General features: G+C 42.9%; 1 protein-coding gene across 4 annotated transcripts; it reads left to right on the top strand.

Annotated features, from left to right (window-relative positions):
- The first annotated feature begins 59603 nt into the window (after positions 1 to 59603).
- On the top strand, positions 59604 to 130433 carry ADRB2 (adrenoceptor beta 2). Of its 4 annotated transcripts, none has more exons than XM_082213061.1 (2): positions 59604 to 61223; positions 65781 to 66475. In XM_082213061.1, the coding sequence occupies exons 1-2, from the start codon at positions 60020 to 60022 to the stop codon at positions 65978 to 65980; spliced, it is 1404 nt and encodes a 467-aa protein (XP_082069187.1). In that variant the 5' UTR covers positions 59604 to 60019; the 3' UTR covers positions 65981 to 66475. The 4 variants fall into 4 exon arrangements, with proteins under 4 accessions (XP_082069187.1, XP_082069188.1, XP_082069190.1 ...); XM_082213062.1 differs by lacking the exon at positions 65781 to 66475 and adding an exon at positions 105819 to 105895 and having other exon boundaries at positions 59609 to 61223; XM_082213064.1 differs by lacking the exon at positions 65781 to 66475 and adding an exon at positions 63544 to 65746 and having other exon boundaries at positions 59612 to 61223.
- The last annotated feature ends 342 nt before the right edge of the window (positions 130434 to 130775 follow it).

Raw genomic sequence — 130775 nt, 5'->3', positions numbered from 1 at the left:
TGGAGGGCACCAAGTTTGCAAAGGCTGGTGAAGATATGCTTTTGTAATATACTGAGCCTGGGATCTTAACGGAATTTCCAATGAAAACCTGGCTATTTGCATATCTAGTTTTACTCAGTGATAAATGAGCACCAATCACAATTTTATCCATTTGCAAACTTGTTCTTCTAAATTGGATATCTCCCAAAGTTTGTATCTTTTATTTGGGAAACAAAGACATTGGGGCATCAATCTCCCACGGAAGCACTTAAGATGGTTTAACAGCTGCTATCTGTTTCAATGGGAGATATTTCAGCATGTGCTTCTCTCTCTCTCTCTCTCTCTCTCTCTCTCTCTCTCTCTGTGTGTGTGTGTGTGTGTGTGTACTTTGCCTCTGCAGCTCTGTTCTTCTTTGTTATACTTCTGGGTAGATAAATTGTCAAATTCATTTATGAAACAATTTGACTTGGACCCACCTTCACAAAATACCGGATGAGTAGCAGTTGGCTCTTGGTCGTGTTTTAGACTTGTGTGGACATTCTCCTCTGTGACACAACATTCCATGTCAAGTTAACAAGAAACAATGCTGTGAACCATATGAGGCTTGCTATATAAGGTTTGCTCAGCTGTTCCACAGCAGTTATTTTGTTTGAGTTGAGTGAGCAGCAAAGTCTAACGTCTAGCCTGCCCTTGATTTGTGTTTCCTTTCCACCCAGAATTTCTTTCATGTTCAGTTACGCTTTCTGTGCTATGTGGTGTGAAGCCCAGCACTTTACAAGCATTCTCTAATTGAAAACGAGAATCTCAGCAATGCAGTCTATATATGTTTACTCGGAAGTAAGTTACATTGTGTTCAGTGGGGTGAGTTGATCCCAGGTGAGTGTGTTTAAGATTCCCAGAGGCTCCACCAGGCTTTTTTGGGGGGTGGGGGTCGCGGTGGACCGGGTGCCTTTCAGCATGCACACACCCAACCATTCTGCATTTTTCTTTTCTTTTTTTAAAAAACAGCTTTAAAATAGAAAGGAGCTCACATCCCTCACAGTGGTGTGAGCCTCTCTGGGCTCTACCCACTCCCTCTACTGGTGCCTACACATCCTAGGTCTTCAGAGTGATGCAACACAATACATGGTTATGTTGCTCCAGAGCTGCTCCAAAAAACGTGGCAAGATAGTCTCAGCCACCTCATACACAGGACCAGATTTAGATGAAGAGAGGCACTAGGCTATTCCACTTGTGAGGCCCCTCCCCATCCCCCACCCTCACGAATAGAAGAAAATGGAAGAGTGTTATAAACAAAATTGAGGGAAGCCAAGGATGATGGGAATTTAAAAATCTGCTGTTCACAATTTCTCTTCTAAAGGACATAAGATGTTACATACCATTGTGAATTTAAAAAATGCATAAAATTAACACTCAAAAACTTTTGCAATAACTGAAATTGGAAACATTTTGTAGAATAAGCATTATTTCTTAGGAAAATGAAGTTGTAATGCTGGGCAGGCTGGTCTTCCTGTTATATACCTGCTGGGATTGACAAGGCATATGACCCTCACCTGAATCTCATAGCTCTCCTGACAGGTGATTTGGTCTGCAGCCACAGTGTGGAAATAAAGGAGATTGCCCACCAGATACCAGGCACTCTATTATTCATATTAGGCCCCAGTGTTTTTCTTACAATCCCCTTCTAGAAGGGTTACTGTTAATAATGCCTAACATATTTTACTGTCCCCTCAGAAAAAGAGGCTACATGAGTCCCCCCCCTCCCCCGTGCTACATTGTATTTGTGGTGGTCAATGCAATAACCTCAACTGCTGGCTGAAGTGAAGCAGTGTGTAAGAGGAACAACTGGTGTTTCCTTGCAGTGCCTGGAATGCACCTTAGTTGACAGAAGCCCCACAGCTCATTAAACATCTTTGAAAGCTGTGGCCATTTCCTCTTCATCATTGTGATCCAACAGCTGATAAGACTGGTTCAAGAATCATTACAGTGTTAGTCACTTGTCAGCTCACAGTCCAGTGAGGGCTGCCTGGAATGAATACATTCTCTGTTTTATGTTTGGCTTACTGCATAGATAGTGTGATTTCCATTGTATTTCATCTCTGGAACTTGGAAACACTTTGACATTGTGGCTGACATCAATAGAAGCTTGTAGACAGGGAATGAGCTGGGAAAATGTACATGGCTACCTCAGCCAATTAGCACAAGGAACAGGATGGTTATGTTGGTAAGAATTTCAATGATCCTCATGGTCCCTTCCAACTCTGCAATTCTATGACCAGAATTATATAGATAGATAGAGAACTTGGAAAAGTGGAGGGGAAACTAACAATGCTAGTTCTCAGATGTGAGCAGGATACTTTTTAAAAAACAACCACAACAACCACAACAACATTGGGTGGATATGCAGAGAAACTTCAATGTGGGCAAGACTGTACTTGGGTAGCTCCTTATAAGTCGGTTAAAAGAAAGATATGCATGGGGGGTGGGGTGGGGAGAGACAAAAGAAGACACAGATCAGCATAAAAATTGCTTATGCATACTTTAAATACTGCTCACCATAGCAGGGATGGTGTGACTGTTGATGGGCTGCTTCATGGCTCCTGCTTTCTCCTGTGTAAGATAGGGTTGTGTTCACACTCCTATTTGCTGTGCACTCCCTGAATTTCCAGTACTGGGTTTTTAATGAGTTTTCGTACGTTATCCAAAATGCATATGTATCCTGTACTTGCTTATAAAACACTTGTTTGATGTGCTGTTTCTCAAAGCTGCTTCACATCAATCAGGGTCCTTAAGCCGTTCCTAATTCATCTCTAGCCAAGGAGTGCATCTCCTGACATGTACACAAACAAACAAATCTGACACTGATGAAGCTTTCCTGATGTTGACATGGGGGGGGGAGAGCTGTGAAATGTGCCAAAAACATGCACAACTTCACTGCACTCTAAATGCACAACTCACTGTGAACATGGCCTAGGACACATGGCCACTCTAGACCATGCATCTAGGATACAGCCTAAAGTATCGGACTGCTCTTTCTATGATGAGGGGCAAAATCTTTTCCCAGGTACCATGACCACAGTCAATGCCTGCTGCCTGGTAAATGCTGTATCTGCATGTACAGCCCAGTTAACAATATGGAGATTTATCCATGTAATTCAGGATTGAAATGGTTGGCTTGCCTGTGTGAACACAACAAGGGAGCTAGAGCATTCATGACTCCTCGAGGTTCTGTAACCCCTGTGGTTCATGATGTTGACAAAATTTGAAATTCCTTCAATCCAGGGAATCTTGAGTGAGGAGCTAGGGAGCAGGGATACTCTGAGACCATAAAGCTGCCTTGTCCAACCCACTCAGAGTCTCATTCTGAGGCCAGCTGAAGCCAAATCTTACTAGGTTGCCGGAAAGCTTTCCCTATTTCCCACCCCCTAGAAGCAAAGAAAAAGCATGAGTGGCAAAATCATAGCCTTCACTGGAACAGCATCCAGGATAGTACTGATCCTGAATGTGAAACGCATGTTGTCTTTGTTTGTCTCCACCTTGTATCCAGCACTTACTGAGGCTCCCTTATGTCCATAGTAAGATATTGGCTACCCAGGGCAATGGAGGGAGTACACTGGTAGATGGATGGGCTCCTAGCTGTCGAGTTGCAGCTCGGCATCCAAAGAAAAATCAGTCTCACACCATGATAGGTTCCGAAATATGGCTGCTCGAAGGGCTAATGCAGCACAGCTTTTATTGTGTGAAATCAGAAAGATACAAAATACAAGCAAGCAATTTGTTCTAGCCAGCAGATAAGGACCTTCGCACTAGACTATGCGAGCATCAGGCCATGCTACGTTAGCCAATCATATGGGACAGCACGAGCTGTTCACGCGCTGTTCATGCTCCAAGGATGCTTCTAGCTATGAAATCACCCTGCAACAATAAGAACTTTGCTCATGCTCTCATGTACAAGCAATCATTTTCCCACATGTCCCCTTTTCTTGTTTATATTATTAGAGGAAAAGAGGGACCATTAGTCCAAATCGTACACTTCATTGCCTAAGCGTCTACACTTTGCAACATAAATTCCTCTTGTAACCCCTGTGGTGGGCCGTGGTCGGTACCACCATGCAGTGCATTGGGAAATCAAAGAGGGTATGCATTGAATGCAACAACACACCATAATGAAGCCAGCAATACATGCAATTACAATCAATAATATTTTTCTTAACCATAATCCATTAGGCAACTGTCAGGGCTGCTACCCAGTCCCAGCTCACATAGGACCACGCTACCAGCGTTCACGTTATACAGGTTCCATTTTCAAACTGCAATGTGCAGCCCTACGTCTTCTATGTCAGGCCGGCGAAGATCCGTCTGAGTTTCCGCCTCTAGCACACCAGCTTAATACCCTAGCCTTGCTCCATCTCCTGCGCCTCTCCTTAACGTCTCTGGGTCCTTCTGCCTGGGGTTTCCCCCTGCTCTCCCCCCTTGCTCTGACCGCTGGCGCTCCCTTCTGGGAATCCCCGGACTCACTGGACAGGCTCGGGGATCTCGGGTCGTCATCCCCACTCATCCCTCCTTCGTATTCCTCCCCCTCGCTCTCTGTTTCCTCCCTTCTCTGCGTCTCTGCTCCTGAACCCCTGACAGCAACCAAGAAAATAAGCAATCCCATGGATCAAAACCTTCAGGTGGATTCAAAGGATTATGGGCTATCATTTGTTCCATATAATCAATAGTAGCAGAGATATTGGTCGATTGATCAGTTATATACATACAGCAATGAGAATGAATTAAGGCACAAATTTCACCTTTAGATGCAAAGATTACATTTAAAGCATAAAAAGTTTATAAAACAACTTCTCTTATTTCTGACATTTCTTTGTTAATCATTTTTAAAGCCAAGATGGTGGAATTGAACAAATTTTCTGTCCAGTTTGCCAATTTATGCAGATCACGGTAGTTCATGGCTGCACCTAAAGAAGGCAGAAGGGACCTAGAGATAGCTGTCCCTGTATATTGAGAAATAGGTGATTGTACTTCCCTTCTGTTACGCAAACGGACCGCTGGGAGCTTATCTATTTTATACACCAAGGGTACTACTATACCTAACGTGCAGGTACCAGAAAAGGCAGAGGGGATTTCTTTGTAGGCACGTGTGCCACAAAGTAACCATAAATCAGATTGAAGCAAACATGTAGTTCTGCTGCTCTTTCTCATCCAGTCGAACCAAACATAAAAGTCTCTACACGCAGCTTGTTGTTCATAGGTCATGTAAGTTGTGACATTATTAACTAAAACCTTTGGTCTGCCACTCATGGTTGTAACATTAAGAAAACAAGAAGATCCATTAATGTATTCATATGTCCAATTACAATATGGATAATGACCTAAAATTTTTTTGCTATTGTGATTAAAATGAAAACAATAAGGAGCTAATTCTACAAGCAATAGAAATACAGGAGGTAAACTTATGCGATTGTCCTTCATATTATTGCTAATCTTATATGAAGCATTTATAGGAATGCTAGAATACCACCACCAAAAAAAAGGTTCAAAGCTTTGAGAAGCTTTTTAAAATCATTTTTCTCAGCAGCTAAAAGGCACTAGCCAAGCATATTCCGCTTGCTGTAGCCAAAAAGATTGCAACAAGGTCGAGAACAGAGCCCATTGTCGCAGGCCTTGCTAAAGAACCATATTGATTGCAACTTTCTTTCTGTCTGGGAACCATGCCAAAGCACAAGAATGAAACAACTGGAACACACTAAAAACCCCTCACCCCCTCCCTTGCCAAGAGTCCACAATAGTGCCAAGACAGCCCTCTGTACATGCTCAGGGGAACACATCATAGGGCAGGACTCCTGAGGGAGGAGAAAAAAAAATATCTGGGGGGTAAAATCCAAGTGATGCCAATAAGGATGAGAATTAGTCCAATGGCTGTTTCCGAGCAACCTGCGTGATATTTCGTGGCTCGATTATTGGCATGTAAAAACCACAATCCAGAAGAAACCACACAGCCATTTCTGCAGATACAGGAGCCCATTTGCTGTAAATAGGCCTCATGTACTGCTCTGTGCACTGCTGAGCCAAAAATCCAAGCCCAACGAAACGTGGTGACACAGATGGGATGGTCGCTATTGGGAGGCAAAACTGTAATGATGTTTGGTGGTTGAAGTGGCTTCCCAAGAAAAAGGGGGGCCAATGCAGTAGGGGTGAAGATGGCCTTTCAGCGTGCCAGGAAACACTGGAACAGCTGTGGAAGATGACTTTATCCAGGACACATCAATATGGCGATGTCTCCAACTGCAATGCGGGTTGAGGTAAGTCCGCTGGATTTTTCATTTGATGAGGCTGCATTACAGTGCGGGCCAACAGCTTAACATCCTCTGGTATCAAATTTTGTTGAAAAATAGTGCCAAACAAGCCCAGGGTGTAAGGAGATTGCAAGCCATTGTCCTTGACAGAGGAATACAGTTCCTTTATGAATCTCAAATCAAACTGTTCGTGCCGGGCTGGGCCTCCCCCTGGCGCGGCAGGAGCAATCACAGGGAAGAGATTAGGAGTTGTACAATCAAAACCCAACAATGGGGCAGCGGCGTGGAGAGATTCTTGGAGAGGAGTAGTAGTAGCGGTGCCAGATGCCTTGGGCGGAGGAGGTGGGAGAGCGGGGGGTGCTGCAGAATTTGAAGAATGCAGGGGAGTGACAGAAGGAGCCGAAGGGAAAATGTCCGGCGGTTTAGGAGGTAGGTTTGAGGCAGGCAAAGCGGGAGCCGGGAGGGCGGGCGAAGAAGCTGTTGCAGCAGCCAGAAGAATGTTTGAAGGAGTTAAGCACGACATAGCTTTGTAGACGTTACACCAGGCATGCAAAACCTTGACATCAATCTGAGGATGATTTTGAAAGAAGTGTCCAATTTTTTTCCAATCGTCTAACTCCCAATTTCCGTCCTGGGGGAACCAGGGACAGTGAGTGTCCAGGGCTTTTATAAGGGACTTAAGGTCAGCTTTCCGAACAGCAAGGTTGTTACTGGCCAGAAGGAATTTAAGGTCTTTAAAAATTTTTTTCTGTGGTGCAGAGAGAGACTTTCCCATGATTGCAAGAGTTGCAAAAAGAGCAGGGAGCACTTACCGGAGGGATCCTTAGGAGGATGAGGGAGGCGCCTTTTGCCCTGTCCGGGCGGAGATAAGTGCTGATAAGTCCGTAACGTAGTCCAGAATCACATTCACACGGGAGCTCTCACCAGGGATCCACTACGTGGATGAACGACGCGTCTGCAGCCCTTGCCAGGCGAGGTGAGGCTGAACGTTGTAAAACAGCATGAAATCCGAAAGAAATCACACGGGAGCACTCACCAGGGATCCACTACGTGGATGAACGACGTGTTGGTGAGTGCTGAATAATGAAAAACAACGTGAAGTCCGAAGGCAGTCACACGGGGCACCAATTGTCGAGTTGCAGCTCGGCATCCAAAGAAAAATCAGTCTCACACCATGATAGGTTCCGAAATATGGCTGCTCGAAGGGCTAATGCAGCACAGCTTTTATTGTGTGAAATCAGAAAGATACAAAATACAAGAAAGCAATTTGTTCTAGCCAGCAGATAAGGACCTTCGCACTAGACTATGCGAGCATCAGGCCATGCTACGTTAGCCAATCATATGGGACAGCACGAGCTGTTCACGCGCTGTTCATGCTCCAAGGATGCTTCTAGCTATGAAATCACCCTGCAACAATAAGAACTTTGCTCATGCTCTCATGTACAAGCAATCATTTTCCCACCCCTAGCCACTCTGAACTAGAGTGGAGAGGCATGATCTTTGCAGCCCCTTGACCTGCATACTTAGTGGAGGCCAATCTGACCAACCCCTAGGTATGTCCCTGGTCTCCAGTTCCTTTCAACAAAGCAGTCAGTTGATTAAGCTTTCAGTCCTCAGCCTAATTTTTCTCATCAAAATCCAGAGTGAAGTGCTTAAATTTGGCAGGGTCATTTATTTATTTGAAGGTAGGGGTGTGTGTGTGTGTGTGTGTGTGTGTGTGTGTGTGTATGTATGAGAGAGAGAGAGGGAGAGAGAGAGAAATATATACTGTCTTTCATAAGCATTTATTTCAGGGAAGTTTACAGTGCAGTATGAAATCCAAAGTGAACACTAAATTAGGTAATAAAACTATTAAAAATCAATAAAAGGTTGAAACAACAGGGCAGAAAACAGAAGCTTAGTAGAATTCCTGAGAGAATAAAAATGTGTTAATCCGGCACCCAATATACCTACACCTATCGTTTGATCAAACTGCGGGAGGCAGTGGAGGACAGAAGTGCCTGGCGTGCTCTGGTCCATGGGGTCACGAAGAGTCGGACACGACTAAACGACTAAACAACAACAACATCTATCTATCTATCTATCTATCTATCTATCTATCTATCTATCTATCTATCATCTATTTTTCACATCACTTATTTATCATGTGTTGGGAGGACAGAGATTTCTGAAAGTGGTTTCCAGCAATATTGGACAATATATAAAACATAATGAATTTTAAAGGCATTAAAAGTGGGCACCAGAGATGCTGTTTGTGACTAGGAATGGACAAACCTTTCAATTTCAGTTTCTTTCAGCTTTTCGTTTTTCCAGTCTTCAGTTTTCCCCATTTCCACATCTGTTTGAAATTTGGTTTACTTTTTAAAAGATGACCACATGCAAATTCAAGCACATTTTTGTGCAATTTCACCTAATGCACATTTTTTTTGCATATTATTTTGTGTGATATATGCATTTTTGCAAATAGTTTTTTGTAAGGTAATGCATTTTTGGTGTTAATTTCACTGGTACAAGTGTTTTTGAGTACACCTTCCCCTTACATCCTTTAAAAAATGTATTTTGGTTGGAGGACTGTATCATAACACTGAAGACAGCTGTGTTTCAATCACAATTTGTGTAAATTAAGTGGGTTCACATGTGAATGAAACAAAATTCTCTCCCTCCCTTATAACAGAACCCTCCTGACCTCTGATGGCTGGGATACTCTTGGAGATCAATGCAGCTGCATAAAATTTCCCCAAAAGAAATTTCAGTGAAGCAGAGCCACAATAAAAAACCATGATATGGCTGAGAAGTCAGCTGGAGAGTATATAGTTATCTATGTAGAATAACTCTGTTTATTCTGCATAGTGTTTTAGGTTGAGCCAGAAAGTCTTTTTGCCTTTTATCTTTATTGCTGAGGGGATTCTGTTTACATCATTATACAAGCAAATTTAACAGGGCTTGGTCTCTACATATCAGGCTGAAAGACAGTCAGGGACATTCTAATGTTTGCTGTATGCGGTGTGGTCAGGGTTCAGCCCTGTCCAGACTTTGAACCTGAGACCTCTTGAGAAGAGGATTGAGGAGAACTGAACCCTCCAGCGGATCTCCACGTCACCACTGCCTTTAATGAGCTAATGGATCCAGATATCTTTGCTTCAAGACTCGAAGTCCCCAGATCAGCTGCCTGGGTTCCTGGCTGGCTCTCAGACACCCTCTTCTTCTCCCAAAGGACCACAACAACAGAGGAGACAGCAAGCCAGACAGAAGTTTGAGAGCTGCTGCCAAAGTGCCCAGCTGCCTACTCAGGAGGAGGGAGAATGCACAGAAGAATCTGCCTAGATTAATGTCTAGCTGAGAACCAAGAGGGATTGGAGCTTCCAGCTCCCATATAAGTTCTCAGACTCAGCTGCTTCCTTGCTGAAGTAACAATGAGCTCCAGCCTTCCTGATCTGGGAAAATTGACAAATCCACCTCCCACCCAACATTAAACTGCAGGCTTTTCCTTATGAATGCCACTAGTCTCAGGAGTGAACTTTGGTAATATGGCACCCTGAGCGAGGCAAAATTTGGTTCTCATTTTCACAATAATTCATTTTAGTAGAGTTGCTTTTTTATGGATCTTCTCAGTAGGTGCCTGTATAAATATAGATGTTGTTGTTTTGTGACTCTTGGATTTAAGATCTCCATCTCTGCCAGATTCATGAGTCATCTATGCAGTTCCTTGTCTTGCAACTCAAGCATGTCTCCAGTCAGCCAAGAACATGGGGAGTCTAATGTAGAAGGTCATTTTGTGGGCTACGGTGCTTTCACTGTACCTCTCCTCCTCATCGTATCCCTTCCTGAGTCACCTCTTCACAAATGTAAAACTTTATTAAAAAGTTATTTGTGTTATTTTAAAACAGCTCCGAAATGGTCTAGGAGCAGAATATCTTGACAAGCCCCTACTCCATAGAGGCCTTCCCAGCAATTTCAGCCTATTTTATGACTCACCCTAGGAGAGTGATGTGGCCACCTTAGAAGAGCTGTTTGTGCCATGCAACCTGTCCTTCAGCTGTGCTATCCTATTGCCAGTGTTGAATATTCAACTGCCAATCCATTTGGCTTCTGTATATGGAAAGGTTGGGCACTATCTTGTCTTTTGCCTCAGGCAGCAAACATACGAGGCAGGACATATGGTAGAAGAAGAAGAAGAGTTTGGATTTGATATCCCGCCTTTCACTCCCTTTAAGGAGTCTCAAAGCGGCTAACATTCTCCTTTCCCTTCCTCCCCCACAACAAACACTCTGTGAGGTGAGTGGGGCTGAGAGACTTCAGAGAAGTGTGACTGGCCCAAGGTCACCCAGCAGCTGCAGGTGGAGGAGCGGAGACGCGAACCCGGTTCCCCAGATTAGGAGTCTACCGCTCTTAACCACTACACCACACTGGCATATGCCTTACATGCAGAAGGTATATGCCAGGTTCAGTCCCCAGCATCTCCAGGTAAAGTTGGGAATGAATCGGGTTTAAAACCCTGGAGAGCCACTGATAGTCAATATAGACAATATGGAGCTAGTTGGGCCAATGGTCTGGCACAGTGTACAGCATCCTCCATATTCCTTCCCATGTCGCAGGCACATCCTTATTCTGGGGGGAAGGGGGTTCCTGCTTTGGGTCTGTCCATTCTCCTGTCAGAAATATGGTGGGTGCATATAGAAGATGGGGCTTTTTCAGCTGTGGTCCCCAATTCTCTCAAGGTCTACCTGGATTTATCACAATTTACTTTTAGGCAGGCATCAAATATATGTTTCTTTGCCTTGGATTCTTGTTTTTTTTTAAGAAAGGAGGGATAAAAATATGGATACTGATTTTTAAAAATAAATAAATTAAAATCCCCCTTTTGTAAAAGTCACTCAGATATTTTACTCCACTGGCGCAAGATAAATGAGCAGCTATCATCTCAATTTCAGCCAATGAAGAAATGAAGACTTTGTATTATAATATGCTTAATCCCTAGAAATAAACTTTGCCTAGATATTGGTTTTTAATTATGCATCAGCATGCAACTATCTACATTTTGCCTTTACATGGAAAAATAATTTCTTCTTGGCTACACACAAGCTTCCTTATCTTAACACTCATATTGAGAATCTTTCCCTGGTTTATGTCCAACGTGGAGAGTATCATTCTTGCATAAACACACTCTCCAAAGAATTAGAAATGGTGTTTTGGGGATTTAGAACAAAATATTTCTTTTTCCTTTGAATGTATGCTCACTACAGCGTGACTTACCATTTTAGTGTACATTTGATCTTCCCCAGTACTGGTTTGAAAATATATGTCATGTTTAAAGAAGTTGGCAGTGTACTTGTGTGACAGAACTTCCAGGACTGTGAATTCTCATAGGATATCCTACTTATCAATATTGTTCTTCCCTAATAGCTGGTGTCAGAGTTCTCTCGCTGATAAAATGTTCTACATTTGGGAACAAGCTTAAAAGTGGTTGCATAAATGCAGTCACTTGGAAATTTTACTTTTCTCTGCTGTAGGAAGAGGGGAATTTTGGAAGGAACAGGCATATTTTAAAGGTCTAACAGCCTGTATTTCCATGCTTTACTTTGATGCCTAATTTGTGATTCTAAACCTCTGCTGGGGCTTTCTCACCAAAGAGTACTTGTCTCAAACCTGGATCATGACATCCAGGAAATTCTTCATTTTTATTTATATATATTTTCCTTTCTACAAACAAGATGAACATGCAAACTGCGGGAATTTCACTTCCTTATAACATTTTGCTGGATGAAGAATACTTTTCTCACTAGAAGGGCATTTGGCTGACAGTAGGGATAGGGAACCTGTAGTCCTCTAAAGATTTATGGACTCCAACTCCCATCATGCCCGACTACTGACCATGCTGGTTGGGACTGATGGGAGTAGAAGTCCAGCAACATCTGGAGGGGCCCAGGTTAACCCTGCTTAACAGGCTTCTGATATTGCTTTATTCTTTTGGGATGAGGTGTTAATTGATGCTATTATGAGTGTTTTTCTACAGCTATTTTTATAGGTTATGTTTTATCTCACTTTTTAATGCTATTTAGCATTGTAATAAAATGTTTAATGTTTTTATTGTTTTAATAATGGGTTGGAAGGTGACACTCCTTAGTTTGCTCAGGCAACATTAGACAAGTGTATTTGAGGGGATCCTGACTGACAATTTGCCATAAGAAATACTTGATTTACAGTTGACAAACAGGAGCAAACTAGCTCACACAGATATGGCTATACAGTGGTACCTCGGGTTACATACGCTTCAGGTTACATATGCTTCAGGTTACAGACTCCACTAACCCAGAAATAATACCTCGGGTTAAGAACTTTGCTTCAGGATGAGAACAGAAATCGTGTTCCGGTGGCGCGGCAGCAGCAGGAGGCTCCATTAGCTAAAGTGGTGCTTCAGGTTAAGATTAGTTTCAGGTTAAGATGGACCTCCGGAACGAATTAAGTTCTTAATCGGAGGTACCACTGTATTTTATTCACATGCACATATATGCATATATGGAGGACTTCTGAGCACATATCCCCTCTAGTCATTGGTTTCCTTAATGGAAAGTGAATACATGCTAGACAACCATAGACATAATGGCAGGTGTGGACTAGGGATAGGTTATCTTCAAGCCCTGCATGTTCTAGTTTGGGCTGAGAGAAAACAATCCACAGGTTTACTATTTTTTTCCAGATGGTTATTTTCCTTCTCCCCACTCTGCATCACTGTCTGCCAGAATTTCTCAATGTGTTGTAGACCTATCACAGGGTAAGTGATCCTAAATATTATAGGGAAGAGCTGATAGACCTGTCACATAGATGCCATTTTGAATGGCGTGCAAACTTTGTCACTTTGGTCTTTCCTCAGCAGGCTCACAGTTCTTTAAAGCCATGCCTGCCTCACTGATATTTACCAAAGGAAAGTCACTTCTCAACCAATCTGGTTTCCACAAAAAATTCTTTGTCAGATAATTGAGCAATATGTGTTTTTAGCAAGGTAGAGGTCAAGGAGTTTTGAAAACAGAATTGTTGGACTAGAGGGGACACTCATTCAGCTCAATTTTTCCAGGCTCACTTTGGACCAGCTGCAGAAAACCAAAACAGAGAGAAGGGGGATGAGAGCAAAGGCAGGGGGAGGGGGAAGCAGGCTTGTTTTTGTCTTATTCTAGAATGTAGCACTTAGCATTCTGAGCCACGTCCTTCTAATTTCAGCCTAAATGTATTAATAGCTAATTCAGAGCCATTGGTGTTACTCACAGTCCCCCCTGCAAATAATTATTGCCTTCTTTGTATTGTTACTCATCTTGATACATTTGTAGAGCCCAACTAGAAAAGGGTGTGATTGTGTGATAGATTGTGGCCTCTTCCTTCCTCTGTGGGATATCAGTAGTCTAATCTTGTACAAGGAGCACAGGGTGATGTTGAGGAACCAACTTTATTGTGAAAGTCACAAAGAATATTTTTAGTATTGAGTTCTCTTATAAGAGAGACCTATGAAAAAAGCTGTTAAAGGATACTATAAATAAAGATCCAGCGGAAGTGCAGCAAGACAATCAACATGGCAGACTGGCTTGACTGTTCAGCTCGGACTTCAGATAACCAGATTCAAACCCTTCCTAGGCTGTGAAGGTTAGGTGTAAACTTCAAAAAGTTAGTGAAACTCACAAGATTGGCTCCACTATTATCAAATAATGGAGGTTTTTAAACAAGACAGGAAAATTGGCTTCCAGGTGGAAAAATCAAAACTTGAGACAGAATTGTTAGAACCCAATACTAAAAACTTGTCAAGAATGTATAACCTGCTGTTGAAATGGAATACACAAGATGAAACAGTTAAATCAGCTATGATTAAGTGGGCACAGGACATTGGTCATAATATTATGTTTGCTGACTGGGAAAGGTTGTGGAACACCGGTATTAAATTTACGGCATGTAATGCCTTAAAGGAAAACGTGATGAAAATGATCTATAGGTGGTACATGACCCCAGTTAAGCTAGCAAAAATTTACCATTTGCCTGATAACAAATGTTGGAAATGTAAGGAAACTGAAGGTACTTTTTATCATCTTTGGTGGACATGCCCGAAGATTAAGGCTTTCTGGGAAATGATATATAATGAAATGAAAAAGGTATTTAAATATACCTTCCTTAAGAAACCAGAGGCCTTTCTCTTGGGCATTGTCGGCCAATTGGTGCCAAAGAAGGATAGAACTTTTTTCATGTATGCAACAACAGCAGCAAGAATACTGATCGCAAAGTATTGGAAGACACAAGACTTACCCACCTTGGAAGAATGGCAGATGAAAGTGATTGACTATATGACATTGGCGGAAATGACGAGCAGAATTCGTGACCAGGGAAAGGAGACTGCGGAAGAAGACTGGAAGAAATTTAAGATTTACCTTAAGGACTATTATAAACTTGATGAATCTTAGAATGTCGAGATTCTACAGAGAGAAAGGGTTGCAGTAATATAAGATTAGATTAAGAAAGGACTATGATGAATTAGGACGGGAAAAAACATTTACAAGTTGCTATAAAAATTTGGACATGAGGATGCAGAAAGGGGAGGTATGGGGAAGTCCGAGGAAAGAAGTTTATGAAAGGATATTATGAAATTATACTTGTTTGTTTGTCTTTTTTTTAAATGTTTGTTTGTTATAAAAACTTTTGTAAAACCAATAAAAATTTTATTAAAAAAAAAAAAAAAGTTAGTGAAACTCTCCCAGCATAACTACTTCCTAACATTCTTGTGAGGCTAAATCTCTGCTCCAAATGCCTTCAGAGAAATGATAGGATTCCGTTCTAGGTCAAAAAAGCTACCCCCCCAGGTCCCAACACACTGCAGCAGTTATGCTGAGAGATAGTGATGTGCTGAAATTCGAGCTTCATAGCTGAGCAAGGATTTGAATCTGGATACTTTAAGTCCAAGCTCAACAGTCTTGCCCAGGGACAGGGAACAATTCGCAGACCAAGGACTACATTGTTTTATGGGCAACCTTCCTAAGGTCATGTGCCAGTGGTAGGCGGGGCCAGATGCAAACGTGGGTAGAGCAATGGATGCAAATGTTTGTCACTGTACACTAGGCTAGTTTCTACACTCACACACTCACTCTGTTCTAACTTCCACCTAAGCAAACAAGAGACATTATCAGAGTTCAAAGATACATTCCAGGTAGGCAAAAGCTCTGAGAGGTTAGCAGCCAAGCCTAACAAATGCATATTCTTGCTAGTTAGCATGACAAGGGGCTAATTCCACGGAGCAAGGTTTCCTGAACTTGGGTGTCCAGCTGTTTTTGAGCTACAACTCCCATCATCCTTGGCCATGGGTCCTGCTAGCTAGGAATGATGGGAGTTGTAGTCCGAAAAAAGCATTTGGACACCCAAATTTGGGTAACCCTGCCATAAAGCTGTTTTGCAGATAGGCAGATACTCAGACCATAGAAATAGAATTGACAGAGAGAGCTCTGTGTGATGTCATTTCCCCTCCTCTTCTGGAGAGGAAGGAGCAAATAGTATTTCCCTTCGCACCCCTCTCTCTCACCCTTTGGCAAGGGTTGGATGCAGACATATCTCTGCAGGCTCCACTTTTAGGCACATGCCTGAAGCTGGTTATACTGCATAGTTTTTACTGCTGCCAGCAATGCATGATTATATAAGTAAATCTTATTTTTACTTACTTTACAAGTTCTTGCCTGATTCTTTGTTAAACAGGGTAAGAAGGAGCAAGGTAGCTTACTTCAAAGCTGGACTTACTCAAAACTACGTTTCACAGCCTAATTACTATGCTTTAAAGTTTGCTGCCAAGGATGGGATTTTGAAATACTGTTCAACCCATAGATGTGGGCACCCAAAGGAATAAATGGTAATTTATATATCCTCTCCTACCCATTAAAACCCATCCCACAAAAACAACTGGGATACAAAGCAGGAGCGTTGGGATGTGTGCCTTGGGGGAGTGGGGTGTGGGGCCTGGAGAGATTTCTAAGGGTCAAAGAGAAAGACCTGGAAGGATGCATTTGGCAACTGGGCCTGAAGTTCCCCACCCCAACTTTAGCTAGTACACAACATTCGTTATCTTGCTGCCTTTCCAACAGATAGTTATTTGCATTTATAGTATAGTATTGTGACCAAGATGTAGAAGACTAGGCAGACAGGAGCCACCATATTGTTCTCAGTAAATACCAAAATATATACATAGGCCTTCTCTTCCCAGCATTCGTGGGTGCACACACCACAGTAAATGTGGGTAATTTGCTGACACCAATGCTTCAGGAAATACACAGTTGACGACAAGGAAGGTGCCTGAGGTACCACAAGATCAGGGCCATGCATTTTTATGCGACACAAAATAGAAACACAGTTAATGATAAGTCATCCATGAAATGATTGCTAGAGTCATTTAAATTAAAGAGGAGGATAGGATGAGTATACGCCAGGTGAATTAATTTGTTGGTTCAGCTCTCTCACTAAGGCTGGTCAAAGCAAAGTTTGCAAATTGCTCAGCATTTTTGCAAAGTACAGCAGAGTTCAGCTGCCAGCAGGGCTTAAGGATCTGAGAAGGAAGAAGGCCCAAACTTTATGCGAGTTTTATCTTCACAGCAGCGTCATGTGAGAGTGATCTTCAAAGCAGTCCATTCCCAGAGAAGCATCAGTGACTGTTTCTTATTAAAAGTCTGCATCAGAGTCAATCTGTAACTGAGCAGATAAGGAGAGAAGGAAGACCAAGAGCAAGCTGCATATATATTATTACCTATACTATTAGGAGCAGGATATATTAATTCTAACGGTACTGCGCTGTTAAAAAATGTACTAGGTTTTCAGCTTTCAGTTTGTTTGTTCCTCTGTCTCAGTGAATAAATCTGTGAAAGACAGGTGTAGAGGCATCTTTGATCATAAACCTCATCTCAGACTTAAAACACTAGTGGAGGCAAGCATCAGCAGGTGTGATTTTATTCTAAATTCAACATGTAAATTTAATTTTACTTTCACAGATTTGATGCAAATGGATACCTGGCTTGTTTTCTTTTGATTGGGCCTGAGTTTGTGCAATGTTAACAGTAGAGTATTTGGCTTATCTTGATATAAATGGTGCAAATACATTTTGTATTGATTCAGCCCTCTAATTTCTTTCCCATAGTTTGTGGTTAATAGATAATTAGCTGGAGGCAGCAAGAATCCAAAAGGCTTGGGTTATTTCCCTGCTTCTTGTTGACACGGCTCCCATTGAGCTTCACCTGATATTTGTAACTTTCTTGATATATTAAAGACAACAAAACTGTAAGCAGAGCCATCTCATCATGATTTACAAAACTTTAGGCTCTGTGCCACTGATGTCAAACAAGGACTGAGGGCTCTATTATATATACACACACCAAGATAAAGCAGGAGAACTCTTAATGGGATTACGGCGATGTAAATACAATAAGACTCCGGTTATGTAATGCATGTAGCCACCCACCCATTCCTTCCACCATTAGTTTGTAAACACAGTCAACATTCCTAAGATCTAGAAATAAGTCCTCATCTGAATCTCAACAAATACACCTTATATTGTATTGCCTGAGAGAAGCCAGGTTCTGACCCTGGCAAGCTTCCAAGGGAAGTGAGAGGGAGCCAAGGGTGGAGGCCCTTTGCTCAGCTAGCCTTGTTGCCAGCCCTGCACAGTTCACAGAAGCAGTGCAAGGGAAATGCTATGAGACATGACAGCATAAACAGCATTCTCCAAAGAGAAGTACACAGCAGCGTATGCATTATGGGTGGCTGGGAGTTGCTCTTAGCATGCCCCATTGCATACGACAGTGGCAGACTCATGGGCTTAAAATCCAAAACATGTGCAAAGTAGGGCACGTGTGTGCGCAAAGGAGTGTGTGAGCAGGGGGTGCTGGTTCCTGACACCGCCCCTCTGCCCCACAACTGCTTCTCTTTTTGCTATAGATTCATTTCTGGTATTGGAGCCAATATGTTATCGAAGCTGACTATTCCATTTGGTCCGGACAACTGGCGATGACTAGAATAAGAGATTTATCTTGTCCCTCCTTGCTGCTTTCTGCACGCAACCACATGTGCACACTCATGATCCTAGCCTCAGAAGCCCCAATCTTTATCATTCTCTACTAGGCTATTTGTCAGATCTGTCCAGTCACTATCTCAGCCGCTTTTCAAGTTTTGAAAGATCAGCCTCGTTCAGACAACAAAAGGAATAATGTAAAGGCATGGAAGGAGAACAATGACATGGTGGTGGCAGGCCCCACTTCTGACCTTAGCACATTCTGCTAGAGATAATAATAGAGCCTACACATGAACATTATCTACGTGAAGCATCACCCATCAATTGCTTCAGATGTCTTGTAAAAACATTTTTTGCCCAGGCTTTCACTGACCTGTAAGACTTGTCCCTGTTATTGCTAAAGTTCTGTTTTTCTAATACTGTTTGTGAAGGGTAGCTTCTGATCTCAGAAGAGGAAGGGTCTCATCAGGAGTCTTTGAAAGCTGGGACACTGAAGGCACTTGGCATCCAAAAGATAGAGGGGGGAAAATCACTGTTTTATCGCTGTATCTCTATTTTTATGATACTGTTTCATTATTTTTATTTTATATACCAGAAATGTTTTACAATAAATGCACAGACTGTATTCCAACCTCCTGCTGAATGCATGACGACTGGGAGTAGGGCTGTATGCACATTGCACAATCACATCCCCACCCCGCAGGCACTGAATGTGTGAAGAGGACTAGAAGAAGTGTAGCCAAGCTCATTTGGAAAGGTCAAAATCCCTATTCAAATTCTGGGTTGTCTTCAAATAACTTTTGCCCAGAACAGAGCCATTGAAATGAATAGACCTAAATTAGTAATGGCCATTAATTTCAATGGGTTTATTCTGAGTAAAAATCTGCTGACTACCACTCCTTCTAAACAACAACATCAAGAACATGAATGCATCTCCCTGGTATGCACTAGGTATGCCAGAGACCCTGTGAAAAGAAAGGAGAATAAGGGTAAACAGCCCAAAGCGGAGTCAGCTCCAACTTATTGCCAGCAGTAGAAAGATGGCTTTTAAAGAGAGAGCTGAGGGTGAAATGTGGTGAAAATGACTAATCCTTCTGCAAATTCTAATTTAAAGACATCTATATGCAGAGCGTCTCTTAGGGCACACTTGGATCTGTACAAGTTGAGTGTCTAACCTCTGAGACAGGGTGACCCTTGCTCTGCGATGGACAGAACATTGCAGCACAATTCCATGCATGCTTACTTGGGGGGCCAGCGGAACTAAGTCCCCCTGTGTTCAGTGGGGCTCATTCACTCTTTAGTAAGGGAGTTTAGGACTGCAGTATTGGACTCAGGTTCTGATCTCTGCTCCCTGGGTGATCTTGGGCCAGTTACTATCTCTCAGCTGAACTGACCTCACAAAGTTGTTGTGAGAATAAATAAGGGAGGGATGTGCACGCCATTCCAAGATCTTTTCCTTAGAGAATTAATATATAAATTACAGACCTCAACATGTAGCTCAGCAGTAGAGCTGGTAGATTTTGGAGTTCAATCCTCAGCATCTTTAGGTAGGATTGGGAAAGGATTATCTGAAATCCTGAAGAACTGCTACCAGTTGGTGTACCAAGCAGGTGATATTCACCTAGATGGAGCATTGGTCTGCTTTGCTATTGGGCAGCTTTCTAGACTCCTAATAAAGAAACAACTTCACAATCAAGCTCATCTTGAAAATATAGACTGGTCTGTCCCTTGACACCTTATTTCATTCCAGATCTGATTTCATAAGAGGCTGTTGCTGTTTTATCATGTTCTCTCCCACCACTGCTGAGATGGTTTTTTCCCTTTTCTCCCTGTCGCTGGGAACTCTTGTAAATCTCTAGGGTGGGTCCCATGCGGACATCTGGTGCAATCAGAAACACAAGGGAGTGGCCCAGATGATTTGCTGCAACAGATCAAAGTGGCATGGATCTTGATCTAGCATCATGCTTCTAGAGGTGTTTTGTAGCTGCTGCCTCAGGGCAAGGTTGAGCCCTTCTCAGTGTCAGGAACACGCCCTATATAATTAAGGGAAAGCCTCTGGCGATCGACACTGGCATACTCAAGGTAGGATATCTCGTGGTGCCCATGCTGTCGAAATGGATCAGAGCTTGGGTTAGCCAGCATATGAAGAAGAAAATGTATTGTGGGAGTCTTTACGGTTGGACTCCTGATGTGTACCTTAATTCTGATTCTGAGTTGCTGGTCAGAAAATGCTGAACGAACCTACTTGTATGATTCTACCACCTTCTAGTTATACAATGTATTTTGTTCTCAGGTGAATGAATGTTCTGGTTGTTCTGGTTGCACACGAAAGCTCATACCAATAATAAACTTAGTTGGTCTCTAAGGTGCTACTGGAAGGAATTTTTTTATTTTGTTTCGACTGGTTGTCATCTGTCTGTCTCAGGAGACAATGGAAGAGTGCACCTTCAGGGGTGAAGTCAAAGCATTGAAGAGTTGGGGTGCCTGCTGTGGCTGTAGAGAATGATATGGGAGAGATATGTTTTGTTGCAGCCAGATATATTTATTTTACTAGAAACCTGTGGTAAATATTTGGTTGGTTATTTCCAGTTAATATCTGAAATTCAATCTTCTTCTGGTCTGTTTCCCTAACCAATTGGCAGGATACAACCTTGCCTATTCCTTGGTCCTATGTGGCATTTCCACTCATCTCCTTGTTTATAGTTCTCCAGGACTTGGTCCATACCCTCCAACATTTCTCTGATGAAAATAGAGACGTCTGATTCCATAATGATAATTTCACTATTTATACCCTATTCATCTTACTGGGTTACCCCAGCCACTCTGGGAAGCTTCCAACATATATAAAAACATAAGAAAACATTAAACATTTTTTTAAAATTCCTATCAGGATTGCCTTCAGACTGCTTGGGGGGTCAGATAACGCCATACCCTCCAACATTTTTCCAATGAAAATAGGGACATCCTAAGAAAAAGTGGGACATTCTGGGATCAAATCAGAAACCAGGACAGCTTCTCTAAATCAGGGACATCCCTGGAAAATAGGGACATGGAGGGTCTGTTGGCCCATCTGCCTCCCAAGCTTCCAGTCTCATTGGCCCTCTTAAAGCATACAAATTTTCTTGTGGGAAGAGTGCTGCTGTGTTCATAACTTGCTTGTAGGTTCCCATACGTATCTGGTTGGCCACTGCAAGAAGAGGAAGCTGGACTAACTATATGTGCCTTTGGTTTATCTACCAAGACTCTGCTAATGTTTTAATCTACCCCCTCCTTCTCTGCTCTCTTGGCTGCTCAGTCCTCCACTGTCATCCATGCCTTCACAATTCCTCTGCCACATGTAGCTCCATCTAGGCCATGTGAGTTGTTTCTCTGTAACACCTCTACCTAGAGGCTGTATTAATTATGGAATATAGAGGGATTTGTAGCAGGACTTGAAGGAAAGAGGCATGGAATGTTAGGAAGAAACAGCTAATAGAGGCTGGAGAAATTGAAAAGCAATGATGATGATGATGATGATGATGATGATGTTGCATGCCACTCCCATCTCCAAGTGGCACAAGGTTCCAGATGCTTATCCAGGGTTCAATTTCCTTGGAATGAGGGACAGCGGAGACTGTGGTGTCTTTATGACATATGGTTTATTTACACATACATACAACCTGAGCCTACGGGAGGAGCCCACAGGATTAACACTCCTGAAGGTTTGGCTTCTATCATAGTCACAGCCTTGGATTCAAGCAAAAACCAAGTGTGGCTCTCACTCTCTGGCTTCTAGCCCAGCTGATACACACTCCACTGCCCCAGTCTTTGTTTTTCTCACAACCAGCCAGGTGAGGGAGCAGGCACACCCATTTGCCCTCCGGCACAGAGCAACCACCTTTGTTATATTAATAACCATACTTGGGAGGTAAACTACAACCCTTGCCAACCCTTACTGGATACAGGACCCCAGGAACTGGAAGGGTCTCAAGCATCATGCATACTAACCCGGCCCCCTGCAGCTCACAGCACTAGTAATATTACTACTGCTACTACTAATAATAATAATAATAATGCAGAAGTTGGCAAATGAGGTGATGGAATGCTGAAGTGGAAGTAGACTCACTGTACCACTTCAGTTTGTGGGGTAAACCAAATTTTTAATGCTCTGACATGGAAAATTCTTTGCACATGGAAGTGCAACACAACCAGCAAAAGGCTTGGTTACAACATTTCCCCTAAAGATCAGCTTTCTGTTTGCAGGGATTTACTTATTTTTACATGGAGGAAGATTCAAGTGTGGGTTTTTCACCTGCAACCTACAATCCATTCTATCACTTCGTTCTGTTGCAGGTGTAAATCACTTTGTATAAGAAAATGGGGTACAGAATGAACTGAAATACTTTTAGCTGTACATCACAAATAGTTGATGGGTCATTTAGAATACCCCCCCCCCTTTTGGTAGAGATTTGCTGTTTGATCCTGGCATCAACTTCGTAGTTCTCAGGCAACAGTAGAGGAAGCACCACACTTCCATTGAAAGATGTGATAGACCAGATTAATTGAATTGGCAGTAGATACATATAAACTATTTAAACTGGGATTAGCTGATAGCAAATTGTTTGTTTAATTACATATTTAACCTGAATGATTTTTCATGGCTTTTGTTTGAGATTGGATATAGTTAGTGTTTAAACCTTCCCCACAGCTAGGGGTGTGATTCATCTCCTCCCCCTCCACCTTACATTTAATTTAACCTAGAAATTTGAAGCTACTACAGCTTCTTCAACCAACCAGGACAACCTCCATCCATGACAGCAGCTCTACAGTTTGTCAGCATTCTATCACTTGTCCCTAGACCGTTCATGAATATTCTGTGATAATTGGTGTGAGGGTTCTGTTAGTGACCTTTTGAACTATTTCATATGCAAGGTTTTCAATAGATGTGTCTGTTTTGCTGCTGGTAAAATCCCAAGGCACCCGCACATCACACCTGTCACTTTTGTGTTCAGTCCGTGACTATGCAGATGCCTCTGTCCTACTTATCTTCTTGACTATCCTATATCCCTTAAAAAAATGTAGCAATTCCAGACTCACTCCTGGGCATGGTGAATTTTTTCTGGATAAATGTGACTTTGAAAAGAAGAACAATACATAGTGAGAGTCTTTTGGTGGGACTTCTAAAATGTACAGTGCAGCTACCGAGGCCATAATTTGAAGAGAAAAAACTGAGTACAGGGGAAAGAGGAGCTCCTTATCTCTTATTCCTCATGCTGCTTTTTGCTGCTGAAAATTGCCCACACGTACTGCTTTTCTCCCCGTTTGGATAAAGGCAGGAGTAATCATTTCATTCTCTCGGTGGAGGTAACCATAAAAGCAGCTGTTTGGGTGCACTTTTCAATGGAAAAATAGCCCATGAGGAAAGGGATAAGTAGCCCCTTTCTCCCCAGACTGGTTACCACCTCAAGGTCTCCGCTCGAAAAGAACCGCAGAGCTACATATGTGTTCTTCCTCCTTTGTAAGAAATGCATGTTATCAATAAACGGTGACAACATTCAAACCTTCAGGACAATAAAATTGCACCTTATCACAAAAGAACACATGTATTTGCTTCCATTCTGTCAGACTTCTTTTCCTCTTAGTTTTCATTTGGAAACAGATGTTTAAATGGAATTCCTAGGAAACCCTGGACACTCAGGAAACCTCATTCCTGGAAATCAGATTTGGAGAATTATTGGCATGTTCCTTGCTACCTTGCTGATTACCACCATGGCTTTCTATTTCTGCCTTAATTGCTGCCCCTGTTCCCTTTCCATTTCCCTGCTTTGGGTGTGAAAACAAGAGTTAATTTCAAATTTGATGTCATCTCTGAATGCTGCAGCAGCAGGAAATGTGAGATACAACAGATGATCAGCGGTCAATCAAACCGGATATCACATGCAGTCAAAAGTATAACGTTGATAGCTAGGCTTTTTCTGGAGAAGAGTTGAGTTTTATGATTTGACTGCACAGTAGGTTGGTATAGAAAGTGGAGACAGTGCTTCTAAAAAAACATGGGTGCTGGGCTCAGGCCTTTGTAACAGTCATCATGCCATATGCCATATAAAGGTTCGACTTCCATACTTAATTATAAGAGTTAATGTGTGTGTGTGTGTGTGTGTGTATATATCTAAGCAGTCATGAGGAAAATAAGTTCTCTAAATTTGCAGAGGCACTTCTCTTCTTGTATTCCAGAACTCAGTGCTGGTTTTTGAAAAACGTATTCTATGGTATTATCCCTTGTGACATTTTTTTAAAAAATAATATTTATTAAAGGTTTAAAAGTTACAGAAAAAAGAAAAAAGGAAAACAACAAAAACAAATTACAATACATTAAAGAAAAAGCATAGAAAGCAATACAGCAATACAACATAAAAACACACAATAACATTAAAACACACATCCAATGTTCCATAACTTTATCTTTCTTTTACTTGTTTCATCGACCTCCTCACATCTCCCTTCTCTGTGTTCCCATTTCAAAATCTTATTCAGCAATGCTTCACCTTCTCTCAAAACTTATTTTAAATTATACGTTTCAGCTATTATGTCTCCGATTCTTCCCTTTATTATCAAATATTTAAGCTTGACATAATATTGTTCAAGTTTCACCTTTGTTCTTATAGACAAATTATTTTCACAATCCTTTCAGCTATGTCACTAATGCCACATTATCTTTATATCCTGCATCATTCTAACATTCATACAATTTACAATATTTTTGCAAATAGTCCTTAAATTTCTTCCAGTCCTCTTCCACTATCTCTTCTCCCAGGTCTCGGATTCTGCCAGTCATTTCTGCCAGTTCCATGTAGTCTATCAGTTGCATCTGCCATTCTTCCAGAGAGGGCAAATCTTGTGTCTTCCAATATTTTGCGATGAGTATCCTTGCTGCTGTTACTGCATACATAAAAATAGTTCTGTCCTTCTTTAGCACCATTTGGCCAACAATGCCCAAAAGAAAGGCCTCTGGTTTCTTAGGAAAGGTATATTTAAATACCTTTTTGAGTTCATTATAGATCATTTCCCAGAAAACCTTAATCCTTGGGCATGTCCACCAAAGGTGAAAGAATGTTCCCTCAGTTTCTTTACATTTCCAACACTTATTGTCAGGCAAATGATATATTTTTGCAAGCTTGACTGGGGTCATGTACCACCTGTATATCATTTTCATAATATTTTCTTTCAGGGCATTACATGCCGTAAATTTCACACCGGTGGTCCATAACCGTTCCCAGTCAGCAAACATGATGTTGTAACCAATGTCTTGCGCCCATTTTATCATAGCTGATTTAACCGTTTCATCCTGAGTGTTCCATTTTAACAGCAAGTTATACATTCTTGAAAGTACCTTAGTTTTTGGTTCTAACAGTTCTGTTTCTAGTTTTGATTTTTCCACCTGGAAGCCTGTTTTTTTGTCCTTATTAAAAACCTCCCTAATCTGACCATAGTGTAACCAATCCCGCACTTTATCCTTCAATTTCTCAAAACTCTGCAATCTCCATGTGTCTCCATCCTTTTCTACTATCTCCCAATATTTTGGCCAATTGGCCACCATATTGAGTCTTTTCTGAGCCTTAGCTTCCATTGGTGACAGCCACCTTGGGGTCTTACTTTCTAATAAATCTTTGTATCTTGTCCAGACATTAAACACTGCCTTCCTGACAATATGGTTCTTGAAAGCTTTGTGAGCTTTAACCTTGTCGTACCACAAATATGCATGCCACCCAAATACATTGTTTATCCCTTGTGACATTGAAGTTCTGGACAGGAGACCCTTTTCTCTGTGGTTTGGGCTGGAATGCTTACATTTTTAAAAAACAAACAAACAAGTCTTGCTTCCTGAGAAACAGAGGCCTTAGGGGAGCATGTGGCTTGAAGGACAGAGGGCTACAGTAGGCAATAAGTCAATGGCCTACTGAGTCTTCAAGCCTTTCTCCTCAGCTAAGATATAGCAAGAGCGTGGAAGGAGCAGAAGCCTGGATTGGAGTCTGGTACTCCAACTTTGCTGGATGGCCTCAAGATGGGTGAATGAAAGGGCCTTGGGCTCTTGGAAATGTAATGAATGTGTAAATTTGGGTTTTTTGAGGACTCTAACCACCTGACTCAGGGTACAGTCAGATATTCCTCTGGGTGGCTTGCAAAGTGAATAGCCCTCTAGCTGGCTTGGGGTCTGTGGGAACCTGTGACAGTCCTGCTTAGCCACAGCAGAGCTCTACTTTGCTTCAGGAACACTGCCCAAGTTATCTGGTTTCTGGGGCAACACAGATCCAGAAACTGTTGACATTTCTATAATCCATCCTTCCTTGAGGAGAGCCATACCTTACTGAATACTTAGCAGAAAGTGAACAGTTCCTTTTACTGCTGTCTCGCCAGAGTCTGCCTGCCTGTCCACCTGCCTGATGCATTACTCTAGAGCCTTCTTCCATGTTCTTCCCACATGAAATTGTGTTGGGTGTGTCAAAATTACATAATGGAAGGAAAAGCTGTAGGAGGTGGATCATCTTGCAAAGCTCTTACATCCCCTCCCTTTCCCACCACATCTCTAATCATGATCTGTCATCAGCATTATACTTTTGTCCAGACTAGACAGAGTGAGGAATGCAGCCAAGCTCCCTTAATTCAAGGGAAGCCCTGGGGTTGACCAATCTCCTGCTCAGTGCCAATAGTAATCAGAAGATTAGTTGGCAAGGGAGATGCCTTCTTGCAGCAGGTACAGCCAACCCTCCCTTTATCAAGTTGTGTTGATGTAGGTGAGCCCAACTATTCTTTCTACCATATAATTTATTTTTTATTTAAGTATTTACATAATGCATAGCTAAGCAGTCAGCCTCTGAAACCTTCATTTGTTAAGACTGAAGCCAGATCTAAACACTAGCTGCATTGTTGTTGTATAAATATTTCAATAAAAGTAGGTCAAGAAAAGGGGAAGTGAATGTTTTATAAAATGTGCAGAGCGCGCCTGCTCTGCTCTGGGAGATAATTCTCTCAAGTCACCCTGCAACAAATTATGCTACTTAACCAGGCAGCCTACCTAAGGATATTGAAGGAGAAAGCACAATTTAAAACCATGTAGATAAGTAAACTTTGATCAGAGGGAGGATGACCGTTTAAGGAGCACATGCAAAAGTGTTAAAGAGTTACAAACTTTCTGGTGAAGACTGTGACGAGGCACAAACTATCTATGAAGTCTCGTATATTTGTCCCTTCCTCTACAGTCGTACCTTGGATCCCGAACGCCTTGAGAGTCGAACGTTTTGGCTCCCAAACATCACAAACCCAGAAGTGAGTGTTCTGGTTTGCAAATGTTCTTTGGAACCCGAACATCCAATCCAGCCTCCGATTAGCTGCAGCCAATCGGAAGCCGCCCCTTGGTTTCTGAACGTTGTGGAAGTCAAACAGACTTCCGGAACAGATTCTGTTTGACTTCCAAGGTACGACTGTACTCCTACCACTGTATTTTCAGTGTTTTTCACTTAAAATTGGTGGCAACTAATAGACCGCATCTCACCTGGAGCGGATTAATGACCCATTTGGCCCTGTCTTCTTTTTAGGACAAAAGTTTGCATTGTGTATTAAATATTGTTGAGGAAATGCAAGAAGAAGAAGAAGAGTTTGGATTTGATATCCTGCCTTTCTCTCCCTTTAAGGAGTCTCAAAGCGGCTAACATTCTCCTTTCCCTTCCTTCCCCACAACAAACACTCTGTGAGGTGAGTGGGGCTGGGAGACTTCAAAGAAGTGTGACTAGCCCAAGGTCACCCAGCAGCTGCATGTGGAGGAGCAGAGACTCGAACCCGGTTCCCCAGATTACGAGACTACCGCTCTTAACCACTGCACCACACTGGCTCTCTGGCAAGGGGTTTGAGCTAGGAGAGAAAATATTATTTGGGGCAGTAATGTGCAGGAAGCAGCAGCTCTGGACCTGAACAGTGGGGAGAAACACATAGCCAATGAGACAATGTTAGGCTTGTCTTGCAAGATTGATATCGGACAAATCAAAATGATTGTGGGAGAAGGACGGGAAAAGAAGTTTTAACTTCTTTTCATCTCCCCACTTCACTCATCCTATCTGGCCTTTATTAGTTGCTTTGGAAAGTAGATTTCAGAACTGCCGTATTCCAATGTTTCACATCCACCACAATGCATTGTAAAAAATTGGATGAAGGAAGAGTTTCATATGATTTTGCCTAATGGAAGAGGAGCCCTGGCCATTTTGAGATTGAACAGCTCAGCCAGAAATGCATCCAAACAGCCATGGTAACTGTCATAGGAACTGACATGTAAACAAAGAGAGATTCTGGCATTTAACCTATATTTATAGAATAATAGAACTGTAGGTATATCAAGAGCCATCAAGCCCAAAGTGCTGGAATCCACTTGGTGGTGATTTATTCACAGAAGAGGTGTGCATATAGAGTCTGTGAAAAATCATAACTCATGTTGATGTTACTGTAGATCAGTGGATGTCAGAGTTATAAGCAGAATTGGGTTTGACATTTAATTACCAGAGGTAAGTGTTTTTGAGCTCTTTAATCATTCATTTGCGCAACCCACTGACTCTTTAAAAGAAGTTTTATCAGCTCATATCCTTAAGACTCCTGAATATAATTTGGTACAAATTTAGTATTCACAAATTTAAGAAACCAGGCAGACAGTTTTGTATACTAGGTGGGCAGGAGCTATAAAATATTTTCATCCTACATACTTCTATACTTTAATCCAGACCCACAATCTTCCTTGTTTTTCCAGTTTAGGGCCTTGGCACAGAACTGACAACATACTTCATGCTTATAAGCACCAACCTCTGGCATTCCTCTCTTGGGAACCCCACCCACATGTGCACTCACACAGACACTCAGGCAAAGACCTGCCATGCTCAACTCTGTTTTAAATCATCAGCATTTCTTGCAAATGCCAAACTCTTGTCTCGCTTGGGTTGAGCTTGTCAGTTACAACAAATATATGCAAAGCAGGTGAATATTATCCCATGTGCCCATATTATAATCAGGTTGCTATTTGGTATATTGCAAAACAGATGAAGTAATATGGGATGAGTAATTCCTAAGTAAGTATCAGTCCTGGGTAACTCCTAAGTAAGTATCAGTACATTAGTGTATTGGCAGAACTCATGCTCAGACTGAGAAACTGCATAACCTTCTTCCAAAATGCCTCTTCTTCAAAGTCCTTGTACAGCACCACTGTCATGTTTCTAAGGATGCAATTTTATACCCATTTTCCTTGTTATTGAGTAGATGCTTCTAAAACTGCACTGTAACCTTGTTCTGCTGCCATTAAATCCCATTAAAATAAATCACAATACACCCGCCTGCAGTTTCCAGTCCAGAACTTATATCCGGGATGGGGAACTTGCGACTTCTATCAGTTTCAGCCAGAAAGGCCAATGGTCAGGGATAGGAGGAGTTGTAGTCCAACAACAGCAACAAAAATGTGCGCTGCAATCAGTGGATTTCCCAAAGATTCCTTTGCATCAACGTCATCATCAGCCTATCAATGTACATTGCACTAGAGTTTTGTAGATAATAGAGAAGCTCCTGCCCCTAAGGAGTGTATAATCTAAATAAGACAGCAAGGAAGGTGACAGAAGGAGAGGAAGACCAGGGTAGCAAGGGATGAAGGTGTGCAACTGCAGTCTCACTTATTTAAACTAGGCTACAGATGGGGATTAAGAGATGAAACACAAAATCTTGTCAAAAAGATGGGTTTTGACAAGGGATTTGAAGGAAGAGAGATGGCGCCAGGTCCAGGGAGGAAGTTCTTGGCATAGGAGACAGTTGGCAGAAAGGAGGAATGGTTAAGGAACATGAACCTTTCAGACAGCTGAGAGTTGTAGAAGTGGAGAAGTTAAAAGTTGGCATGGATACTAGTCATATATTGGGAAATAGTAGTGGACTGAGTTAAATTGTGCTTGTCATGGAAGGGGACAGAAAACCAGGGTCCAGATTCGATGAGGGGTGTTACAAAATATCCCATGAAGAGCCCTGATGGATTAGGCCAAAGATGTATCTAAGTCAGCATCCCATTTCCCAGAGCGGTCAACCAGAGAGAAGCCCCCAAGCAGGATATTAATGCAATAGCCATCTCTCATCATGGTTGTTTCCCAGTAACTGGAATGGTGCCTCTGATCTTGCAGGTAGCATATACATATAATGACAAGTCAACACCGATGACTCCACATTTCATTTGTATCTAGGTAATAGCCAAACATACACATGAAGAGAGCTTGGATCTACAGTAGCATTGCTATTGGTGTGTGATTAGTTCCACAATCAGAAATTAAGCCACCCATCCTCAATATTTCACTTCACCTCTGGGCTCCAGAGACAACTTGTTGCAATTTTGAAAATACGGAATCAAATGGATCTACAGTTTCTAACAAGGTGTTGCTTTTCACCAAAGGGTTTCATGAAATATTGTGTGAAAACAGTTTGTTTCCCCCCTGAAAGCCAGAACCTGGGGAAGAACCAATTCACAGAATACATATTTATGAGCACATGATGTCTATCACACGTTCTTATTTTAATACCAGGCATGAGCCAGGAAGCCAGAACACACTGAACATTATTATTGCTATTGTTTTTATAGGGAATACTTTGCCTTTTGTTCTCTACATATCAGCTTCTACCTGGCTTGGAGGTTTCAGTGAAGCAATAAGGGAAGTGGCTCATCTATAAGGTAGTCTTCCCCACCCTGTTGCCCTCAAGAAGTCCATAGAATCAGAGAATTGTAGAGTTTAGAAGGGACCCTGAGGGTAATCTAGTCTTGCCCCCTGCAATGCAGAAATCTCAACTACATCATATTTGACCTATGACCATGCAACCTTTGCTTTAAAACCTCTAAGGAAGAAGAGTCTACCACCTCTAGAGGGAAATTGTACCACCGCCGAACAGCTCTTACTGTCACAAAGATCTTCCTGATGTTTATTCAGAATTTCCTCCTGCCTCCAGAGCAGGAGAAAACAAGCTTGCTCCATCTTCTATGTGACAGCCCTTTAGATATTTGAAGATGGCTCTCATATCTCCTCTCAGTCTCCTCTTTTCCAGGCTAAACATACCTAACTCCCTCAACCATTCCTCATAAAGGGTCTGGAAACCAAGCCCTATCAGCTTGGTCGTCCTCCTCTGCACATGTTCCAGCTTGTTAATATCCTTCTTAAATTCATCCACAGCCAGTATGGTCAATGATCAGAGTAATGGTGGGAGTTATAGTATGGCAATTGGAGGACGATTGTCATACTATAACCAATATGACAATTGGTTGGGGAAGTCTACCATAAGTACTTAAAATTGAAGAATGGAAACCATGTGGAGAGTGGGGACCAATGATGAGGTGAAATTATAAACTGAAGCATTCCAACAGGCACTCCAGACTGAATAAGAGCACCCAAGTGGCCTAAAGGACCACAGTATAGTGCAGCAGAGAGAGAGTTAGACTTGTGCCAGGAACACCTGGTTTCAAATTTCCATTGGATGCTCTGCCATGGATGTGCTGGTGATCCTGGCCAAGCCACTGTCACTCAACCTAACCTCCCTTAGTGGGCTTTTGTAAAGGGTAAAAAAGAGAGAGCAAATCATGTACATTTTCTGGAACTCCTTGGAAAAATAGGAGAATATTAAAGGGTCTGAAAGTGAAATGTGTGGCTCTCATTATAGGGCACTCACCTGGATTCCAAGTAGTGAAGAAACACAACAGGGACTCGGTGCAGTGATTGCTGAAGACTGCAAAGCAGGATCCAAAGAAAAGAAGGAACAGAACTTCCAAAAATAGCAAGCAGGATTACTGGGTTTTGAAAGGTTTTGAACTAGTTCATTGGGAGGGAACATTTTAGCAAGAATAACATCAACTCATAAACATATCAGATGGCTTTTAAAAAACACACACCAGTTCCTGATATAATCTGGCGCGGGCTATTGCCACCACAATTATAGGACGACACAGTACTTAAGACATATTCTAATGTTGATGGTTGCCACATTGAACAGGAAATCCCAGGCCGGTTATCATTGTTTAAGGAGTTGTGCACAACCAGTTGTTTTGATGTGATACAATAGGCCTGAGCAGATAAGGGCACTGGGTCCAGTGGCATGGGGCCTTTCGCTCTCAACAGTCAGCTGTTATATAAAGCAGGTTGCTAAAGGAAATGTCTGGCTAGATTCTTCTTGGGCTCTTTATCCCTTAACAAAACAGTGTTTTGCTAGAGCAAGGGTGGCTAACCACCATTTTGAGGTAGGGGTGGGGGGCTGACCTAAGCAATTTTTCTGCCTTTGCAAGATCCCAGCAATTTTGTTGGCGGGGCAAAAATAACAGAAAAATTGAAGTAGACACAGCACTGAAGTAGGCAGAGCAGAGCTCAGCAGCCTGGCAATCAGACTGATCATAGGGTAAGTGGTGAGGGAGTGATAATCCCCCATCTCAGCTGATTTACATGGATCAGCTGACGGGGGTGGGCACTGTGTGCTTGTCTTTGTCCATGCAAGAAAGTGCATGCAAGATTGTGGAGTGGACACACCCACTGCTGTCAGTTAGCCCCAGAGAGTTATCCAAAGATGAATATAACCCTCAGGCTAAGCATGGTTAGCTATTCCTGTGCTAGAAAGTGCTATAGGCTACAATGGAGTCATTCTGACCAGGGTGAAAGTGGAGCATTCGTTTTCCACTGGTAGACTGTGATGATAACTTCCGCTAGTGAAACCATTATCGGTTTTCGTTACAGTATTTTTAAGAGACTCAGAAGGGATAGAAGGAAAAAACAGGAGGCAAATGGACATACATGGTTAAAAAAAAAGGTCCTCAAATCTGGGCTGAAGAGGATTATCAGTTGGTACAAGGTCTGAAACAGTTGAAGAGCACATAGTTAGGGTGGTCCTTGGCATCATATTTTCACAGTGGCAGCGGCAACACCCACAGGGTGAACAATGGCCCACTACAGTATTGTTCCATATGGTTGTAGCAGCTACACTGAAACATGCTTGCAAGTTTGGGCCATGTTCTCAACCACCCCTCTGCTATGACATGAATGTGAGTTGGATTGTTAATCCATGCCCCTTTCTTTCCCCATTTTCTAGGCAATCCTGAAGAAGTGGGCAGGCAGGCAAAAATAAATAAATGTGTGCTTGGTTCTATTTTCTTCTATGTGTAATATTTTATGCATTTGGGAGATGTTGTCTGCACAGGCATGAAGGTTGGCAGCCATCCACCATTATTATGTAAGCTACCCTGAGCTCCTGCATAACCTGAACTCGCTCAAAGTGCTGCAGTGCCCTGCCTCAGTAGCCAGGTGGGCACTCCTCCTTTCCCTAGTCCTATTTTTTTTTAAGGGTGGAGGTCGTTATTGGGACCACTGGGTACCAGGAAAGATAATTGCTGCCCCCACTGCAATTTAGGTGGTGGTGGTAGTGAGAAATGGATATAAAGGAAAGGGAAGAGTTACAGCTGATTTTTAGAGAGGAGATACAGCCCAAAGAGAAGGAAATGGTTAGAGATATTTATCTAGGGCACAACTGGTCAGGGTAATTATTGAATGGCTCTCTGACAGGCCATCTAAACCTAGTGAAAGGTTATCACTCTTCTATGGTTTTTTTAAAAAAATGATGGATATTCTGTATTCCTAGGGTAGGGCGGGGCACAGGGACAGATGCTGAACATGGGGAAAGATGTTTTGACCACAATATTGTACCTCATAGAAAGCTAGTGAACAAAGGGTGGCTATATCACAATATATAACCAGTGTGGGAATTGCACTTTCAGGGAAAAATATATCCATAAAAAAAAATAACAGCTGATTGGGATAATGGAGGTTGAGTTAGAAAATGTTACCATGAGGTGATTTTTCCCTTTAGTTTTACATATTAACATGGTTTTATGAAAAGATCCCCCATGTAGTAAAATTGAAAAGTTTCCAAAAATGTTAGCAGTCTAGTAATTTATAGGACAAGAAAACTGGGGATCTGGGAATATTTTTGGAAGACAACTGTACCTTGTAAAAATGAAGGGGGAAAGATCATTTGGGGCAACGTTTTCAAAAATAATTGTGCAAATTGGCCATACATGGAAAACAATCGGAGGCTGTTTTAAGAATCTCCAGTTTCCGGTCATTAGCAATGGAAAAATGCAAAATAAGACCAGATCACACCCAGTAGCTTGATCTCGCAATCAAAGAAAACAATATATCGTATTCCCATTCTACATGGCACAAATTTCTCTGTCTCCATTTCATCTACCCTCAGTGCTTTGGAGCAACCTCACAGAACAGAAAAAACTCTGACTAATAGCGACCACATAAGCTATTTTTGGTTTGATAGGAGATTTAATAAGAAAGCTCTCTGCAAATTAATTTTCTTTCAAAGAAGAATAGAGCACAAAACGTTCCTTTTCCTATAACTCAATTAAACAAGTTGCTTTCCTAATATTAGGAAGGCCTCTTTCCCCACAGCTGTTTGACATCAGTGATTTGGCTTAGCACATTCTCAGGGCCAATCAATATCCAGTCATTTGTCACCAGGGGCAAAATAAATTCACTTCCACTATAGGGAAATGGGAGAGGAAAGGAATGTAGGCAACAGGCTGTGTAGGCAAACTGCAAGAATGGGCAGTGTTCTGTTCTGTTCTGTTCTAGGCTTCTTTGTTTCTTAAAATTATACATGATAGGACATATCTGGGTTTAAACAAAAGGATGTGCTGGCGTCAGACATACGTGTAGTTTGAGCCTAGGAATGTGTTGGTTTATGCCTCCTTCAAATGAGGATCTCAGAGTGGTTTGTGAAGTGGATGAAACCGCACCAGGATTTTACAGATGGGCAGTAGCAGACAGCGAGGTGGGGTGGCTGTGCTTACCTGACATCCCAAGCAATGGAGTCACCACTGTGTACTGGGATGGAGAGTGGGAGAGGTAAGGCAATGGGAAGGTCAGTGTTATGTAGATGCATTGGCAGAAGGACCATTTTGGCTCTACCATCTTGTTACACCGTGCCAATCCCCTTGCCCCTCCCATTCTCTCTCCTGGTAATTAGCAGCAACCCCATGGCTGTGAGGTCAGACAAATACTGCTGCCCCATCTCTCCATTTGCTACTAAAGATGGCGTCAATGATGCATGCAGAAAAATTACTCTATCAATGGTGACAAACTTACCGGATATTTCCATTGCTCTCTTTGCTTCTTAGTCCCAAAAGCAGTAGACCTCAAGTCATTCCCATGCTTGGTGTTGATTTTTCAGAGGTGTTGCTTTCAGAGTGTGAAGTTATGCTATGAGCTCTTATTCAGAAACCTTTCCAAAGACCTGAAATACTAGGAAAAAAGGCCTATTATACAGTGGTACCTCGGGTTAAGTACTTAATTCGTTCCGGAGGTCTGTACTTAACCTGAAACTGTTCTTAACCTGAAGCACCACATTAGCTAGTGGGGCCTCCTGCTGCTGCAGCACCACCGAAGCACAATTTCTGTTCTCATCCTGAAGCAAAGTTCTTAACCTGAAGCACTATTTCTGGGTTAGCGGAGTCTGTAACCTGAAGCGTATGTAACCTAAAGCGTATGTAACCCAAGGTACCACTGTACAAGCCTTTGCTCAAGAAAAACAGAGGACATGTTGCATTAAAAATCATTGAGTGCTTCCAGGATAGCATCCTATTGAAATGTTGCTTTTTTATGATGAGCCAGAATTGGCACGGTTACTGGAGGGTCACACTGCATGTAGGCAAGAGCTTTATCTTCACTGCAGTCTCACAAAGTTCTGTCCCTAAGATAAAGGTTGAAGTGGGCACAAAGTTTTATGCTTGGGCTAGCCCCCATACAGCAAGATCTTAAGAATGCTTACCCAGAAGTAAAGAAAGCCTGCTTAGAGCTGCAGTCTTCCATCATAAAAGTGTTCTCCTTTGAATTGATTTAAAGTGGCTCCTGGTTTGCCACAACATTGTCAAAACTGCTTTTTAGTTAATCATTTCCCAGCATTAGATAGGTGGAACTATGCTAAGAGGAGGAGGAGGAGCTGGTGGCTTTCTTTCTTTAAATTGGAAGGACCACAGTGTAGTTATTCCAGTTCAAGCACATTTGCAAATTGCCATAAGTAATTGCCTTTCTTATTAAAATTGTTGCTGTATTTGAGCAATAGGTCTTAATCCCCATTGCCCCCCGTACTTCTGATTTCGCCTTCTTCAGTAAAGTAGCTAATTACACTTATTGGGCTGGCTATTAACCAGAAGGGACATTTAATCATGCACCATCTTGCATTTGCTCCCCTGAGTCCAGCCTTCCTATTTGCTCCTGTTTCCAGGGATGGAACTATCAGGATACCAGAACATTTACTGAATGCTGGGAGTGAATGGAGGAGGGACAAGGGGGAGGGGATATTTTGCAAATAGTGACCAGCTAGCAAGAGTGGGGAGAGGGAGAGAGAGTTGGTAAGGTGGAGAGCAGAAAGAGGCTGTAGTATCTTTCACCTGGAAGTTACCTTTTCCTTTCTTTCTTGGGAAAATAAGGCTTTTGTGGAAGCTTTTTAGGTAAAGGTAAAGGGACCCCCTGACCGTTAGGTCCAGTCGCAGACGACTCTGGGGTTGCGGCACTCATCTCACTTTATTGGCCGAGGGAGCCGGTGTACAGCTTCCGGGTCATGTGGCCAGCATGACTAAGCCGCTTCTGGCAAACCAGAGCAGCGCACGGAAACACTGTTTACCTTCCTGCCAGAGTGGTACCTATTTATCTACTTGCACTTTGACGTGCTTTAGAACTCCTAGGTTGGAATTCGTGGAAGGGAAATAGGGTCGACCTTAGAAAAAGTTTTTTTTTTATAAATGATTGAGGTACATAAGTTAAAAGTTGATATATAAACTGAACTAAATATAATAATGAATTAAGGTTAAAAATTTAATATAAACAAATGTAATAACAAATTAAGGTTAAGAAATTAGAGATAAGAACTTGTTGGATAAATATTTGGACTTGGAATACAAGAAGGGGAGGTGAGGGGAAGTTGCGGAAAAAAAGTTATTGAAAATGGAATTGTAAAGGATGATTTTTTTTCTTTTTTCCTTTTTCTTTTTTGTATTATTCGAAACTCTAATAAATATTACTTTTTTAAAAAAATAGAACTGCTAGGTTGACAGGAGCAGGGACCGAGCAACGGGAGCTCACCCCGTCGTGGGGATTTGAACCGCCAACCTTCTGATCGGCAAGCCCAAGAGTCTCAGTGGTTTAGACCACAGCGCCACCCGCTTTTTAGAATGTACTTAATTCAATCCTAATTAGAAGCAGGTCTGCTCTCTCCAGTGCATAATGGACCCAATGTCTGATTGCTTCCACTGTAGAAGTTCCTTGAGTGAAAGTTCCTAGCAGGGAAGTTTCATGCTAGGCATTTACTCTGGAATTGCCTTTCTTCATTCGCTCACTTTTTATAGGGCTTCATCACTTCATCAGATTGCAAGCATCCTTTCCCACCCACTTGTAATTTATCTTTTTTCAGTCCACAAAAATAAAAATAAAAATCCAGCTCTCATGAAAACAGCAGCCCCCCCCCACAATCCCACAGGTTTAAAGCACTGTGTAGCACTACATTTATTTGCACTGGGAATTGGCTGGAAGTGAAGCACTTTGAGGTGTTGGGTGTCTTTTCCCATTTCTCTCTGGATCTATGTGGGGCAACAGAGTTTCTGCCTTTCAGGAAAGTTGGTTTGCTCCTTTCACAGATTTGTAAGGGATATAAACGGACATGGGTAGTGCTGTGGGCAAACCACAGAGCCTAGGGCTTGCCGATCAGAAGGTCGGCAGTTCGAATCCCTGCGACAGGGTGAGCTCCCGTTGCTTGGTCCCAGCTCCTGCCCACCTAGCAGTTCAAAAGCACATCAAAGTGCAAGTAGATAAATAGTTACCACTCTGGCAGGAAGGTAAACGCCATTTCCGTGCAGTGCTCTGGTTCGCCAGAAGCGACTTAGTCATGCTGGCCACATGACCTGGAAGCTGTACGCCGGCTCCCTCGGCCAGTAAAGCGAGATGAGCGCCGCAACCCCAGAGTCGTCCGCGACTGGACCTAATGTTCAGGGGCCTCTTTACCTTTACCTTTAAAGAATATAAATAGTACAAAGACAGCGCCAGTACTGCCTCATCTACAGATGGGATTTCCTGAAAATCTTAGCATTGAGCTTACCTGCACATTTATTTTCCTAATTCCTATCTCACTCTGTGATCTCAATGAGACGTGAGTTGTTGTGCTTTTACCAGTTTCAATAAAAAACATGAACAAACAACACATATTCCTGAATTGGAGGGGTTGGACAAGATGATCTGCAATTCTTCAGTTTCTATGATTTATTGTTCTTTCACACGCATGTACATGCTGGTTTCCTAAAGTAATCAGCACATAAGCAGATACAATAAATTGCATGTAACTCTCTTTCTGTGTGTGTATTTATATGTGCTTGGGTGCACACTGTTAAAACTGTGCTGCAGAAATATAACACTGCATGGGTCTTGGAGGGTACTACATTGACTTCCTCTAATGCAAAGGGAAGTTACAACTCTGAACTTATTCCTTCAAGATTGCTGTTGAACTCTGCAGCTTAATTCTGAAGTTAGTAGGTTCTTGGTTGTAGCCTAAGAAGCAAAGCAAGCAAACAAACAAACAAACCCTCCCTCAAGTATAAAATAATAATAGAAAGTTATCTTAAATCAAATAACCCCCCCTAATCTTTTAAATCTCTAAATAATATTTTGAGCTGCCTTTATTTTATCTGTTTGGCTCCTGTTTCTACCATCATTTTCTAGCCTCTGTTAATCACATGCATAGATTTATGCAGGGAAATGCAACATTTGGCTAAATGATAAGTTTCTAATATGTAGCAGTTATATTCAGTACTAGAGGTTATATAAGGAGAATCAGCTACTGTGGGATGATTTATTTTATATTTTTTGTACTTGATTACGTTTTTACATTGTCCTGGAAAATAACGAATATCAGAGATTCCTAAGTCCCCAAGCCAACTGATACTATATCATATAGACAGTTAAGTGGCAGGGGGGACATTGGGCAAGTAGTCAGTATATAAAATACTGCTTGCAGGGTTGCCTATCCACTGGAGGCCAGAATCCAGAAATTGCATGCTGGATTCTCCCAGGATTCTTTGGGGGAGGTTATGTGCTTAAAATGTTAAAAAAAATTGCTTCAGGGTTTGTTATCATAAGAGGCACTAGATTTAATCAGAGATAAACTGCACTTTAGAGATGTTTACTGATTGGTGGTGTAGCATGGGGGCTGCCACAGGGGCATTTGCCCTGGGTGCAAAGTTGTTAGGAGCGCAACATTTCGATACTAGGTGCTGCCTCAATACAGCTGTGTGCTTCTGTTGCTGGGCTCTGTTGAAAGTAGCTTCTCCATGTGAAACAGGAAGTGACCTCGGCATCATCTCTGCGGTTGTGGTACACATGCATACTCCATCCATTTCCCTTCCTCCCACCCCACTTCTGTGCAGCCCCGGGCACTGGCAACCCATGCTACGGCACTGTTACTGAGGACTAGTATGACACAGAAAAGCTATTTGGAGATGCGTGAGATTTTATCCTCCCCCCCCCAAAGTCATAGTTGTGTCTCTAGTGAGTCAGACCCAATAACATTTAATAATGTAGATCTCATCTAGCTACTGTTACAATTACACCTGCCCAATAACTGTTGCTGCTGGAAAAAACAATTTGGTGTGCTTTGACTGAATTCATTGTCAACTGAATCCATTACCTTTCATTACCTAGTTCATTTGCAATTTTTGCCACCCTATTCATTAGAAGACTTCCATTCAAAGCTTCCAAGTAAACAGATGTCCTTTGCTATAATGTAGGGCTAAGATGATTTCTCACGTTCCTTTATTGTTCCCCTTCTTCATTCTCTCCTGAGTTCTACTCCTCCTGAACTTTGGTTTAACTAGCAGAATTTCAAAGCTTTCAGTTCCATCAGCTCATTTACATCTTCCTCTGTATTAGAGGTGGAAAACTTCTGAAACTCTTGATGTTGGTGGACTACAACTCCCATCATCCCTGACTACTAGCCCTAGTGGCTGAGGCTCTTGAGAGCTGGCATACAACAATATCCAAGAAACCACAGGTTCCCCCATCCCTCTTCTATATTGATAGTTGTTGTTGGCATCTGTCTGTCTTGGGAGGCAATGGAGGGATGCACCTTTACAGGGGAGGTCAAACTCTTGGAAGGTTGCAGCGCCTGCTGTGGCTGTAGAGACCAATGTAGGAGAGATATGTTTTGTTGCAGCTGGGGCAGATGAAGGTGTCCAGTCGTGCTGCTGCAGAAACACCATGGCGTTTCTTCTCTCTGCACTCCTCTCTGCAGTCATTCTTCCTCTGATCAAGCACAGCAAAAAAGATTGATATCGCAGATAATTACAGCAGTGGTGTGTGTGTGTGTGTGCGTGGATCCACACCTGCGTCTCAAGCAACCACACTCACTCTTGTGAGTGGCAGGATCTAGAATACATCTAGATCAGGTGTGGAGAGCCAGAGGTTGCTGAACTGGAACTCCCAATAGTCCCAGCAAACATGGCCCAATGGCCAGGGATTATGGGAGTTGTAGTTTGGCCACAGCTGGATGGCCAAAGGCTCCCCACACCTGATCTAGATGCAAAGCAGCATATTGAGCATGGCTATGAACAATTTTGCATTCAGATAAGCTACTTCTTTGCATTCTAAATGGTTGTGTGTGCAGCCTTGGTAACTCAGAACCACAAACGTGAGGACTTCTTCCTAATTCTTCCTAGTTTCTTCCTGATTTGGGTCAAGTTTAACCCAACAACCTAGCACTCCTGTGCTCTCCTGAAGTCAATATCTAGGACAAGATGCAAAGCAACTCTGTAAATAAAATGGCATGTTTGGAAACTTCCAGAAGTCTGTTTTCTCCAGTGATGGCTGTGCTTTTGTGGCTAACCAGCATGCTGACAGGCTGGATACCCACTAGGACGACCCCCATGATCCCAGCTGTTCAAATACATAAGTGATGCAAGACTAGCAACAGTAGCTATAGACAGGTATGTATTCTAAATTACATTCTCTTTTGTTTCTAGCTTTTCAAGAGATGATAACTGAGGAAGCCTACACCTGGAAATTCCTTGTCCTTGTTTACAGAGTTTACAGAGGAACTCCCATTACTCTTCCCTTGGCCTGTGCATTCACACTCTCTAGCAATTAGCACAGAAACTTGTTGCATCATGTGAGTAGGCTGAATGCTTCTAACCGAGAAGATCTATTTTAGCATATCCTGTTTCCTACCAATGACCAACAATTTGCTGCGAGGGTATGCGTCGTATTCAGTGCACTGTCCCAGAACTGATTTTTTTGCTGTTTCCCATGCATATTTTCTTTCTTCTTCCAGACATATTTTCAGTAAAGACTTTTGGAAATAAATAAGTTTACAGATTGGCTTGAACACACCTATATGCTCCCAGTGAATCTGCTGCAAGATGCCTTTAAAAAAATGTTCCAGGTTGGTTGTACAGTGGAACCTCGACTTACGTACGGCTCTACTTACATACGATTCCAGTTATGACCTTCAGTAGGTGCTTTGACTTACAAACTTTCCTCTAGATACGAACAGAGGCCTTGCTGGCAGCCTGGAACTCACCTGGCCAGCTGCAGAGCAGCGCTGGGGCCTCCTCCACTGGAGAGACGCCTCTGGTTTGCTGGAGCTCACCCTGCCGGTTGCGGAGCAGCACTGAGGACTCTGCTGCCGGGGAGAGGGCCCCCATCCCATCCCTGAAGCTGTGGAAGAGGTGCCGCCTGCAAGAGGCACAGAAGGGCACACTGCAGCCCCAAACCCCGCCTGGCAAGAAAAAAAAGTGACCCTGGCGGAAGTGAATCAGCTCTTTAGTGACCCTTGCCCCACCCCCAGCTTGTAGCCAGGTAAGCCCACCCACCCTCAGTGCACGTAAGAAGAAGAAGAAATGGTAATTTTTTCATCCGCAATACACAGTACATTGATTATTGTCTTCATTTTATGGATTTATTGTCTCGTTAGACAGTAAAATCCATGTTAAATTGCTGTTTTAGGGCGTGCTTTTCATCGTCTAGAACGGATCAATTCAATTTTCCATTACTTGCTATGGAAAAGTGTGCCTCTACTTATGTACGTTTCTAGTTATGACCAGATCTCCGGAAAGGATGATGGTTGTAAATAGAGGTTCCACTGTATCCGCTGCCTTGCGCCATGGGATTTCTGCTTCCTTTCCTCTGCCCATGTCTTCCAACCCTCTGCAGTGGGCTGCAGGAATAAGAGAGGAAGGGGAGTTCTGCTGTGCAAGTGGAGTGGCACTGTTGGATACAATCCATTATATTTGCTGCAATGGGCTAAAACAAAATATCATAAATGTGCAGGGGAGAGGGAGAACTTAAAACAGAACTGTGGGCCCCAAGATCATATAGCAACTTTATTCAGTTTTTGGTAATAGAAGTTAATAGGTAGCATTGGCAAGGTATGGAGGTGAGTGCCGTGTGGACTGGCCCATGTCTTTGTATGATTTGATTTGGGGGGATGGGTAGAAAATCACATTAAAAAATAGACTTGGACACTCATTTGACATTTCTGTTAACCACGCAAGTGATAAAAAGAAATATTACAGTCTCTAATTGTAGGTGATATTTTAGAAAGGTCACTGTCTCTGTTGGTTGAATCAAAGATTAAAATGTCCAGATCTATCTCAAATACAAGCCAGTGAAGTAATAAATGTGTGCAAAAGCAATTGCATGTCTGTATTTCTTCTGCCGTTGCACTTCAACAGGCTTCTTGCATGACATTACAAACTGGTATTTCATTCACAGAGAGCTGGATTGATACCATTCTGCCACATTAATTATGCACCAAGATTAGACCCAGAAATAAGGAACCAGTTCAGTTCAACATGTTCAAAAAGCAACTGATTCCCGTTCATGTTCATGCATTTGCAAGATGAACTAGTTCAGTTCACAGTTCAATTCAATTCAACTTAATTTAATTTAATTTAATTATCCCTGGCATTTATTTTTATTTTTGCAGCATTCATAGTGTTGCAATACGTTATGATGCTGAACAGACCAGACATATCCAGAATACTGCAGTTGGCAGTAGTGTCCAGGTGAAAATTGGCCAAATGTCCGGGAATATCCATGTGCATGGCAGCCCATGTCGGCAGTGCCATTTTTGCCATTTCCCCATAAAAATAGCTCAAAAATGACTGTGAGTCTTGCAAGACCTGCTTATTGCCCTGCAGACCTTTTCCCACCTGGCCTGGGAGGGTGGGACACTGATTGACTCCAACTACAAAAGCTGAGTCTGCTCAATAGACTTGGGCTGGGATATTGTTTAGTGCGTTTTGTGGTGGCCGTGCTGTTGCTGGTATAGATTTTTTTGGTATCTTTTTTGTATCTTATTACTGTATGGGGAAATTGTTCAATTTTGTTGTGTATTTTTGATGTTTTATTTATTATTTATGACTACATTTGTTATGTTGTAATTAGGTATTTTTTCATATCGTAAGCCACCTTGAACATGGTTTGAACTATGGAAAGGCAGCATAAAAATAAAATTTTGTGTGTGTGTGTGTGTGTGTGTGTGTGTGTGTGTGTGTGTGTATGTATAAAATATACTTACGACTAAGAAAACATCAAGACACACACACAGTGGAATGTAAATGGTTTAATTTATTTTCCCCAATGATGATGATCTTTAAGCTTAAAGGCCCAAAGAGTCTTAAAAGTTTTTTTAAAAATAAGCAAGCAAGCAAGCAAACAAACAAACAAACAAATAAACAAAAACATGTGAGAGAATGAATTTGAAGAAGAACTAGAAATGGTCTAAAATTCTACCAAACTTAATTCATGTTCAGTTTGCCTGCCAATTATGGGGACTACTTTCAGGTACTGTTCAGGGATTTCTGAACTAATTCAGTGAACTTTGTTCATCTGAACTAGTTCATTAGAAGCACTGACAAAGACCAACATAACTGAAAAAGTTGTGGTGTAACTGAAAACTTCAGTAAAATGAAAACTGCAGAAAGTCTGTGGCAAGATGAGCCCCAAATGAATGACTCTGCAGAAGTTGCTGTCAAAGACCACTCTGAGTGTTTATGTTTCAGACATGAAACCTTTCAAGCAATGCCACTTTAGGGGAACTTGCAAAAATTTAATCAAGATTTGCATGTGCAGTTCTGCACAATGGAGACCTGTAACTCACTTTCCTGGTAGAAGCTACCATTATCTTTTTGTGCGGAAATGTGTCTGAGATAAGTGCTTTGAGACATGATGTGCCACATAGAGCTGTGGTCAAGTATAGATAAAGATATATTTATAGTCAGTGTGGAATGGTATCTTTACATCTCATTCTGTTGAAAATGTCATGATATTTTATATGCCAACTGCTCATTCATACTATCAGTTGCAAAGAGCTAATTCAGCAGGGCTCCTGTAATGCTTCAGGAGCTCTGCGATCAGGATGAGGAAGGGCAGACAGCAATCATGCTGAATAATGGAATATCTTGGAAAGAATATTAAAATACTTATTTGTCTCATAAATCTAAAAACATGACCATTAAGCAACCAGTTTATAATGACATGTACAATTAAAACATCTCCAAAATGACCCAATCCCAAACCACGGCATGCGAGCTGATAACAGTGAATTGCTTGAATAAATGAATCAACAGTGTTTGTTAACCGTTTAGGGGGCAGTTTCAGACTTGGGGCTTTCAATGATCAGTGAACACTTTTCTTTTAGGGTTGTTTCCAGACTGTCTCGGTCCCTGCTCCTGCCAACCTAGCAGTTCGAAAGCACGCCAAAGTGCAAGTAGATAAACAGGTTCTGCTCCAGCGGGAAGGTAAATGGCGTTTCCGTGCACTGCTCTGGTTCACAAGAAGTGGCTTAGTCATGCTGGCCACACGTCCCGGAAGCTGTACGCCGGCTCCCTCGGCCAATAAAACGAGATGAGCGCCGCAACCCCAGAGTCGGCCACAACTGGACCTAATGGTCAGGGGTCCCTTTACCTTTACCAGACTGTCTCACCACTTGTGCCCCTCACATTGACTCAGCTTGTGTTCCAAGGTCTATAGGAGCATGAGCACAAGAGCACTGGCTAAGAGATCATGCATATTTACTTACAGGCTACTTGTTGATGATTATCTGTGTCTGTATGTCTCTTTTCGTGGAGGATGAGCCCTAGGAGGTTTGGGTTAAGCGTGTAGAATTAGTGTTGAGGCTTTAGCCCACAGCGGGTGGCGCTGTGGGCTAAAGCCTCAACGCCTAGGGCTTGCCGATCGAAAGGTCGGCGGTTCGAATCCCCGCGGCGGGGTGCGCTCCCGCTGTTCGGTCCCAGCGCCTGCCCACCTAGCAGTTCGAAAGCACCTCCGGGTGCAAGTAGATAAATAGGTACCGCTTACCAGCGGGAAGGTAAACGGCGTTCCGTGTGCGGCTCTGGCTCGCCAGAGCAGCGATGTCACGCTGGCCACGTGACCCGGAAGTGTCCCCGGACAGCGCTGGCCTCCGGCCAATAAATGTGAGATGGGCGCACAAACCCCACAGTCTGTCAAGACTGGCCCGTTCGGGCAGGGGTACCTTTACCTTTACCTTTAATTCTTAATTAGACTGATACACACTATACCTTTAAAGCACATTTGAGGCACGTTTTCCTCCTCAAGGAATTCTGGGTGCTGTAGTTTATCCCTCACAGAGTTACAATTCCCAGCAATCCTTGACAAACTACGGTGCTCAGAATTCTTTGAGAAGGAAAAGGTGCTTTGAATGTCCTCTGAAGGTATAGTGTGTAGTCAGCATTAGACTCTAGGAAACAGTTGAAAACAAATAGAAATAGCGTTCCTTCTTCAGTGATTCACAGCTTTGGGTAATCTCAAGTGGCCCCACCTAATATTTATGAAAAGGAGAAATGAGAGGATGAAAGAGGTACACTTGGCAAGATTGTTATGTTACCGCAACAACCAGTCACAAGAAGGTACAGTTTCCTTGCCCAGCTCTTTTGTTTGGAGGTGAGACAAACTCACAATCAACAGTCAAGTCACCCATCCATTTAGAAGAAAACCATTTGTTTATGCTACACAGGGCCTATGAGTATCTTCATTATGACTTTAATCCCTTCTCAGAATCTGGTGTGGATTCCATAGCAGGTTGCACACAACAGAAATCTGAGCTTCCAGGAAATACAGAAAATGTCCCTTCTGGAAAAAGAGACTCCGATTCTGCTCTTGCTTACTCCAATCATTATCTCATATTACATTATCTGGAGAACATTTCTTTATTTTGGGAACACAAAACTAGTCCATTTACAGAATATAACAACAACAACAACAACAACAACAACAACAACAACAACAACAACAACAACAACAACAACAACTTATTTATACCCCTCCCATCTGGCTGGGTTTCCCCAGCCACTCTGGGCGGCTTCCAACAAAATATTAAAATACAATAGTCTATTAAACATTAAAAGCTTCCCTAAAGAGGGCTGCCTTCAGATGTCTTCTAAAAGTCTGGTAGTTGTTTTTCTCTTTCACATCTGGTGGGAGGGTGTTCCAAAGGGTGGGTGCCACTACCGAGAAGGCCCTCTGCCTGGTTCCCTGTAACTTGGCTTCTCACAGTGAGGGAACCGCCAGAAGGCCCTCGGTGCTGAACCTCAGTGTCCGGGTAGAACAATGGGTAATGGGCTTCGCAATGAACAGTACAGAACAGTACTTCTGTCTTGTCAGGATTCAACCTCAATCTGTTAGCCGCCATCCATCCTCCAACCACCTCCAGACACTCACACAGGACCTTCACTGCCTTCACTGGTTCTGATTTGAAAGTGATGTAGAGTTGGGTATCATCCACATATTGATGAACACCCAGCCCAACCCCCCTGATAATCTCTCCCAGCGGCTGCATGTAGATGTTGAAAAGCATGGGGGAGAGGACAGAACTCTGAGGCACCCCACAAGTGAGAGCCCAGGGGTCTCAACACTCATCCCCCCCACTTTCTGAACATGGCCTAAGAGGAAGGAGCAGAACCACTGTATAACCGTGCCCCCAGCTCCCAGCCCCTCTAGACAGTCCAGAAAGATGTTATGGTCAATGATGTCAAAAGCTGCTGAGAGATCCAGCAGAACTAGGAAACAGCTCTCACCTTTGTCCCTAGCCCACCAGAGATCATCAACCAAACGACCAAGGCAGTTTCAGTCCCATGATGAGGCCTGAATCCCGACTGGAAGGGATCCAAATGGTCTGCTTCTTCCAGGCGTGCCTGGAGTTGTTTAGCAACCACTTGCTCAATCACCTTGCCCAAGAATGGAATATTTGAGACTGGGCGATAGTTGGCCATATTGGCCGCATCTAAAGATGGTTTTTTAAGAAGCGGTTTGATAACCACCTCTTTTAGCAGGTCTGGAAAGGCTCCCTCACAGAGAGAAGCATTCACCACCCCGAGAAGCTCATTGCCCAGCCCTTCCTAGCTAGCTTTTATAAGCCAGGATGGGCAAGGATCAAGGAATCAGGTAGTTTGTTTCACTTGTCCAAGCAGCCTGTCCACATCCTCAGAGGTAACAGTTTGGAACTGATCCCACGCAACTTGACTAGACAGGACTCTAGCACTCTCCCGCCCTGCCCTGCTCCCATGGTGGAGTCTACCTCTTCCCAAATCTGAGTGACTTTATTTGCAAAAAACTTTGCAAAATCATTGCAGGAGATCATGTGGCGCATACTGGGCCCCGATGGAGCAGGTGGTTCCACTAAATTGCAAAACACCTGAAAGAGTCTCCTGCTGCTGTTTTCTGCAGATGCAATAGAGGCAGTAAAGAAAGTCTTCTTCACTGTCGCTACCACACCTGGATTTTACCTCAAGATTTTATGACATCCAAAATTTCTTGAAATTTTTGGACTTAGGAACTGAATGTTTCCACAAGCCCCTTAAATGCTGCATGCTACAGTTGTGGGAAGAAGTACAGCAGAGGTGGGAGGTATCTCCTGGCCTTTATGTCTCAGCGGAGGCTACCAATTCCCAGCAGGGAAAGCAGTTGAAATGGAAATCTCCAGCCATTTCATTTGTCTGACCCCACTCCCTTCCGTGTCAAGCAGGAGCTGGACTTGATGCTCAAGTCTTGTATTGCTGCCAAGAACTGAACATTCCAGGGATAGTTTCATGGCATCAGTTACTTTATAGCCACACATCAAGGCACATGAAAAACCAGCTCTTGAAAATAAGGAAGCCTGAGGGTAAGTAGGTTTCAGCATCTAGAACAGGCATAGGCAAACTCTGGCCCTCCAGATGTTTGGGACTACAATTACCATCATCACTGACCATTGGTCCTGTTAGCTAGGGATGATGGGAATTGTAGTCCTAAACATCTGGAGGGCTGGAGTTTGCCTATGCCCGATCTAGAAAGATCATTAATCCAAGACCTGTGCAACAACCCCACCCACCCTGGTCTATGCCAATCCATAACTTCATGAGACATGCAAGAAAGGAAAACTTTTTTTTTTTGGTAGACTTATAAATCTGTCAAAATGATTGTATCCTGTTAAATCTTTTTGCTGTGCAAACATATTGTCAGGGAACTGACATCGGAGCTAGAGGCGGACGGAAGGCTCTCAAATGATGCTGGAGAAGGGCCCAGCAGGGAGAGAGGCAGCTCCGCAGATGGGGAAGCAAATCAGCGCAACACCAGGGATATAGAGGGGCTGATGGGGGAATCGGCAAGAGGGCTCCAGGACTCTTCACCGGACACCAGTGGGGAGAGCAGGGGTCCTCCGCTACCCACGCCCACCCTGCGCAGAAGACTCCAGTGCAGAGAGAGTAGGAGGAGACTGGGTGTCAAACAACTTTTATGTTGGAAAAGATTTAAGAAACGCCCACTGACGGATTCTGCTAGTGACTGAGGCAGCCATGAAGTGAAGGGCTGCCCAGACTGAAAGGTTTAGCAAGGCAACAAAGCTTGGAGAGGCGGCAACTTACGCACGAGCAACCCATACACATTACACATACCAAACCTTGTTGTCAAACATATAGCATTCTAAACCTCTTAGTATAAGTCTCCCTCATTCTCCCATTTTAAAAGTTTCTGATTTGTTCATATATGCCTTTATAATGTGACTTGTGAAAGCAGATACGATACTGTGGCCTACCCAGTGCCTACACTGATACTGCAACTTCCTATATTGCTTTGAGATCATTCATCTGGTTTTACAAACTGGTCATGTTGCTAAGGAACTTCAGTGGTGAGGGGCCTTAAAAGCAACAAACACACAAACTCCTTGCACTTGAAAACAGTTGGCCCATTTCAATTCAGCTGCAGATTCCTTCAGGTCCAAGGTGGTGGGGGAGATGTTTGACTCAGTTCACATTTAAAAGTAAACCTACCAAATTTGCAAACCGAAACAGAGCCATCCTTCACAATTTGTACTTTTCCAAAGTTTGGGATGCAGTTCTCTAGCCAAGTAATGTGTTCATAAGTGAGAATAAAAATATTACTGAAAATAACATACGAAAATGCATTATCTTAGGGGAAACTGGCCGAAATGACTGGCAGAATTCGAGACCTGGGAGAAGAGACGGTGGAAGAGGACTGGAAGAAATTTAAAGACTATTTACAAAAACATCATAAGCTATATGAATGCTAAGAGAATGCATGATAGAAAACAACATGGCATCAGTAACTTAGCAGTAAAATGCATGATTAAGTGATGTTTAAGAAAATGATGGAATCTGAGGAAATATATTTAAGTTAACCAGTTTAGTATATTATAAAAATACTGAAATTGGAGATATAATATTTGAGAATTACAAAATAAGATTTGAAATAAGGTAATAATTTGCTGCTTGTAACTATTTAACTGAGAATGCAGGAAAGGGTGATGCGAGGAAGTCCAAAGGTTATGAGAATATGATTAATGGATAAATTGATCTTGGTGTATCTTTTCTTTCTTCTATTCATTCTTTGTTTACTTTTTAAATTTCTTTTGCTTTCCTTTGTTTTGTTCTATGGTGACGGTATTGTATATGTTTGTTGGTTTGTTTTGTGTTTAAAAAATGCAATAAATATTCTTAAAAAAAAATACTTTTCCAAAGTTTGGGATGCAGTTCTCTAGCCAAGTAATGTGTTCGTAAGTGAGAATAAAAATATTACTGAAAATAACATACAAAAATGCATTATCTTAGGGGAAATTGCTTGCAAAAATATGTATATTAGGCAAAAATGCATCTAAAAATGCATATAGGAAAAATTTGCATTAAAATGCTGACCAACTCACAAGGACTTCTTTTTTAAACTGGTGTAGAAACATGAACTGTTGTGCTTGACTGGAAATATGAGAAACAAGAGAAACCAAAACTGACCTCTTCACCCATCCCTGTCCTATACTAGGCCTTAGCTGAGAGAAACTGAAATGAGCAGATTTGTCCATCCCTATCACTGCATTTTATCTGCTTCTACCCGCCCCTCAACAAACAAAACAAAACCCCGACCTCTGTGAACTGGGATGGAGTGGGTTGGTAACCAGCACTGGAACACAAAGACAGGTATATTTCTGAGTAAAAGCTGGTGATCATGCTGTGATACTTGCTTACCTGCTCAAGAACATCATTTTTAGCACTGAGTTGTATGCACTCTTATCGTAGTTAGCGTGAGTGAACGGGTGTGAGTGTGTGCGTGTGTGTGTGTGGGGGGGGAGAGTTATGCAAAATCCAGATCCCTTTCCCAATCTTCCTTTCAAATCCTTAACAACATCCAAAAGCATTTGACACTTTTTCAGCCATTACACAGGAATGTTCAAAAAGCTTGACTGGCTCTCGTCAAGCTGTTGTGTATTGTTTGTGTGGGTCACATGTACAACTACTTAAAATAGCACCGCCTTTTTGCAGCACTTTTAGTGAAGTCAATGAGGAAGCTTCGCTTTCAGTGAAGTCATTGGGGGAAGCTAGTCCCCCAACGAGGACAGCAGGACCAGGATCTTCGGTCAGCTGTGCCCAACCCACCATGAGTTTGGGAACGTCCAAAGTAGTTGATGTGTGCAATGTGGAGCCCTAAGCAGCGTTGTTAATGAGAACGTTCTTTCAAAAGAATAAGCACAGTGAACTTTGAGAGATTTGCAGGTAACAATAAAGAACTACCAAAGCCAGTGTGGCAGAGTGGCAGGCAGGTTGGATCATAGCTGTCAACTTTTCCCTTTTCTTGTGAGGAATCCTATTTGGAATAAGGGAATTTCCCTTTAAAAAAAAGGGAAACGTTGACAGCTATGGGTTGGACTAACCTGCATTCTAACTTCCACTCAACCATGAAGCTCACTGGGTGACCTCGAGCCACTCACTGTCTCTCAACCTAACCTGTCTTTGCAGGGTTGTTGAGAGAATAAAATGGAGAGAGGGAGAACTACCAGCTCCTCAGAGGAATGGTGGGATACAAATGTAATACATGCATATATACATACAACAGGTGATGTCAGAGCCAGACCTTTTTGCATACAGAGGGATCACTGTGAGGGGACCACTGACTTGATCACCACCAGAATGATCCCCCCCACAAGGTTATTCTGTGGGACCAGGCTTGAACTTAACCAGGCACCAAGATGCAGAATATGGGGTGTGGGTGGCGCTGTGGTCTAAACTGATCAGAAGGTCGGTGGTTCAAAACCCCTCAATGGGATGAGCTCCCATTGCTCAGTCCCAGCTCCTGCCAACCTAGCAGTTCGAAAGCATGCCAAAAAGTGCAAGTAGATAAATAGGTACCGCTCCGGCGGGAAGGTAAACGGTGTTTCTGTGTGCTGCTCTGGTTTCGCCAGAAGCGGCTTAGTCGGCTGGCCACATGACCCGGAAAAACTGTCTGTGGACAAACATCAGCTCCGTTGGACAGTAAAGTGAGATGAGCGCCACAAGCCCAGATTTGTTTGTGATTGGACTTAACTGTCAGGGGCCCTTTACTGTTACCTTTTAAGATCCAGAATATTAATCATCAAGTCACCCTGGCTCCTGATGGGAGCAAATTTGCATTTTCAGATGAGTGGCCAAGGCAATGAAGCCCAACAAACAGCAGGCAAAGGACACAAAGTACCATCTCAGCACAATCTCAAAAAACCACAAGATAACTTCCTGAAACATCTGACTACTGTATGAATGTCCTGGCTTGTTCCAATTCTTTAGGCTGTTGCAAACCAGTAGGCATTATGATTATGAGCAAAGTAGTTGCTTGATAAAGGTAGGCAAGGAGGTACCTCCCTGTGTTTTATTGAGAGTGTTCAAACTAACATTAATTGGCAAAGAGATACAATCAACCCTAAAGTTAAGTTACACCGCACTGCTTCAGTGTCTCCTTTGCACTCCATATTTTTTCAAATGACAGCAGGCCTGGATTCCTGAAATCCATTTTATGTGAAGACTAGTATTGCTCCATTTTGTTCTCTTGTGACTGAGTGTAAACAAAGTCATGCCAGAAGTTGCACCTTTGGACTTGCAAAACCTTGTGCAATACCTGTTTTATACGACCTGGTTTTTAAAAATTGAAGTATTACATTAAGTGGTAGTGATGGTGGGTAGGGGAGTGTGCCTTTCACAAAAACAAAAAAGTTGCCAGTATATTTAGTTTCTCTTCAATGTGTAAGTAAAGGTATCTAGTGAAATTGTGGTCATGTTTGAATTTCCTGCATTTGTCATATCTTACTAACTCATTTTTGCTTGAAGTGAGAAAACTATGTATAGCACAGGGATGGATGCACTGGTGACATTTCCAGGCTTATGATTTTATTATTTCATTTATTTCTTGGTTTTATATACCATCTTTTCATCCAATGAGTTTAAGGTGGTGTGCATAGTTCTCACTATATTTTATCCTCACAACAGCCCTGTGAGGTATGTTCAGCTGAGAAACAGTGACTGGCCCAAGGTAACTCAATGAGCTTCATGGCTGAGTGGGGATTTGAACCCTGGTCTCCCAGGTCCAGCACTCTAACCACTATAGAAGATTGTCATGAGGGTCTTGCTACCTGCTTCAGAGGCATCTACTGTGCTACACCTGCACCAGGGGCTAGTGCATGTATTCTACATATTCCCACAGTGGTATCAGATAAGGTACTGCAGAGGCAGGCATAATACAAGGGAGAGAGTTCCCCTTGGTGGGCTACTTCAGACCAAAGTTGTGGCTTGGATAATTAATATGGCAGTGGTGGTTGATGCACATTGGAGGTGGCAGAGTGGAAGGCAAAGAGGACGACAGTATGTGGAGCCAGAGCTAAGGACAGGCAGAGTCCACAAATTCTAGGCTTGTCACCATCCTCTCTGCTGAGTTCTACAAGAGCAACCCTGAGCTAGGGACTGGTTGTAATAAGGCAGGTGGACGGGGGCTGGGCTGAGGATGGTGGAGCAATGTCCCATTCTCCCTAATAGACCAGCCCCCACTGGAATAGGGATATGGCTGGATTTTGCTCCAGCAAAATCTGTGATAATAATGTAAGAAAAGGCTGATTGAACAGACCAATAACCTGTTCTCTGCGGCCAACCAGATGCCTATGGGAAGTCCACAAGCAGGATCCTAGCACAACAGTGCTCTCCACTCCTGCAGTTTCTAGCAACTGGTATCCAGAAACAAGACTGTCCCCAACTGCAGAAGCAGAGCATGTAAAGAACCCAAGGTGAATGCTGGAGCAAACAGCATGTTTGGAGTGGAATCACAATGCCCACATGAAGCGGCAGATCTAAGACCTTTCAGAAACAACCTGCCCAATTGGCAAGGTGAGGAGTTGGTGAAAACACACCACCTCCTTGCTGGATGATGAAGATGCAGCTTTCTGAAGTAGACCTGTGGTACTCTGGACTTCTCCCTTTACATGCCATGGTTACATTTGTGATCCATTCTGCAATTTTAGGGAGTAGAACAGATTCATTTTGCTCTCTTATCAAAACTTGCTACAGCAAAACCACTTCCATGTGCTCACGGCTGCTGCTTAATCAGCTGAGGAGAGGAAGTTAAGGGAACTGTGGCAAGACATGTTCCTGGCTGTTCCATGTGATGACATAACAGACTCCAGCTATTAGACAGCAGTGACAACAAAGTACATGATTGTTCAACATTGGGTGTTTGGTGGTTTTGGATGTCACCATTCTTACAGTCAATGATACCAACCGGGTTGAGAAATGGAATAGCATCTAGTAGGTTTTCCCAGAAGAATGTGCCACCTCACTAGGACAGGATATATTTCCTTTTATGTTTAATTATTTGCTGCAAATAGCTGTGATAACTTCAGTCTTAATTATCCTTCAAGAAGCTTAAGATCCTTAACTAGATATGGTGTTAAGCCCCAAACTGATACAAGAGGATTAAAAAAAAGCCTGCTCTTTCTCTCTCTCTGCTATTGGCTACATAGTTGACATTCTATAATACTCACATTATAGCAGCCGGGAAGGATGACTGTTGCCCTCTCTGGGCATTGTAACAATACCCACAACTCCTAATCATGCAAGTAGCAGGGATGAACGTGCTAAACTTTGCTAAGCCCAAACTCAACTGTCTCTGGGCTCATGGACACAACCTCTTTTTCATGTGTATGTAAAATGAGAGTCATAATAGTGATCTATAGTTAGAAGTCAGCAGGTGTATGGGGTGTGTGTGATTGGGTTGTTGCTTTTATTTTGAATATATATAGTGTGGTTTTTATGTTGATCTTTTCTGTGAACCGTCCTGAGACCTCTGGGTATAGGGCGGTATAATAATAATAATAATAATAATAATAATAATAATAATAATAAGGCAACCCAGCTGCAGTTTCTCTTTTTACACAGATTATTATCAACCTTAGCTTAAGGAGTGGAAGGACAAGTATGCTTTTTTGCCAAAGCAGCTCAGCCTTTCAGAGTAGTCTCCAACTATTTTCTAATCACCGTGGGCCAGCTATTGAGAGAAATCAGCCACTCTAATGAAGGGAAGGTATTAGGAAGTCCCTGTTCAATTAATCACCTCTTGACCAACCTTACAATCTCTTTACAATTGGATAAAAAGGTTATCTGGGCCCTTAGCTGCATAACTGGTCTGTTAGAAAGCAAGCAAAAAAGTTGAAGTAATGTACCTTCACTTTAGGACATTTCTTCCTTCATGGTTCTTAATAACGCGACTTCCTCTGCATACCGTATTTTTCGCTCTATAACACGCAGATTTTTTCTCCTAAAAAGGAAGGGGAAATGTCTGTGCGTGTTATGGAGCGAATGTGTGGTCCCTGGAGCCGAAAAATAAGGCAAAAATCAAACCGCGCTTCAGGGAGAAGGGAGCTCCGTGAGAGAGAAAGCTGTTGCTTTCCTGCATTCTGCCTCAGGGTCTTACTGCCCGCCCTCTCTGTTTCGTTACTGTGTTTGCTCAAACGGAACAAAGAGCAGGGAAAGCCCCTCCCCTCCAGGCAAGTAGAGAGGAAAGCAGAGCGTCGCTCTATCCTGTCCCTGCTCCGGAGGGAACAATGTTTGTGAAGGGAAGAGAGATTACAGGTTCGGCTTAAAATTCTGATTTGACTTCCTGCTTTTTGTTTTTGGAGACACACAGCATTCAAATATGCTTTCTTCCATTTAAAAGGATGAAATCCTTAAACAGTGGCTGGCTTGTGTGGGTGGGTGGGGGGAAACTTTTGCCTTCCTTTCCTCACGTTATAGCCCTCTCCTGCATTCTTAGCCTTCTGTGTTTTTCCTTCCCTCCCCACTTAAAATGTGGTTACAAAGCATGGATCCACATGGATCCTCAGGATCTTTGCATTGGGTCACCCCAAATTCACCATCAGAGCACACAGCATGTCCATGGCTACAGCCTGCCCCCCCAAAATCACACACCCATTGTTGCCTGGGGCTGCAATGGTGCAAAAACGTGGTTACAAAGCATGGATCCACATGGATCCTCAGGATCTTTGCATTGGGTCACCCCAAATTCACCATCAGATCACATGTCTGTGGCCACAGCATGAAGCACAAAAATGATACGTCCACTGTTTCATTCAGAATATTTTTTCCCTTGTTTTCCTCCTCTAAAAAGGATGTGCGTGTTATGGTCAGGTGCGTGTTATAGAGCGAAAAATACGGTATTTCAGTCCAAGCACAAATGTCACTTCCTTCTGAGAATTTTGTTTTTGTTTTTTAAAAATATGAGTCTTGTATTTACTTTATATCAACACCAAAATACAGCAGTGACAACAAAGAGGAGCATACTGGCTAGCAGAGGGAGGAGAGGAGAGGGTGGTACTCAGAGTAGGCCCACTGAAATGGAAGAACATGACAAAGTTAGGTCCATTAATTTCAATGGGTCTACTCTGAGTTAAATTTAGTTAAATACCACACTATTCATTTACTTTTTGATATGATTATTTATCTCTCTCCTTAATGTGGAGGCAACCAAACAGGTTCTACTTGTATTACTTAATTTAGCCCTAGAACACAGTGGAACAACAACATCCTTAAAATGTATCACATAACTTACAAAACTTGATTTCTTGCTCATTATTCTCTCAAGAATTTTTTAAAAGAAAACCCTTCCTTCTATATACCCTAAAAATGTGAAAGACAGCATGATCCAAATGATGATAAAGTTCATATGTTACTGTTAATGGCCTTGGGATATGCTTAACATATGGCAGAAAGGTTCTCTAGGGCCACAGCAGTATCACTGAAAGTAGGCAGAAGTTTGAGGAATGTGTCATCATTTTAGGAGAGTTCCTCCTTCCTGCTTCTAAATATTGCCCCTTCCTCTGCATGTTTCAGTCCAAGTTGCAATGGCGCCTGACCTTTCATCCCAGGTTAATTCTATAAATAATCACCAGTGTTGCAGGTGAGAACCTTACTTGGCACTGGAATGGGGGCGAGGGGGGATATTTCCCAGCTGGACTATGTCTGTTTGCTGTGGGGAATTGCAGCTCCATATTATGAAGCCCCCCCCCCCGATTCTTTCTGGTGCTATGTTACTCCACATGTCTACAGCTAAGACATTATCCCACTTCGTTATGCAACAGCGATGCAAAGGTCTGCAAAGTGGCACGCAGAGCAGGTGACTTTTTGTTCCACGCCATTAATGTTAGACGTGCCTTGTTGAACCAGATCAAAGTCCATTTACTCCACCATTCTGCTTCCAATAGCAGGCATGCACGCAACTGCTGCTGGGCATGGGGAACGACCATTCCAATGTAGCAACAATGACTGCAGCGTTCACAAAAACCACCAGCAAACCAACTACAAACAGTGGCATCAGGTCTATTGATCATGGCTTGTTAGTGGGCAACAAACCATGACATAAGAGAAAATCAAGGCTTTCTGGCTTATTTATCTTGCTCACTCCAAGGGAGGAGTAAAGTGGGAGTGATCAGGGAGTATCCTCCAGCCCGCTACTCATTCTCACCCAGAAAGCCTGGCTTATTAATGTGTGAATGCAGCCATTGTGTGGCCTTCTACCCCCTGTAGTGTTTTCTCTACAGTTTCATTCACACACACACAACCAAGGAAAACAGAGATTGGGGAGGAGCCATAACACAGGGGCAGAGAACATGCTTTGCAGGATCTCCATTATTATGAATGTGGAAGATCTTTTCCCATTAGAGATCTTGGGAGAGCTGCTGCCAGTCAAAATAGCAGATGATAGTGGACTAGATAGACCAGTGTATGACACTGCCATACCCTCCTATGTTGGAAAATGTTCCCTCTTTAAGAGCACACAGAAGTAATTCCCACTGTGTTCAGTAAAGTTTATTCTTGGCAAAGCATGCATAGCAGCACTGCTGCGGCTGCCTAAGGCAGTAGTTTTGTATGGAGTAACTGTGAGAACTATAGCAGCACCTCTCTGTGCCGAAAACAGAGTGGATATTATCTGGGGCTTTGTGAGGTGCTTGTACATTACAAGTACCTTTACAGCAGTTTGAATAGTCCTCTTTCGCTGTTCTTTCCTAGCAATTGGTATTCAGAAGCATGCTGCCTCCGATCCTGGAAATGGCACAGAGCCATTGTGACTCTTCTATTAGCAAAAGGTAAAGGTAAAGGTAAAGGGACCACTGACCATTTGGTCCAGTCGAGGACGACTCTGGGGTTGCAGCGCTCATCTTGCTTTACTGGCCAAGGGAGCCGGCATACAGCCAGCATGACTAAGCCGCTTTTGGCGAACCAGAGTAGAACACGGATATGCGGTTTACCTTCCCACCAGAGCAGTACCTATTTATCTACTTGCACTTTGACATGCTTTCAAACTGTTAGGTGGGCAGGAGCAGGGATCAAGCAACGGGAGCTCACCCCGTCGCGGGGATTCAAACCGCAACCTTCTGATCGGCAAGCCCTAGGCTCTGTGGTTTAGACCATAGCGCCACCTGCGGTAGCAACTGACCTTAATTGTTTAACCATTAGCAAACTGACCTTGTTTCCTCTCCTCTCCCCCCTTTTAAAAATGGTTTAACCTCACTGTGGATCTGCTTGCACTTCTTATTCCTTAGCAGCAACTGGAACACGTTCAGTAATGTTTACTATCTGGGTAGTCCCACTCCATTCAAAGGGAAGGATCTCAAACAATGCTTGGCTTTGGTAAACCACCAGAATATGTAGTAGAGTAACATTCCAAGCAGTACTTGGAGATGCTGCAGAATGAACTTGGGACTCCCTGCGTGCAAAGCAATGCTCTAACACAGAACTCTCCCAGTAGTCAAAATAGGGCCATTATTTCAGTAGAGGCGAACACAAGAAAACTGGCTGTGTTGGAAGAACTAGGGACAAGCCGACCATCGGATTTAGAAGGGATGACAAAAGGCTATTGTTGCGGAGTGCAAAGGTTATGGAATAGGGGTGTGTTCCCCAAGCAGGGGTATGTATGGGGTCTGAATTCGGGTAGCGGTGGGCAGCATTGCTGTAAAGCAGAGTGGCTGAGGACAGTACGCGCTGCAGAGAAAGAGATCGGGGTGTGTCTCTCTAGTCTCCCTTCCGCCACCACCCAAGAGTAGGCTCGTCGGCTCGTCCGGATCTTCTCTCTCCTTCCCGCCAAGCGCCTCACTTCCCACCAGGCGTGGCGCACAATTCCGCACCCGGGCCCTTCTCCTGTTGCTCTTCCCAAAGCTTTCTGCTCTCGGGAACCGACGCTGCTTGGGGAACAAGGAGCCCCAAACGAGGGGCAGCCACAGCAGCCAGCGGCGTCAGCTGGGAGATCGCGGGACCAGGGAGTTTGCCGGCGGCTGCGGACCAAAGCGGAGCCTTCACTGCGTGCACCTGCAAGCGGCGGCCGCGGGGCAGCTCGTCGGAAGGCGCCGCGATCCGCTGCCGCCCGTCGGTGCCCGCGCCGCTACTGTGCCGTTCGGTCTCTGTGTGTGGCTCCCTCCCTCCCGCCTATTGGCTAGGAGGTGCCCGACGTCACAATGGGGAGTTCCTATAACTCCCCCACACTCTCAACATAACGGGCTCCGGGCAAGTTCTAGGCAGTCGGGAGGTGACGAAAGGGAGGAGGGTCCGAGCAGACAAATGCCTCCGCAGCGGCAGGCTGCATGCGGCTCCCGGTCCCGCCAAGCCCCGCGTGCGCTCGCCAAGCCTGGATCTTCTCCAGCGCGCCCGTAGCGCCCACTGAGAGCAGAGAGCCTGCAAAGGGGCCAGCGGCCGGGCGCTTCGGAGCCTTGGTCACACCCGGCGGGACGGACAGACCCTCGGCGCGCGGACCTGCCGAGAGGCGCTCCAATAAGAGCGGCGCGCAAGAAGGGCTCGGACGCGGCTGCTTTCCCGGAGGGGCCGAGCGCGATGGAAGCGGTGAGCGCCGCCAGCGCCCTGCAAGCCACGCTGGGCGCCAACAGCAGCAGCAGCAGCAGCAGCGGGCAGAGCGCGGGCAACTCCACCGGCTCGGAAGAGAGCTGGGTGGTGGGCATGGGCATCCTCATGTCCCTGATAGTGCTGGCCATCGTCTTCGGCAACGTGCTGGTGATCACCGCCATCGCCCGCTTCCAGAGGCTGCAGACGGTCACCAACTATTTCATCACGTCGCTGGCTTGCGCGGACTTGCTGATGGGGCTGGCGGTGGTCCCTTTCGGAGCCAGCCACATCATCCAGCTCACGTGGAAGTTCGGGAACTTCTGGTGCGAGTTCTGGACCGCCATCGACGTGCTGTGCGTGACGGCCAGCATCGAGACTCTGTGCGTCATTGCCGTGGACAGGTACTTCGCCATCACCTCCCCCTTCAAGTACCAAAGCCTCCTGACCAAGAATAAAGCCAGGATGGTCATCCTGTTGGTTTGGGTCATTTCTATCCTAACCTCCTTCTTGCCCATCCAGATGCACTGGTACAGAGCCACGGACTCCAAGGCCAAAGAGTGCTATGCCGATGAGACTTGCTGCGACTTCTTCACCAACAAAGAGTATGCCATCACTTCTTCCATCATCTCCTTCTACTTGCCCTTGGTAGTCATGGTCTTTGTCTACGCCAGGGTCTTCCAGGTGGCCCAGAAGCAGCTGAAGAAGATAGGCAAATGCGAAGGGAGGTTCCACCAGCAAAGTTCACAGCAGGAGCAGCAGGCTGGAAGGGGGATCCACAGGAGGGCATCCAAGTTTTGCTTGAGGGAACACAAAGCGCTCAAAACCCTGGGCATTATCATGGGCACCTTCACGCTGTGCTGGCTCCCGTTCTTCATCGTCAACATTGTGCATGTCGTCTCGGAGGACGTCATCCCCAAATTTGTGTACATCTTTTTGAACTGGGTGGGATATGTCAATTCGGCCTTCAACCCTTTGATTTACTGCCGAAGCCCAGACTTCAGGTATGCTTTCCAGGAGATCCTTTGCTTCCGGAGGTCTGCCCTGAAAATGTACGTCAATGGATATTCCAACAGCAATGGGAAAAACGATTTCAATGGGGATCACAATGGCTATCATATGGGACAAGAGAAGGCTAGCGAACTGCTGTGCGAAGAAGGAAGCCCCCACACTGGGGAAGAGTTTTTGCACTGTAAAGGTACTGTCTTGCATGGTAGCATTAACTCCCAGGAGACCGAGCCTAGCACAGGGGACTCCCTCTTGTCGTGATTGTTGTCATTGCAAAGTGCAGAGAATAGAATGTAGTGGCTGTCTGGCAGCCGCACTCAAGACAAGGTTTACCCAGAATGTGGGAGCTGCCCCGTAGTTTAGCAGTCGATGGAAATGTTTAAGGATGGGCATATGTGGATTTGTATATGTGCATATTAGAGCCCCCTTCTGCCACCAAGGGTTAAGACACTGCAGGGGTTAGCCTCCAAAGGAGTTTATTCTTGTGATGTAGTGTTACCAAACTCATCTACCTCACAGGTGTAGGAATAATATTGAACTGAGCTGCTGTTCCTAAAACTGAAATCCCTACACGCAAGAAGGAATTTGGTGCTACTGATGGCTCACCCTTTCGTCGGAAAACAATAGCTTTAAAGACTGTTTTAAGGCAAGAAGTTAGGGTTGGCTGTAGAGTGCTTAGGAATCTGTAAAGTCAAGTGTTTACTTTTGTTTTCAGAATATTGTCCGTAGTAGTGACCAAGTTTCCTGAACATGTTCTTCGCTGCAGCAAGCATTACCTTTGAAATCCTCACTAATGTCAGCTGTTTGTTGATATTAGCACAAAAACCCTTTCAATTCCCTTCAATTTAGATTTGTATTTATTTTCTACCCACACAACCCTGATCTTATCTCATTTTCATTAGCCGGCACTATTCAAATGCCAGATACTTATGTAGTTGTGAAAGCAGTACCTGGTGTTGCTTTCCAGCGAAACCAGTCCTCCCTCGCTGTTCATTTATGATAATTTCCCCAAGGCAATAATATGCTGGTGTCCTGCATTGGGGCTCACTGTTCCCTATTAGAGTCTTGGCAAATGGACTGGGCGTCAGCTTAGATGACATGGAACCTGTGTGCATTAAACCTTGTAAAATCATTAACCCACACTTTTTGCTGCCGTTGCCATAACCCAGAAAATGACAGCAAGAGACCTAGAAGTGAAATACGTTTAAGCCCAGTTTGCATTAGGGTATAAAGCAACATTTCATTTCTAAGGGCAGAGGAGCTGAATCACCTGCTGTGCCAATGATTTCATTTGCCCTTCTCTGACTTCTAGCCCAGCAATGACAGGAAGGTAAAGGTATTTATTACTCAGAGCAGTGCTTTGCTGCTTTTGGATCAACAAGTAGCTAGCAAGCTGTTCTCATTTAGGAACCCCCCCCCCCCACTAACTAGTTAAGTTTATGGAATGATTTTAAAGGCATTAACCTATTACAACTATAATTAAGGTAGTAATCACTCCCTTTCCACTAATTCCACTCTTTCTGTTTGACTAAAACACAGCCCGCAAGAACCCACCGGCAATGAATTCTGGGATAGATCTGGGATTGACCTGGCCTATTATATTCCTCCTTCATTTGTTAAATTAGTACCCAGTGTGCTTGATGGTCTACCTCATCCCTGCCCTGGAGGTGTTTAGGTGAAGTAAAGGGTTTATGTGGCCATTTGTATTTTAGGTTCACTGAGCTGTATAGCCACTTCCCCTTGCACCATCAGACATCTTGCCCCTTTTGGTTCTTTGTAAAGACTGCCTTCCTTTTCTGTTCTGGGCCCGCAAATCATTCTGTGCTCTTCTGCAAAACTAATCAGTACTGCTGCTTTTGAACAAAAGCTGAAAGTGTGTCGTGACAAAGCTTGTTGCTGTGTCACTCAAACTCACCCTGTTTCCTGATCTGAGTAGGGTGTACAACTCTTGTCACTTTTTGATTAAAAAAAAAATAAAAACATCTCAAACAACGACAACAAATGACAAACTGTTAGGATTCTAGAAGCAGGAGATAATTCTTGAAATATTATTCTGAATGTTTTTGCTTTTACATCTGAACTGAGCTTTACTAATAAGGCTGAAACTGTTGCTGGGGATGCACAATCATCTCCCTGAGGCTGTCCAACTCAGTTTAGTGTGGTGTCTCTGTGTGGTGTCCACACACATTATGAGTGGGCCAGCAAACATTGGCCACCTTCCATGTGAACTGCTGGATGTGAGCCTCCTTCAGTTGCAGTATATGACACAGTGACCTGTCGTGCATAACCCATAGATGTAGTGAAATACAGAATAATGAAATGAAATAATCGAGAAAGGCAGCATCTGCAGAAGGTCCCAGGTTCAATATCCAGCCTCTCCAGGTCGGGCTGGTGAGGAATCCTGTCTGAAACCATGGAGTGCCTTTGCCAGAGCTGAGCTAGATGGACCAATCTGACTCAATATAAGGCAGCTTCCTAAAAATCCATTTGTGTTTCTTCCATTGGCACAGAGCTCCCTCACCTGGCAACCAAAGCCTAACTCCCATTAATTTCTAATGTACTTGGGAGAGGAGAAGACTTATAGAATCGTGGAGTTGGAAGGGACCAGACAGAAGGAAGTATGCATTGTTTTTCCCCAGATTAATTTGACTCATGGCAACGAAGATTGTGATTCATTGTATTTCAAAGGATTCAGTATTTTTGGACACACTTTTGAAACAGCCTATGGCTCCATAGGAGACTTTCTAAGGCTGCCAGTCCTATACTCAGTTTCCCAGGAGCTGGAGCATAGGATCCCTTTTTATGGAGAAACGCTGAGTCAGCTCAGCCTGGTTTTGATTTGCCTGCTTTCTGGTTTGCTAGATTTTCTGACAAGTTGCTTTCTTTTTCTTCTGAGTTTCCTGTATGTCAGCTCCAGGGCTGTCAGATGGGAATCTGATATGATGCATGAGTCAACAGGTGCAAGAAAGAGGGGGGTAGGAAGTCTGAAGTGGGTGGAAGACAAGTGCCAAGCTATGTCGTCAGGGTCTTTGGTCCTGTCAGGACGCAGAACAAACTTGCAGATGATCCAACTATTGATGTTTTACATAAGTTCAACCCTCCCCCATTCCATGCACAACTTTATTTTCAGGGCATGATTGACAAGGGGATGTGAAAGTGCCCGAGACTGACACAGCAGAGGATATAATGCAATCTGCTGCCTCTCTACAAGGCAGTGGCACATTTTCATTTCCTGTTTGTCTGCCTATCTGCTCATTATTATTCTAATTCCTCCACTTAGCATCTGGGTAGCTGAACTGAAGGCCTTCCCAATCTTTTGGGAACAGAGTGCTATTTTAAGCTCCCCAGCACAACCAGAGATTCCCTTCCCCACCCCTACCCCCGCTGTAAACATCAGGGAAATTGCAAGAAGTAAAACATAATACTATATATATATTTCTTATGTTTGCAATATTGAAACCCACCCCCAGCATTTTTAAGGACAATAGTTCACCATAGGTAAATTTATAAATCACAGTAAACCATGGTTTATGATGATGGGAATGAGCTGCCTTCGGTTTGTGCACCCCTCTCTTCCTCTGGCACATCCCTAAGAAGGAGATCAGAAGATTTCACATCTGTTTCTAGTTACTGTAGTTTAGCATCATGCCCCAATTCTAAACTCTGGTTAATCTTAGCTATGGTTTGTTGAAACAAGTCAACTTCAAAACTCAAGCAGCAGTGGTTTAGAAATCCCAGGCATCAGAGAATGCCTTGTCTTCCTTCAACGAATTCTTGTCCCCTTTCTACATTAACAACCTTGTGTGGTGTCAGGGCAGACCTCTTTGCCTCTTCCCTCCTCCCGCAGGCATATCTAAGGGGCCAAGATAGTTGCATGGGTTTGATTCATGTCATGTGACATTCAAAGCGAAAGTTCTTCCATCTCTCTGAAATGATGCTTTGAGTGATAGGTCAACTTCTTGGAAGTTGAAGTCATTTTCCTTGGCTCTCTTAATATCAGAGACTTCCTGTTAGCACAGAACTGTTGTTGTTTCAATATCTTTGAATGTGTTTGTCCATTATTATTATTTTAATTGCTTGAAATAGCTACTGGCCAATCATGGTGTCTTTCATGCTGCCGGCAGCCAATATATACATTTGGATCAGACCCTGAGAATTCTAATAAGAAGTTTCCTAGAATAGTGTCTTGATGGGGAAAACATTGGGGAAGGGGGGAAAACTTGTTTTGTTCTTTTAGGCCTAGCCTCACTTTAAAATAAAAGTGTGTTGGGGACGCACTCAAAGCACTTTATATAAATATGTATGGACTTATATTTTGTTTATTGTCTGACACAATGTAATTTCAAGCAAGGGGCTGCTAAAAGAATGGTAAAGTAATGAGAAGCATGTATGATGTATGGGGGGAGGGAACAATCTTTGCATTGTGATATGAAACTGGCATTTGCAATCTTTTTGTGGTAAGGTAGTTCACGGTGTTGTCTGCAGGCCGGACATCGATCACCGTGGCAAAAAACAAACAAACAAACAAATAAATAAAGGCTGAAAGCCTTTCTCAAAACAAGAATGAAAGTCTGCAAACAACTCTTAATGAAAGTGAGAGCAAGTGGTATGAACTGTATAGTGTTGACTGGAATGTATGGAGAGTTTGTGCTCAAAACGCCTTTGGGATTGCCTCTCTTTGTTTTGTACATATTAAAGCACTGATGGACTTTCTGCTGTTTTACACTCCCTTTTTTTTTTTGCTTAGCAAACACCACAGTGGGCATCACTCATTCATTAATGGCATGCCCTGGCTGGTGTGTCTTTATTCAACACATGCTTGATAGGGAAGTTCCTTTCTCTGGAAACACAGAAGACTCCTGCCTGCCTGTCTCCTTTCTAGCTGAGCCAGTGAAAGATTTGCTGAGTCCCATGAGAAATGCTGTTTGCAGAATGTGCAACATTTAATTTTTCACAAAACTCTTCCATCTACCTCTGCTTTCTGAGCACAGCCCAACCCCTTAGCTCTGCAGTTCACAACGCAGAGTACTAACCACTATACGATCATGGCTCGCTTCATTCTTTAAAAAAGCTCTGCAGTTCAAAAGCATTTTTTGCCACATTCATATTTCCCGTCCCATAATGCACCTTCATAAACCTTTCAACTTGTGCCTCTGTCAGGCTTGAGGCTTGTTTTTACTCAGGTCAAGTTATTACGGGACTCAAAAGCCCGGCCCTTCCTGAACTTGGATGCAAGAGGAAGGACATGTTGCTGCAAGCTTTGGAGGGGAAATCCTACTGGCAGAACTCTGACAATTCTCCCTCCTGCTTGTCAAGTACACTTAAGGGATAGGCTCAGAGCAGCTCTCTTTCCAAACAGGATAGGGAAGCAATCATGGATTGTCTCCTGTATCTCTTCATTTACCCATAGGTTACAATCCTAAATGGATTTACAATGGAGTAAACACCAATGAAGGGACGCGGGTGGCGCTGTGGGCTAAAGCCTCAGCGCCTAGGGCTTGCCGATCGAAAGGTCGGCGGTTCGAATCCCCGCGGCGGGGTGCGCTCCCGCTGCTCGGTCCCAGCGCCTGCCCACCTAGCAGTTCGAAAGCACCCCCGGGGGCAAGTAGATAAATAGGTACCGCTTACCAGCGGGAAGGTAAACGGCGTTCCGTGTGCGGCTCTGGCTCGCCAGAGCAGCGTTGTCACGCTGGCCACGTGACCCGGAAGTGTCTGCGGACAGCGCTGGCCCCCGGCCAATAGATGTGAGATGGGCGCACAAACCCCAGAGTCTGTCAAGACTGGCCCGTTCGGGCAGTGGTACCTTTACCTTTACCTTTACCTAAACACCAATGAACACAGTGGGAGTTACTGCTGAGTAAACATGTGTTGTAATTATGAAACATGCTTCCTGTTCCTGTATACAGAAAGGTGCCTTTGATGGAATCAGACCACTGGTCCACTGAGCTCAGACTAGGGTTTCTGGCCCAAGAATGGACAGAGCACTATGAAACAGAATGTAAGGAGAGGAACCTTCTAGGACAACAAATCTGGGATACTGTAAAATTCAACGCTCTGCACTGTTCCCAACCTTTTGAAACACATGTTTTGTTGAGGGGTTTATTTAACATTTTCCCATGAAGGTGGGAAATTGGTTGAGAATCAAGAGAACAGGTAATTTGGACAGTCTGAAGGGTGAGGTACTTAAAGGTGAAGGCTCATCTCGCTCTATAGGCCGAGGGAGCCGGCGTTTGTCTACAGACAGCTTCCGGGTCATGTGGCCAGCATGACTAAGCTGCTTCTGGCGAACCAGAGCAGCACACGGAAACGCCGTTTACCTTCCCGCTGGAGCGGTACCTATTTATCTATTTGCACTTTGACATGCTTTCAAACTGCTAGGTTGGCAGGAGCAGGGACCGAGCAACGGGAGCTCACCCTGTCGCGGGGATTTGAACCGCTGACCTTCTGATCGGCAAGTCCTAGGCTCTGTGGTTTAACCCACAGCGCCACCCGTGTCCCATGGACCTTCCAAAATGAATAAGTGTGGAAGGAGAAGAGAAAGCAATAAAAACACTACTATTACAGCCTTCTTGCAATGAAGTACATCCTGGGTCTTGAAGTATGTTTTAAAGTAGATTCAAACTCAGTAGATATTTCAGTGTTTAGAAAAATGAAGTTTAGATTGAGGGAGCTTCTCCTAGTAGTATTCCACATGACATGTTATTGGGTGCCTTGTGCTTGCTGGATACCAATCATCGTACTCAAACAGCAGGCAGATCATTGCAGTTTTTGTTTTGTTTTTTAGTGTTATTGATTGGTTCCTCCCCTCTTCTTGCTCATTATGAGGTCCTAAGCAGGCCCAGTGTGTTGCTTCATCTTGGTAAGAAGCCTGACCACATCTCAGGGCTGTACTGTATGTGGAATAATGACACTAGAAGGGTACACAATTGAGAAAAGTCACCAAGTCAACAAACACATTTTCTCTTCAGATAAACATTAACAGACTGTCCTAGCACTGTGAAACCTGACGCAGGGGACTTGGCAAAATCAGATGATGTTTGCTAATGAAGCCTGTTTCACACAGCATATGGCTTTTAGGTCAGTGGTGGGGGGCAGAAAATATTCCAAAATGAAAAATGCTTTGGGAAAATTTCCAGGCATTTTATTTTTCCACGGAAAATATTCTGTTTCATAAGTTCATTAATATCAGTGAACGGATGACCACTTCAGATGCAATATTAAGCAGGTCTAACAGTTTCAACTTTTTAAGATTTGCTTACTAAAAACATTGCAAATTACTCTATGGCACATACCTCTGATTTGAATAGGGCATTTTCCTGCAACCCCCCCCCCCCAATTTTCCAGAGAGACCAAATCACTGGCTTAGGTACAGGAGACTAGCATGCAGTACAGCACATTCACTGGAATGCAAACATGTTTACTCTGCCAACAGTATTTCTGGATTCCCTAAAGAAGACTCAGAATACAAGACTATACATGCCTACTCAGAGTAAGCCCTGCTGAGTTCAGTGGGACATACTTCCAGGTAAGTAAGTTTAGGACTGCAGCCTAATACACACCTGCAGACAAAGGTGTCAGAACCAGTCTTTATTATAAATAGAATTGTTTATTACATTTGTATCCTCTCTTAACTCCAAGTTGCTCAAGGCAACACCCATATTTCTCCACCGTGTTGCCTTTTATCTACACAACTTCATGAGCCGCAATTAGACTGAGGGAGAGCGACGGGCCTCAGCTCACCCAATGACCTTCATGGCTGAGTGGGAATTTGATCTCAGGTCTTCCCAGGTCCAATTTCACACACTAATCACTATACCACATATTTGTTTATTTGTTTAACAAGATTAATATACCACTTAATAAAAAACAATATTCTAAGTAGTTTACAGAAATTATATATTCATTAGAGACAGCAATAAAAACAGACTTCCGGGCTCCATCCACATGCTATGCATTTAAAGCAGTATCATACCTCTTAAAGCAGTCATGACATTCCCGAAAGAATCCTGGATTTGTTAAGTGTGCTGAGAGTTGTTATGAGACCCCTATTCCCTGGGAAGTAAGGCCAGGAGCTTCAGTACTCTTCCCTCGTGTATATTTCTACTCTGATTGACCATCACCTAGAGCTGTAGTTTGGCGTGATTGCTCGGCTCTTTTGGCTTGAGGTTGCACCAAGGCTATGCTTGACTCTGGCTACATTTGCACATTATTAGCTGGACTTTCTGTCTTAGAGTGGTTTATCTAGAGTGAGCAGCATGCTGGTGCACTCACCTCACCTCCTCTGGTGTGAACAGGATAAATAACCGAGGAAGCCTTAGTTCTGTGTTACATCTGAACCAGAGCTTGTGGTTTATTTCTCTCTAACAAGCCACGATCACCAGCCAACCTGTAGCCATGGCATGTTGTTGGCTTCCTGATCATGGCTTGTTGGGGAGCAACAAACCATGATTTCTGGTTCAAACGTAGCAGGAAGCTGAAGCTTTCTGATTTGCTTATCATGCTCCTGCTGGGGAGGAGTGAAGCAGGAGCAAATTGGGCAGCAAGTACTGGCATGATGCTCATACACAATAAACAATGACATGTCAAAAAGTCTGGCTTATTGTTATGTACAAACACAGCCACTGGTTGCCGATCTGTGGTTGTTGCATGACTGGGTCCGTAAACTGTGTGAAAATATTTCACATGACTTAATCTTTTTATTGCTGAGCGAATTTCCGGTAAATGAAAATATTACATGAATATTGGTGGCAGCCTAGTATGCAGAGTTAAAAACTTCCTGGGACAGTTCAGGGTACTGAACTGTTGCATTCTGTGAGTTTTCTGCCCTCATGACAGTGCTTGCAAACATTCCAGGAGATATGGGAAACTGTAGAAATCTGTCGGCTGACTCAGCAGCAAGAGGCAACTTGGTGCTGTCAGCATATTACATGCTTACACCCAGTTTTCACTTTGGATCAGCTTGCACATGGAGCCTTTGTGCTATCTCACTTATCCTAAATTCTGAGATTCAGCCCCTTGCCCAAAAGGGAGTGTGGCCCTCAGACTGAAAAGGTTTCTCTGTCCTCCTATAGAACTTTTTTCCTGGGTTTATGGAGTTTAATTCAGGCACATAGGAACCACCTGCTTTATGATCAATGTCAGGGTCCTGCTCTCTTTCCCATGTGGGAACAGGTGGGCAGGTATAAGAGATGTGGTCTACTGTGTGGTGGTGGCACCAGAGCCATTTCATGCCCTCCAAATGAAGAACTGCCAAGCTTCTTTCTCCTGCCTCTTTTAAGAGCTCTGTTAAAGATATCTGTATGTCAGTGTTTTTAATACTTTTAATGTTTAGTCATTGTTATTCTTTAATGTTTAGTTTTATCTTTGACCGGCATTTTTGTGACTGCTGCTCTTACAACAGTTGCCTTTCAGTTTTTCCTTACTGTTATTATTTTTACTATTTTGCGCATTGTGTTTGTTTTGAATTGTGTGTTTCATTATTTTTAAATTCCAGAACAGTAGGACAGGAAAAGAAAGGCATTTTTCCTCTCCTGCCACAACTGCCAGTCTGGGTTGGCCAGCTCTGCAAGGGGACACTTTGGAAGACTACCACCATATTTCCCTTATGCTGTCTTCTAAGCTTGGGCAGAAGTGAGACACAAGTGCTTATGAAAGGAGGCAGGTAGAACACTTTCAGTTATCTCTCATTAGAGCCCAAGATAGCTCACTGTTCTCTGTCAAATCCCACTGAGGCACACACATGTAGTGTGAGGTCAAATGGTCTAGGTATGTGACAGGCAAAAATGTCCTATTGAGTCTGGCACAAACACACACAGAAGGGTCTCAATAACCAATTTATGCAATTGATTTAGGAGAGGACTGTGTATGCTGCCTTGAGCATACATTAAATAAACAAATAATAGCAATCTCATCAATTATATAAGTGGTGAATCCTACTCACTCAAGTTTGCTAACAACTAAGTTTGTTGACAACTAAAGCTGCTAACAGAAGTTAAATGTAGCATAGTATGGATAGGCCTCCTACCAAAGTGTAGTGATGTGAGCTTTATCTTCTCTGGGAGCAGCATCCCTGCTGTTAGATAAGCCTTGCCTAAAGTCCACGGGTGTATCAGAAGCAGCCTGAATGCTGAGCGAAGAATTGCTGACAAAATTGGTACCCCAAAATACTTGATGCCAGGATTATTATTTTAAAAAATAATTAAAACAAAATATGAAAATGCCAGAATGACAATCATCATCATCCTCTACTCTTATCCAACACCTGATCTGTGTATTTACCGGTATTTATGGGCTTCAGTAATGGACAGACTTCTGCCATTGCATGAGAAGCAATGCTAATCTCATGCTTCCAGCCTCTAACTCCTGGTTTTGAAGATTACATAAGCGATTCGGAAATGTGGCATCAAGGAAAATCTTTTCTGAACTCTCCATTCGGCCGTTGTCCTTCCCTATCTGGGCTCCAGTCTTCTGTATCACATTCCCTTCACCGTATCTTATTTCCTTCATCATATGTTCTATGTGATTCTATTTAACCTGTGTGTTTTATCCAGCCCATATGACGACAGTTAATTTGGGACAGATTGTTCATTGCCCCAAATTAGACTCACTCCTTTCCTGCCCCCAACAAAAAAGTGTACACTGTACCTTTGCTAGGTTGCCAAGACACCATCACTTGCACTTTTCTCAAAATGAACAAAGTGTCCTAAGCAAACTTTCATGGGCTAACACATCTCCCTTGCAGAGTCTACTGAGCATGTGAGAAATGCAATGCATAGTCTGGAGGAGCCTTGGTGTCATGATGTCAGGGATAGTCAAAGTGGTGCCCTCCAGAGGTTTTTGAGCACCACTCCCATCCTCACTGACCATTGTCCATACTGTGCAGGGCTGATGGGAGTTGCTGCTCTAAACATCTGAAGGGCACCACATTGCCTGCCCTCATAAGTTCCTTGCAGCTGCTCTTATCCGACCAACCTCTCTTAAAAAAAGTATTTCAAAACTATTTTGCATTGAATCTGTGGCACTCAGATTTGGAGAGCCTATTTTAAAAAACGGAAATGGTATTAACATGCCCTCAGATGTCCCTCAGTAGAAATCTTGGCCACTTGGATTTTGCCTTCTCCATCAAAGTCAACTTGAAGTGTTTCCGTTCATGCCAGCATTCAGATTTCCAGCCCACTGAGAATCCAAAATGGAAGGTGTCCTGTTCCCAGATAGGAATGCTGACTGCTGTTGTGATTTTGCCTCCCCAACAGGTAGATGCTAGAGTTATGTCCTTGCAACTAGGAATGAGGGAGAAATTCAATTCCATTCACATTTAAAGGCGAACCTACCTAATTCTTCCTTTCCAAAAACAGTGTGCAAACCAAAACACAGCCATCTTAATGTAACTTTTAAATGTTTGCTGATAACTTTTTTATGCCACCAGGCTTATGCATACAAGTAAAATAATTGCTTTAACAGTCAGCTAGTGATTTTAATTGTTGTATGCCTTTTAGCGTATGATAACTGTTGCAAACCATGTTAGTTTTTAAAATAAAACTGCAGTATATAAATATTTTTATAAATAAAATAAATACATTATGCATTTGTGATGCTATTCTCCAGTCAAAAATGCACATATTGAAATGTGCATACAAATGCACATATTATTGAAAATAGCATACAGAAGTGCAGTATATTAGGAAACATTGGTTTGCAAAAATGTCTATATTAGACAAATATATACATATATATTAGGATAATTTTGAGCTGAAATGCTGATGAATTTTCATAAAGGCTTTTAGAAACAAATAAATCACAAACAGGTGTGGGAATGTGGAGAACTGAACTTAAGAGTGGAAAAATAAGAAACTGTGGGAAACTGAAATTGACAGATTAGCCCATCCCTACTTGAGGCCCAGACACCTTTAAGCCTCCCAATTCAGTGGGAAACAAGACAGCAGCGGATCCTCCTGCCATATTGCTTTCCAGTCCCCTGATTTGCGGTTACCTCCTTCCCTCGCTGCTCTGTGATGCATCTTGGAGCCCTTCTCACTACTATAGATGATGATGGGGCAGTGTACAAAAGTGTCAGGATAGGACAATCAGCCATTGTACTGAAATATTTAAAGCTCTGCTGATGAGGTGGCAATCGTAGTAGATGGTTGAAAGCTAGCAAGACAGAAAACAAGATGCCGGACAGTCTGCTGGGCAGATCGGATTGAGGTTTCATTATTGCAAAGAAGGGAAACTGAATCTGTGGATTTTAAGTGCCGCTTACCCTAGAATAGCTTTGTGAGATAATGAGCATCAGTTGTTAGAGTGGAAAGCACAACTCGATTAGAGTCATAAGGAAAGGGGAACAGTGATTGACCATCCATTTTCTCAGTGAATGAGGTCTTTTTTTTAAAACAAAACAAAACCCTATTAATAACTCAGCTGAATGAAAAGCCTTATTGTGGAATGGGAAGCTTACTTAAATTATACCCTCTCAATAGAAGAGAATTATAATTGAAAGGGTGTATAATATTGCTGGAAATTAGCAAGACTACACAGAGAAAGCTCATCTTATTTACTCTTTTTTTTTTATTTTTATAAAATTTTTATTAGTTTTACAAAAGTTTTTATAACAAACAAACATAAAAGAAAAACAAACAAACAAACAAATATAATTTCAAAATATCCTTTCATAGACTTCTTTCCTCGGACTTCCCCATACCTCCCCTTTCTGCATCCTCATGTCCAAATTTTATAGCAACTTATAAATGTTCTTTCCCATCCTAATTCATCATGGTCCTTTCTTAATCTGATCTTATATTACTGCAACCCTTTCTCTCTGTAAAATCTCGACATTCTAAGCTTCATCAAGTTTATAATAGTTCTTAAGATAAATCTTGAATTTCTTCCAGTCTTCTTCCGCAGTCTCCTTTCCCTGGTCACGAATTCTGCTCGTCATTTCCGCCAATGTCATATAGTCAATCACTTTCATCTGCCATTCTTCCAAGGTGGGTAAATCTTGTGTCTTCCAATACTTTGCGATCAGTATTCTTGCTGCTGTTGTTGCATACATGAAAAAAGTTCTGTCCTTTTTTGGCACCAATTGGCCGACAATGCCCAAGAGAAAGGCCTCTGGTTTCTTAAGGAAGGTATATTTAAATACCTTTTTCATTTCATTATATATCATCTCCCAGAAAGCCTTAATCTTCGGGCATGTCCACCAAAGATGATAAAAAGTACCTTCAGTTTCCTTACATTTCCAACATTTGTTATCAGGCAAATGGTAAATTTTTGCTAGCTTAACTGGGGTCATGTACCACCTATAGACCATTTTCATAACATTTTCCTTTAAAGCACTACATGCCGTAAATTTAATACCAGTGTTCCACAACCTTTCCCAGTCAGCAGACATAATATTATGACCAATGTCCTGTGCCCACTTAATCATAACTGATTTAACTGTTTCATCTTGTGTATTCCATTTCAACAGCAAGTTATACATTCTTGACAAGTTCTTAGTATTGGGTTCTAACAGTTCTGTCTCAAGTTTTGATTTTTCCACCTGGAAGCCAATTTTCCTGTCTTGTTTGAAAACCTCCATTATTTGATAGTAGTGGAGCCAATCTTGTACTTTGGGTTTTAGTTTTTCATGACTCTTTAATTTCAGTTTCTCTCCATCCTGTTCTAAGATCTCACAATACTTTGGCCATCCGTCCTCCATATTAACTTTCTTGTGGGCCTTAGCCTCTAAGGGTGACAACCATCTAGGGGTTTTGTTTTCCAACAGATCTTTATATCTCATCCAAACATTGAACAACGCTTTCCTTACAATATGATTTTTAAAGGCACTATGCACTTTGATTTTGTCATACCATAGATATGCATGCCAGCCAAATGCATTATTGAAACCTTCTAAGTCCAAGATATCTGTATTCTCGAGGAGCATCCACTCTTTCAGCCAGCAGAATGCTGCTGCTTCATAGTACAATTTTAAGTCCGGCAGGGCAAATCCCCCTCTTTCTTTTGCATCTGTTAATATTTTATATTTTATTCTGGGCTTTTTGCCCTGCCAGACAAATTTCGCAATATCTTTCTGCCACCTCTTGAAACAGTCCATCTTGTCAATAATCTGCAAAGTTTGAAATAAAAACAACATTCTAGGCAATACATTCATCTTAATCACTGCAATTCGGCCTAACATTGACAATCTCAAATTTGACCATATTTCTAGATCTTTTTTAATTTCTGACCAGCATTTTTCATAATTATCCTTATACAGATTCAAATTTTTAGATGTTAAATTAACCCCTAGATATTTCACCTTCTTAACCACCGTCAGACCTGTCTCTTCTTGAAACTTATTCTTTTCCATATCTGTTAGGTTTTTCCCTAAGACTTTAGTTTTTTGTTTATTCAATTTAAATCCGGCTACCTGCCCAAATTGTTGGATTATTTCCAACACTCTTTTTGTACTAGTGTTTGGCTCCTGCAAAGTCAATACAAGGTCATCTGCGAACGCTCTTAACTTATAGTGTTTAGTTCCGACCTGTACACCTTTAACTTGCTGGTCATCTCTAATCATGTTCAGCAACACCTCCAGGACCGAAATAAAAAGCAATGGGGAAATTGGGCACCCCTGTCGTGTTCCTTTTTCTATCTTAAGTTCCTCAGTTATTACATTGTTTACAATTAGCTTAGCTTTTTGTTCAGAATATATTGCACCCATACCATTCTCAAATCCTTGTCCTACCCCCATCCCATGAAGATTCTTTTTCATAAAACTCCACGAAATATTGTCAAAGGCTTTCTCCGCATCCACAAATATCAAAACTGCTTTAGTATTTATATTCACCTCTAACTTTTCCAAAATGTCTATTATGTTCCTAACATTGTCTGAGAGGTGTCTTTTTGGGAGAAAGCCTGCTTGGTCTCTGTGAATCTTCTCCATCAATACTCTTTTAAATCTTTTTGCTAAAATGTCTGCAAAAATTTTGTAATCCACATTCAATAATGAAATTGGGCGGTAGTTCTTCAATTGAGTCTTTTCAGTCTCTGTCTTTGGTATGAGTGAGATATATGCTTCTTTCCACGATTCGGGTGCCTTTTTTCCCTCTAAGATCTCGTTACAAACTTCCTTCAACGGTTGTATTAGCCATTCCTTTAAAGATTTGTAATATCTGGAAGTCAGTCCATCTGGCCCTGGAGATTTGCCCAATTGCATATCCTGAATGGCACCCTCTATCTCTTGTTCTGTTATTCTCTGGTTTAGCTCCACCTTGCTATGATGAGAGATTTTTTGTAATCCATATTTATTAAGGAATTTATCTATGTCCTCTTCATTTTGTAATCCTTGGGAATAGAGTTTTTTGAAATAACTCACAAAGCAATTTCTTATCTCGTTGGGTTTAGATATATTTTTTCCATCCACTTCTAGACTTGTAACTGTGTTTAATTTCTGTCTTTTCTTAAGTTGCCATGCCAGAAGTTTACCACATTTGTCTGCCGACTCAAATGTCTTTTGTTTCATTTGCTTTATTTTCCATTCTATCTCTTGGTTCATCAATTCCATATATTGTGTTTGATACAACTTAATCTCCCTCAAAATCTCCTGAGACTTTGGTTTTGATCTTAATTTTTCCTCTCCTTCTTTTATCTTTTCCAAAATTTTTTCCTTTTTCTCATTCTGTTTTCTCTTCTTTATTGAGTTTTGTTGAATCAAAAATCCTCGCATCACAGCTTTACTTGCGTCCCAGATCACTCTTTTTTCCACATCGCCCTTTAGATTGATTTCAAAATAGTCCTTTAGAGTTTTTTGGGCCTTCATGTGGATCTCTCTATCTCGAAATAGGGTGTCATTCATTCTCCATCTAAACTGACCAGTTGTTGTAAATTTCATTTCCATCTTCACGGCGTTATGGTCGGAACAGGTTTTTGGGCAGATTTCTACCTTCTTAATCTTTGGAGCCATTCCACTAGTAACCCAGATTTGGTCAATTCTGGTCCAGGTCATCTTTGCATGGGAGAAAAAGGTTCCCTCTCTTTCAAGAGGGTTCCTTGTTCTCCAAATGTCTATTAAGTCCATATTTTCAGTCATTTCGAAAAAAGTCTTTGGGAGTCTCCCTTCTTTAGTAAGAGTCAGTCTTTGTGTCTTGTCCATGTTTGTAGAAACTACACCATTCATATCTCCCATAATTATCATATTGTATTCCAAATAATCCGTCAAAGTTTCATGAAGTTTTTTGAAAAATTCTGCTTTACCTTCATTTGGCGCATAGATCCCAATTATCAAAAATTTTTCTCCTTGTACCTGAATCTCCACCGCTAAATATCTTCCTTGTTCATCCTTAAACATCATTTTTGGAGCCCACTTCTCTTTTACATAAATCACAACTCCTCTTTTTTTAACTTTGTCCGACGAAATAAATTCTTGTCCCAATTTTTTATTCATAAGCAGTCTCCTGTGTGCTCTGGTTATATGGGTTTCCTGTAAGCAAATCAAGTCCAGTTGTTCTCTGTTCAAAATATGGAATATTTGTCGTCTCTTCAAAGGGCTGTTCATCCCATTACAATTCCAACTAAGGAATTGCAGGGCCATCTTGTTATTTTTCTGGTATTCCTCCAACAGCTCCCAGTTGTTGTTCCTCCTCTGTTGGTGGTGGAAGGTTCTGTCCAAACGAAAGGTTCAGGATGTCAATTACACTCCTTTGCTCAGCAATTGGGTCTACAGTTCCTTTCTGTAGGTCTTCCTGATTTCTTTGCAGGAACCTGTCTTTATCCTGTATCGTCTTTATTTTCACCTTCTTCCCTCTATAGTCAAAAGACAGTCCCTGTGGAAATTCCCACCTGAAAAGAATGGTGTTCTTCTTCAACAGGTAGACCAAATCCTTATAGGAAGCTCTCAAGTCCAAAATATGTTTAGGAATATCTTTAAAGATCTGTATCGGAGAGTTCCCAATTTGTAAGGCCTTTTCAAAGTGCAGTCTTAGAATTTTGTCTCTTTCCTCCTTCGATCTCAAGGTAATCAGACAGTCTCTCGGCGCCTTTCTGTTCTGTCTTCTGCCCAGTCTAAATGCTGTTGTGATTTTAAATTCGTCTTCCTCTAGGTCTTCCCAGAAATCAGCAAACTCTTTCGTTAAAAAGTCCGTAAGATTGTCTCCTTCGTCCTCTGGAATTGATCGTAATTTCAAATTCCTTTCTTTTCTTTGTAGTTCCCACAATGCCAGAGTTGTGTCGTGGTCATAGACCTTCCTGGCGATCGGTTCTAATTTTTCCTGGGTCTCTCCAGCAATAGTTCTGGCTTCCTCTGCAATTTGACGTGTGGCAGAATTTTCTTGTGTAAGCCTGTTTATAGATTCTGTATTCAGGTCAAGTCTTGTTGTTAAATCTGTCAATTTCTGTGAATTCTCTGTCAATTTCTTGGTATTTTCAGCCGTCTGCTTTGTTAGATTCTCCAGAGACTGGTTTATCTTAAGAAGGGCTTGCGACACTGCATCCATGGAGACTGCTGTACCTTTTTCTTGTCGTGTTGTCACTGTAGGGGTTATGCCTGAGATCGAGCCTCTTTTCTTGTGTTGCTGTAGCTGTTGTTGATATTGCCTTGTCTTGACTCTCGTGCTTATCTCATCTGCTGGGCCACTCATATCTCAAGGTCGTTTCCCACGAGAGCCTTCTCCTAAGGGAAAATTCCACTGTCCCAAAGCGTAGCAACTTTTAATTTACCCTCTAGAGGGAGCAAATCAAAATGTCCGTAAACAAAGGCAAGGAGTATTTGAAAAGCAAATTTATCGGGAGGCTTCTATATGTATATTGCAACACTTTCTCATTAAATAAAGTCCCAGCCTTCCCTGATATATTGTATCCACAAAGTCCCAAAACTTTGTATCAAATAAGCAATAAGACTTCCACTTTGTTACTTTCACAAGAGTCTAAAGTCAGTTCAGTGTTCCTTTGTTCTAATAGCAGTTTGTGCCAGGTTGAAGGCTGCAGAGAGTTCCCTTTCCTTTCAGTTGGTCATGCAGCTTATAAAGTCACTTATTCCTCCCCTCTGCCCTGCAAGCTAGAGGGGATAGTCAAAGTCCAAATGTCGGATTCAAGCAGTTAAAAACAATGTCCCATACGGATGCAGCTCAGTAACTTTCGTTGCTTTAATTGTCATGCAGTCGGGGGAAGGCAGACTTCCTTAATTTTCGCCTTTCCCGTTTTCAGCCTAATTTCAGGTAGTTTTGGCACGAATAGAGGTTCAATCTTACTCACGGGTCTTTTTTGTCCAAATTGTTCAGGAAGGGAATCGGCGCTCTCCACTAATGGCGACGCGGCTTCACCCTGCGGGCTGGGTAGCGATTCTCAGCACCGCGCTCCCCGTTGTCGTTCCGGAGCCTTTAAAAAGGCTCTTTCTGCGGTAAAGGGGGGCGCTTCAGGTGCCCACCGAATCTCCTTGTTCACAGGCTCCGTTCCTGTGATTTTAGGGGTCCCCCGCTTGCCGTAGCGGGTCAGACCCGAACTCGCAGAGCCGTCCTCTCTCCGGAGCTCGGAGAGGGAGCAGCCATTAGCGCTGGCGCCGAACCGGAAGTCGCCTCATCTTATTTACTCTTGTGTCTTTTGTACAATCATACATACTGCTGAGGGGAGGGGAATGCTAAGAAATTTTAATTCTTGCAGGTAATTGCTTATTATGTATGGTTGGGCCCAATTTGCTTCACACGTGTTCAAATAATGACTATTACTGGTACTTCTAGTGCTTGAATTGTATTCTTAAAGAGAATGTTTCTATCATTGTGTCAGGTTGCCTTCCCATGCATTTTTTCTGTCTCTTCAAGGGCTGGTCCTCTTATTGGGCAGAGGGAGACAGCTGCCTGAGGCAGCACATGCTGGGAAGTGGGTGGACGTGTTGAACAAGCATAGGCAAACTCGGCTAACAGGACCAGCGGTCAGGGATGATGGGAGTTGTAGTCCCAAAACAGCTGGAGGGCCGAGTTTGCCAATGCCTCTTGTTGAAGGATAGATCTGTGAGTACCACTCAGCCTGCTCAGCATTCCCTCCTTCCCTCTGGTGCAGTGGAGGATGCTTTCCGGTTCGCCAGTGTTGACAGGCCTGCTAAACTTCTGGGTTTTCCTGGATACGTCCAGGAATTGGAGGGTCAAAATGGCATCTGGGCGGATTTTTGCCAAATCAGCAAAATATCTTGGAAAACCTGGATATATGGGAACTAGAGTGGTTTTTTAAAAAAGACAAATGCTGTAAAAAAGACTTTTTTTTGGGGGGGGGAGAGATGTTCCCAAAAAAGCTCAACAACATTGTCCGAAATTTCACTTTGGGGAATATGGCAGCCCTGGTCAGATTCAACTGCCAGTCCAGGTCGGCTTCTGTAAAATGGAAGGGACACTGTATTGTCCATTTTCTGAAGCAGCAAAATGCTTTGGGCTCTTTTGACTATAAAGTGTCTGTACTGTAAACAGTAAATGTGCCAGTTGCTGAAGTGTCCTCGAGTCTGCAGAGGAGGCAGAAGCTGCTGGGTTCAATCCCTGGCACCTCCAAGAAGGGCTGGGAAAATCTCCCTGTCGGATACCTTGGTGACCCGCTGCCAGTCAGCGCAGGCCATACTGAGATAGATAGACCAAGGCTCTGACTCAGGTAGCTTCTTATATCCACAGCCTATTCCTTCAGGCTTTGTAGAAAATCAGTTTCTAGTGCTTCACAACCAGCAGACAGCAGTTCTTCCTTTGTTGTAGGGGATTCCGGACAACCTTCTTTCTTGATAGCCAATAAACTTTATGTATCCTTTGGAAAGCACCAATAGTTTTGCCCATGTAAAAGCAAAGCTGCTGAGCGGTGTGTGTGTGTGTGTGTGTGTGTGTGTGTGTGTGTGCATTTGTTTGCTCTAAGCATTAGTTACTCACCAGAAACCCAGCCCTGAGTGTCACCGTGGAGCCATTTCACATTCTTCATGCCACTTGAAAGCAGTTTGAGGAGTGCAGCTGCAAAAGGCATGCCTTTGTCCTAGACACTCCTTGCCGATTTCAACTCTTACCCTTCTAAACACGCACACACAAACCCACAAGGGTTTTAATTAGGTGGTATCAAACCCACACAATTGGCAACTTTCTAATTACATCTCTCTTTTGGAAAGCACTTAGCTTTCTTTCCCATGACCAGTCCGTAAACATGAATCCAGCCTTAAAATCTTTAAACATAGCTCTAGGTAAATCATTCTAGAGTAATATAGACAGTAGAGGTTTGGAGCTGGTTGTGAAGGAGCAGAATTCTATTCAGTACTCAGCCATAGGTTCTCGGGGATGGAGGTGGGGGGGAGGCTGGCCGAGCCCGACTCAGATGCCCAAAGGTGGTGTTTTCTTTTTAAAAAATAACTGCCTGCATAGGCTATTTAAGGATTAAAGAGAGATTAATGTTATCATTGTAAACTATTTTGCATGCTAAAAGCATTATTGAAATCCCACTGTTATCCCACTATATTTTTAAACATGTCATTGAAAAGGTGGCAATGCAATTTGATTTTGACATTATTTCTGTACTGCTTTGGGGCTTCTTAAAATACAACAGTGCTGGCATTTTGTTATGTATTCCTCTTATGAGCAGCGCTTTCTCCTTCCCCAGCATAATGAATCCTTTAGCCCAACATTCTGCTAGTATGAAGTCCTTCCCACTGAATCTTACCTGCACTTAAACCCACACTTTCTTGTCTGGGTGTTATTAACAATGAATATGTTGCAGTCAAGTTTAGGATTAGGGAATTATATCAAAGCACATGGTTAGGGCTGCCAGATTGTAATTTGCCAATTCGCTCTGTCATTTTAAAACTAACAGCTTAGCAGCAGATGCTGCAATACCCTGCCTAGTTAGCCTTTGTCTCCACCCATCCTACAGCTGTCATCTGGTTTCTGTGTCATGTTCTTGGAATTCAACTTGCCCCTGTAGGCAGCAGAGTATGGCAACAGAGGTGATGTGGTCCAGGGTGGGGGGGAGTCAAAACCCATTACTATTTCTGAAGCATGGTCACTGACTCCAGTCAGTGGCAGACCTTGGCAATTCAAATTTCAGTGATGCTCTGCACAACACCAAACCCCAATGACCTAGAGCCACACAGTCAGCATGAAAGGGGAACATTTTAGCACCTGAGAAGAAGTCTTCTCATGCTGATTGGAGCCAAGCAGAGTGAAAGGAGATGAATCAGCCACCAAGGATTGACTCCTAGGGTCACTCTGGAGAAGGCGTGCAGGAAGAACACAGAGGAGGTTTTTATACGTTCCAAAGCTCAGCAGTTAGGAACAATGAAGACACAAGGTTCTTTGTTTTCAAGAGAATGGTGTGCAAGTTCTGATACATACAAAGGAACTTCAAGGAAATCACAACGTAAGTCACTCCAGCAGAAGATATTGGAGCACTCCAAGTCATTTGCCAGTGTACATGCACAGAAAATAGTTGATCTAGCTTGAAAGGCAACACGCAGAGAGCTGCATTGATCATTGCAACACATCCCTAAAGATTTTTAATGTATAACTATACTATAATTGTATAATCTTAGATGGTTGCCTTATCTTAGAAGGGTATGTGGCTGTGAGGGGGCAAGTCTATGACTATAATGAAGGGACCCTGCACTTCTGAATGTGCTGCCACCACTGTATGGCAGGCGGAAGGACTGGGAAAGGAATGGGGTGAGGTGGGAGAAGCTGCAATGTGACGGCTTAACCGGTATTTTTAATACTACCTCATGAATCTCCAGGTTACAGTCTGGTAACACTGAGTCTCGATGAACTCAGTGGATTTACTTTGCATCATAAATGGGTTCTTCAGGAGGTGAGAGTGTCATGATTCCAATTGGTCCCTGCTGCTGTCCATCCTAAATATTTTGAGCACGTTGCTAACTGGGAAGGCTCAAACTTTTCTCAGGCCTTGCCCCCAGCTGAAATCTCCCCCCCCCCATGCAGCTCTCCCTTCAGAAACAGTCTGAGAACCAGCAAAGAATCTCATTTTTTTGAAAGGCCATTTAGAGAGCAAAATAGCTTCGGCTCTGCCTCACTGATACTGAAATATGTCTTCACAACAATGTTTTAGGCTGATAGGTTCTGGAATTATTCTCTTTCCCCAGTATGGTTTTCATTTCAAGAGTTATCTTTTGTTGTGTTGTGTATAAATCAAGAATTAGTTCGTACTGAAGAAAATGCAACAAATGAGACTCGTTAGATTGTGGACTTCAGAAAGTATGGGCTGTGTAGCACAACTGATAGCATGATCAATAGCTATTTATAACCATCTATTTGATGGGCTTTTTATACAACTGAGCTGGGCAGGCAAACAATACTTCTTGGTAATTTATTTTTCCTAGGACTTATGAGATCTTCTCAAAGAGTATGAGGCTGAAATGCTGAAACCATTTGTCTGGGGCAGACCGATTTAAAGTCTTGTGTTCCTATAACAGATTCTCAAAATGAGTGGCTGCTGTGGGAAGAGGAGCAGCTCCCCATTTCACTTCCCTGTATAAAGAATGGCTGTTCTCACCTTGCAGGCCTCCAGCTGCACAATGCCCATATTTCTGTTCTCCATGCCGTAAAATTTGTGCCACCACTATGCACCCGGAGTAAGGATGTGTGAGGAAGAGACTTTGTCAGCTTTTCACGGTGGACTGACCTTGTCCAAGTGTCCCCAACCTGTATGTGGATCAGAATGCAGTTCCCCTTTGGATCACACACTTCTGTGGATTTTGTGATGTGTTTTCAGTGCACAAAAAGTGCACACACACAAAAACCATTTTATGCAAAAGATACGTGCAAAATGCATTTTTATGGGTGAACAAAAGCATTGAAAAGTGTGCATTTTACATTAAAAACTTCATTTTATCTAAAAAGTGCACACAAAATGCATGTAGTGGCTGGAATAGGTCCTGGGAGATCAGGGTTCAAATCCCCACTCACAGGGTTATTGTGGGGATGAATGGAGGTGAGGCAGCCATGTACGCCACCTTGAACTCCTTGGAGAAATAGGTAGGACATAAATGCAATTAATAAGTAAAATAAAACAATAAAAAGTACAAAAGGAAATGGAACATGCACACAGCAGGATGGAACAGGCAAAGGGATGAGTGCCACGATGAGACCCAAAACAGGGCAGAATTAGCTGCTCTCTCCATCCTTTTCTGGAAATGACTGGGGCAAAAGCCTCGGAGCTCAACAATATGTTGGTTCTGGGTGGGAAGATAAAGGAATGGTTGCTCACTGTCAAGAATCCTGGATAAGGAAACATTGCTTTAGGTCAGGGGTCGGCAAGGCTTTCCTTACCTGGACTAGTTCACTGCCACGGAACCCCCTCCGTGGGCTGTATCACGGGCACGTGTGAGTGTGTGCGCCTGCGATTTCCGGCATCTGCGCAGACACGATTTCTGGCGCCACGGAAGAGAGTCCCCGTGCTGTGCTGTGCCGGTTTAGCACAGTGTGTGGGGCCTCGCCAAGCGGGTGGCTCAGTTCGGGGCCGGCTCATGGGCCAGTAAAACAACCCCTGTGGGCCGCTTGTGGCCCATGGGCCGTAGGTTGCCGACCCCTGCTTTAGGTTTTATGGTTTGGTTTTGAGAGTAGCAGAAGTAGGTCTCTAGTACTAGAAGTGCATCTGGGTGCTAAAAGAAGACTGACAGGTGACTGCAGCCAGTGTTGAGGACTAGCAGCTTAAGCCTTAGCGTCACATCATGGGAAAAGTTAGAACTCATTCGTATGATGCTGGGATCATGGGTTACATCTAGATCAGATATAACAGGGTTGCGTATCCAGAACCAGACTTTTCAACATAAGGGCCCCCAATTGTCTCATAGAAAGCTGCCTTATTTTGGGCCAGCTCATTAGCTTATCCAGATCTTCTCAGTATTGTCTTCACTTACTGGCAGCAGCTCCCCAGGATTTCAGACGGAATTATTCCCCAGGACATGCCAAGGATTGCACCTGGGGTCTTTTGCAAGCAAAACATCTGCCCTATCACTGTGCCATAATGCATGTCGCTGTCAACTCTTTGTTGGAAGCCTTTGCAGTGGTAAAATGTATATCTGTGCCTAAAAATCTCAGTGTCTTGTCATGCACAATAGGACTGCATATGACGGAACTTCAATGGTTTGCAAACAGTTTGTACTTTCAGAATGGAAGCCCCGTATAAATGTGCTTCTGTGCCATCAAATACAATTAACTTATTTTAGATTGCCATTGGGAGAATAACATGTGAGCTGTTCCTCTTGGGCCCCTTCTCCCTTTTGAGTCTGCAAGCTGACGTGTTAGCAGGTGCTAAGTGGCAGCTGTGGTCAGATCTCACTCGCAACGCTAGGTGATGACAAACTGTACAGTACCGTGCTGCGGCCGTGAAGGGCAGGGGAGGGGTGTGTGATTCCGCTGAGTTGAACAACAGAAAAAACGGCATAATTAAGGTCAGGAACTTTGCTCACAAGCTGACGCTCGACAGCCACAAACTTGAGAGCAGTAGCGGGTATCTCAGGAAGTGACACAGTTTCTCAGCACAGCTAAGTTTGCTTTGGCTTGGAGAGCCAAAAACGAAGAAAAGACAACATACACCCACCACGAGAAAATCCTGGCTTTTGTCACTGTCAACTTCATAAACATCCAGCCTTGCAAACATCCCCCAGTTTGATATCACAGCCTAGCGTTGCCTCTGGAATCCTCAGGGAATGTGCCTTGATCCAAACAAGGGGATTTTTGTGTGATATGTGCACTGTTTTCTGCACTGAGATCACCCACCAGAGGCATATGAAACTGCCGCAAAATTCTAGAGCAGAGATCTGCACACACAGCAGCAGGCTACAACCAGCTGGTGTCCTTGGGGAATCCCTAAGCCCACCTGATCTACTGCTGGGGAAGGAGGCCAAATTTTGTGCAGCAGCTATTAAAATACGACATATAATGATTAGCACCCAGGATTAGTAGAACATATTGACCAATGGACACTCCTAGGTCAGAAGGGTTTCCTTTTTGACAGATAAATGACCACACAAAACTGCACTTTCATGTATACATGATTTTATATTATTTTATACATGATTTTATATTATTTTACCTTGCCTTGAGCTTTTAAATTTTGTAATTGGTGGTTTTTTGTTTTGATACTGGTGATTGACCACAATGAAAGGACTTGACTACTGCTGAGGAACAAGAATCCAGCCTGGTAATTCCTTCTAGTCATTATTTAATATCTGAGCTGCACGTACTTCTAGGAAAAGTTATTTGGCAGAGGAGAGGTGTGTGGAGCAAGATGACAGAATCTTTTGGCATATTTCTAAATTCCATTTTTTTCTGAACACCAAAAAGACTTGCATAGATCACACCCACACCATACATTTAAAGCACTCTTTCTCTCCCAAAGAATCATGGGAACTATTGTTTACCCCTCACAGAGCTACACTTCCCAGCACCCTTAAGAAACTGCAGTTTCCAGAATTCTTTGAAGGAAGCCATGACTATCAAAGTGGATTCTGGAATTTGAACTTGGCAATCTATGCAGATGGCTTTGTATTACTCTCTCCCACATAAACCCGAAATTGAGGTATGCGGAGCTGCTAGAGGACACCTAGAGATGGGAAGGTAAAAATTGGTGTTTGATTTCTGCATAGTCCATTAGGCTCTTTCTCAAGGGACCAGGGTTATCGTACCATATGCAATAATCTCTGGCAGGCAAGCAAGCCTCAGTAAGAAGTAATGACTCTCCAGCAGTTTTATGTACATTTATTTACAAAAAGACACATCCAGAGCCCAGCATCTCACCTGCTCACATTTACGCTTGTTGCTCAGTCTGACGTTTCTCCCCTCCCACAGCAGGAAGGACGCTAGACTCCCGCCTTTCCCCTCTTGCCCTTCCGTTGCTGTCTGATTTCATCCAGACGCCTGGATCAGGGACTGAGAGGCTGACCTTCCCCCTCCTCCCCCCCTCAACACAGACTCAGACCTCTGCTTATCTGCTGATTGCCTAGCAACACTCTGGCTGCCTTTCAACTCTTCCTCTCCTTGAGAGCTAACAGGGTCTTCCCCGGGAAGGGGAGGGTCAAACTGCCCTTTCTCGACTGTCAGCCACCTCTCATCTGCAGAATCAATCCCTCGTTCACTTAGCTCAATTTCTGAGTCTGACTCTTCCCCTGCACTCATGTGTGTGTGTGTGTCACGTTCCTGCCAACATACTTAGGTACATACGTACATACATAGCTGTCATCCTTAGTGTTCTCCTGGACTCAGATGTGCTCCTAGAGGTACAGGTGGCAGCTCTAGGTAGGAGCACTTGCTAGCCATTGCATCTGGTTCACCAACTGCACCCGCTTCCTAGAAAACAGGGATCTTGCCATACTTATTCACAGATTGGTAATCTTGTGGATAGACTGCGGTGATGTTCTTTACATGGGGTTCCATGAGCAAGATAATTGAATCCCCAGGTAGTGTAGAATGCTTAAGTCAGATACCAGTGGACTGGTGGATGTTTGTGCTAGGTGTACACAAAGAGTGTTTTTAAAACTAATCCAGAGAACCTACTGCAGGTGTAGCCAATGTGATGTCTTCCAGATGTTGCTGAACTACACCTCCCATCATCCCTGACTCTTGGCACATTGACTAGAGCTGATGGCACCACATACCTATTGAAAACCAATAAATATACAATGTGTTACATAGGAAATGCTGCTTCACGCTGAATGCTAATGACATTATTACTCCTGGATGAGAAGTCTCCTTATTCTCTGTCTCCCAGCATTTACGTATTATAAGTCTTTTCTGTAGAATTTGTACCAGACTGAATAATGTTCAGCAGTTTGCAATGAAAAGCATTTGCCCTGTTAGCAAAAGCTTATTAAACTGTCTTTAAGTTTTGTTTTAAGAAGGCATTATTATAGTGAAAAGTATAAGTGTTCCTACCTACTGAAGGGAGGGGGTAGCGTTGGGCTCAAGGATGCAAGGGTTAAAATGACAAGATGAACAAAGCAATTGTATCATACCTGCCTCCAATATTATTCCTGAATCATTAAGTAGCATGGTCCATCAATATAAAAATAAATTCCATCTCCATTTTGATAGCAAGGTACTTACTCCTTGATTTCTAAATGGTCTTATTCCTCAGTAACTACCATAGACATCTCTTGAGAGTTCCAGTGTGGTTAAACCTGTAGTAAAGGTAAAGGTAAAGGTAAAGGTACCCCTGCCCGTAGGGGCCAGTCGTGTCCGACTCTAGGGTTGTGCGCTCATCTCACTTAAGAGGCCGGGAGCCAGCGCTGTCCGAAGACACTTCTGGGTCACATGGCTAGCGTGATGAAGCTGCTCTGGCGAGTCAGCACCAGCGCAGCACACGGAAAACCATTTACCTTCCCACTATAAAGCGGTTCCTATTTATCTACTTGCACTTAGGGGTGCTTTCGAACTGCTAGGTGGGCAGGAGCTGGGACCGAAAGATGGGAGCTCACCCCGGCGCGGGGATTCGAACCGCCGACCATACGATTGGCAAGTCCTAGGCACTGAGGTTTTACCCACAGCGCCACCCGCGTCCCAAAAAAACCTGTAGTACATATGGCTATTATCCAACTTCATGGAATCCTCTGGAGTCAATTGTGATTTTGGCATGATGTTTTGACTACAAAAGTTTCATTAATCTGTGCTTAAGAGATGGTTGAACACAAAGTCCATAGGACAATATAGGCTGGTCCAGAGAATTCTAATAATGCCATATCATATGCCTGTTTTGAGTTGGACCTTGAAGTCAATAAGAAAATGCTGAAGGAAATTACTGACAAAGAGTTGGAGATATTCGGGGAGGCTAACTGCATCTTTGTTAGGATCTTACTTGGCCATGTAATCATAAAATTTGGGTGGTGGCAGGGGTTATTTAGGTCTGCCACGATGGGCCTTCCTCTTAGGAAGTTTCTTTCAAACTTTGGTCATGTGCCCATCTTTTCAGCTATCTGCCACATACTCTGGATCATTCTAAGATTCCAGACTGATTAGTCTTTGCTGTTTCTGCCACTGAATCTTTTCAATACCTTCTTTCCTTACACTCTGTAAGGCTGTGACATGCCTCAATGATAAGTTAATCTTCCAAGAGCCACCACTGGCTGGGAGCAGAGTCAAGCTGGACCTTGTCTTGACTTCATTCCGGGAATGGTCATAAACAGCAGCCTTGTTCATAATTGACTCTCCTCCAGGTAGGCCTTTTCAAGCTTGTCAGCCTCAGGCTTCATTTCACACTCGTTCAAGTGATAAACATTGAAGTTTGCATTTTTTTCCTGGAGAATTTTACAGAACGTTTTTGCCTGGCACTTGTTGGTCATAATAACAGTGATCTCACAGAGACAAACTTGGCAACAGTTCTGCCTTATTTTGCCAATGTGTTGTGTGCATGGGCACCTATGCGACAGAGTTACAAGTAAGCATTATCCCCATTACTTATTAGGACGTCCCAGTTTGACCTGGCTGTGTTTGCTCCATGCAGAAATGAAAGAGAGCACAGACCATTATTAATTATGGCAAATTAATGGTGTTTCCCTCCACCCACCCGCCCCTGGAGTCTCCTGGCCATTTTCTCTTAGAACAGCCAATCCTTTGCTGCTTTTAATGGGGTGTTTCCACTGCTGTTAATAACTGCAAGCCATGCAAATGGAGATCTTTTATTGGCCTTCGTATTCTGCCCTAGCTTTGCAAAGCCAGAAAGGTGGAAGAGCAGAATAGGGGACCCGTTTTCTGTGACTAGCAAATGCAGTTTATGGAAGCAGGAGGCATGAAAAATAAAAGGCAGAAGGAAGTAACTAAAGTAACTAGGTTTTGAAATCAGGAAAGCAAAAGGTTTCACAAGGGTGCCATTTTATTAGTAATATGTCCTCAGGCAAAGGAGGTGCTTGGGCGGTTTCCTTGCTGCCTTGTTTCTTCTTTATCTAAACTCAAGGGTGGATGGATCTGTCAATTCTGATCTCTCTCGTTTTCTCATTCTCCCAGTCTTAATTTCTGCAATGTGGAATTTAAAAGGGATTTCAAGAAATCCTCATGAAAATGCACCAGCAATTTGGTTTCTCTTAATATGCACATTTCTGTGTGCAATTTTGCCTAGTATGGTTTTATCCAAGCAAATTCCTGTAACAGAATGCATCCCCCCCCCCACTACTATATGCATTTGTAGGCATGCTTTCTCCAGTGTAATCATTCTTCTGCACATGTTTTAGTTAGAGAATTGCATTGCAAAATTCAGAGAAGTGCGAAATTTGAAGGATAGGTGCATTTCTGTTCACAAATCGGTTTGTGAGGGAACTTCACATTGAAATGTGGACCAAATTGAACTGATCTCCCACCCCACTACTAGCCAATTCACAATATTGTCTGTCAATTTGTTTCGGTGATATAAAGACAACAGTATCATAAATGCATAGAAAACAAGCAACCAGGATGTTGAGGCATCATTAGCAGTGAGAGAACTTTCCACTGGACACAAACTCTAAGGCCATTGGGAAGACTTTTTCTAGAGAAACAGGTCTCTCCAGAATGACACTTGATTATATGGAGGTCTGTGCACATGTGTTTTCCTGTTTGAATACAACAAAAAAAGGAAACCACGTCTGTATCAAATTATCTTGTGATGTTGAGCCTGGAAGGTTGCAGTGGCTCATTTCTGCTGGTTGCACTATTTGCTATAGCTTGTCGAACCAGCACTGTATGGTGTGGCTTGCTCTCGATCTTCAGCCTCTGGCTACCTCCATATAGACTGCTGCCAGCATTAGGCTCCCCCTCAGATACCATCACGTTTATATTCAGCCTTTTCTCCAAGGTGGCATACGAGGTCTCCCAGATTTTTTTTTTTAAACCCAAGTTTTTCAGGTGCTTGTTGGGACAATTGATTGTGCTTGACTTATCTCCAAAGCAGCAGCAAAAAGATGCTTTACTAGTATTGTAGGAGAGTATTCCAGTAACTGGATGTGAATGTTTTTGTTCAAAATTACAGCTGCTGAAGCGCTCTGTGGTTTTCTCATTACATGGAACTAAGTACATATCCTGTTTCTAGGAGATCTCTCTCTCTCTCTCTCTCTCTCTCTCTCTCTCACACACACACACACACACACTGCTTCAACTGCCTCTTATTTTTCTTATGAATATTTCTGCCTCACTATTTGCTTTGGGCTAGGAAATTTTTATTTTCCTGTGAACATAAACAGTGAACTGTACAAACTCTGCTCCTTGGAAAAGTGGGCCGCTGTTTGTTTAGAGGACATCTGGGATCCCAAGTGTAGAACATATTTTGTGCAGCTACAATCTGCTCTTCAGGAGGACCTGCCAGGAGCAACCAGCAACCAGCTACTGGCTGAAACAGTCCATAGAAACTCGCACAACGTATACAGTATCTGAGGTAATGCAGTTGTTCTGAATGTCTCTACTGTTGTATGCAGTTTAGCTGCAAGGCAAACATTTAGCCCAGGAGGAAGCCAAGTGGGTGCCTCCAGATGTTGTTGGACTCCAACTCCCACCAGCTCCAGCTAACATGGCCAGTGCTGAGGGATGATGGGGATTGTAGTCCACTAACATTTAAAGGGGACCCAATTGGATACCACTGGTTTAATCTATTTAGTTCTTCATACAGTTGTGAGCAGCAGCTGTTTCATAGACTAACCAGGAGCCTGGATGTTCTTCATGCACACAGAAGGCTATGGCCATCTTTCAATGAATAGTAAATTTGTCTTTGGACTTTTTCCTTGGACCTCTATGCATCAACAGATAGTGGAGCCAATTTTCCTATAGCAGCATCACTGCCATTTATCTGGAGGCTGCAAGGGGGGGGGTCGTTTGGCTCTGAGGTTGGGTCTGTGTGGGCACACCAGCAGGATCCTCAGTGCTGCCAGTTTGCCCTCCCAGCCGCAGCCTCACTGCCACCCAGCCCCACCCCATCCAGGTAAATGGCTCCTGAATTATGCCTACACCATTGTGGTTGTGTGTCCTAAGTGCTGGCCAGTCCTAGCCCTCTGTCTATTGCTTCGTTTGAGGTTGGGAGCTTTCCCTGTACTCAAAAGGAATTATATTTAAATGCTTTCTAGGAATATAGCTGTTTTAGGTTTAAGGTTATCATCTTCACTGCTCAGTTCTTATATCTACCTGGACATTCAGGTCCGCTGGCGCCGCCCTCCCCACTTGCTTCAGTCTGCAAGTTATTACAAAGGCATTATTTCCTTCATTTTGCTTCTGCGGGTCATGCCTTTCTGTGGGGATACCTGCTGTCACTAGGACTGTGCTGAACTGCTTCCCTGCCCTCTTGACAATGCCCACTGCTTGCGAAACAAGCACTCTTTCTTCCTGCCTCTTTGCAGAAGCTGCATATGGAACATTTCAATGGGCTGCGATTGCTTGTGCTTCCTTTTGTTTTTTTAAAAAATAATATTTATTGAGATTTTACAAACATTAAAAGGTTTCAAAGTTTAGGCTTAACGAGTAAGAACAAAAAATAACCCTAAGAAAAGAAAAAAGAACTACAAAAATACAAAAACAGAACACATGAAAAATACAAAATAGAAAACAGTTAACGAAAAGAAACAAAAAGAAAAGAAAAAGATCAATAATTTCATATCTTATACTTCATTTACTAGTTTCCTGACCTCCTCACACCTCCCTTTTTGTATTCCAGTTCAGATATTTAATTCAGCAAATCCTTACCCTCTGTCATTTATCTTTACTCAGTATCTTAACCTATTATAACCATGTGTTTGTAACCATTATCAATCCATATTTACATATTCTTGATAATCTTTTTACCAATACCACTTATTTTCCATCCGACATCATTTTAACATTCTTTAATTTTACAGTATTTCTGCAAATAGTTGCTTGTGCTTTCTTTTGAATGCAACAAGGTGACTGAGGGATTCTTTCCCTTTAAAACAGGTTTATAATGCTTCGTTTGGACTTGCACTGGCATGAGGCTTTTGCTAATTTATTTATTTTCTAAACCCAACATTCTTTGATCCCAAGCTTTGGTTTGTGATTTGATTACTCATTTCCCCTGGTGCAAAAGAAAGTTTCCCTGTGGCACTGTGATTCTGAGCGAAAGGCATGTGTATTTCCCCACTTCACATGCAAACACAGGTATACCGGCATGTGTAGACGTAAGCACATGATGACAACAGGTGAGGCATTCTGCTGCATGACCTTCTTAGCAAACCACCCAGTGTTGGCAAGGTGACTAGCATCCAGGTTGTTGCTGACTGCCCAATTCTCTGCTCAAAAGATGATCCTGTAGGAGGAGTGGCTGGGGTGGGGGAGAAAAGCCTGTTGTGTTTGCTGTGACCATAGCTTCCCCTTGATTCTACCTGGTCATCGTCCACACCCTCTTTGCTACCCCCAGTCTTAAGAAATTGTCATGGCCCTAGAGCATGACTGACCTACTGTCATCATTTCAGATGTGCTCATACAGTGGTACCTCGGGTTACAGACGCTTCAGGTTACAGATGCTTCAGGTTACAGACTCCACTAACCTAGAAATAGTACCTAGGGTTAAGAACTTAGCTTCAGGATGAGAACAGAAATTGTGCAACGGTGGTGCGGCGGCGCGGAAGGCCCCATTAGCTAAAGTGGTACCTCAGGTTAAGAACAGTTTCAGGTTAAGAACGGACCTCCAGAACGAATTAAGTTCTTAACCCGAGGTACCACTGTACTTGCTGGAATGGCTGCCACAGCTACTCACCCCCATCCTCCAAAAGGAGTGATCTGCAAAATCATCCTGGGCCAGCCCTGATCCCATCCACCTTCCCCCTAAAGATCTGCATAAACTGGAACTGTGTCAGAGACAGCTTGTTCCCATGAATAAACAGTGGGCACTGCAGATGGTGCTGGATGGATAGGGAGTCCCACAAGGCTGCCAGCAGGTATAGCTGCCAGCCGAGTCACCTCCACCTCCCTATCCCCATTGGTCCATGAAGCGTACCAAAACTAACAGTTCCCTTAGTGTGATACCACAGCCACTGAACGTTCACTGTCTCAGACTGAACTACGGTGCTGTATGGTCTAGGAGTTGACTCCTCTGTCAGTTTGTTGCTAAGTGCCTTGGGCATATGCATCATTTCTCTGTTGTCTCTGCAGCTTGCCAGTTTGCTAGCTTAAACTGAGGCTCAGGCTATGAGCTGCACTCAACAGAATGAATGTTTCCCCTTATTTTGCTCCCTGTGATGGAAAGCAGCTGCAGAAAGCTGCCACCTGCAGTGGAAGGTTGGGGTGGGGGATAAAGCCACTGAAGAGTTAAACACCCCTCTCCCAGTGTATTGTTAGGATCTACATTGCAAATTTCAGTGGCTGCTTTGGTGGGGGTGTGTGGGGGGTATGTGTGAATGTGAAACATATGCAGGACTCAACGTCACATGTATTTTGCCTTGGCATAATTCAAAGTCACTGCTTGTTTTAGGGTAAACTAATTGATAAACCATTTTAGGGCTTTTTGAAAACCACATTTCACTCCTGTGTCTGGGGTTTGTGTCAAATACACCATAGCCTTCTTCTCCTTCTTAGCATAAAAACAAAGTTCTGATACTACCAGTAACAGAATGGCCAGAAATATGTTACTTTGAGTCCTTCCTTGTGCTGACTGAACCATCTGAAGGTACTTCGAACTCTGGCAACAAGGGGCAGTCATTTTAACTCCATTTTGCTGGAGGGCAAAAGGTTTAACACTACAAGGTTTAGCAGCTTGTATTTCTTGACTTCTGGTATATGAACCAAAGCGGTCTTTTTACTTTTATAAGCTTGTTTGTTTGCTTTTCTTGTCTGTCCCTGGGTGTCTGTTTTTCATCACAGTGACAGATAGGCTGTTGCTCATGAATACATACGAAGACACCTTTCATTACTTCACATTGCACAGTTATGTATCCCAGCATGCAGCTCTCTGTCCTCTCCCCACTTCTCCTAGTCCCGACTCCTTGCATGTGAAATCTGCAGGCTGTCATCCTCCTATACCACTTACCCAGGAAAAAATCCCTGTGCATTCAGTGGGTGTTCACTTCCGAGCAGACATGTATAGGATTGTGCTGTCATTTACTTAAGTCACAAGTTTCTCAAAGTCTTGGAACTATCGAACAGAATGGTGGCATGTACAGATTGCAACAAATAAAGAAAAGATGGTGATATAACTCTGCCTAGGACACTGTAATAATCAAATAGTTTGGTGTGAATCAAATAGGAGGGATGGGCAAATCTGTCAGTTTTCATTTCTCTCCATTTTCATTTCTCCAATCTTCAGTTCACTTCTCCACATTTCTACATTAGTTTGTCACACACACACACACACACACACACACACACACACACACACACACTCCTCTTGAAAATTCACTAGCATTTAAGTGTGAATTTCGCCTAATATAGACGTTTGCAAAGCAAATTCATCCAAGTGCAATTTTTGATGGATGTCTGTGTTTCAATTAATGTATTGTTTCAGAAAATGCAGATTGGGTAAATTTGCCTTTAAATGGGATCTGAATAGAATTTCTCCCCCATCCCTACTGGTCACAAAGTGACTATGTACCTATGTGCAAACATGCCAGTGTGCAAAGGCTCTGAATACGCAATCTGTATCCTTCCTGTTAGCTGGGTGTAGAGTGTACATTTAGAGCCTATGCACATTGTTTGATACTTGCATAGCCCCATAAATAAGTTCCAGTTAGCCCAAGGAAGCCAAAGTGGAACCAACAGGCATGATACTATTCCACATTTCTACCCACTTTGACTGTCTGCACAGTTCTTTATGGGGCTTCTTTTTCATACTTCAGAGCCATGTTGCGCTTTGCTATTTTAATCGACAAAGAAGGTTGTTTTCTAAACATTTTCTTCCTCTCCCTGCTTTTTTTCTGAAGGAGTGGTGGTGAGTGTAAAGGCAGACTCTGTGTCTCTGGAAAGCAATTTTTGAGCCAGTTCCTCTATCAGGGTCACTTATCTGCAGTAATACACAACTGTTCCATTGTTTCCCCAGTTCCCTAGCTGCATCTAGTCCTTTTCGTTGTTGTTGTACATGGTTTTGTCCCTTTAAGACGAATAGCAAGTCACTTTCTTCCACTCAGGCTTCTTCTTGTTCTCTGCAAGTCCATGCTCACCATGGGTGTGGAGCAGACATGTCACTGTCTGTCAGTATTACAGTCAGTGCTCAGTGGTGAAAAGAAAATTATTCTGACTCTCATAATGAAAAAAGGGCAAATGACCACCTCACTGACAGACAGCAATGCAGCTAACATGTTTCTGAGGAAACCACTTGTTGATAAAGAATAAATAGGAGCCATGTTGCTGGTGGCATGGGTGGAGGAGCCAGAGGGAGGGTGGTGCACCAGTTAAGTAATTTAGATCTGCCTTGGGAGGAGATGCCTAAGTGTGCCAAGTTTTACAGATAATTATTATTGCTACTATTTCCCACATGGCTTTTCCACACTCCACTTTGATATCACAAGGTAAGCTTGGCCAAGAGCAAGTGGCTGGCCTAAGGCCACCCAGTGTGCTTCATGGCTGAGTGAGGAATTGAACCCTGTTCCAGCTGCCTACACACTACATTTCACTGTTCAACCTAGACATCTATGAAGTTGATTTTAAATTATGTAGTCGCTACACCTTCCACACAGGCATCAACTTCAGGTGAAGAATGATCTTCTTTCAAATGGAAACACTTCTTGGTGAACTCACATTCTCAGATTATGGGAAAGCCAATCCCTGATGGATTTATCACCTCCAGATTGAATGTCAGGTAGCTGCCTGAGGCACCAAGAAGTAATCATGTAGGAAAACTGACTGTGAGATAATTGATGAAAGTGACTGCAAACATTCCGTTTTGTGTGGCATGGTTGCAGCTATCATGTGAACTTCACTGTCGCCTGTGATTTTGTGCTAGACCATTTGAACTGGTCCTGTCATCCAGAAATATTCCAGAAGCTATGTCAATACTTAACCAATCTCAATCTCAAAAGCTGTAACTTTTCTTCCCCACCAGCTGCTCATTTGCCTTTTCTCTAGCCCCTTCTATTGGTTGATTGCCAAGAGCTTTCTGTGTTTATGTGACTTCTCCCTTCACACCCATCTTTCCGATAGTTCTTTTAATGAAGCAATGGCATGTTCTTTGTTATGTGAAAGCCTGGCCTCAAGGGAAGCAGTGTTACGTGAGCGAAAGTGGAAATAGGAAAAAAAACATTGGCTAGACTATGTATGAGAAACTCAGCATACAAAACCCAAAGGGCTGCACCCTAGCTGCCCAACCCTAGGGGTTTTACATGACAAATGATGAGCAATAGAAATGAGGTGTGGAACAGACTACTTGTGATACCTTAACTATTCCAAATCCTCTGTTTGATTCACTGTGGATCAGCACATGCCCAAAGAATCAGTAAGCTGTTCAGCACTGCTACTGCAAGTTGTAACAATGGAAAATATCCCTTGCACATTCCTAGGCATTCATTTCTGCCATGTGCCGGTATGCTGTGTATTTGCCTCAGTAATTCAATTTAAATAGTTTAAACCTGCGTAATTCTAATGCATTCGCAAAAGCTGATTCACAAATGCTAACTCACTGCCATGCCTTAAACTTTGCCCTTTCTCACCTGAGAGGTATATTTTTAGAACCTACCCTATCTTTGTGATTCTAAGTTGTTTTAAATTGTTTTTAATGTATTTTAAATGGTTTCAACCCATCTTGGAACCTTAGGAAGAAGGGTGTATAATAAATTAAAACAATAATCATAATAATCACAACCACCACCACCATTTAAGCAGTGGTGCTGAGAGTTGTTCAGGGACCCCTATTCCCTTCAGAAAGCTACAGTTCCCAGAGTTTCCTGTGAAGAAGGATTGGTTGTTTGAACACTCTGGGTATTGTAGTTTTGTGAGGTGAATAACAACTCTCAGCACCCTTAACAAGCCACAGTTCCCAGAATTATTTGGGAGAAGCCATGACTGTTGTATGATATTGCTTTAAATGCATATGTGGCCATTGTGGCATGCCCCAAGGAACAGCAATATTTTATGGAACAGCGTGATCTCGCTTTTTTTAAACTGAAAACTCTCAGTGGTGTGTTTTTTCTTGCACTGGAAGCTGAGCTGGAAGACAATGCAAAACTGGCTCTTCCACTTTCCGAACTCCTAAACCTTTATCTATAATTACGTTTTGCTGTGTTTTAGCTAAGATAAACCAACTCTTCAAAAGCAGGAAAGCTGCATTAGAAAATTATGAGTCTTATGTCTATATAAGATTCGAGAGGGAGAACTGCAGTTTGGGGAAATGGTGGCTTCATAGTGGAGTAGAGCAGTCAAGGGATGAGAACACAGAAGGTGCTAGAATGGGTATGTTCCAAGCAAATACCCAGTTGCCATGGATGCAATGTTGCATCACGATGCCCTGCTGAAGTATTCCAAGTATTCCTTTGCCCCTGGGGAAGGTGTGCAACACGTCATGTGTTTCATACTTTCCATTAAAGTTTTCCTCTCATCCCAGCGCTGCTCTGAGGCTTCGCCTTCTTATATCTCTCACTGGAAACCATTGTGTCATCAGCGAGCCAAGCTGCATCCCACGCTCCGTTTGTTTTATATCAACAGACTAAAAGATGACCTGGATCAAACTGGTGATTATTAAATAGTCCTGGGTTGAATATTTGCCTATTTCAGTTTTATTCTGGAAGGTAAATATTACTTTTTTAAAACAGCAACAGCAACTAGAACCCTTAATCACTAAGTATTCTGCCCTTTCCCAGTCAGGTACAGTGCCATTTCTGTCTTTCAACATCATTTTTCATTTCCCTTCTGAAAGTGATTCCAATAAGGGAATCATGTAATAAACATGACACCATACAACAGACAAGGATATCCATTCCCTTTTAGACAATGTGGCGATTTTTGAATCTGTAAAAAAAGGGGGGGAGAGTTCTGCTATTGGTTCAGCCCTATTATTCCATGTCTCTGCCAAAAAACCAACGACCTAGAAATAACGTGGTGCAATTATAGCCCCAAAGAAGCCTAAATCTGGGTGTTACACATGCTCCACCCAGGAATGTCAGGTCATTACTTGCCTTGTGTTTATATATAAGACTCTGAGCAGACTCTGTTATGTCAGGCTGCTTTCAGTTTGTTATATAACAGGTGCTGCCTGCCACTTGAAAGTCAGCTCAGTAACTTGGCTTACTGGGATGACAGCAGAATGGATGGAGAGGCAAGCTTAGTGTACTGTAGCCAAGTTCCTTGTGAGCATGACCTTCTCATGCAGCCTTGGCAAAACCCTCACGGAAGATCGAAACCCTATTTGTCCCACAATTGACAGAGCTGAAACTATTTTTAAGATTAAACAACACCCTCTCCTTCCCACAAACACCAACAGTGCATTTGAAAAATCTTTATTGTAGCTACTTTCTTAATACTTCTGCCAGTCCAAAGGTGGAGAAATGATTTCAGCCTAGGATCCACATTATCTTCTTGACAACCTTCCAGGGACCACATAGTGGGCATAGTGAGGTCATAGAAGAGCACTGGATGTAAATTTCACCTTCGTCCAATAAGCTAGTTTCCTCCACCCAGGCAAGGCAAAGGAATTATTGCAGTTTAAGGACACATTTCAGCCAGGCAAAAACACCCAGGTTTCAAAGTAGGTACAATGGGGGGTATCTGTGACCTGTGACTTCCAAGAGTTAGGAGCCCGATGGCCAGCCCAGGTTCTGGAAATGATAAGAACAGTTTTGGTTTCTTATTCCCAAAGCCCAGTGGATGCAGATCTTAACAAAACCTTGTGAAATAATCTTAGAACGGAAGGGTCGTAGGTTAATCATGCAGCCTTAACCACATGGGGAAGATTCTAGTGAGAAATTTCAGAAAATTGCCTGTTAAAACCAAGGAAGCCAAATGTCAAGATATAAAGAATTTTATTAGAGAAGGGAAAGAAAAGGGAAGTCAACAACCACACACACTCATGGGGGGCGGGGGGTGGTTTGGCTTGCAAATAAAATCAATACAGTCCATTTAACTGAACTAGCTACTTGAGCAGTCTTGGGTTTCGGAGTTCTTTGCAGAAGAGCGGTTCTGGACTTCTGGTCAGATGTTTCTAGGAGGACCAACTCTCACATATTTTTAGGAATCTGAGACCTGTTTAAGCCAACCCCTTTATGGAGACCGATTGTTCTTTTCTCCATTTGAGTGCTATGCTCCATTTCTAATGCCATGATTTATGGAAACATTGAGAAATTTATTTAGAAAGTAGTTCCACCTTCTTAATCATGCTATGTGTGTCAGTCAACAGAGCTGGCTAGTTCTAACTGGATGCAGCATTATAAAAAAAAGAGCTTAACTCCAAATGTTTATTCAGAGATGAAGCTCAGATATTCGCTTATTCATACTTGATGTTCAGGATCCAAAATCCCAAACACCCTCAAGACTAGATGGCAGCATTGAGCTACGTTGGAATATAGGGGTTCCAGAGAGGCAGGTGCACTCAAACCTCAGTTCCCGAACGGATAGGTTTTGGAACGTTTTGGCTCCCGAACGCCAAAAACCTGGAAGCAAATGCTCCATTTTAAAAACATTTTTCGGAAGCAGAACATCCGACGCAGCTTCCGCTGGAGTGCAAGACACTCTTGGAAGCGGCACCTCAGTTGTAGAACATTTTGGAAGCTGAACGGACTTCTGGAATGGATTACATTCGACAACTGAGGTTTGGCTGTATTTGGATTTGGGAAGATGATCACATGAGGGTCAAGGACGAAAATAAGTTTCCCTTACTGAATAGTAAGATGGTTTGGCATTTTGATATTGAAGAGGTGATGTAGCCAGAACCTCAAGACACAAATTAGTGGAGAAGGGTGAGTGTATTCAGGAGTATTTCCTGCTATAACTTGGCTGCGCTCCATCTATGCCATTGCTCACATCATTTTTCTTCTTGTCCTAGTTACACATAAAACTATGAATCTTTTTTTTTTTAATCTGCAAAAAAGGACATTTATGTATTTCTAAACAGATTGTCAAAAGGACTTAAACATATATTTCAGATAATTTTTTGAGCAAACGGCTGTGTCAGAATATTCAGTGAGCGTGAAAATGGAAGCAGAATGATCTTCATAGTAGGCTACAAGGTGTGGATCAGGCCAGTCCACATCAGAGTTTTCAAAGATTGGATTCCTCGGATATCCCTAGTAACAGCATCTTCAAAGCCCTTCAAAATGCAGTCTTACTTATAAGACAGCAAGCATCTTTCCTGCCATCAATTTGCAGGAGTCAATCATTTGTTTGACGTCTGGGGAAAAAAATGTTTCTGGTCTTACTTGTTGACCCTAATGACAGATTTAGCTGCAGCTGAAATGTAAACATTATGATAGGGATTCTTTCTACACCCAAATGGAAGAGAAATATAAATCTGCCTTAAACTGGATTTTGAGTGCATTCAAATATCAATGCTTAACAAACTGTGTTCCCTCCTCCCACCGCCAGTAGGATCTCACACTTGATGGTATATAGAGGCAGGCAAAAGATCCTTCCCAGCCTAGGACTTTCCCTCATCTTAGAAAGCTACTGCAACCACCAGATTTTTCTTTGATCAACCAAGATTTGGAAAAAGGGGAAGGGAGAGAGGCTGTTTGCCAGCAAGTAGAAAAAGCAAATTAAATTAGAGGAGCAGGTCAGGGGGGCAGCTACTCCAGCGCAGTCACACAACAGCAGTTGCTCTTTTTTAACTCTGATAAGGAGAACATATTTAGAAACAGGAGGTCACAGGCCAGGGTTTGCTTTCTGAATTTGTTGGTGCAGTGGTCATAGAGCATGGGCGTTGAGAAGGCAGATTCGTACACAGAAGGGAAACCCTGTGATCTTAGCAGCAAGCAGAATTGTTTCACAAGTCAGCCGACAGTGGCAGAGACCAAAGCTGAAAGCTCAGACTTTTGAATCCTTGAGAAGAGTAGAACTAAACTGAGCATGCAAAGAAATTTGAGGCTCCCCGGGACCTCTGTTGTTGTTGTTGTTGTTGTTGTTGTTGTTGTTGTTGTTGTTGTTGTTGTTGTCAGATGTAATATTAGCCAAGAGCAACAATTCCACCTAAAGTACTGCTATTCACACTACAACGCACAGTGTGAGCAGGAGAGGCTGGTCTTGTACATGCCACAGAAAATTTAACTGGAGGAGGTGTGATTGTAAGAAAGATCGTGGTTGTTTGTTTGTTTCTCACCCATAATCAGTGCATGGGTGTGTAAGAGAAGGAATGTTTAGGTGGAACATACTGCTGCAAAGCCAAATAAATAAGTGCTTAATAATAGCTACCAGTTGGCTTTAACAGTCACTGGAGACTGGGGAGTCGTATTTCATCCTCAGTTAAAAATCATTTATGTATAATTCCTAGTGTACAAAATGCTTCATAATTATGTTGACAACAGGTCCCTGAGGCTGGATTCCCGGCATTCTGCAGCTATGAGGGTAGAGACATTTTGGCAAACGTGTGGCCCTCACCCTGCATTTGCAAATATAATGGGATTAAGGGTATTTAACCCCCACCCTCTTATGCCCACTGATTTGTTTGGTTTTTTGACCCCCAAATGTCCAACTTTCTTCTGGGGACCCACATTTCCAGTATTTATTTTGGCATTTGCAGGGGCAAATGGGCAGGTATGGTAAGGAGTTAAGCACCCCATCCTGTCAGCTGGTTCTTCCCTCAAGTCCCACATCAGTCTTTAAATAGTGTGATGCAGTGTGTATAAAAATGCTACAAAAGAATAAGAGGTTGTAACAACAACATCATCAACAACAATCCAACTCCTTTAAACTAAAGCTACTGTAAGGTTCCCCTAAGATTAAAATGAACTCTGAACTTAATGCGCACATCGTCTCTTAAAAATAACAAATGGAATTATGAAAGGACGCTTTTCTTTTTAAAGAACCAAAGGAGGCCATCTTTGTTAGCCAAATCAAAACACAATAGTTCATGTATTACTATTGTGGTTTGAGATTGGGGACAGTGTGCTAGTATGTAATCACAGATACGGGAGTCTAGGTCAGCCTTTGCCAACCCATAATCTTCCAGGTGTTTTGGATGACAATTCCAATGAGCAGGTGTGTGTGTTTTAGATGAAAACATTTGGGAGACACCAGGTTGGTGAAGTCTAGTCTTGCTTAGGTGGTACCACTCTGTATCTCACCAGGATTATCCGCTCAGCCCATGTTGTTGATCTTGCCTGCTGGTCTTGTGACCAGCAAACGAGCTCTGTAATACGTTCAGTTTTGAAATTATTGTTTATGACTCTACTGAGCATTTATTTCCTTCTTATGAAGAAACTCTATTTAGGCTAGAAACAGCTACCCCTTGCTTCTGGGAAGTTTTGGATGTCTGCTATAGCCCAATTTATGCATGTTCACTTTGAAATAAGTTACACTTTGTTCAGTGGGACTTTACATCTAAGGTTGCATAGGTTAGTTGGGTTCTGAACAATGTAATCCATCGTACATCTACTGAGCAGGCTGTCCCACTGCATCCAATGGGTCCTGCTCCCTAGTGTGTTTAGGGTGGCAACCTTAGCTTTCCGTGAGTGTGCTCAGTATCCTTGCATGTGGAAGCAGAGCTGAGCCACTTGGAGCAGTGCAGGGCTTTTCATAAACTTAAGAAAACCAGGGAAAAATTGAAATCTCTTGGTCACCTCATAAAGTCAGTGGCAATCCTCTAACAAAATTTGAGAAGGAATCCCACCCCCCTCTCATGGATTTCTCAAGAAAGGTTCATTTCACTCCCCACCCATTTCCCCCCAAAATGTTTGGCATAGCTCTGCTTCCTGATGCATCTGTAGGGTGTGATCCTGCAAACACTCCAGTGTACTTCATGCAAGTCAAGGAACTTAAGCACATGTACATGACTGCAGGATTGCAGCCACTGAATTTGTGTTTTGCTCCTCTGCCCTGCAAATGACTGGCTTGACTTTTCTAGAGCGCCAGTTTCCCTGGAAGCGCCGGTTCTAGCATAGGAAATCTCCCTTTGTTCTCCTTGGAGCCTTTTGAGATTCCCTTTCCAACATACTCATAGGAAATTACTTCTTTTGAATCTATTGTGAGAAGGCAAGTCTTGATTAATTCAGAGTCAGTGATTTCCTTTTCCCCAATTGTCCTTCAAATGGCCTTTTATGTGGCACTAGATCCCTATTGATAGCACCCAAGCAAGTTACAAGAAGGATTTATATGTGTACGTTCTACGCACATCCTGTTTGCAGAGATGCTGGAGAGAGTTTTCAGGTCTGCAAACAGTTCTTCATAACGTTTGCAAACACAAGCAAGAGTGACAGTAGATGTGAGAGACTGCATCTCACTGTACTCGTTCAGGCTAAACAGTGATGTTTCTGAGTTTGAATCCATTGAAGAGAGATGACAAGAGATGTGAAGGGTTCATTAAGCTGGCCTCTCCAGAAACCTACCCTTGTGGATGAAGGCTACCCCTCAAGACATGCCCCCCACCTCGCAGAGCTTTGTTCCTGTCTTCCTTTGCATATGGGAACCTGCAAATGATAAGGAAGATCCGCCCTTTAAGGGATTAGGGGTTTAGTACAAATGTGTGAGGGACGCGGGTGGCGCTGTGGGCTAAAGCCTCAGCGCCTAGGGCTTGCCGATCGAAAGGTCGGCGGTTCGAATCCCCGCGGCGGGGTGCGCTCCCGCTGCTCGGTCCCAGCGCCTGCCAACCTAGCAGTTCGAAAGCACCCCCGGGGGCAAGTAGATAAATAGGTACCGCTTACCAGCGGGAAGGTAAACGGCGTTCCGTGTGCGGCTCTGGCTCGCCAGAGCAGCGTTGTCACGCTGGCCACGTGACCCGGAAGTGTCTCCGGACAGCGCTGGCCCCCGGCCAATAAATGTGAGATGGGCGCACAAACCCCAGAGTCTGGCAAGACTGGCCCGTTTGGGCAGGGGTACCTTTACCTTTACCTTTACAAATGTGTGATGTTACATTATGGTTTGTTTATATTCCACTTCCTGGTCAAAGCCCCCCCCCCATCATATTAATACAAAAGAAATATACAAATGGATCAAAACAATAAAAAATGCCAAAATAACAAAATGCCATTCAATCACACTTGATATGTGTTTTGAACTTGGCCTAGTATATCTGAAGGAGTGTCCCCACCCCCATCAATCAGCCCGGATATTGAGATCCAGCTCCAAGGGTCTTCTGGCGGTTCCCTCCCTGCGAGAAGTGAGGTTGCAGGGAACCAGGCAGAGGGCCTTCTCAGTAGTGGTGCCCACCCTGTGGAATGCCCTCCCATCAGATGTCAAGGAAATAAACAACTATTTAACTTTTAGAAGACATCTGAAGGCAGCCCTGTTTAGGGAGGTTTTTAATGTTTGATGTTTTATTGTGCTTTTAATTCTGTTGAGTGGCTGGGGAAACCCAACCAGATGGGTGGGGTATAAATAAATTATTTATTATTATTATTATTATTATTATTATTATTATTATTAACCCTGTGGCAAACAGGAAGGGGGGATCAAACAAACCACCCCTATTTTTCACCTAGGATGCACAAACTCCTATCTTGCCCTCATAGCCATGGTTCCATCTCTCACCCAGGGGGAATGGGGAAGGGGAGCAAGGGAGACAACAAAAACTGGCTTTCTTTTGGGACCACTGATGTAACATTCAAATACGACATTGTAACAAGGGTGTTACTAAAGAATGATGCTTTCCTCCCACAATTTTCCTGCAGTCCAGATCCTGGGGAACTGTTTGTAAAAGGGAAGGAAGCAATAATATACTAATAGAGATTAGCATGAGCGAGACTTTAGAACCTCTTTTGTGGTGGAACGGTTGTTCAGCTCAGCAATGTTTAACTTATGTATCCTTTCATCGGCAAGAAAAGAAGATTTGTGGGATGCAAATTGTATAAAATCACCAACTGTGGCTCTGCGGAGAGCAAGCTGACTGGATGAAGAGAGGGCAAATGTATCTGGTTTCATTGCTTTCAAGAAGTGGCAGGACGGGGGAATATGAGCTTTGTTAGCTGAGTGTTTTTATCCCATGACACAATATAAAATATTCCCCACCCAATCCCAGGTCACTGTAATCTTATGTGTCCCTTTCTTCCAAATGTCTCTATTCCATTAGCATAACACTGTTCTTTTTTCTTTTTTTAAGTGCTTCAAACAGTTAGATTTAGGGCTAAAATGTTTTCCCAGCAGGAGTCCACATCCACCCATGCAGATGCCATATTCCAAACAGCAATCCCTCTGGACTTGATCTTGGATGGATCCTGCAAGGGTACCCATTTCAGTCTGCAAGCCTATATGCACTCACCTGGAAGTAAGCACCACAACTTCCGAGTAGACATATGTAGGATTGCACTGTTGAGCAGTGAAAGCTCCAGCTAGATCAGTGTTTCCGAAACTTGGGTCTCCAGCTGTTTTTGGACAACAACTCCCATCATCCCTAGCTAGCAAGACCAGTGGTCAGGGATGATGGGAACTGTAGTCCAAAAACAGCTGGAGACCCAAGTTTCAGAAACACTGAGCTAGATCACTTGCAGGTGGGGTCTCCAATAAAATGCTTCCAATAACTCCAGAGTTGATTTTTTTTAAAAAAAATCTATAGTGAATGCTTTAATCATCCCAATATATCTGGTTACCCAAATCCATTCAAATCAATGAGTTGCTAACATTCAGGATGATGGGTAAAGGAAAGGACTCAGCCATTCAAATGTGGGCAAACGGGTTCCAGCTGGCAAATGTTAGATTCATGTGCTTTGTGTGCTTCAAGTTTCCTGCATCCTAGGTTGGATTTGGCAACAGTATATTATTTGGTGACTGTAAAAGAGAAGCTGTCTTATGTAAATGCACATGCCTGTTCATAGCTATCAAGGTTCAGAAAAGGCTTAAGCATTCCGGTTGCTTGTTTTCATGGTGCATCTGCATTTTTGCATTATACACAAATGATATTTATGCAGAGGAGAGGGACATGCCACATTGCATGTTAAGAGCTCTCCACTATTTATGCTCCGCATGTCATTATATTTTCCATGCAAAACCCCGTTCCTCATTAAAGAGTAACAAGCTTCTCTGGGAAGGTTCTGGACACAACTCTCTCACTGGCCAGTATCTTGCCCTGCTCTGGCCAAGATCTGTCATCTATTTATGCTCTGCCTCATGTGGAATCTTGTTCCTTCTTCAAGAGAAATTAGCTTCTCTGGGAAGGTCCTGGGCACAAGTCTCTCACTGGGCAGGAACCTCGCCCCTCCTGCTTGCTATAATAATATAGCTTCTTGTTTCACACCTTGTAAATGTCACTTGGGAGAGGGGAGCAGCAGCTGAAATTTGCAATGTACGTGACCAGCCACCTTTTCAATCTCATCTCAAGATCCCCACATCCCTTGCTTAACTAACCTGCTCAGATTTATCAAGGGGTATATATGGGTGAAATTGCACAAATCCAGTTTTATTATGAGCAGTCAAACTTGGGGATCTAAAATGCTGAGAGGAAGATGCGCCGTCATAGAGTGGAAAACACTGTAGGGGTTCAAAGATTTCAGGGTTATCTGCTTTCTCCGAATCCTATTGAGTCAAGCCCTCCTTCCCACACCCAGGAAAACTGGAGCCCAGTACATTTGCCAGGGCAAATGCTTGCTACTCACATGCCTGAGATATTTTTTGAAAACCCAAACTCCAAATTCTTATATTCATATCTTTTTTAAAAAAAATAAACAAGGGGGAAATGTCTGTTCATATTATGTTTAATTTATCTATATGTGTGGATTGTTTCTATCCCATCTACTAACTGAATTTCTGAAAGCAGCATGCAGCTTATTTCAAGTACAATGAACTAGAAGGGCAATGCCATAGAGCCGAGCTCCTGACTGGGGCATTACTACTGTTTCCTGGGCAGGGCAGGGCTGCATGGGCACACCTTAAGAGCCAATCCACAACCCCTACAACCCTGACCTGGCTCCTGCCCCATCCCAGTAAGCAGCAGCAAATGCTGATGTTGCAAAGGGAGCTCAGCACTCTCATCTCACCCCCCTGACTGATGACCATTTGAGATTAGAGTGAGTAGAGTAGGCAGCTTCTTCCACTGATAGCTGGCGTGCAACCGAAAGTGTCACAGACTTCTATCAGCTTACTTTGCTCTACATGCTTTACGATAGCTGATTTTTTGCAACTAATTATATAAATAAGTCCCACCCAGTTATGCCTATTAAATGCCATGGTGGCATCTGTTTGGCACACAGGTTTTGTTTTCCAGTAGTAGTAGACTATAATTCTGTGCGTTACTGTTTCCTGAAGGTTTTATATGTGTTTGTTCAAAGACAGAGCAGGCCAACCCTGAAACAAAGTGTAATGTGCTGAATACTGGTGTGTACACATTTTCAGACAGAAGGCATCTGTCAGCTGAGCAGGTGAAGGAGGCAGCATTCAGCAAATTCCCTTCTACCCGCTGTCGTCCTCCAAATCAGCTCTGGAGGGGACCAAAAATCTGCCTCCTATCAGCAGAGCAACACCGATTGTATTCTACCCTGTGTGTGTTGCTCTAAATGCTCTTTTGATATTATAATTGCCCTTGTTCATCATGACAGTGTTGTTGCTCAAAATGCAACAATATGTTTTAATAATACAGTATCCTTGCTGGGACACATATTTGCTTTAAAACGAAGTTCCACTTTAAAAGCACCAGTTTTAAAAGTGTAATTTTGTTGCATGTTCTTTGCCCCCAGGCTCTTCTGAAAATACATTGGTGCATAAAGAGGAGGGTATGCTGTGTCTCATGTCATCCCTGTAACAGCAGACTTGAGATCCAAAATTGTTGGCAGTAGATTGTCACCCTTTCACAGCTTTAAACACACACAAACCACTTCATTCCTCCCCTTAGTGCCACCATGTAGAGGATCCATGATTTCCCAGGTGGTAGAAAGAGAGTTAGTAAAATGGGCTATAAGTAGATGGTGCACTGACCTTGTGTGTCGACAGATCTGTCAATCAATATTGAAATTTCATAAAGTAAGCCTCACTGCTGGCTCCATCCTGCTGTTTCCATCCTACCTAATAAGCACTGAGCATTGCTTCTCATTTTCAAGCAATGGGCTCTGAGACCCCTCAGGTGAGACCTTCAAGTGGTCATTGGAAAGCCTGTGGCACCCTGCCAAAGAAGGGGAGTGGGTTTCCAAAACACACGCCCCCAGCACTCAGCTATGTGGGCCATCTGTAACACCAGAGCCGATAAGTAAATGACCACCAAAAGGGTCACAGGGCAGAATTAAATGTTGCACTAGGCCAATATCCACAAAATCATTTCTGCTTGCCAGACAGAACCATTTCCCCAATCCATGTCTCATTCTGGGGCTTTTTCTGATTCTCCCAATAAGATTTGGGGGAAGGCACAGGAGTTGTGTGGTGAGGGAGAAGAAGGGGGAGAGTTCTGTCATGATAGTGGGGCCTGTTGCACTGGAACAGGAGTAGGCAACCTACGGCCCATGGGCCACAAGCAACACATGGGGGTCGTTTAACCGGCCCACAAGCCACCCCCAAACCAAGCTGCCCGCTTGGCGAGTCTCCACGCGCTGTGCTAAACCAGTGTGGCACGGGGGCTTGCTTCTGCGGCACCGGAAATGGTGTCTGTGCAGACGCAGATGCCGGAAATTGTGGGTGCGCGCATTTACATGTGCGTGCAATCCTGCCCATGGCGAGATCTCCACTGGAGTGAACTGGCCCAAGCCAGGTAAACCTTGCTGACCCCTGCACTGGAATCTGCTAGTGCAACAACTTACTTGGATCCAGCTCATAGTTCCCCTGCCAACAATGGTTCATTGTGACATCAGAGTCAATCAGCCAATAGCATTAAAAATGTGAGCCTATTGGAGAGGCAGAGAAGGTGAAAGTGAAAGTAAGATGGGAGAAAGGGATTGGAGGGCCTCATCCATAGCCTCACTTAATGAGGGAGTTGTTTGCTAATTGTAACATAGTGGGGTAAGCCAGTAAGAAGTTTTGTAGAGATTGCATTCAAATAGTAGTTTATGGCAATGCAGAGGTAAATTGCCTTGTGATACTCCCGTGATGCTTTCTGCTTATTTGCAGTTGTCAAAATACTCTTTCACTATGCTCTTGGTGGCTTATACCTGCATGCAAACACCTGAGGGACAGTGCCTTAGAATTCACTCTCCATTCTTCTGGAGAAAAGTTAAGAAACTGGGTATGCAAGTCTATAAATATTTCTAGTAGAGCAACCTGGGGAATTGGAAAAGGAGGGGTCCTGGTACAAGACCATGCAAACAGGTATGCACGAATGGTTATCAAGAGCCTGGAATACATACCACAGAACAAGTGCTATCAGAACAGTATTGTGTTGTAAAGACCTCCCATAGATTTCCTGGTGATTGTCAGCATTTCATAAACATGTCATCTGAAATAAACCGAGGGGTTTGATCACGAGGAAGTAACATTTCCCAGAACGGGTTAGAGGAGTTAGTCAGCCGGTGGGAATCACAGCTCTTTCAAATTCCACAAACAATTGCCTTACATCTGGAGAAACATTTCCATCACATGGAGCCAAGTGTCTACAAAGGTTTCCTCACTAAGAGTCTGAATCCATTTTAATCTGAAGGATTTGAAAGCAATTTATTGCAAGCATTTAAATGTTCATATGCCAGGCAAGGAAGGATACCCTGTTTCATATCCTTTAATCTCTCGTCTCATCCCTCTTCATTACCACTACTCTTGGCATCATGTCCAAAACGATCTGGTCTAGATACTCAAAAAGAAGTATTGATTGTAGCAGCGTGAGTTTCTTATTTTAAATTGTGCAAATTCATTCAAAATGTCTCCCTTCAATGCGCTTCCAAATTTGCCATGCACCAAATAGACACTAAAGGTCTAGTACTTATTATTTTATTTATTACCTATTATACACTGCCTTTCAGAGCTACGCAGCTTATGCCAGGCAGTTGCCATGAAGCAAATTAAAATACAAAATTCACCAGGATGTAATAAATCTAAAAAACCAGCAGTAATATAGTAAATAGATGGTGTAGTAAATAAATAAAGCTGTGTACACGCTCCCATTTATTCTGCATACAGTGCTCTTCCGTCATTTGTTTGAGAAGCGGTGTACACACTTTAGCCAAATCCATTTCTATCCTGTTATGTATGAAATATTGTGCTTTGAGAAAAAGTCTTAGCTGTGTTTTAAGGTGGTAACATGAACACAGCTCAAGTGTTAAGAGTTTAATCAAAGGATGGTAATTATGTAAAATTGCATAGGAGATCGCACTCCATTCTGAGTGGCACTAGCTAAGGGTTTGTGTTGATACAGTTTGCAAAAAACAGCAGGAGCCCGTGGCTGAAATTGCAATTCAGGTGTTTCTCTGGGTTCTGCTCCAGAATGATCATTCCCAGCCAGCTTCAAAAGCATTGTGATGTTTTATTAGTATGGAGGTGGAGGTGAATGCTTGCCTGGAGGTGAGATGGCAAAGGGTTGCTAGCAGTAATCAAAGAGGAGGCTTTTTGCAAGAATATTAAATGTGACAATTGGCACTTAATGACTCACTGTGTAACCATGGCAGGAGGAGATGAAAGCAATTAGGCTCTCATATATGAGCCACAACAATATTCCTAGCTAATAATCAGCTATTGAAAGTACTGTATTTCTGTACTGACATTCCTGGTTCAATCAACTGCTTTTCAGCCCCCTCATCCCCTCAGTTTCAGATCTCATTTGAATGGTGGATAGAACAAAGATGGGGGGGTGAATTAATATTTTCAAAGAGGCAGGTAAAAAATCTGGATGGACAAAGAACATTTCTCTACTTCCCTTTCCGGGCAAAGTTAATAAGCAGTTTGGCTAATGGATCATAATGTGGTGGCGGTGGAGTAGATGCTTTAAAAAGACAGGGTTTAAAAGAAAAACAATCAATTGCTTCCAAGATACAAAAAATAAATAAATCATAATTTGAGTGACTAGTTGGGAAATGCTACAACACAACAACACTGTACCTTTGATCATTTGAGAGCTCACACATGCATGTCATGCAAATTCAAGGCAAAGGCTGGCCTTGTCACAAATCAATGTGAAACAATCACTTTGGGCAGCAAATTCTAGAGGGGCTACCAATCATCTAGTGCTGATTTACAGAGGATGGGGGGCTTTAGAGAAGAGAGGGGCTCCCCAAAAATTGCTGTCATCCTAATTCCACTGATAGAAATCTTACAGGCATCGGCTGAGCAACCCCATGGGATAGAGTCCTAACCATTTTTGTGTGTGGAGCAGAGCCCACTTCAACAGCTTACGCCACAATGAAACTGTTAGCCTTCCAGGTGCCGTAAGACTCCCTTTTTGTTTCTACAAGGTGGGGAGGTATATGGGGACTCTGTTTTCCCAGCCCCTGCTGTGTTGCATCTGTTCCACATTCTGAATAAACTGCAGAGTTGTTTATTGCTGATGGGGGAGAGAGAAGATCCCTTAACTCTAAATTCTAAGGTACACATTGTTTTTTTAAAATTCCTCCCCCACCCTCTTCAATTTGTCTGCAGGGTTTTTCTATTTCCCTGGCATACTGGCACCACCAAGTGGTGATGTTCTAATCTGCCATGGAATTAGTGCTAAATGCTTGGAAGGTGATAAACGACTTCTCAAAATATGAGGAGCGCAAACTGAATGGCGCACAAACTGGTCTTGTTTTCTGCTGCAGAGCCATGGAAGTTACTGTAAATAAATAAGAATTTTATGGCAAGCCAACGTCTCCTGCCTCAAACTGAGAAATGGGGACTTCCCTAAACCTTTCTTAACAGACAGTATTGATATACTGCAGAAGACAAATGTCATCTGTGTACTGTGAGGTTCAGCTTTCTTCTAATGATGCTCTGGCCATTTTCACACCTGCATGTGGATGAGGGCTGGCCATGATCACTATTTTCCTCTATGCAAAAAAGATTGCATGAACTCACCCTCTGCCTCATTATAAATGTGGAGGCTTAAACTTTTCCCCTTTCCTCATTGAGCATTATTGACATGAGAATTGCTGAAACTTGAGTCCAAAACAATATTGATCAGGATGTCTTTACTGGGCATTTCCAGCATGCCGCAGAGTAGATCACACAGATGGAAACACTGAAGAGATGCAAAGAGATCTTTGTAAGGTTTAATAACAAAACACCTCTAACGTGCATCTTACATAGTGTCTATAATCATCATCCATCCACCAGGGGGGTAAGATACAGAGTAAAGCCCATTATATACCATTCACAATTGCTGACACAGCTAATTACAGTGACTTATCAGCACCTGCTACACTGCTACACAGCTGAAAAACTAGGTGAGTATTTGCACTCTGGCTTTTAAAGTGGTACACACCCTATGGAGCAATAATGAACCCTAACATTTAAACAAACTATTCAACTGTCTTGGGCCTCTCTGGATCTACTTTTTTATTATCATTTGTGCTTATGGTGGTCTCAGGGCAGTTATACATGACCCTGCTTTCATACTGTTTGTGCCTCCAAAGATTTTGAGGCAGGCATGTGGCTTCATTTCCAATTGGTGCATATCCCATACCATCCTGCTAAAATCCTTTAACTCCCCCCATAACTACTTTGCTTTAATCCCCCCACACTTTTGTTACACCAAGAATGTCCTGCCAGAGGACATTAATAAAACAACATTGGGGAAATATCACAGAACAATGAAGAAATGATTGAGCTTGTATATATAAAAGTGCTTGCATATATGAAGGTGCTTGTATATAAAGTTCTATATGACTTGAGACCCAAGCTGTTGAGTCTCCATATGCTTCAACCCATACCTTATGGTCTGTGGTAAAGGCCTTTCTAAAAGCACCACTGGTACAAATGACAAGGAGGATGGGCTTTCTCTGTGGCAGCACCTTGTCTTTGAAACTCCCTCCCAGAGGAAATTAGGCAGTCCCCATCCCTGACCATGTGCAGGAGGAACTTAGACCTTTTTAGTTGTAGCTTGTTCAGGTTACTGGGAACTGTAGCTCTGTGAGGGATAAACTGCAGTTCGCAGGATTCTTTGGGAGAAGTCAAGTGCATATTGGAAGTGCTTTGAATTTATGGTGTGGCTATGCCCCTGCAACTTCAGCGGGCCCAAAGGCCATCTGGGCACTGTCTTCCCCATTATGGTGAGATTGTTTGAATTTCTATTTCAATTATAGTAATTATTTCTAAATTTGCATCTGTACACATATAAAATCTTCATCTTCTTTTTTTAGTCAGGCATTTCCTCTCCTTTGGGAAGGCAGAAGTGGTCACACTACTTTGGATGCAATCCCGCTGGAACGGAGCATGTTCAAGTCCCATTCATGCACTTCAGTGGGAGCATTTGGCCCAAGCTTAATTTTCAGCTTAATTACATTTTTGGAACAGTGCTGTATGATTAATGAGATCCCATTTTTGTTTAGGAATGGTTTTCCTTAAGTTCCCTGGACAGTTTTGCATGCATATACTTTATTCTAAGTTCTCTTCATTCATTGCCCTATCATCTGTTCACTTAATCACAACTGAACGGAAGAGTTTCTCCCATTAAACTTCTTTTCTTTACATCTTGTATATGCAGCAGTAGGATTATAACAGTTTGGTGTCCTCTGCACCATTGGCCAGATTGAACTATGGCATTATAGCAGCCTTTCTCAAGCTTGGGTCCCGAGACATTGTTGCACTACAACTCCCATTATCCTGCTAACTAGGGATAATGGAAGTTGTAGTCAAGCAACAACTGGGGACCCAAGTTTGAGAAAGGCTGTGTTATTGTATACTTGCTTATGTTTGGGTTCAGGGGGCATACAGTAACTCAGCTCTCAGAAAGTGTCTGTAATCAGGTGGATGCACCAAAATTTTGACTGAATAGCAATGTTTATTCCAACTGCAGCCTGAAACATAACTGAATGGAGAGAGTCAAATAATGAGAGGTATATATATACCCTGAGATATTCAGGAGGGACAGGAAGTAGCATTCTTAAATATATTTACAATATATCACAGTCACATAATGTCCAAATTCCAGAGGGATAGCCACGTTAGTCTGTTGCAGCAAGAACAACAAAAAGTATTTTGACACCTTAAACGTGAACATTTTTTTAATGGCATAAGCTTCTTTAAACTAGAGTCCACTTCACCAGATGCACAATGTGTAATTCTTGCTGGTCAGTTATATATTTACATAAGAGTGTAAAGAGAAATGTTAAAATTGGAGTTAAATGACAATGATTTCAAAAAGTTCCATCTGTGACCATTCCGTTAAATATTTATATGCAAACTGATCCTTCACAGCATCAGCCATTGGCAACAGCACACTCATCTTAGACAACACAACTGGAGTTTAAATTATTAAAAGTGAGTGCAGATACCCTTCATAATGGCAATGGTGGTGATGGAGATAACAGCATCATCTTAGCACTGCTGAGTACATTTAACGGCAGCAGCAGAGCAGAATACCATTGTCTCTATTCAGACCCAAATGAATAGAATTGAACTTTTTGCCAATTCAGCAATTTCATGCTGCAGTTTCCATTGGACGTTCCTTTGGTCCTGCCCTAACTACTCAGGGTGATATTTGAGCAATAGAATGTTCGTTAATAATGCAGTTTATGTGAGGGAAGTGGAACATCAGAAAGGATAGAGGGAAAGAGACTTGGGGAAGCTATGTACTGTTGCCATAAAGAGCAGAAAAGGCAAGATAGGGGATAGGTGAGCTATAGGATAGATCTAGGTATAGCTGGAGGAGAACTTTGCCTGAAATCCTGGAGAGCCACTGCCAATAGACCATACTGATCTAGATGAATCAGTAGTGGGCTGAAAAAGGAACCTAAAGGAACGGTGAGTAAAGAAGGCAGGGAGTGGTGGTGGTGGTGATGATGTAGGAAGCAATTGTCCGAAAGGCAGAAAGGATTGCATGCTGTCAGCAGAAGTATACAGGCAAAGAACAGGACCAAGCATCAAGAAGAGCAAAAATGTATTGAGAGATGTACTTTGCAGGGCATCAGTTGAAGAAGGAGCAAAAAGGGTTTTCTTGTGTGTGTGTGTTTCTTTGTGGCTCATTAGCTGTTTTCCCTGTGTAAAGGTCAGAGGGGGCAGGGTTTCTGTTGAGGCAGGGGATTAGCTGTGGGAGGAGCTTATCAGAGTTTGCAGGGCATCAGTTGAAGAAGGAGCAAAAAGGGTTTTCTTGTGTGTGTGTGTTTCTTTGTGGCTCATTAGCTGTTTTCCCTGTGTAAAGGTCAGAGGGGGCAGGGTTTCTGTTGAGGCAGGGGATTAGCTGTGGGAGGAGCTTATCAGAGTTTGCAGGGCAGCGGCGCGCGCAGTTAGATCCATCTTTTAGATTTAGGGGAGCTAGTCTCAAACGTTTGTGGGGGGAGATCTAGGTGTTTTTTTGTGTGGGGGAAGTTATTTGTCCTGTCTTCAAGCTTTTTATGATGGAGGACCTTTGTAGCCAACCCCAACGACACGATCTCAAGATGGAAGGGGAGGGAACAGCTGCAGTCGCCTGCGATTCCTGCGCAATGTTTGCCATCTTGCCAAAGGTTGCAGGCAGCTTTACCTGCAGCAATTGCATGTTGATTGCTCTCTTAAAAGACAAAGTCCAGCAACTGGAGGAACATGTAGCTACGCTCCAAAGAATTAGAGAGCTGGAGCTCTTCTTGGAAGCAACAGAGCACACCGTCTCTACCAAGGAGGAGACAGGGGACTCCCCTGAGAAGGAGTCTAGTTCACCAACACAGGAGCCAGATATATGGAGAAACGTGACTCAAAGAAGTAGGAGGCCCAGGGTTCACTCTGATTGCTTAGAAATACACAATCGCTTTGAGGTCCTCTCCCCTAGCATGGAAGACGAAGAGCAGACTCCATTTGAGGATCTCTCCCTCATTACAGTCGATCAGGTATATGAAGACGAGCAGCAAAGTCAGTCCTCAGGGAATGTGCAGGCGACCTTGGAACGGACAGCTCACGGAAGAACCCCGACCAAACCCAAGAGGAGGCGTGTAGTGGTGATAGGGGATTCCCTACTGAGGGGAACAGAAGCAGTGATCTGTGGGCCTGACAAGATGTCTCGGGAAGTGTGCTGTCTCCCCGGGGCTAAGATCCAAGATGTAACTGAACGACTGCAAGGAATCATAAAACCCACTGACAAATACCCCTTCCTCTTGGTTCATGTGGGAACCAATGACACTGCAAGCAATAGCCTCCAGAAGATCAAAAGAGACTACGAGGCTCTCGGCAGGAAATTGAAGCAACTAAATGCACAAATTGTCATCTCATCTGTCCTCCCAGTTGAACGACGTGGCCCAGGGAGAGAGGGGAAAATAGTGGAAGTGAACAGCTGGCTTCGCAAATGGTGTAAACAGGAACGGTTTGGATTCTTAGATCACGGACTGCAGTTTCTTGAAGATGGACTTCTGGCAAGTGATGGGCTGCACCTCACAACGGTTGGGAGAAATGTTTTTGCCAAAAATCTCAGAAACCTCATCAGGAGGGCTTTAAACTGACTAATGTGGGGGAGGGAGACAGTGCTCCTGAAGGTAGGAGCCTATCAATTAAAGATCATCCAAATGTCATAGACCAAATGGAGAAAACAGCACACGGACCTAGTGGTGGGAGGAAAAAATCCTTAAATAAGAGACACGGGGGAATGATTAATGGACTTCAATGTCTGTACACTAATGCGCAAAGCATGGGAAATAAACAAGATGAGCTTGAGCTCTTGGTACAGCAAACTAAATATGACATAATAGGCATCACTGAAACCTGGTGGGATAAGTCCCACGATTGGAATGTAATAATGGGGGGATACAATCTATTTCAGAGAAACAGACCAGACAAGAAAGGAGGAGGAGTGGCGTTATATGTCAGGGATGTGTATACCTGTGAAGAGATCCAAGATTTAGATCCTCAAAGCCAAAGTGAGAGCATTTGGGTCAAAATTAAGGGAGAGAAGAATAACAGAGACCTCATTGTGGGAGTTTACTATAGATCCCCAAGCCAAACGGAGGACATAGATGATGCCTTCCTGGAACAGATGGCCAAGCATGCAAAAGGAAGGGAGATAGTAGTAATGGGGGACTTCAATTACCCGGATATTTGTTGGACGTCAAACTCAGCCAAGAGCATAAGGTCAAACAGATTCCTCACTGGCCTTGCAGACAACTTCATTGTCCAGAAAGTGGGAGAAGCAACAAGAGGAACAGCCATTTTAGATCTGGTCCTAACCAATGTTGATGACCTGGTTAGTGGGGTAGAAGTGGAAGGATCATTAGGCGCGAGTGATCATGCTCTTCTGAAGTTTACTATACAGCGGAAAGGAGCAGCCAAGCATACTAGGACTCAATTTCTTGACTTTAAGAAAGCCGACTTCATAAAACTTAGGGAAGTGCTGGGTGAGATCCCATGGACAACAATACTAAAAGGAAAGGGAGTTCATGATGGCTGGGAGTTTGTTAAGAGGGAGATACTAAAAGCACAACGTCAGGCAATACCAATGAGACGGAAACATGGAAGGTGCCTAAAGAAGCCAGGGTGGCTATCTAAAGAACTTTTAACTGAATTAAGATTAAAAAAGGATGTGTACAAAAAATGGAAAAGGGGGGAAACCACCAAAGAGGAATTCAAACAAATAGCCAGCACATGTAGACACAAAGTCAGAAAAGCTAAAGCACAGAATGAACTCAGGCTTGCTAGAGAGGTTAAAAGCAACAAAAAAGGCTTTTATGGGTATGTTCGTAGCAAAAGGAAGAACAAAGAAACTGTGGGGTCACTCAGAGGAGAAGATGGTGAAATGCAAACAGGGGACACAGAAAGGGCTGAACTCCTCAATGCCTTCTTTGCCTCAGTCTTCTCCGATAAAGAAAACAATGCCCGACCTGAAGAATTTGGAGCAAATGATTCAGCAAAGGAAACACAGCCCAGAATAACTAAGGAGATAGTACAAGAATATTTGGCTAGTTTAGATGTATTCAAGTCTCCAGGGCCAGATGAACTGCATCCAAGAGTATTAAAAGAACTGGCAGATGTGATCTCAGAACCACTGGCAGTCATCTTTGAGAATTCCTGGAGAACAGGCGAAGTCCCGGCAGACTGGAGGAGGGCAAATGTTGTCCCTATTTTCAAAAAGGGGAAAAGAGAGGACCCAAATAATTACCGCCCAGTCAGTCTGACATCAATAGCAGGGAAGATTCTGGAGCAGATCATTAAGCAAACAGTCTGTGAGCACCTAGAAAGGAATGCTGTGATCACCAATAGTCAGCATGGATTTCTGAAAAATAAGTCATGTCAGACTAACCTGATCTCGTTTTTTGACAGAATTACAAGCCTGGTAGATGAAGGGAACGCAGTGGATGTAGCCTACCTTGATTTCAGCAAGGCATTTGACAAGGTGCCCCATGATATTCTTGTAAAGAAGCTGGTAAAATGCGGTCTTGACTATGCTACCACTCAGTGGATTTGTAACTGGCTGACTGACCGAACCCAAAGGGTGCTCATCAATGGTTCCTCTTCATCCTGGAGAAGAGTGACTAGTGGGGTGCCACAGGGTTCTGTCTTGGGCCCGGTCTTATTCAACATCTTTATCAACGACTTGGATGATGGACTCAAGGGCATCCTGATCAAATTTGCAGATGACACCAAACTGGGAGGGGTGGCTAACACCCCAGAGGACAGGATCACACTTCAAAACGACCTTGACAGATTAGAGAACTGGGCAAAAATAAACAAGATGAATTTTAACAGGGAGAAATGTAAAGTATTGCACTTGGGCAAAAAAAATGAGAGGCACAAATACAAGATGGGTGACACCTGGCTTGAGAGCAGTACATGTGAAAAGGATCTAGGAGTCTTGGTTGACCACAAACTTGACATGAGCCAACAGTGTGACGCGGCAGCTAAAAAAGCCAATGCAATTCTGGGCTGCATCAATAGGAGTATAGCATCTAGATCAAGGGAAGTAATAGTGCCACTGTATTCTGCTCTGGTCAGACCACACCTGGAGTACTGTGTCCAGTTCTGGGCACCACAATTCAAGAAGGACACTGACAAACTGGAACGTGTCCAGAGGAGGGCAACCAAAATGGTCAAAGGCCTGGAAACGATGCCTTATGAGGAACGGCTAAGGGAGCTGGGCATGTTTAGCCTGGAGAAGAGGAGGTTAAGGGGTGATATGATAGCCATGTTCAAATATATAAAAGGATGTCACATAGAGGAGGGAGAAAGGTTGTTTTCTGCTGCTCCGGAGAAGCGGACACGGAGCAATGGATCCAAACTACAAGAAAGAAGATTCCACCTAAACATTAGGAAGAACTTCCTGACAGTAAGAGCTGTTCGACAGTGGAATTTGCTGCCAAGGAGTGTGGTGGAGTCTCCTACTTTGGAGGTCTTTAAGCAGAGGCTTGACAACCATATGTCAGGAGTGCTCTGATGGTGTTGCCTGCTTGGCAGGGGGTTGGACTCGATGGCCCTTGTGGTCTCTTCCAACTCTATGATTCTATGATTCTATGATTCTATGACTTGTGAGTCTGTCTTTATGGCTGTTCTGAATGGTTTCATGCATGCTCTTGGATGCTGCTCAGTTCTTTAGATTGTGCTCCTTGCTGTTGGGAGGGATCATTTGGTCCTAGAACAAAGGCAGGTTTGCATTAGAAGCGATCAGTGGTCAACTATAGGCAAGCTTTTGTTTTTGGGTCTGACTCAGTGAATGAATTTGGCCAAGTGTCATTCATGGGTCAGGAAGCATGGCCATGGGAGGTCATGGAACCTAAATCTCTCACTGGGTTACCCAGAGCAGCAGATAGCTAGAATTCCAGCTCAACATCTGATTTTTTGCTTCATGAGACAGATGTTTAGGGCAAAAGCATCTGTTGTATTTTCGCTCTCTCACTCTGCGTCTCTTCTTCTCATTCCTCGTTCATGCACAACAGTAAAAAGAAAAAGGAAAAAAAGAATTAGGTTGTCAAACTCTTAATAATCTGTTTCCAACACAATCCAATGAATGGAATTTTTACATCATTTGCTGTAGTTTTACGGGGTAATAGTGTTCACTGAGGAGGAGAAGGCGATAGTTTATTTACCCTTTATACAGTGAAGAAAAGGAGAAACAAGAGAACGAATGTATGGTTGTGAGTGGTTCACCTGCATAGAGAACTAGGCACATCTGCTACAAAATTAGGTTGATTTTTATACCAGTTTAACACTCATGACTTGCATAAATAATCCTAGGACCTGCAGCTAGCTGAGGCTGCTAATTACGTCTTATTTATTAAAGTATTTTCAACGCCACTCTTCAGCCAAAGAAAGCGTCCAGGGTGCTTTGCAGATATCAACGGTAGGGCAGATCTTACCATCAGATTTATAATCTGAAAGTGGCACAAAGGGGGGAAAGAGAATAGGAGATAGGAGCTGGGAAAGACAACCCAAACACTAGTTCTTATTTATAAAGCTTTAACGACAAGCTGGAATGGAAACAGTTCAAAGAGAACATGAGCCAAATGTGGCTGGTATCTCAGTTGAGCCAATGGAGTGGCCCCGCTTCCCTTCCTCTCCTCTTGACTGCAGTCTGATGGAATGGCTGCTGTCAGGTGACAGCTGAGGGAAAAGGAAAGCTGGTGATGCTTTCAAAGATCTATAAAGAGAAAATTTATAGCCCCTTACATTTCTCTGGAGGGTGAGAGAATAGCAATTAAAGTATTTTAGATGTAGATGGGCCTTAAGCATTTAGTTTTCAGCCTGATCTTCATGCTTTGGGGAACAGAACAGCCCTTCACAAAATATTAGCGGTCATTCTCTGTGTCATAAAGGGATTGTGGTCTTCTGAAAATCTGATTTGAAAGCTCTATGGTTACATAAATAAAACAAAGCAAGTTAACAACGGAATATTTTTTTTTAAGCTTTCATATATTAATGTAAATCCTTTTACACGAGATAGCTGAAAAAGTAAAAAGTAAACTTACCCCAGTATTTGAAGATAAGGCACATCATAACCAGTTTATTAAAAAGATTTGGTACACTGAGAGAAAACACAAGGTTTGAAATATTAATTTCAAAAAGCAAACACTCAAAAGGAATAATAGGAGATATATATAAAATAACTGCAGAACTGGAATCATCCCAGCCTAGATGTCAATCAAAATGGGATACAGATATGCCTAGCAATATATCTCAAGAAAAATGGGCCTGGTTCTGGGAGAAACATTTCCAGATTTACACTTTGTAGGAGTTTAAAATCTGTAAAATCATGCCTCATTGGTATCTGTCTCCAGATAGACTTCATAAAATATATCCAACAATAAATAATCAGTGTTGCAGATGCTCCAGATGTGACTATTTGTCATGTACTTGGAGGAATGTCTGATTATTAAATTATTTTTGGAGTCAGTATTGACAGAAAGAGATAAAGTCCTTGGCTAAGTCCGCCCCATGAATCCTATTCTAACAATATTTGGATATCTCAACAGCATCATTCCATAGTCAAATATTGGTAGCCTATTTATTAACTGCAGCAAAAATTTGGGAAATGACCTTTATGACTAAAGTTACAACTCTTAATAAGAGTAAGAGAAAACATACAAATAGAATATAACTCTACCGGAAAATGGAGTTTGTTTCTACTATATGCAAGGTGCAAGAGCAAATAAACCATTATTCCTTGTTAAGGGACATATAGACATTAGAGAAAACTGTATACATTCAGTACAGATTAAGCACTTTATTGTGTTTTGAAGAAGCTTGAAATGTCTGATATAAGGATTTTTTGTAGTTATATGCATTATATTTACTAAGTTTATATTTATCCACCTAACTTATGCATTAAGCTGTCAGCTGTCTATGTAATATTGTCTTCTTCTTATTCTCCCTTTTGTAATCTACCGTGCAGACTCAATGATCTGTAACAAATAAACTATTTTTTAAAAAAAGAATAACAAGAAGCCGTTGCACAAAAAAGGAGGGGGGGGGTTGTGACAAACTGAAAATATATGAGGAAACTGCCAAAAGTTGAATGTTTAAAGAAAAAACCATTCGAGTTGGAGAAATGCCACACATCATTCTGATCTCTTTTGCTTTTAAATGAACATTCTCATTTTCTATGAACACATTATGTCAGGCACGTCGAACAGGTAGATCGTGATGTACCGGTAGATGACCAGACATCTGTGGCAGATCACTGGTAGATCACTGGCTCACCCCAAAGAAGCTAAACAAGTTTTGTTCCCCTAAAAAAAAGTCAACATTTTTGCCCTGCGCCCCAAAAAACCGGGGCTTTCCTTCTCCCTAAAAAGCCCAATAACTTTGACCTGAACCCCCCAAGAGGGGATAGATCACTGCCAGTCTTCAACTCCGTGAGTAGATCGCAGTCTCTTGGGAGTTGGCCACCCCTGCAGTATGTCATTGGCATACACAGAATGTGCCTAATCCACATTTTTTAAAGATCTAAAACAATTTCATTCATATACAGCAACAAGGCACAACAGTTTATCATTTTAGTTATTGGATTATTGCCTTAAACACATGCGTGCACACACAATTCCATGAACGCCCATGTACAGAAGACTAAGGTAAAGGTAAAGGGACCCCTGACCATTAGGTCCAGTCGTGACCGACTCTGGGGTTGCGGCACTCATCTCGCTTTATTGGCCAAGGGAGCTGACATACAGCTTCCGGGTCATGTGGCCAGCATGACTAAGCCGCTCCTGGTGAACCAGAGCAGTGCGCAGAAATGCCATTTACCTTCCCGCCAGAGCGGTATCTATTTGTCTACTTGCATTTTGATATGCTTTCGAACTGCTAGGTTGGCAGGAGCAGGGACCGAGCAATGGGAGCTCACCTCGTCACGGGGATTCGAACCACTGACGTTCTGATCAGCAAGTCCTAGGCTCTGTGGTTTAACCCACAGCGCCACCCGTGTCCCTATACAGAAGACTAGTTTCAAATAATCTGGAATACTGAAAGCTTGATCCTTTTTGTTGTTATCATCATTATTGTTTTTTTATAAAAAAAACAGTCTTGATTGCTTCACAAGTTTCATGGTGTGGGAAACTTTAATATGATGGAATTCATACAAATAGACATGGCATCAAAGTGTCTAAAGTTATGCCTCCTTTGGGAGGAAAGGCAGGTTCGAAATTTAATAAAGAAAATGGCACCCTGGGACACAAAAGCATTTAGCTAGGAATGAATGAATCATGTTGCGTCTGCGTCAAAACTCACTGGCACACTGGATTTTTGTTTTTTCCTGAATTTGGATATCTACCTTTTAAATCTGGATTCCGGAGGGTGGGGTAGTCAATTGATCTTCCTCTTCCTTTGTTAAGAACAGATCTATTGTACCAACATAGGTTGATGCAGCTAGCTGTTTATGCCAGCATGCTGCGCCTTGGTTAAAGCATAAGTCAGGTCCAATAGAGGGCATTGATGAGAACATTTCTAGACACATGAATGATTATGAAGGCCTCCCCAAATATTTTTGAGTGGACCTCAGGATTCACCATCAGAAATATGTGTATTTCCTGAATTTGATGCATAGTTTGGGAATTGTATTATATTTCCTGGATCTGATGTATATTTTGTGAACTTTATACATTAAATTTATGTATATTTCCTGAATTTGATGTCAGCTATATAAAGGACTGTGTATATGTATGACTTCATTTCCACGGGGGCTAGAGAAACTTATCTTAGGACCCCACAGGTTGAAAACATGTAATGTAAAACTAAGGAGTACAAAGGCTTAAACCTAGATCTTAAGGGGAACTTGCTTTGCTAGGTTCACACAGCAAGCATTCAATTTTTGGCAGTTCCAGCTGTTACCTTATCCCAACCTTTCATGCTATTTGACTACATTAGCATCCATTTTATTCCAAGTTTACAAAGGACCTATCTCAAATCTATTACCTATCATTGGGGTGATGCCCCAGCATGGTTGTAAGATCAGTGTTGCTGTTCCAAAATAACACCTGGACGCTATCTTCCTATTATCTTAGTCTGCAGTGGAGGTTGCAATTGTTACCATTAAGTAGATTAAAATAACTGAATGTGTATTTGTTTTAAAACGTTTCTGAATTGCCTTTCATTTAAAAATAAATAAATCCAGGGTGGTTTACCATAGTTCATACAACACAATAAAAGAGCAATAATCAATAACGAGGTTAGGGGGAGTAAAAGACAGAGCTAAAAACAGTTGCAGCAGAAGTGAAACACCAGAGGTTTAAAGTATGAAAAAAGGGGAAAACATAGTACTTAAAAAAGATTAAGATATCCGTCAGGTGAGCTTCTCTAAGGTGAGAATTCCACAAGTTGGGTACCAAGGCAGGAGCACCACAATGCATGTTGTTTGTCATTGCGTTCCTCAGTACTATATATATATTTTAATGAATCAAAGGCTGCCATTCTAGGCATGCTTAGCTGGGAGTAGGTCTCACTGACTTACTTTCAATGGCAGCCTGTAGGGTGATTCCAAGCCTGGTACAAGCCTGGTAGATGAAGGGAACACAGTGGATGTAGCCTACCTTGATTTCAGCAAGGCATTCGACAAGGTGCCCCATGGTATTCTTGTAAAGAAGCTGGTAAAATGCAGTCTTGACTATGCTACCACTCAGTGGATTTGTAACTGGCTGACTGACCGAACCCAAAGGGTGCTCATCAATGGTTCCTCTTCATCCTGAAGAAGAGTGACTAGTGGGGTGACACAGGGTTCTGTCTTGGGCCCGGTCTTATTCAACATCTTTATCAACGACTTGGATGATGGACTCAAGGACATCCTGATCAAATTTGCAGATGACACCAAACTGGGAGGGGTGGCTAACACCCCAGAGGACAGGATCACACTTCAAAACGACCTTGACAGATTAGAAAACTGGGCCAAAACAAACAAGATGAACTTTAACAGGGAGAAATGTAAAGTATTGCACTTGGGCAAAAAAAATGAGAGGCACAAATACAAGATGGGTGACACCAGGCTTGAGAACAGTACATGTGAAAAGGATCTAGGAGTCTTGATTGACCACAAACTTGACATGAGCCAACAGTGTGACACAGCAGCTAAAAAAGCCAATGCAATTCTGGGCTGCATCAATAGGAGTATAGCATCTAGATCAAGGGAAGTAATAGTGCCACTGTATTCTGCTCTGGTCAGACCTCACCTGGAGTACTGTGTCCAGTTCTGGGCACCACAGTTCAAGAAGGACACTGACAAACTGGAACGTGTCCAGAGGAGGGCAACCAAAATGGTCAAAGGTCTGGAAACGATGCCTTATGAGGAACGGCTAAGGGAGCTGGGCATGTTTAGCCTGGAGAAGAGGAGGTTAAGGGGTGATATGATAGCCATGTTCAAATATATAAAAGGATGTCACATAGAGGAGGGAGAAGGGTTGTTTTCTGCTGCTCCAGAAAAGCGGACACGGAGCAATGGATCCAAACTACAAGAAAGAAGATTCCACCTAAACATTAGGAAGAACATCCTGACAGTAAGAGCTGTTTGACAGTGGAATTTTCTGCCAAGGAGTGTGGTGGAGTCTCCTTCTTTGGAGGTCTTTAAGCAGAGGCTTGACAACCATATGTCAGGAGTGCTCTGATGGTGTTTCCTGCTTGGCAGGGGGTTGGACTCGATGGCCCTTGTGGTCTATTCCAACTCTATGATTCTATGATTCGCTAAACAAAACCCGCACCATTCCTACCCATATGTTTACATGCTGCAAATGGCCTCCACTCCCCCCCCCATCAGTGTATATGTCAAGTTAGTATGTTTGGGCCCAATGCACATTGGTTTCAGCTTATGTACTTTTGCCATTTAATTGTTCCAATTATCACCCAGTTTGGAGAGCTTCTTCTGGAGCTCTTTGATTTTATGCTTTTTACCAGCCTAAATAATTTGGCGTCATCATCTCACGGTGAGGCATTCTTTGCCATGGACACACCAGCCAGAAAATAAGTGAGCAAACCACATGCTCAAGATGCTTTGCAGGGTGTGAATGTACATGGAATATTCCTACACTGAGAGAGGAAAACCTCAATGAGAGACTCTCTTTGAGACCTTTGGAAGAAAGGTTGTATTGGTCTAAGACATGCTTAGACAACGCTGGGAAACCTGCAGCCCTCCAGAAATTGTTGGACTCCAACTCCCATCAGCCCCAGCCAGCATGATCAATGGTCAGGGAAGATGGAAGCTGTAGTCTGGCAACATCTAGAGGGCCATAGATTCCCCAACTCTGGTCTAACGTATATGGAAATTAGAAGAAAACAATGATTAACTCGTTTCCACCCCTCTCTTCCATAAGTATGAAATGCTTTCACAGATGTGGACCACTGTTACAATTGTAATAACTGAAAATCAATCCTTAGAAAGATTAATAAAGGAAGGCAGAGTATTGAGACAAGAATTTATTAGAACTGAATATGAGACTGGGTCCAATTATTAAGAAGCAAAAAAGAGAGAGAAAGAGATAAAAAGAGAAAGTAATATACTGAGAAATTACAGATAGCCGTTGCATTACGTGACTCAAGATTCCGGCATGCTATTGCTTGAACGTATTAAAGCAGAAACGTGTTTAATTAAAATGCACAAAAAGATACAAGCAGGATGTCAATGTAGTGCTGCAGGGGAATACAAAAAGGTTGTCTTAATTATCTCCATAAACTTGACAAGTGTATGTCCTAATTTGCATCAATATTGTAGCAACCTTAACATCATAGTGGTGCTTCTCTTCTGGGTGACTTGTGGAACCCAGCGGCAGCAGAGAGGTCATGGCCTTGGAACTCCTATACCTTTGAACTCCTGTCTGCATAATATCAGCCAGTTTGGGGGGCAAATAGTCTAACATTTCTCCAATGAAAATAGGGACACCCTAAGGAAAAGGAAGACATTCTGGGATCAAATCAATAAAAAAATGGGGTGGCTTCTGTAAATCTGAGGCTGTCCCTGGAAAATAGGAACACTTAGATATTTTGTTGTCCTGCTATTCAATACAATTTTACCAAATATCATACCTAAAGCAGGAACAGCAAGCCTACAGTATATGGTGCAAAATATCCCATTCCCTCTTGCACAGAGCATTCATTGATTATATAAAACTGCTTTGAATCCAAGACATTGATTGTCATTAGGTAAGCCATTAGGTCTGGTCACAATTTTTAAATTTAACCTGCTATCGATACTCCGGTGCTATATCATTCTCCTACCATTGATTATCCAACCCAGTTCAACCCAGTTGTTTTTCCTCTCTCAGAAAGTTCCTTCATAATCTTAGTCAATGTCTTTTTGTGCAGGAGCAGCCCCATAACGCAGCTAGGGCTGATGAGAGTTGGGGTTCAAAGCATCCAGAGAGGACCTGGCTGGGACATGCTGAGTTGAGGCAATGCATTAGATATGGCAGACCAAACAATCCCTGTATGTGAGGTCTTGCTTTTGTTGAATTTGGATTCTCATTTTGTTGAATGTTGGTTTCTCATTACAGACCCACTTTGGGGTTTGAAAGAAACATTAGAAGTTGTGATGTGATGCCACCAAAATCAGTGTCGTGAATGGGGGCAGAAGCACAAATGTTAACTGCGTCACATCACCCTTTGGGTGCTTCCATACTCCAAGCTGACCAGATTGTGTTTCTCTTTCCTCTGCAGAGATCCCTGGGTGCCCTGGAATGGTTGAAAGTTGAGCGGGTTAAGCTTTTGCCCTCCTAACCATTTGCAACTCTCAGAAGCTCATGAAGAGACAAGTCTAAGCTCTGCTTTACTTTTGTTGGCACAGAGGAACTTCGCATTCCTTTGCACAGGGATGATAGGAAGGACAGCTAGCAAACCAAGTTTCCAGGCTGTGAAGAAAACTGCAGTGAATGAACCATTTCGGGGATTCAGCTGTGAGAAGCCAAATCAGTTTGAGATAGGATTGGTGGAGCCTTCGCAGTGCAAAAATGAAAGGCTTTCCTAGAGCTGAAGAACATGAGTTTCCAGAAGTAGGGGAAGAGTTAATGATTTTATTAACTCACCCACACTGTCTCCGCTGGAAATATCCTCAAGGAGCTGAAAAGCTTTGGGAAGACATTTTCCCATCTTGTTGTTAGTCTACTTGTGGAAGGGACATCAAATATCTGGCTTCCTGGTGAAGCCAGCAGATTGCTAGGATTGGGACGGGATCATTATGCAGCCCAAACGTGAAAAGAATTTGGGAAGTAATACACTGAGGAGCACTCTTGTAAAACCAAATTGGTTTGCAGTGCACATTCAAAGCTGGTTTCTGCTCCTGGAAGTATTTCGCCAACTTTTCCCCAAGCCAACACTTGTCCCCATAGCCAAGTGGTTCCACAAAGACAGAAGTGAATAATCACCTCGTGGTAGGATTTCAAAAAAATTGACTCAGTGTTTACCAAGGCCCTTATTCAGAGGCATTTCTCCGTAATATTGACTTCTGTGCAATTTCAAGAGACCCCAAGAGACCAAGATTGAAAGGCAGCTTCTCTCAAATTTTTTATTTTTTAAACTTGTAAGCAACCAAACATATACTGTTCTTGAAGCTAAGCTTTCTGCGTCAACCTCCTGGTATCATAGGATGCCTGCGTTCTTCTTTGGGAATCTTGAGATGTCTGGCCTTGACTACTCAGCTCACTCCAAGTGCTGATGATGTTTAACCCCTTTTGCCAGGAGACACTTCCAAGGCTTTGTAGGAAGGGGAAAGAAGCCTTGTTGAATACTTGGGAGAGACAGACCACTGCCAGAGAAGCTTATGCGAGGAGTCTGGAGTCAAAGTTGGATGGCCAAGGGTGGTTTCAGAAAAGGGGAGAATCTTTCAAGTTGTGGTTTTATAACAAAACTCAATTCCCTGTATATTACATTAACAACTCTGAGGTGTAAAAAAAAAAAAAGAAGCTTTCAAATGTAATCTGTTTCAGCCTGGAAGGCAACAGTCAGCTTAAAAATGCAGAAGGAAAGGTTCTTCATTTTGATGATTATGTTAAGGGCTTTGTCCCGTAAGATTTAAAAGATGCCTGGAGCCAAACCATGAATTATTGAGGCTTCTGTGTGTGTAGTGTCCTGTCCCTTTGACGCAGTGTGCAATATTGCTAAGGATCAAAAGACCTTCTACTGTCTGCAGCAAAAGAGAAAGAGAAACCCATGCTATCAACTGCAAGGGGGAATGAAGCTATCCATCAGCAGAGAAGCTGGTGTTCTTGCCATTGTGCATGACACGTGATTGTACTTCCGTTTGCTCTCATGGACTTTGTACAAGCATGAGCCTCTTATTCATTGGACCGCTTTGAACCCATTGGATTCCTAAATATCATGTGCGGGGGGGGGGAGAAGGGATTTAGGGCTCTGCAGGGCATGTTGCCTGTGAAATTAAGACACACTGGGCTTCCATGTGTGCTGCTCTACAGTTGTGGTGTCTATTTATTTATTTATTGGGTAAGGATGAGTTCTGGTTTCCTCACCTTCCTTACAATGGGGGAAGATGGTGCAAAACCTCACAGAGCAATGGGTCACTGGCTGCTCCAAAATAAAAAAAAACTGAATCCATTGTGTGATGGTGTCCAATATCTGTCATTTTCTTCTTACTTTGCTGGTCCAGAAGAGACCATGTCAGTATGCTGGTTCCTCCATTTCTGCTTTCTTAGGTACACCATGTGTAGTATAAAAAAACCAAATTTGATTTAATGCTTAGAGGTTCTTTACATGCCCTCTTTGTGTACAATCAGATGGCCTAGAGCCTCACTGGATATAAACCAGGCCAGCTTCACTACAGTCTCTCTGTTTATCTATGCATATTTCTCCAGTGGAGCCTCTCCACTGTAGCTTCCTTTCATGCCTTGCAAGCTACTTGTGCATTTGCTGCGTATGCAAACATTTTCATTGGCCACACTGGC

Source organism: Podarcis vaucheri, assembly GCF_965113315.1.
Source record: "Podarcis vaucheri genome assembly, chromosome: 2".
NCBI classification, from domain to species: domain Eukaryota; kingdom Metazoa; phylum Chordata; class Lepidosauria; order Squamata; family Lacertidae; genus Podarcis; species Podarcis vaucheri.
Note: the sequence above shows the minus strand (reverse complement) of the source record. Positions and strands in the feature narration are given on the sequence as shown.

Excerpts from the sequence above, each read along its gene's own strand:
- ADRB2 (XM_082213061.1), top strand. The coding sequence starts at position 60,020 with ATGGAAGCGGTGAGCGCCGCCAGCGCCCTGCAAGCCACGCTGGGCGCC. Across the intron at positions 61,224-65,780 it reads AGAGTTTTTGCACTGTAAAG|CAAACACCACAGTGGGCATC; the intron begins GTACTGTCTTGC and ends TTTTTTGCTTAG.